At 44.4% G+C, this 144,179-nt stretch overlaps 2 protein-coding genes across 4 annotated transcripts; both read right to left on the bottom strand.

The window, feature by feature from the left end:
- Positions 1–24,690: 24,690 nt before the first annotated feature.
- Positions 24,691–73,451, bottom strand: LOC138772807 (NXPE family member 4-like). 3 transcript variants are annotated; one of them, XM_069953515.1, is made up of 9 exons: positions 73,153–73,451; positions 58,949–59,051; positions 58,145–58,860; positions 44,187–44,248; positions 35,152–35,252; positions 33,562–34,268; positions 30,621–30,682; positions 28,818–29,036; positions 24,691–26,185 (listed from the first exon to the last, which is right to left on the bottom strand). In XM_069953515.1, exons 2-9 carry the CDS (start codon positions 59,036–59,038, stop codon positions 25,635–25,637), a joined length of 2,508 nt encoding a protein of 835 aa, XP_069809616.1. In that variant the 5' UTR covers positions 59,039–59,051; positions 73,153–73,451; the 3' UTR covers positions 24,691–25,634. The 3 variants fall into 3 exon arrangements, with proteins under 3 accessions (XP_069809616.1, XP_069809617.1, XP_069809618.1); XM_069953516.1 differs by lacking the exon at positions 73,153–73,451 and adding an exon at positions 62,580–62,687; XM_069953517.1 differs by lacking the exon at positions 58,949–59,051 and having other exon boundaries at positions 58,145–58,886.
- A 5,879-nt stretch (positions 73,452–79,330) lies between these two features.
- On the bottom strand, positions 79,331–140,966 carry LOC138771975 (vasoactive intestinal polypeptide receptor 1-like). The gene is made up of 13 exons (XM_069952020.1): positions 140,912–140,966; positions 139,481–139,595; positions 139,025–139,132; positions 134,476–134,576; positions 126,181–126,278; positions 114,713–114,845; positions 112,485–112,638; positions 112,250–112,310; positions 94,310–94,376; positions 92,522–92,613; positions 90,464–90,593; positions 85,882–85,923; positions 79,331–79,653 (listed from the first exon to the last, which is right to left on the bottom strand). Exons 1-13 carry the CDS (start codon positions 140,912–140,914, stop codon positions 79,561–79,563), a joined length of 1,197 nt encoding a protein of 398 aa, XP_069808121.1. The 5' UTR covers positions 140,915–140,966; the 3' UTR covers positions 79,331–79,560.
- Between the last annotated feature and the right edge of the window lie 3,213 nt (positions 140,967–144,179).

Here is a 144,179-nt window from a genome sequence, read left to right as displayed (position 1 = left end):
AATCCAAAGTACTTCTCAGTGCTACTACATAGATCTTACAAAGTTCATTGCAAAGAAAAAGTGTACTGTCTAAAATTAGGAGGGAAGAGAGAATACAAATGATCTTAACACTTGATCTAAATAGATGCTAGCATTCTGGGACAAAGATGACACCCCTGAAACTATGGGGCGACCCTTAAGGGGTACAACCCCCTTATGGATTTTGGGCAGAGAATAGAATGTGGCGATTGTAGGTAGTTTAGGTGTCATAAATTGGCATTCAGTTTCAGAAATAAGGCGTTGTTCCAATGCTGTAATCAATAAATCAGTTAATTGCTCTGAGAAAATGTCAGTGGGGTCAGTTTCGAGAATCCTATAAGTGCTTCTGTCCTTTAATAGGTCCAAAGGTCCATAGGTACATAGATCTTAGCAGCAGCAGCACATTGGAATCATTTATGTAACACTGTGCAAGAAAGAAAGAAAGCGTTCGTAAAGCGTTCGCAAATATTTTTCCTTCGCAACTGCGGAGAGTGCCATTATACTGCAATTTTGGGGTGTTGGGTACACCCAGGCATGCTCCCCCTAATGTCCCAGTGGCATTCTGGAGGTGTTATATACAAAAGGTTAGTGGGCACCACTAATAGCAATGGAGTGCTAAACCAGTGCATTGAATAGTATACAATCTTTAAAAAGAAAAAAAGCATATGCACAAAAATGGTAGCACATCACAAAATAATCTTTATTACATAGCTGACATAGGTACAAAAAATACATATAAATATAAATGTACAGGAGTAATAAAACAAGGGAGACAAAACCTCAAATACTGCTCTACATTAAAATCACTTAAAATGTCAACATAAGTCCTGCTGGCGTTCCAGCCAGGACTAATCTACCAACCTGACCCTGGACTGTATATGCAATGATAGTAGTACAACATCTCTACCCCAACAAAAAAGCCTGTAGGCAGGCCCGGATTGGTAATCTGCCAAAGCGGGCAAATGCCTGCTGGGTTGCCAGTATTACCAATCCGGGGGCCGCCGGTCCTGGCCCCCATGTGCACCGGCCCTCAGCAGTGGCTGCAAGAATAGCACAGCCGGCCGCTGCGCTATTCATTCAGCCTCTGCAGAGGGCCGGTGCCCTGGCCCTTTAACTGTGAGCGTTCAAGATGAACGCTCACAGTCTGCAGCGGCCGCGCTCTGACTGCCCCGGCCCCGGCCCTGCCAGTCACTCTTGTGGCATGTGCCCCCCCCCGGGCCGGTTTTCGCGGCTGAAAGTTGTCAGGGCCGGCCCGGGGTTGCAGACGTGCCGCGCACAGGCACCTCTGCAGGCACCTCTTCCAGGCCCCCAGCGGTGACGTCACTTCCCTGACGCGCCGCTAAGGGCCTGTGAGGAGAGACGCCGACGCCGCGCTGCAGCATAGAGAAGAAGCTGCAGACTGAAGATCCGGGACCAGGAGGAAGAAGCTGCTGGGAGCGAGGTGACAGGTGAGAATGTTCTTTTTTTTTTTTTAACCCCTTCACATGTGGCCATATGGGGGGGGTCTCCACAGGGGGGCTATTCTATATGGGGGGATGCAGGGGAGGCTATTCTATATGGGGGGATGCGGGGGGGGCTATTCTATATGGGGGGATGCAGGGGGCTATTCTATATGGGAGGGGGATGCAGGGGAGGCTATTCTATATGGGGGATGCAGGGGGGCTATTCTATATGGGGGGATGCAGGGGGGCTATTCTATATGGGGGATGCAGGGGGGCTATTCTATATGGGGGATGCAGGGGGGCTATTATATATGGGGGATGCAGGGGGGCTTCTCTATATGGGGGGTGCAGGGGGGCTATTCTATATGGGGGATGCAGAGGGGGCTATTCTATATGGGGGATGCAGGGGGGCTATTCTATATGGGGGATGCAGGGGGGCTATTCTATATGGGGGATGCAGGGGGGCTATTCTATATGGGGGATGCACAGGGGGGGGCTATTCTATATGGGGAATGCACGGGGGGGGGGGGTATTCTATATGGGGGATGCAGGGGGGCTATTATATATGGGGGGGTGCAGGGGGGCTATTATATATGGGGGGTGCAGGGAGGGCTATTATATATGGGGGTGCGGGGGGTATTCTATATGGGGGGATGCAGGGGGGCTATTATATATGGGGGGATGCAGGGGGTATTCTATATGGGGGGATGCAGGGGGGCTATTATATATGGGGGGATGCAGGGGGGCTATTATATATGGGGGGATGCAGGGGGGCTATTATATATGGGGGGATGCAGGGGGGCTATTCTGTATAGGGGGGATGCAGGAGGGAGGATGGCTGTCTGGGGCTCTACAGGGGGGCTATTCTATATGGGGGGATGCAGGGGGGGCTATTCTATATGGGAAGATGGATAGATGAGGATGTTGCTGGAGCAAGAAGCCTAAAATGTCTGTCTGGCAGATCCCGTGGAGTAGCGTTCATGATGGCCGGAGCCAGATGGAGAAGAAAAGGAAAAGTGGACGTCTCTTCATGCAGAGAAGACGCCTACTGTGAGTCACAGGATGTAACTGCACTACTATCACTTACAAAGTCTGCAGAACCTTTATACAGCTGGGATCTACCTCTATATCGGGGTGTCAAACTCAAGCCCTCCAGGTGTTGCAAAACTACAATTCCCGTCATGCTTTAGCTGTCCAAGCATGCTGGGATTTGTAGTGATGTAACAGCTGGAGGGCCGGAGTGTGACACCTGTGTTCTATGGTCACTGCTGTGGTAGAATATTGGTATTTATATAGTGGCTGTTATTTGATGACAGTATAGTGGTATTGTCCAGTCACTGTATGGTGGGAGTAGTGGGCATGGTGTGATGGTATAGTGGGATTATCCAGTCACTGTATGGTGGGAGTAGTGGTCATGGTGTGATGGTATAGTGGTATTATCCAGTCACTGTATGGTGAGAGTAGTGGTCATGGTGTGATGGTATAGTGGTATTATCCAGTCACTGTATGCTGAGGGTAGTGGTCATGGTGTGATGGTATTACTGGTCCTGTGTATTCTGGTATTATTGGTAATATTAGTGTTTTATATAGTGGATTCTATTCAGTCACAGTGTAGCGGTATTATTCATTATGTGGTGGTAATGGCCGTGTTCATGGTGTGGTGATATAATTTGTTGCTTATATACTGGTAGTATTGGCAATATTGGTGGGTTTGCTTAGTAACAGTATGGCAGTAACGTGTACAGTGTGTTGATATTTGCTTACTGGTGTTATTAACTATGACAGTATCATGCACAGAAAATTCTTACCTATGTTTCCAATATGTATTCTAAAACTTGTCCTGGGGCCCTACTGATAGTGTAGAGATAGATAGATAGATAGATAGATAGATAGATAGATAGATAGATAGATAGATTGATAAACAGATAGAGAGATAGGAGATAGATAGGAGATATATATATATATATATATATATATATATATATAATAGATAGGAGATAGATAGATAGATAGATAGATAGATAGATAGATAGATAGATAGATAGGAGATAGATAGATAGATAGATAGATAGATAGATAATAGATAGGAGATAGATAGATAGATAGATAGATAGATAGATAGATAGATAGATAGATAGATAGATAGATAGATAGATAGGAGATAGATAGATAGATAGATAGATAGATAGATAGATAGATAGATAGATAGATATCCAGTAGGAAATGGCTATCTAGCAGCTTATTATCTAGCTTTGATTACACATGAGATCACAACCAGACACATTTTAGTAATTAAAACCTTACTACTTATACCGCCATTATATGGAGTGCAGACATAGTCAGGATAAAAGGGATTTAAAAAATATAGTAACTTTTGTCCAAAAATAGCACCACCCTGTCCTCAGACTGTGTATGGTTATTACAACTTGGCTCCATTCACTCCAATGGAACTGAGCTGCAATACCTTACACAAACTGAAGAAGAGTGTGGCACTGTTTCTGGAAGAAAGTGGCCATGTTTTTCTCCTTTAAAGGGAATCTGTGAGGTCCGTACCAGGTCTAGGGCTCTAGATCTCAGCAGACAGATGTGAGGGAGATATCACTGAACTTTAGTCCAGTGTAAACTTTTATAATTGTCCTTTTCATTACTAACTAAAGTTTCACAACAGCAGCCGCAGCCGCAGCACCCTATACGTCCATCAGTCAGAGCAGGCAGGGGTGGGGCAGAAGGTGCTGCTGTGGCTCCACCTCTGTGACACTTCAGCTGGTAATGAAAAGAATGATTACAGAGGTTTACACTGGACTACAGCTGTGCACCTGGTATAGACCCCACAGGTTCCCTTTAACGGCTAAATGAAGCAGAATTTGCTACATCGCATATTTTACACGGCTATCCATGATATGGTATGTGGGCTGCTGGGGTTTGATTGCCAGGGCTGATTTTAAGTCCCAGTCCGGCCCTGCCTGTAGGCCACAATCAGGCCGGACTGGTAATCTGGCAAGCCGGGCAAATGCCCGCTGGGCTGGCCGGATTACCAGTCCGTGGGCCGCCCGGGCTGCATAATTAAAAAAAAAAAAATCATCGCTGCGGCCCACTCCCGTCACTGCAGCCCGCTTCTCTCTTCCCACCGGCTCCTGACATGCTCCACCAATCCAATCAACGTGGAGCAGGAGCGTGGGGCCGCTGCGGCCCCTCGTTGATTGGATAAGAGGAGCATGTCAGGAGCGGGCCAGCTGGGCTGAGAGGTGCGGGCTGCAGTGGCGTGTCTCCGTCCCGCCCCCGGGACCGCGCGCTCAGGGGTAGGCTGGGCTGGGGGTAATGTGCTGCCTGCGGCCGGCCCTCTGCGGTGGTTAAGACTGAGAGAATAGCGCGACCGGCCGCCGCGCTATTCCCTCAGTCTCTTCCAGGCCGCCTAATTCCTCCCCCAAGTGCTGAGGCCGCAGACGTGCCTCGCGCAGGCATGTCTGCAGGCACCTCTGCCAGGCCCCCAGCGGCTGACGTCACTTCCCTGACGCGCCGCTCAGGACGTGGGAGTAGAGTGGAGAGGGGCCGCCGGCTGCTGCAGCAGGAAGAAGATGCTTTGCACCAAAGATCCGGAGGAAGAAGCTGCTGGGAACGAGGTGAGGTGAGTGTTTTTTTTTTATTACTTCACATGTGGCCACACAGCGGCAAGGGGGCTACTCTATATGAGGGGAGGGGATGCAGGGGGGCTATTTTTTATGGGAAAGGGGGGGCTATTATGCAGGAGGGCTATTCTATATGGGGGAATTGCACAGGGGGGCTATTCTATATGGGGGGATTGCACAGGGGGGCTATTATGCAGGGGGGCTATTCTATATGTAGGGGATTGCACAGGGGGGAAATTATATATGGGGGATTGCACAGGGGTGGCTATTATGCAGGGGGGGCTATGCTATATGTAGGGGATTGCACAGGGGGGCCTATTATGCAGGGGGGGGCTATTCTATATGTGGGGAGTTGCACAGGGGGGGCTATTCTATATGGGGGGATTGCACAGGGGGGCTATTCTATATGGGGGGATTGCACAGGGGGCTATTCTATATGGGGGAATTGCACAGGGAGGGCTATTATGCAGGGGGGGCTATTCTATATAGGGGGGGATTGCACAGGGGAAGTTATGCTATATGGGGGGGTGCAGGGGGAGGTTTTTCAAATGGGGGGATGCAGGGGGGCTATTCTATATTGGGGGAATGCAGGGGGGGCTATTCTATATGGGGGGATTTCACAGGGGGGCTATTATGCAGGGGGGCTATTCTATATGGGGGATTGCACAGGGGGGCTATTCTATATGGGGGGATTGCACAGGGGGGCTATTCTATGTGGAGGGGATGCACAGAGGGGGCTATTCTATATAGGGGGGATTGCACAGGGGAGGTTATTCTATATGGGGGAATGTACATGTACAGCAGGGGGGCTATTCTCTATGGGGGATGTACATCAGCAGGGGGTTATTCTATATGGGGGGGGGAAGTACAGTGGGGGGGGCTATTCTATATGGAAAGATGTGCAGCGGGGGGCTATTCTATATGGGGGATGTACAGATGAGGATGTTGCTGGAGCAAGAAGCCTAAAATGTCTGTCTGACAGATCCCGTGAAGAGGAGTCATGGCCAGAGAAGCCTTCATGATGGCCGGAGATAGATGGAGAAGAAAAAGTGGACGTCTCTTCATACAGAGAAGACGCCTACTTTGAGTCACAGGATGTAACTGCACTATAATCACTTATAAGGTCTGCAGAACCTTTACACAGCTGGGATCTACCTTGGTATCAGGGGTGTCAAACTCCGGCCCTCCTTGTGTTGCAAAACTACAATTCCTGTCATGCTTTAGCTGTCCAGGCATGATGGGGATTGTAGTGATGTAACAGCTGGAGGGCCGGAGTGTGACACCTGTGTTCTATTGTCACTGCTTTGGGAGAATTATGATCTTTATATAGTGGCTGTTATTTGGTGACAGTATAGTGGTATCCAGTCACTATATGGTGAGAGTAGTGGGCATGGTGTGATGGTATAGTGGTATTATCCAGTCACTCTATGGTGGGAGTAGTGGGCATGGTGTGATGGTATTACTTGTCCTGAGTATTCTGGTAGTATTGGCAATATTAGTGTTGTATATAGTGGATTGTATTCAGTCACAGTGTAGCGGTATTAGTCATGGTGTGGTGATATTATTTGTTACTTATATACTGGTAGTATTGGCAATGTTGGTGGGTTTGCTTAATAACAGTATGGCAGTAACGTGTACAGTATGGTGATAATATTTGCTTACTGGTGTTATTAACTATGACAGTATTATCATGCACAGAAAATTCTTACCTATGTTACCATTATATATCCTAAAATTTGTCCTGGGGCCCTTCATATACCTGAGATAGATGATTGATAGATAGATAGATAGATAGATAGATAGATAGATAGACCTTTAGTCCAGTCTAAACTTATATAATTGTCCTTTTCATTTCCAACTAAAGTTTCACAACAGCAGCGGCAGCAGCAGCACCAACCTATACGTCCATCAGTCAGAGCAGGAAGGGGCGGGGGCAGAAGGTGACACCTCAGCTGGTAATGAAAAGAATGATTATAGAGGTTTACACTGGACTAAAGATCCAGTCCGTGACCTGTACGCTGGGATCTACAGCTCTGTACCTGGTATAGACCCCACAGGTTCCCTTTACGGGCACGTTCACACCTAATCCAATGCGGATTTGATGCTTCTGATTTAATCAGTTGAAATGAATGCATAAATATGCCGCATCAAATCCACAGCAGATTATGTTATATCATTACTTTTAGGTGCTGATGGTGGGTTCACATGTTTGAGGGAGTAGTGGGGACATGGCTAAATGAAGCAGAATTTGCTCCAGCACGTATTTTACACGGCTATCCATGATATGGTATGTGGGCTGCTGGGGTTTGACTGCCAGGGCTGATTTTAAGTCCCAGTCCGGCCCTGGCCACAATGCAACAAAAAAAATCCTGATTGGACAGGATTTGTAAAGACACACCCCTGTCTATATAAGGTCTGACAGCTGAAAATGTATATCAGAGCAAACATCAAGCCATGAGGAGGAATAAACTGCCTGTGCAGCTCAGAGACGGGGTTTGTGTGGAGGAAGCACAGATCTGGAGAAGGGGACAAAATATTTCTGCTGCACTGAAGGTTCCCAAGAGCAGAGTGGACTTACATGGAAGTTTGAAACAATTAGGACTCTGAGCTGACTGTCTCACCAAAGTAAGCAATTAGGGTAGAAAGGCGTTGGTAAGAGAGGTCACCAGGACCCCAATAGTCACTCTGGCTGAGTTCCATAGATTCTGTGTTAAAATGGGAGAAACTTCCAGAAGATCACTATCACTGCAGCCTCCACCAATCTGGGCGTTTTGACAGAGTGGACAGAAAGTATTCTCTCTTCAGTAATAGACATGTGAAAGCCACTTGTGCGCCAAAGCTCAGGGGGAGGGAGCGGGCTTTTGTAGAGGGAGACAGAATACTGCCTCCAGACACAAGAGTGATTGGCAGGTAGGGGAGCCAGTGGCTCCTGGTCCTGTCAATCACAGTCCTGCATTTAGCTGCGAGTGCTCTTCAGGAGCGCTCGCAGTGAAAGTTCCGGATCTAGACATTTGCAGCACTGGGCCGCCGGGTACTGCATGATATGTCAGCTCAGGGGGCCCAGGCCATTACAGGATTTGGCCACGGGGCCACGTAGAAGCCGCTACAGCTGTTAGGGTGATAGTTCTGCCAGTGGGATCGGGTAAAAGCAGAGTACAGGGAATGTCTTAATAAAAACCTGATCCAGAGTTCTCTGGACCTCAGACTGGTCAGAAGTTTTACCTTCCAACAAGACAATGACCCTAAGCATACAGCCAAGACAATGCAGAACCAACTCTGTGCATGAACAGTGGCGTAGCCAGAGACCTGACCTGAACCCAATGGAACATCTCTGGAGGGACCTGAAAATTGCTCCACCGCTAGCAAAAGAATAGCAAAAAAATCCCCAAATCCAAGAAGACTGGAAGCCAGAATCACTGCCAAAAGGGCTTAACCTAAGTGCTCAGTAATGGCTCTAAATTCTTATGGTAAAGCCAATTTTTTGCCTTATAATATGTGCCTTATGTATAGTTCTGTTTCTTTTATTTTTAGTTTCTTTTATTTTTTTTTGCTAGGCAACAACATAACAGAATGTGAGTCTTCAGACTTTCTGAACGCACTGGGCACCATCTGCAGGGTGTGTTTCCCCACAGGATGACAAACATAAATCATTGTGATCAATCCAAAACAGGATCTACATATTTGCCATCACCTTGGCATCGGGCTGTGACTATTTGATGGGTTTCTTTTGCAATTGTTGGCATCAGATGCCTAGATGATGCAACCGTATAATAGGGGGGGCCTACCAAGTCGCACCCTTATTATACACTAACTGTGCCCACTAGCATTTAGGTTGCAACCATTATCATCACAGCCAGTTATGATTGTGTCACCAAGGCATTTAGACAGAGAGACATGGCTCCCTCTGCCATCCCCACAAATCTATGCAATAGTCAATAGGTTTGCGTTACTTGTGGGCAGCAGTGGACTATAATAGGTCAGTTTTGGGCAGCAGCGGAACTTCTAACAGACATAAAGGGGGACATGTATGAAAAGGCGTAAACACCTTTTTTAGGCACAGATGGGGCAGATGGTATTTTTGCAAACATTTTTTTCGCATCTGCGCCACCTTCACCAGTGGGGTGGAGAGGGGGCGTTACAGGGGTTGCGGCAGCACGCAGAGGGGGCGCAGCCTCCGCGTGCGCCGCATTTATCATTTTTCCAGTGGAATGATACTGAAACCTACGCCAGCTCAGAGAGGCTCCGTGCGATCGGGATTTATGTAGAGGCAATGCGTCTCTGGAGCCTAAGCAGCCAGTGCCTGTAACTGACGGGGACAGGGACCGTAGCACGCACTTCATAGGTCGGTCTACGTAAAGGGGCGGCCCTGTGGGCGGGGAGAGAAGAAGAAATATAGCAGGCAGGAAGTAGAACAGCACCACACCAGCGTGACAGGCTGAAAATAACAAGCTTTCCCACCCACCCTTCCCTATTTTTTATGGATATGATGTTATATACGTGTTTGTTTACTATGTATTACTGTTTTGTCACAGCTTGGCCCTGGGGGGGACCTTGCAGAGGAGGAAGGAGGAGCATTGGCGAGGCACCCGGCATAACAACAAGTACATGCCCACCGCCGGAGAGGTGGCCTGGCATTCAGGTGTCCACACCAGGAAGGCAACAGTGCAAGGTCCTGTCCTCACTTTACATAAATTCATGTTAAGATCCAGAGCTGCGGAGACATTTGTAAGCCCGGCGTAAAAAACGCTGGACTTCATAAATGTCCCCCATACTGTACATTCATTGCTGTATTCTCTTCTGGCTGCAGTTCTGCAATGATTTGCACAAAATTGTGGAGTTTTTACCTTGATTTTCTACAAATTAGGGCAAAACTGCAACCAGGAGACAATTCAGTAATGTTAGTGTAATTTCTGAAGGACCTTAAAGGGGTACTCCAGCAAAAATATTTTTCTTTCAACTCAACTGGTTTCAAAAAGTTATATAGATTTGGAATTTATTTATTTATTTAAAAATCTCAAGTCTTCCCATACTTATAAGGTGCTGCATGTCCTGCATGAAGTGGTGTTTTCTGCTGCCATCTCTGTCCATGCCCAGAGCAGTAGCAAACCCCATAGAAAACCTCTCCTGCTCTGGACAGTTCCTGTTTTGGACAGAGGTGGCAGCAGAGAGCATTGTGTCAGACTGAAAAGAAAACAACATTTCCTGCAGGACATACAGCAACTGATAAGTACTGGAAGACTTGAGATTTTCAAATAGAAGAAAATTACAAGTCTATATAAGTTTCTGAAAGAAAAAGATTTTCGCGCGCTAACCCCTTTAACATGTGACTATGATGTCACCACAGGTCTTTAGGACCCTATTACACAGAAAGATTATTGTGCGAAAATTCTATGTATGCAGGCAACGATCAAACAACTAACAAAGTCGTTTATATGTCGATTACATCTTTTGAGCTGACCATAAAATTGTTCGCAAATCTTTTGGTTTACACGGATTTTCGCTATAACTATGGCATTTGAGCGATACTTGTTCCATTTAAACACAGCAAACGATCAAGGGACAAGCAAGAAATTGTTAATTTTGATCTTTCAACATGTTCTCAAATAGTCGTTCGCTAAAAATTCACACATCGCTTTGTGTAAACAGTCTTTCAAAGCTTAACCCTATGTGAAACTTGGGCTTAAGCGATCTTAAAAACAAACGCAATAACGATTTATCTTACGAATTTTCTGACGATTTTTCTAATGATTTATTCGTCTAACGCTGATCGTTATAAAAACCAAATCGATGCTTCAAAATAGTTAAACGATCGATTGGGTGAATTATCGCTTCGTGTAAACGCAGCATTAGAATAAAGTGTCCCAGCTATACCTGGGTGCTGCCTAATCAGAGAAAGTGATGTGACAGCTGTCCGTGAGTATCAACCAAGACACGTGAAAGCACCTTCAGTGTTCAAGCTGGTCTACATTATTATGTGAAAATCTCTGGCCTCTCACCTCCACAATGTACACATCCTTCATTCATAATTACGATCATTTGTATACTAGAGTATATGAACGGAATTGTGATTGTAACTAACAATTATTGTTCTGTGTATTATGGTGATGGATCTCAGGTCGTTCCCAAAAGAGTTTGTTTGCAATCTTTTATCATTAATTGGTGAAAAAGTAAAAATTGCTTTGTTTAATAAGACCTATTACACAGGTAAGTAAGCGCCAACCGGTCAGATCAGCGCTCGCTTGCTCCTCGTTCACCACTCGCTGCCGCTGCTATTACCTGTGCCGACAGCAAGCAGATCAGAGCGGGTGGGGGGCAAGGGAAGCTGTGGGAGAGGCTACCTGGACGATTTTTAGGTAGTCTGGGGAGCCCTTAGGAGATAGCGGCAGTCTGCTGCCGGTGCTCCTTCTACAACGAGCGACGGCCAGCAGGCCGCCGTTATAGTTCAAATATCTTTCAACGGGGGGGATTATTACTATGGGGGGAGCACAGGGGGATTATTACTATGAGGGAGAGCACAGTGGGGATTATTAGTATAGGGGGGAGCACAGGGGGATTATTACTATGGGGGGAGCACAGTGGGGATTATTACTATGGGGGCGCACAGTGGGGATTATTAGTAATGGGGGGGAGCACAGGGGGATTATTACTATGGGGGGAGCACAGGGGGATTATTAGTAATGGGGGGAGCACAGGGGGATTATTACTATGGGGGGAGCACAGGGGGGATTGTTAGTATAGAGGGGAGCAGAGCACAGGGGAATTATTACTATGGGGTTGAACACGGGGGAATATTACTATTGGGTTGAACACAGGGGGATTATTACTATGGGGGAGCACAGGGGGATATTACTATGGGGACTGCACAGGGGGTATTATTACTATGGGGAAATACAGGGGGGATTATTACTATGGGGGAGCACAGGGGGGATATTACTATGGGCACTGCACAAGTGGGATTATATTTTTGCACAGGTAGGAAATATTACTGTGGGGACTGCACAGGGGGGATTATTACTATGAAGGTGCACAGGGGGCATTACTACTATGGAGACTGTACAGGGGGGAATTATTACTATGGGGATAGAGCACAGGGGGATTATTACTCTGGTTTGAACCAGAAGGAGAGGAAAAAGAAAGTGACGCCTCAGATCAAAGAAGACGTCATCTGCGAGTCACTGAATGACTTTTTTTTTGGGGGGGGGGGGGCTTTTAGCAAGATTCGCCCTGTAGTCAAAATTACCTAGAAATGGCCCTGGCTATTCACATATTAGGGTAGACGTACACTAGACTGATTTGCTGTGGAATAATCTGAATGAAAATAGGAGCTCATTTTGCCTTTACATTTAAAGGAAAAGTCCGGTGATTTTTAAAATCCTGCAGACAGCAAGGGCAGGGGGAATTTGATAAAAAAGAACAAACTTACCACTACAAATGTAGTGAACCACACAAATTTATAAATGAATCATTAGATTGTAGAATGAAACGTGTAGTAGAGAGCCCTATTCAAACAATAGAACACATGAAACCAAATCCATGATAAGAAAAGTGACTGTGCACAAAAGGCTGAACAAACAGAACATTCCAACCAAGTCACAACTTCATCTCATTAACCCCTTAATGACACAATGGAATTTGACCTTGATGACCACGCCAATTTTCATTTTTGTGGTTGTGTTTTTTCCTTCTCGCCTTCTAAGAGTCGTACCACTTTTATTCTTCCATCTACATGGCCATGTGATGGCTTGTTTTTTTTCAGGAACAAGCGTACTTTGGGGTCTTTCAATCTACCATAAAATGTATGATGGAACCCCCAAAATAATATTTATGGGGTGAAATTGGGGGGGGGGGATAAAGTGCAGTTTTGTAACTTTCCTTTTCTAGGCAAAGCACTTTACTGTAAAACTGACAGGTTCAAATAGTCCAATATTCATGTTTACTTTTTTTTTTTTTTACAACAAAACTTTTTTTTTTTTTTTCTGCAAACAATTATGATTAAAATAGCCCTATTGTAATTCTTTGTAACCAGAAAAACACCAATGTGACCAATGTCGTTTTTTCCATGCATTTGCGTTTTTTTTTTCTGGCATTTTCTGACTTTACGTTTAAATGATCTTTTTTGTGGTTGAGGCGTTTTTGTGTACTTAACTTTTTTTTCCCCTCTCCTATCACATGACCTAACTGCTGGGACAAAAACGGAAGAAGAAAAACGGCATAAACACAGCAATGGCGTTTTTGAGACCAGAACAATCCCGTGGAAGTCTATAAGACCATAACAATCCCATGGAAGTCTATAAGACCATAACAATCCCATGGAAGTCTATGAGACCAGAACAATCCCATGAAAGTCGATGAGACCAGAACAATCTCATGGAAGTCTATGAGACCAGAACAATCCCATGGAAGTTTTGCTTATTTCTGTCTTGGTAAGGTGTTAGTGAACAAAGGTACAATATCCGCACCATATATCCCAAGGTGGCTGCATTGAGTTAGGTAACATGGTGCACACATTATTATTATCAATGTTATTTATGTCACCTATCAGTGGTTTTAATATTATGGCTGATCAGTATATATATACAGCTTCTGGACAGTATTTAGGTCAGTAACTTGTATGTTAGCTAAAACCAGGGGTGGTTCAAAAACACTGAATATGTGCAGATATTTCTCTTACAGTTTTACCTCTTAGAATTTTCGGCTCCCACTAACTACTGATGTAAGATACAGAACAAAATAAAGCAGAAACAACAAGCGCTGCATTACATGTAGATTTAGTAGCTTTTACACCCCCTTGTGGTCAGTAGTGGTAATGCTCTAAGCTTCCCTTATCACTGACTACCTACAAGCTCCTACATGCAGTATAAAGGCAGGAGTTCTGATAATAAATATTGCGGATCTGTTAGCATAAAATATATTAACAAAAAATAATAAGCACAACTAATATACACAAGGCATCTGTCTTTGTACCCCCATAAGAAATCTCATCTGCTCTGGACAGTTCCCTTCATGGACAGAAGTGGCAGCAAAGAGCACTGTGTCAGACTGGAAAGAATACACCCCTTTATGCAGAACATACAGCAGCTGATAAGTATGGGAAGTATGGGAAGACTTGAGATTTCAAATCTATATAACTTTCTGACACTAGTTAATTTGAAAGAGTCCCCCCCCCCCAGGAATACCCCTTTAACTCCTTTAAGCTTCAGCAGCTTCAGAAAAATAGGGCCATTTTCTTGCAGAGACAACATCCTGCCAAAACTGTAGACAAAAGCTGTGCTGTCTCTGGAAGAAAGTGACCATGTTTTTCTCATGTTGGACAACCCCTTTAAGGACCAGGCCAATTTTCGTCTTTGCACTTCATTTTTTTCCTCCTCATGTTTAACGGTAAAATGACAATCCCTTTTCTCAGCCCGCAACCCCTGTCCCTGCCTACGTGCCCTCATAGGCTACCCTTATGGTGACAACTTGGCTATGGTGCCTTAACCGAACTAGGGATACGGGGCTGAAGAAAGAACACACAAACAGGTATTCAACAAAAGATCAGGTCAGACAGTCCAAGTCGGCAGCAGGGGGTAGCACCAAATCCGCAAGCAAGGGGTCAACAGAGTCCAGTCCAAGGTTGAGCACGAGAGGTAACACACTACAGAAGGCAAAAACGAGGTCCAAGGATATCAGAGTCGAATGACAAGCAATATAAAGCAGAGATCACAGGCGTAGCTGGAAACCAACATACACTGGCAACTACTGGGTGTAAATAACCAGACTAAATGCTGCCAGAACTCCCGCCCCAGCCGATAGGTTAATATTTACACAGTGAAATTGAAAATTTTTTGTTTCACCCTTTGATAAAACAGACATGTAAACTACGATAACAATAACTTGTCAACTTGTATAACTTTTATTTTATTTGACTGTTTTTAAAAATGTAAAACCTTTATAAAAAAAAAAAACTAAATGTGTTTAAAATTGCTCTATTACCATTCTTTATAGCAATTTTATTTGCTTTATGTGGCTATTTGAGGCATAGTTTTTTTTGTGCCATGATCTATACTTTCTACCGGTAGCTTGCTTGCGTATATGCGACTTTTTACTAACTTTTTATTAAAATTTTTCTGAATTTTATGTGACTAAAAATCAGTAATTTTGCACTCTTTGTGATTTTGCCGTTTACTGTGTGAGATCAGCAATGTGATTCTGCACGGGGCGATAGCAAATATGGTTATTAATGTTTTTTTATTTGAAAAATGGGAAAAGGGGGGTTTACACTTTTATTATGGGATGGGATTTTTATTTATTAAAAAAAAAAAATTACATAGTAATCTGTAATCCCCTTCTTCTATGTGCAATGCACTGATTTCTCATAAAGATCAATGCAGTACATAAGTACTGCATTGATCTCTGAAATCAGCGCTCGATTACTAAGGGCTGCTGAAGAACATAGTAAACAATTGCTGAGCAACAATTGTTGATCGATGACAATACGGTGCTGAGACCTGGCTCGGCCTTTGCAATCTCCCTAGTTTTGACAGATTAATTTAAATGGTTAATTAGCCAATGAAAGCCAGGAGCTGTGCATTACAGGGTGGGGTCACGGCGTGACCACTCTCTGTACCCCCTTAATGACGCATAAGAGAGACCAGCGATCCAGCACATTGCGAGGAAAATTAGCCTTTATTTTCAAAATGCAGTTCTTACAAGTGAAACACCATAGTGCAGGGACCCCACAGATCAGACCCGTTTCGAGCGCATGCGCACTCTTGTTCACTGATGATTCCACCCCCTACTTCCAACCCCTTAATGACCCATTGTCATACTGGTATGTCATGGGTCCTTAAGGAGTTAAAGAAGTCCGGCCAAAATTAATTTTTGATATGTTGTTACTTATGAAAAGTTATACAAATTTCTAATGTACATTAATTATGGGAAATGCACATATAGGGCTATTTCCCTTAATTTAGTAGATCAGGAAGTGTTAGAATTCTCTCAGATCCAGTGACGTCACAACGAAAGGTGTAATTCCTATAGAGTGTCCAGCAGGGGGTGCTCTCTATATAGAAGTCTATGGGACTTTATTGTTTCTATGGATTTCTATGTAATGTAATGTAATGTAGTGTAGTGTACAGTGCTTTATTGAATGAATACATCTATGGAATACTTTGGGGAGCCTGCTCCCCAAAGTATTGCATAAATGTATTCATTCAATACATTAGGATATCACAGTAAGCCCGCCGATCCGCCGCATTCCCGCCGCACGCACATCCGCCGCATTCCCGCCGCACTCCCGCCGATCCGCCGCATATACACTGAACTACAGCTCCCGTCATCTGCTTATAGTATGAACAAGTGATGGGAGCTGTAGCTGGGTAATGGATATGTCGCCGGTCGCAGGGGGGAGCCGCTCAGTACACAGGGGCGCTCCTCCTCCTTCTTCCGGGATACCTTCCCCCTATACCACTGCTGATTCCCTGCCTGGCCACCTCTCTCATATACCGGCTCCTGATGCTTCCTGGTGTCCGCGCTGATGCATCGGGAGCCGGTATGTGTGGGGGGAGAGCGGCGGCCAGGCAGGGAGTCAGCAGTGCTATAGGGGGAAAGTCAGGGCAGTTTCTAGGTAATTTTGACTACAGGGCGAATCTTGATAAAAGCGCCCCCCCACACACACACACATACCACTACGCCATTCGCCCCCCCCCCCAACACACACACTATCAACACACACCTAACCCCCCCACACACACACTATGCCCTCTGACCCCCCTCCTCCACACACTATCCCCCCTGACCCCCCCTCCTCCACACACTATCCCCCCTAACCCCCCTCCTCCACACACTATGCCCCCTGACCCCCCTCCTCCACACACTATCCCCCCTGACCCCCCCCTTCACACACTATCCCCCCTGACCCCCCTAATCCACACACTATCCCCCCTGACCCCCCCTCCTCCACACACTAGCCCCCCTGACCCCCCTCCTCCACACACTATCCCCCCTGACCCCCCCCTCCTCCACACACTATCCCCCCTAACCCCCCTTCTCCACACACTATCCCCCCTGACCCCCCCTACTCCACACACTATCCCCCTGACCCCCCCTCCTCCACACACTATCCCCCTGACCCCCCCTCCTCCACACACTATCCCCCCTGACTTCCCCCCCTCCTCCACACACTATCCCCCCTAACCCCCCTTCTCCACACACTATCCCCCCTAACCCCCCTTCTCCACACACTATCGCCCAGACCCCCATTCTCCACACACTATACCCCTGACCCCCCTCCTCCACACACACTATCCCCCCTGACCCCCCCTTCTCCACACACTATACCCCTGCCCCCCCTCCACACACTATACCCCTGACCCCCCTTCTCCACACACTATACCCCCTAACCCCCCCTTCCACACACAATCCCCCTGATCCCCCTCCACACACTATACCCCTGACCCCCCCCTTCCTCCTCACACATACACACTACCCCACTTCATATTACATAGATGGCTGTCTTCTCACCTCTCAGCTGCAGTAGTGCGCATCGCCCGGCATCTCGCCCCCCGGGTCCAGGGCCGCTTTAACCAGAGGGCACATGGTGCACGTGCACCGGGCCCACTGGTTAAAGGGGCCCCCCGAGCAGGCCGGCAGTTGCTATATGCGACCAATGCGGTCGCACAGGGCTCCGGCCACCAGCCTGTCAGGGGGGAGCGCCATGGATGGGTAATCTACTTACCCCTCCATGGCGCCCCCTGCAGGGCCCCCCCCGTCCGCTGCTGCTGCGGCGCTTCAGCGCTGCAGCAGCAGCGATACTGACAGAGAGAGCCATTGGCTCCCTCCCTGTCAGTCACTCTTGTGGCCGCACTTCCTGCAGTCACAAGAGGCTGCACTCTCCCTCTAGCGCCCGACGTCACTGGAGCGTCGGCGCGAGGGTAAGGGGAGTGCAGCCTCTTGTGACTGCAGGAAGTGCGGCCACAGGAGGGAAGAGAAGAGGAACGCGAGGACCTAGGTGAGTAACAGTGTTTGTTTTTTTCAATGTTATATGGGAGGGGAAGCTATATACTATGGGGGGGGGGCACAGGGGGGCTATATACTATGGGGGGGGCACAGGGGGGCTATATACTATGGGGGGGCACAGGGGGCTATATACTATGGGGGGGCACAGGGGGCTATATACTATGGGGGAGGACAGGGGGCTATATACTATGGGGGAGCACAGGGGGCTATATACTACTGGGGAGCACAGGGGAGCTATATACTATGGGGGAGCACAGGGGGCTATATACTACTGGGGAGCACAGGGGGCTATATACTATGGGGGAGCACAGGGGAGCTATATACTATGGGGGAGCACAGGGGAGCTATATACTATGGGGGAGCACAGGGGGCTATATACTATGGGGAGCACAGGGGAGCTATATACTATGGGGGAGCACAGGTGAGCTATATACTATGGGGGAGCACAGGGGAGCTATATACTATGGGGGAGCACAGGGGGCTATATACTATGGGGAGCACAGGGGAGCTATATACTATGGGGGAGCACAGGGGGCTATATACTACTGGGGAGCACAGGGAAGCTATATACTATGGGGGAGCACAGGGGGCTATATACTACTGGGGAGCACAGGGAAGCTATATACTACTGGGGAGCACAGGGAGCTATATACTATGGGGAGCACAGGGGAGCTATACACTATGGGGGAGCACAGGGGAGCTATATACTATGGGGGAGCACAGGGGGCTATATACTACTGGGGAGCACAGGGGGCTATATACTATGGGGGAGCACAGGGGAGCTATATACTATGGGGGAGCACAGGGGGCTATATACTATGGGGGAGCACAGGGGAGCTATATACTATGGGGGAGCACAGGGCTATATACTACTGGGGAGCACAGGGGGCTATATACTACTGGGGAGCACAGGGGAGCTATATACTACGGGGGAGCACAGGGGGCTATATACTACTGGGGAGCACAGGGGGCTATATACTACTGGGGAGCACAGGGAGCTATATACTATGGGGGAGCACAGGGGAGCTATATACTATGGGGGAGCACAGGGGAGTTATATACTATGGGGGAGCACAGGGGAGCTATATACTATGGGGGAGCACAGGGGAGCTATATACTATGGGGGAGCACAGGGGAGCTATATACTATGGGGGAGCACAGGGGGATATATACTATGGGGGAGCACAGGGGAGCTATATACTATGGGGGAGCACAGGGGAGCTATATACTATGGGGGAGCACAGGGGAGCTATATACTATGGGGGAGCACAGGGGACTATATACTACTGGGGAGCACAGGGGTCTATATACTATGGGGAGCACAGGGAAGCTATATACTACTGGGGAGCACAGGGGAGCTATATACTACTGGGGAGCACAGGGGAGCTATATACTACTGGGGAGCACAGGGGAGCTATATACTACTGGGGAGCACAGGGGGCTATATACTACTGGGGAGCACAGGGGGCTATATACTATGGGGGAGCACAGGGGGCTATATACTATGGGGGAGCACTGGGGAGCTATATACTATTGGGGAGCACAGGGGGCTATATACTATTGGGGAGCACAGGGAGCTATATACTATTGAGGAGCACAGGGGTCTATATACTATGGGGGAGAGCACAGGGGGGCTATATATTATGGAGAGCACAGGGGGGGCTATATACTATTGGGGAGAGCACAGGGGGCTATATACTATTGGGGGGAGCACAGGGGGGCTATATACTATTGGGGGAGAGCACAGGGGGGCTATATACTATTGTGGGAGAGCATAGGGGTCTATATACTATTGGAGAGCACAGGGGGGCTATATACTATTGGGGGAGAGCACAGGGGGGCTATATACTATTGTGGGAGAGCACAGGGGGGCTATATACTATTGTGGGAGAGCACAGGGGTCTATATACTATGGGGAGAGCACAGGGGGGCTATATATTATGGAGAGCACAGGGGGGCTATCTACTATTGGGGAGAGCACAGGGGGCTATATACTATTGGGGGGGAGCACAGGGGGCTATATACTATTGGGGGAGAGCACAGGGGGGCTATATACTATTGTGGGAGAGCACAGGGGAGCTATATACTATTGTGGGAGAGCACAGGGGGGGCTATATACTACTGGGGAGAGTGCACAGGGGGGCTATATACTAATGGGGGAGCGCACAGGAGGGCTGTATATAACTGGAGGAGCACATGAGGGTCTATATACTACAGGGACACCTTAAAACTATGGAGGCACAGAGGGGTGTAACTATGTAGGGGTACAGAGGGGTGTAACTACTGTATAGGGGCACAAGGGACCTAACTACTGTATGTGTTGGAGCCTAAAATATTTGTCTGGCAGATTCTGGAGAGAAGATTCACAGCCAGGGGAAGACTTCAAGGTGGCCCAGGCTGGATGGAGAGAAAAAGAAAAGGTGACAGACTCTGATCGGAGAAGACGCCCCCGGTGAGTCACTGGATGTAACTGCACTCTGTTATAGGGTTGTAGTGTTAGGGGTCATGATGTGGCGGTATTATGTAATGGTATCATTGGTGATATCTTTCTGTTTTGTTCAGTGCAGTTTTTATGTAATATGTAATCACTGTATGGTGGAAATAGTGTTATAAGGTAACTACTGTATGTATTGGGGCTCTTGATACAGTGTGGGGGCAAATTCAGTACATTATACAATGTGCCGAAAGGGAAGGGGGGGGCCCACTCTTGAGGGCTGTGCACTGGGCCCACCAATGTATTAAAACGGCTCTGCCCGGGTCTGTCAGATCCCGTCCGCAGCTGCCGCGACCGTGCTCATGTGACTTGCCCCGGCCGTCCCTGCGCCTCACCTACTGCCTGCACTCCTCCAATCAGCGCAGAGCGGGAGCGTGGGGCCGCTGCGGCCGGCCATGGCGAACACGTTTATTGGCTGCGTGCACCACGGCCGGCTGCAGCGGCCCCACGCTCCCGCTCTGCGCTGATTGGAGGAGTGCGGGCAGTAGGTGAGGCGCAGGGACGGCCGGGACAAGTCACATGAGCGCTGTCGCGGCAGCTGCGGATGGGATTGTCGCTCACATGAGCGTCCTGTGCCGCTCATCTGACAGATTGGGGGGGCGAGATGCCGGGCGGCCCGGGTGACAGTCTAGGTGTGGGGGCGCGTGGTGCGCTATCCAACCCAGGCTGTGTGAGGTCCCGGGGGAGCCACCAGCGCCCCCTAACTCTCGGCGCCCCGTGCCGTCGCCCGGCCCGCCCGGTGCAAGAAACGCCCCTGGGGAAGGTTCCCGGAAGGAGGAGGAGGAGGGGGAGCGCTCCTGTGTACTGAGCGGCTCCCCCCCTGCGCCCAGTGGCATAAGCAGTGGCATCGCAGGCAAGTGATATCCATTACCCAGCTACAGCTCCCATCACCTGTTCATACTATAAGCAGATGATGGGAGCTGTAGTTCAGTGTATATGCAGCGGATCGGCGGGAGTGCGGCGGGAATGCGGCGGATCGGCGGGCTTACTGTGATATCCTAATGTATTGAATGAATACATTTATGCAATACTTTGGGGAGCAGGGACACTTGCTCCCCAAAGTATTCCATAGATGTATTTATTCAATAAAGCACTGTACACTACACTACATTACATTACATTACATAGAAATCCATAGAAACAATAAAGTCCCATAGACTTCTATATAGAGAGCACCCCCTGCTGGACACTCCATAGGAATTACACCTTTCGTCGTGACGTCACTGGATCTGAGAGAATTCTAACACTTCCTGATCTACTAAATTAAGGGAAATAGCCCTATATGTGCATTTCCCATAATTAATGTACATTAAAAATTTGTATAACTTTTCATAAGTAACAACATATCAAAAATTTATTTTGGCCGGACTTCTCCTTTAACTAAATGAGATGCATCCAAACTATAATAATAATAAATCTTCCTATTTATTAGATTATTCCTGGTGCCGACACCATCTTGTGCCAAACGTCATCTTCGTCCGGCCCGAACACCTCCGATCTTCCCGAGTGCCGGCCGCGTCATCAGCTGCTCAGCCGCGATTGACTGAGCATAACTGTGCTCGGCCAATCGCGGCTCAGCGGCTGATGACGCGGCCGGCACATTGGGGAAGATCGGAGGTGTTCGGGCCGGCCGGCCGAAGATGAAGTTTTGGCACAAGATGGCGGACGCGTGTCGGCAAGGATCAGGTATGTATAATGCACTACACTTCCGGGTACACGGGTGGGGGTGGGGGGACACGGGGAAGAGAGCCATTCACAGATATAACATACATTACAAAGTTGTATAACTTTGTAATGTGTGTTATTCTGTGAATAATTTTTTACCGCCGCACTACCCCTTTAAGGTCATATTTATATGACTCTTGACTGTTCTGTTTCCGTCTACTGGAATCCATTCCTGTTTATTAGCCATTTTAACATCGCGCGACTCCGGGAGGGTAAACATAGCAACCCAGACGCTGCCCAGTTCGTCTGGGTTGCTATGATTTCTAATGATCAGGCCCCTGCACTGAGGCAGGGACCTGATCATTTAAATGATCTGTCAATATTCAATATATAATGCATTACAGCACAAATGATCCAACTGACGGGATGCTCTCATGAGCGGGGGCCCGTATAATGATCAGGAGAGAAGAAAAAATGTAGCAGATGTGATCCTGGCACTGACACTGCACTTGATCTGTGCGGTAATGCATTATATATGTGAAAAAGTGAAAGTAAAAAAAAAAACACTAAACACTTACTTACATACAAACATACATACATACATACATACATAATTACAATAAATAAATTAAATAAATACATAATAAATACATAATTAAAATAAATATAAATTAAATAAATATACACATTCCCCATCCCCCCTTTATAAATGATGCCCTATAAATAAAATACACATATTTGGTATCGCTGCATCCGTAATGACCCCATCTTTTAACCCATTACATTAATTATTCCACCTGATTAATGCCATAAAAATGAGATCAGTGCTTGATTAAAATGGGCTGCTGGACCCTGAAGCTGGGGAACGCCGCTCTGCAATTGCATTGAAGGGGAAGGGGGGCAGAGGTGGGCTCACCACTAGACACCAGGGATGGCTTGTTTATCTTCATTTAAATGTAGCTGTCATCTCTGCATCTAAATGGCTTATTAGCTGGGCATGGCGATCCACCATGCTGGCTAATGCCCATAGTCCCCGGTGTGGTACAGCAGCCAGGAGCAACGTGCGTCAGAGCGGGGTCACAGTGTGACCAGTCTCTGAACTCCCCCACCCGCCGCAGGACGTATGAGTACATCCTTATGCAGGAAGGGGTTAAATTTGTCGAAAAATTTGCCACTTAACTGGCATATTGGTTTAAAAATTGTCAGAACTATATGAATCAGGTGTGAACTCTGTTGAATCAGGGCCTATGGCTGTTGACAAGACATGCATATATAGAGACACTACTTTGATGTTCTAAGCAAGTGTAGTGTGCAAGCCATACATGTATGTCTTGTGGTATTTTAGCTCTGTCACTACTGATGCTGGAGCTCCACACAACGGCGCCGAGGTGCACCATATTGGAAACAGAGAGCCCCAAAGACTGCCCAACCTTCTGCACGTAACTGTGAAGGCAACTGCTTTCTTGGAAAAATAATGCCTGTCTGGGACTCTCCACTTGGGATGGGCACAAGCCATCAAGTCTCTAAATGGTTTAGAGTCGTCTACCTAGAATGGGAGGGACTGCATGACTATCAACTTTGCCAGGTGACCTTTTAGCTTCTGGACCATGGGGTGACTGCTGGCAAACTGGCCAAGGCCAAGGATGTCTGTCTTAGTGCAGGTGTTGTTTGACTGCATGGACTCATGAAGGAGATAGAGGTGTAAACAAATGACTGACAACTGCTTCTTCCAACAGAAGCTGGTGAATCTTGTAGGGTGAGCACACACATGCCCTAGAGGTTAGGGTGGGAACTGCAATGGAGCCCTGGCTGGGATTATAGAGGTTGCTGGCAGATACCAGCTACCCTGTGTGACAGGGAGTGAGCAGGACCAAATCTGGAGCGAAGAGAGCAGCAGAAGCAAAAGCAAAGCCGACAGGACCAGGATGCCACCAGTGAGCATCTGAGGGCTGCTGGGTGCCACCAGGCGGGGTAACAATCAAATTGTTCATGACAAGAAAAACCCTTGTGGTGAAGCCTGACAATGCAAATCATATGGAAAGGCCCAGACAGTAAGTATAGAAAAAATTGTGGAACCTAAACAATCAGTTAGACTGTAATGATGTAAAAGAAATGTAAGAAAACTGAATCTGTACATACTGCCTTATTAGGTTGTGTTCACACCTGGCTCTTTATGCATTTTATACTACAATTTTGCAGTGTCTTCATCAAAATCGTGACCAGAATTTCACTGCAAAATGATAGCAAAACATATAAAAAGATGCCACGTGAACACGGCCTAAAAAACAGAATCATTCAGCCATTTATTGGCCATGTAACAGGTCCTTATTTTTGTATGATTTTTAATTACACTTAAAAAAAATAATGTTATTTACTGGCTTCTCGTCTGCCGTTTGTCTACTTCTTTTAAAGTGCAGGCGCTAAGATAACAACAAGACAGTAGACAGGGTGGTTATAATTGTTGTTTATTTGCAATTGCTGTTATCAGTTACTTGTTATAGGTATTATGTAATTGTTGTTTCCTGGGCCCAGTGAGGATCACGTATACCAAGTAAGAAACCCAAATTTATTCTGGCCAACTAAACTGGTAGAAAGAAGAATCTGGATAAAGACTATGGTAATGATTTGAGGACAAAAATGATTGTAGTAAAAAGTATAAAGAGTAGAAAATAACAATTATAAACAGTAGTGCTGAGCGAGCATGCTCTGTTAAACATAGTGCTTGATCGAGCATCGGGGTGCTTGATCGAGCGTTATGCTTGACTAAGCACCATGTGGTGTAAAACACTAACACGCCGGCATACTGTCGGGGTTCTACTGTTTCTTGTAGTAACCTATTGGAATTTTTTTTTACACATTCCCACATTAACACATTAACCAGGAGCAGGGGGCACCTGCTTAAATGCTCAAGTCTCCCATTGATATCAATAAGGGTTTGTTACTCAAGTCGGGGCACTGAAGAATGCTCAACTCAAGTAACAAGCACTCGCTGCTAGTAAGGAATTACTTCAATACTCCAAGCATTATAATCAGGATGTCATTTATGCCGTATATTAGGAAACACAGAGAGACACAGAAGAAGCCCTCTGGGACAGGGATACCCTTCATGTGAACCAGGCGCAGGTGTAGGTGTAAGAGTGAGCGCTTGTCGCCAATCACTAACACACTATGCAGTCTTGGACCAAAAAATTATTTATTCAAACAATGTGTTTCAGCCCTGTATTAAGTCAGGGCCTTCCTCAGGCACTGAGGAAGGCCCTGACTTAATACAGGGCCGAAACGCGTTGCTTGAATAGTTTACATCTTAGCTAAGTTCTTCAGCCAGTTGGATACTCTAGTAAAAGCATATTAAGTGAGAGACTATCTACAAAAAATGGAAGTTTCCTTAGTAAATTAACAAATATATGTTAGAAACATATCAATTTGGCTCTTAACTACATATTCTGGAGGATGAACATCATGTGTACCATAAGCAATGGTCATGTCCCAAGCATCAACCACAGCAACGGGAAGATTTCTGAAGACATCTTTTACAATCAGGTATTGGATGTAGCCATGAAAATCACTGAATCTCTCCGCATCTGTATGGATTTCCTGGGTGTTCTCGGCCTTGATGATGACCTTGGTATCTGGACTCCTTAAGAAGAGATGATTTAAAGCTTTGCGTACATTTAGAACTCTCCTAATGAAAAGCTGGACTGGGAAAGGTCTGAAGTATTGACCTAAACAGATGACAATGACACAATGGGCTCCTCCAGATAGTCGGTCTATCTGCTCCTGGACATAAGCGTCATCTTTGACCAAGTAGAAGCGACTTGCAACAATTGGGTGACTGTGTTTTTTCCATTGTAAATGAATATTCCTTTGTTGATCTACTGCGACCATCAAAGTCTCCATTCCAGGTCTATGTAGATTGAAGGTCTGGAGACCATCTGAAAGATTACCTGAAATCAATCAAGAAAATATAATATTGCAATCAAATTGGAGGACAAATCCAGAGGTTCTGATGGAATGTCAGATATTCCCTATGGCCTCAACCATGTTTGAAACTTACATCAAGGTCTTGTCTTTTTATCTAAAAGATTTAAAGTAATTAGGAATAAGCAACTTAAACTTCAAATTCAAGTTCATGCCCAAACCCACCTGTTTGTGTATTTAAACCAATACATGAACAGTAATGCATCTGTTTGTGTATCTGTTTGTTGTTCTGCAATAAAGTTCAGCAATCTGTAGTGCATCATTGTTGCCCTAGCAGTCCCATCCACACACTGTAGGTGTAGGGCTGGGATTGGTCAGGTGGGACATGTGAACCTAGTTTGAAATAACGCAGCTCACCCATTCTGCTTCTGGTTATCGTAGGGTGAGTATGCTGCTCCAGACACGGAAAGATAAGTAGGACCAAAGACTTTACTAATTGTCCTTTTCAGGGCATACCATTGGGATTGTTTGTGCTTAGGAGCTGGTGGCTGTAAGAACGTCATTGAGACAAGAGGAGGGTGTGGAAACTTATGCAGATTCAGACTCTGTTCCCACTTGGGAAAGGTTGCTGATGCAGGCATGGATAGGAAGGCCTGAAAAATTGTACCAAAACCATGGGATCCTCTGTGCTAAGGAGTTGGTGGCCTTCAGAACGTCATTGAGACAATGAAACATAAATATAAAAATATAAAATATAAAACAGTTTTTTTTCTTTCATTTGAACCACAGAATAATCGAAAGCCACTGACATAGTTTGGTTCTCTATATAAAAAAGGGTTCTCAGCTGGACTAATAATTAAAATAATTGAGAGTCACTTAAACGCTGTTGGCCAGTTTATAGGGAAAAAAAAGTCTTAACTTAATGAAAGGAGGCAGATTGGGCCTATTTGATCTAAGAGTGTTGACACTTTGTAAGCCAGTTTATAGATAAAAACTTTCCTGAATAAAGAAAATTTGAGTGTGTCTAAATTGGCCAGTGACCAATACGTTTTCTCAGTCTTGGCTAGTTCATTATTTTAAAAAAATAGTCTTTCTTGTATTAAAGGGGTTATCCATCAAAATTTTTTTTTTTTTTTTCAAACTGGTTTCAGAAAGGTATATAGATTTGTAATTTACTTTTATTTAAAAATCTCAAATCCTCCCATACTTATCAGCTTCTGAATGTTCTGCATAAAATGCTGTTTTCTTTTCAGTCTGACACACTGCTCTCTGCTGACATCTCTGGCCGAGACAGGAACTATCCAAAGCAGTAGCAAATTCCCATAAAAAAAAAAAACTCTCCTACTCTCGACAGTTCCTGTCATGGACAGAGGTGGCAGCAAAGAGCACTGTGTCAGCCTGAAGAGAATACATCACTTCCTGCAGGATATACAGCAGCTGATAAGTAAGGGAAGACTTGAGATTTTGAAATAGAAGTAAATTATAAATCTATATAACTTTCTGAAACCAATTGATTTGAAAGAAAAAGATTTTCATTGGATAACCCCTCTAAGGAAACCAGGCCATGGTCTAAATTTGTCAGTGACCACACACTTTTTTCAGTCTTGGCTAAATTGATGTGTTATATTGGCATATTTTATGCTTGTTGTTTTATATATACTGAAATGTCTACCACTTGACAGTATTGCAACAGCAATTAAATTTTAGAAAAACATGTCTAAGATGTGTAAAGGCAGGTTATGTTGCATGTCTGTATTAAATCACTGGAGTGTCTGCCTTTTCTTAAAGTGGCTCTTTAATTTTATCCCCCCCCCCCTTCGCATCTTCTCTGTGACCCTTAAAAACCTACACCCCGTCTGAGAGAGAGTTTTCTCAAGGGCCTGGCCAGATGTCCAGGTAAGCTCCATACTGATGAGGTTACAATTAAAAATCTAATTAAACACATTAAAATTAACACTTCAAAAAAATTTTTAATTGAACTTAAAAGTAAAATTACATTTCAAATAAAAATTACATTTCAAATTGCCATTTGTCACACACCAAAAAGCGAGAAGGATCTCTGCGAATGCCACAAACCAAATTGATGTTATTGTTTTGTATTTTTTTTTATACTAAAATGTCTACCAGTTCATAGTATTCCCACGTCAATACCTTGAGAGTGAACTGTGTCCAAGAATTTTAAAGGAAAACAGATGATGTTATGTGGCTGCAGTGGGCAACTTCTTAAAAGGGGCTTGCATGTCATCCACCCCCAGTTTCTTCTCTCTTAAAGGGGAACTATCAGCAGGTTAGACAAATCTAACCTGCTGAGAGCACCCTATAGCGTCCCGCACTGTTGGTCGCTTTGGCTGGGAGCACTGTTAGGAGCACTGCCTCGTTCCCACATGCGACCTGCCCACTACATCTGGCCCGCATGACAGAATTTTGTAGCAGCTGGAAGTCTGCAGGTTCCCAACTGTGCTGTAAAGCATATGACTAAATGCTGTTAAAACAGTTTAGGCAAGATGGCTGCCACCACAATTATGTACCAAAAATTTTAAACAATTTAAAAAAAAATTAGGCTCAGAAAATAAACAGCTTAGAAAAAAAGAATGCATTCCAGTATCTGGATCTGATCAGTAAAGAAACATTTTCTAATTTAACTCAACATTACCTTACCTTTAAAAGTCTGTACTAGATATGTACTCCATTGTCGTACGGTTGAGTCTCCTATGAAGTAGATCATTTTGTCACTCAAACATTTGTACTTGTGCTCAAGAGAAGTAAAGTTGGTGATGCTGCAAAACACAGGATTCCAGGTATTCTGTAATTGGAAACCACTGGGAAAGGGCGACTCCATTCCAATCTTACATTGTTCTAGAGTCAGCGGAGAGGATGCTGAGGGAATGAAAAGACAAAAATTCATTTACACCATGATGCGCACTCCATGACATACATTTACACTGCGGACAGTGAAGCTGTGCCTATACAATCATTGCTGGGAGCCTAAAGGGAATTGACAGTCAAGATGCTGTTCTTATAACTGAGGCTAGAGAAGCTAAAAAACCTATTTCACCGTAATAATTGTTTTTATTAGTCAAGGTCTAGGAGTTCTGATCTCCATCGATCACTAGATGGGGAGAAGCGCACAGTTGAGCATCTTATTCCTCTGCTTTATACTCTAACTAACTCAATCTAGGAAACAAGTTCCATAGAATTATACAACCCAGCTCTTCTGCAAAGAGGCGGAAATAACAGTGAGCCAATGAGCAAGCTTCTCCCGTCACTTGTGATTGGTGGGGATCTCAACACCCAGATCACACATCAAAACTTTTGACAAGTCAAAAATTTGTTGAATTAACAGTAATGCTTTAAAGTGAAACCATTATAAGGATAACCCCTTGGGCCATTATGATTTACCAGTACATCATGGGGCAGTTAGGGGTGTATAGATCAGGTTTGAAATTCCTGACGGCTCTATACCCAGCATCTCTCTGCATGTCATTGTAGTGGTACAGTGGGACGGATCACTTCCCTGCAGCAAGCTTGCAGGGAGACGATTCATTGTCAAGACAGCCATAGGCAGGCTGTAGTAGTAGAGTGCGGATTTAATAAATCAATGTAACACTATAGTATTAAATTGATCCCTATGAGCAATAAAGTCCCCTATGGTAACCTAAAACAAGTGCAAAAAAAGTACTCAAAAAATATTTCGTTTATTAAAATGGTGCCAATAAAAACGACAGATCGCAATAGAAAAAAAAATGGGCGCCCCTAACAGGTCCATAGGTGGAAAAGTAAAAAAGTCATGAGTCAAAACTAGCACATCATTAAAAAAAAAAAGACAATTGGGTATTGTTGTAATGATATGGACCTAAAGTATCAAGACTACATGTTAGTTTGACGCCATTCCGGACGATGAAAGACAAAAAAGAATAGCCCCACAATAAAGAGCATCATTGCAAAGTACAAAAAAACAACACATCAAAATGGCTCTGTATATGGAAATATGAAAAAATATGGCTTTTAGAAGATGAGGAGTAAAAAAAAAAAATGTATTTTCTTTTTTAACTCAACACAATTTTTTTTGTGTTTTAAGGGAACCTGTCACCCCAGTGCCGGGGTGAAGGCCGCGCGACCCTCCGCTAGAGCCCTGGATACTTAACCCATCTCGCCAAGTCCTGCTCCTGGAGCCGGTCCTAAGATGGAGATATCCTTTTCGGAAGCCCAGTGCGCAAGCTGCAGAGATGAGTCTGACGCCCATAGAGAAAGACAGCTCCATTCATTCTCTGTGGGCATCAGACTCATCTATGCAGCACACCGGGCTTCTGACAAGGATATCTCTGTCCTGGGACCGGCTCCAGGAGCGGGACTTGCCGAGATGTGGTAAGTATCCAGGGCTCTAGCGGGGGGTCTGGCGGCCGGGTGACAGGTTCCCTTTAGTACCACAAAGAGGCAACTAAAATAGTGCAAAATACTTACTGTTACACTTCTGCACATGAATATATTTAGGGTTGGAGGGGATTTCTACTGCAATTTTTTCTCTGGGAAAATATGAAAAAAGTTATGAAAACTATATTGCTATCTTCATATATTTAGACAGCACGGAAGAATGCTATATGTGTTACTATATACCCATCTATACCGTATTTATAACATTCACATCCACACGTGAGTATAAGCTATTTTTATCTTTACACCGCCCAAAACTACAACCACTTTAAAGGGGTTATTCAGCATGGGGGCACTTTTTTGGGGGGACCGGGGAAGAGGTTGCTGAAATAAAAGACGTCCACTTACCTCCCCGGTACCAGTGGCGGGTCCCGCATCACGGCGCTCCGGTGCCCGGTTCCCGGTCGCTTCCTGGTGTCTGACGCCGCCCAAGACGCTACGTCTCAGGGCCGCTCAGCCACTCAGTGAAGGAAGCAGGATCCGAGCGGACTTCAAACGGATCCCGCCTCCTTCACTGAGTGGCTGAGCGGCCCTGAGATGTAGCGTCTCGGGCGGCGTCAGACACCAGGAAGCGGCTGGGAACCAGGCACTGGAGCGCCGTGATGCGGGACCCGCCACTGGTACCGGGGAGGTAAGTGGACGTTTTTTATTTTTAGCCACCTCCTCCCCGTTCCCCCCAAAAACTGCTCCCACGCTGGAGCACCCCTTTAATGTAAATGGGCCAGCTTTATTTCAATACTCATACAGTGGGGAAAATAATCATACACTGCTAATTTAGCAAATTGTCCCACCTACAAAGAATGGAGAGGTGTGTAATTTTTTAGTGTAGGTACACTTCACCTGTGAGAGAGAATTTATAAATTAAAAACATCCACTTTTTTATTTTTTTTTGCATGACATAAGTATTTGATTCAATACAAAAACAAACCTTTGTTTGCAATTACAAAGGTCAAACATTTCCTGTAGTTTTTGACCAAATTAGAACACACTGCAGCAATGAATTTGTCCCACTCCTCCATACAGATCTTGCCCAGATTTTTCAGGTTTTGGGGCTGTCACAGATTTCCTATTGGGTTCAGGTCTGGAGACGGGCTAGGCCACATCTTAGGGCGCCGCTGCTTAGTTGCCAAGGCTATGTGATTCAGGTCAGTGTCATGCTGACCCAGTCATGACTCATCTTCAATGCTCTTGCTGAGGGAAGGAGGTTATTGGCCTAAATCTTGCAATACATAGCCCCATTAACCCCTTTTGTCCCTGGCTAATTTTCGTTTTTGCGGCTTGCCTCCTTGTGTTTAAAAGGCCATATTGCTTACATTTTTTCACCTACAGACCCACATGATATCTTATTTTTTCCGCCACTTATTGTAATTTTTGCATAAAATATGCTGCAAAACCAGAAAAAAAATTATATGCACAGTTAAATGGAATATTTGGGGAGGTTTTGTGTTTACGCCATTCGCCCTATGATATCCATTAGATAAGTGCTCTATTACTCTGGGCTGCAGCAGCCCAGATCTACAGATTGCTGAGCTGGGATCAGCGCCATTCCAGACGCACAACAGTTCCCCCCTCTGCGATCGCAATGCGCGCGCGGAGGAGGGGGGTCCAGCCACTAGACACCAGGGATGGGCTATAAAGGATATTTAAATGCAGCTATCATGTTTGACAGCTGCATTTAACTATCCTAATTAGCAGGTGTGGCAATCTGCTGCAGCGGCTAATAACCATGGTCTCAAGGTGCAACCCATCTCTATACCTCCCTACCCGGAGCAGGATGTTCTTCTGCAAGAAGGGGTTAATACAGTAAAGTTGTCCTTTCCCCTTTGCAAAAAAAACACCCGCAAAGTATGATGTTTCCACCCGCATGTTCACAGTTGAAACTGTTCTTGGGGTTGTACTCATTGGTCTTCCTCCAAACATTGTGACTGGAGTTGATATCAAAAAGTTATTTTTTGGTCTCATCTGATCACGTGACCTTCTTCCATGCCTCTTGTGGATCAACTAGGTGGTCACTACAGGTGTTTTTTTATACCGGTAACAAGTTTAAACATGTGAAGTTAATACAGGTAATAAGTGCAGAGTAGGAGGAGCTTCTTATAGAGAAAGTAACAGGTCTGTTATAGCCAGAATTCTTGCTAGTCGGTAGGTGAACAAAAACTTATTTCATGCAATAAACTGTAAATTAAAGGGGTAGTGCGGAAATAAACAATTATTCACAAAATAACACATTACAAAGTTATACAACTTTGTAATGTATGTTATGTATGTGAATGGCCCCCTTCCCCGTGTTTCCCCACACTCACGCTAGACCCGGAAGTGTGGTGCATTATACTCACCGCATCTCGTGTCGACCCCCGTCCACCATCTTGGGACAATGGCGTAGTCCTCATGAGGCCGGCCGAACCGCTCCATCCGTCCCTCATGCCGGCCCCCTCTGTCGCGTTAGCAGCTCAGCCGCGATTGGCTGAGCATAACTGTGCTCAGCCAATCGCGGCTGAGCACAGTTATGACGCGGCACAGGGGGGCCGGCATGAGGGACGGATGGAGCGATTCGGTTGGCCTCCCGTAGACTACGTCATTGTCTCAAGATGGCGGACGGGGGTCGACACGAGATGCAGTGAGTATAATGCACCACACTTCCGGGTCTAGCGTGGGTGGGGGGAAACACGGGGAAGAGGGCCATTCACATACATAACATACATTACAAAGTTGTATAACTTTGCAATGTGTGTTATTTTGTGAATAATTGTTTAGCGCCGCACTACCCCTTTAATTACTTAAAAATCATATAATGTCATTTTCTGGGCTTTTTTGTATAGATTCTGTCTCACAGTTGAAGTGTACTTTTGATAAAAAATAAAGACTGCTCCATTCTTTGTAGGTGGGAAAACCTGCAAAAACTTGTATCAAATACTTTCCCCACTGTAGATCCTGGAACTTGAAATATAGGCTTCTCTACAAAACAAGTTACCTTTTAAATAGCATTTTTTCAAGCGGAATGAGGAATGAAAGATTCTTATTGAAGGACTGGAGAAAAGCCAATGACCCACAACTCACAAAATCTGGTTTGTAGCAGTAAAACACTTCATGGTCTTGCTTGTTGCCATATTCGCATATTTTTTTATCAGAGTTTAGCTGGAATCCACATTCACTTTTGACTTGTTGATCTCCATGTACAAAGGTTCCCATGAAGGATACAAGACCGTAGTCCTTGTTCCTCGCTCTCCATAGAGCTGCGACCCCTTCACTTGGGTGGTAAAGGACAATTGAAATATGAACTTGTCCCTCCCAAAACAAGGTGAAATGGACATGATAAGTTCCATTGTTAAAATCTTCAACTCTCCCAGATGCTGCGGCTATGAGATTAGGTGAGAAGATTCTTGTTTTCATAAAGTCTCCTCCATAGGTTTTCTTGTTGCCCAAATTATCAAACATATCAACCTGGACAATTAACTTGTCTCCTACACAGTAGCTTGGTTTTGCGTGTAATATGGTGGCTTTGCTCCTCCTGGCACTAGATGCTTTCTGAAGGTCAGTCAAGGTCAGGTTAGGAATCATGGTGGACAATCTGTCAAAAATTTCCAAAGTTTGATTGTCATCTTCTGACGCAGTGCTCGCAGTAAAATAGATACGTCCATTGCTGCAAGGTTTGTTATCTTTACAAAATTCAGTTTTGATCTGAAAAACATAAATGATAAGTCATTAGAAGAATCATGAGTGAGAGAGATATGTTCAATATATTTCCTAGCTACATGGGGCTGCTATAAGTTACCCATAGAAAACTATATTCATATTGTGACTACGTACTGTCCATTTCTTCGACCTATACCTATACAAGACCAAGAAACATAGGGGGAGATTTATAAAACTGGTGTAAAGTAGAATTGTCTTAGTTGCCCCTAACAACCAATCAGATTCTACCTTTCATTCCACACAGATTCTTTGAAAAAATGAAAGGTGGAATCTGATTGGTTGCTAGGGGCAACTAAGACAGTTCTACTTAGTTGTATAAATCTTCCCCATAGTCCCACCTTAACACAGAATGTGTCGAGGCAGCTTGCAGAACATAGTCACATTATGACTATGTTCTGCTCATTAAAGTCAATGGACCCATGGCTATGAGTTGGCATCCATTTCTGACAGGTTTCCCACGTATAGCTTAACATGGAGTTGAAAATGAAGTGTGAACTGAGCCTTACAATGACCATGTTAATTGTTCTGTCACATTAGAGTAAATTTCTATGTATGTACAATTTCTCTGTAATGACAATATATTATTACTGCATGAATATTACCATTCGATATTGAACTACCACATAGTGTATTTCCAATAAACTCACCCACCTCTGCTCCCGCACGCTCTCCGCTCAAAGAATCAACATGTCAATTCTTTGAGCAGAGAGCGATGGAAGCGGAGGCATGCGAGCCCTCCCATAGAGACACTGTGTGACACTGAGGCAGGTGGGATTTTGCGGCAGGAAGCTCCGCTGCAGAATTCTGCATGTTTTACTCAGTGTGTACGACCCTAAGACCAATGATTGTGAAGAAGAAAAAAACTTACATCTGTAAAACGATACCAAATAAAACTAATAAGGATGACTGTGACGATGATGGCCAGAAAGATCTTATGGTTGCACGGAGAAGACATCTCTGTTATACATCCTAGAAAAAAAAAAACTTTTAAATAATCTTGAAAAAACACAATGTTTGTAGATATTTGCATGTGAGTTTTTCGTGGACCTTGAAATCTGTCCAACCATAAGAAAGTTCTAGGTTTCTTATATACCAGATTAAGGCTAAGTTCACACAACATGAAAATTTATTAAACAACTGTATACACTCCGGCCGGTATTGCAAGCAGCCACACAAAAAACTGACATATCGATATTGGCCGCACAAGACTGACAGAGCAGACAATGCAAAGTGCGGCTCCGGCCGCACTTTACATTGTCAGCTATGATTAATTGTAATGCAGACACGTCCGAATGTGCTCGCATTGCAATTAAAAAGAAATGAAGTTAATCCAGGATGATGCGGGAAGGGATGAACTTAACAGACAGCCAGTGGCGGAACTACCGCCATAGCAGCCGTAGCCGTTGCTATGGGGCCCGGCGCATCAGGGGGCCCAGCGTCCGATCCTGTAATGGACCAGGCCCCCTGAGCTGTCATTTGCAGCACCCGGCCGCCGAGCGGGCGTTCCAGGTGCTGCGAATGCTTTCAAAGGATATGGGGCTTACTCTGTGAGCGCTCTTGATGAGCGGTCACAGTTCCAATGTACGGTGTATCTGACAGGGTCAGGAGCCAGTGGCTCCGGACCCTGCCAATCACTCCTGCAGGGGACGCCATCAGGGGCCCGGCGCTGCCTCCCACACACTTCAGTGAACTTGGTAGAGCCTGGTATACAGAGAGTGCAGGGGAAGGGGATGAGAGTTGCTGATGATTCTTTTGGGCTCTTGCATCAGCAGGACACACCTGCTCCCCCTGCACTCTCTGTGCACAGGCTGCAGAACCCCCTCACCCCCATGGATCGGTCTCCCTCCTCAGCAGCTATCACCGGGTGTGCCCTCTCACAGGTGACAGGAAGAGGCTGTGCCCCCTCTCCTGCCTCCCCCTCCCGTCCAGCAATGAGGTCTGTTCCCTCCGGTACCTATCTCTGCAGTCGGTGCTGAGGGGGAGGGGCTGCAGGCTGCACAGACCGGGCCTGGAGCAGACACTTCACAAGTTGGACCCCCCAGCCTCATGTATAAAAAGTAAGTGTATGTGTGACTGTGTTCACATTGGTCTATATGTGTAATGTGTGTATAATAAGTGTATGTGGGACTGTGACTGTGTATGTGTGTATAAGTGTATGTTACATACACTTATACACACATACACAGTCACAGTCATACATACCGTTATCATACACACATACAGTCATACATACAGTATGTATGATTGTATGTGTGTATGATAAGTGTATGCATGACTGTGTATGTGTATAAGTGTATGTATGACTGTGTATGTGTATAAGTGTATCTATGACTGTGTATGTGTATAAGTGTATGTATGACTGTGTATGTGTATAAGTGTATGTATGACTGTGTATGTGTATAAGTGTATGTATGACTGGGTATGTGTATGATAAGTGTATGCATGACTGTGTATGTGTATAAGTGTATGTATGACTATGTATGTGTATAATAAGTGTATGTATGACTGTGTATGTGTATAATAAGTGTATGTATGACTGTGTATGTGTATAATAAGTGTATGTATGACTGTGTATGTGTATAATAAGTGTATGTATGACTGTGTATGTGTATAATAAGTGTATGCATGACTGTGTATGTGTATAATAAGTGTATGCATGACTGTGTATGTGTATAATAAGTGTATGTATGACTGTGTATGTGTATAATAAGTGTATGTATGACTGTGTATGTGTATAATAAGTGTATGTATGACTGTGTATGTGTATAATAAGTGTATGTATGACTGTGTATGTGTATAATAAGTGTATGCATGAATGTGTATGTGTATAATAAGTGTATGTATGACTGGGTATGTGTGTATAAGTGTATGTATGTGTGACTGTGTTTGTATCTGTGTAATGTGTGTGTTTCTGCATCTATGTTATTTGTTTGTGTGTTAGTGGAGGTATATATGTAATCTGCATGTGCTTGTATCTGTATTTGGCATATTTGTTTATCCTGTAATGTGCCTATCTGTGTGTATACATGTATTTTGGATCTATGTGTAATCTGCATGTGTTTGTATCTGTGTGTGTGTGTGTGTGTGTGTGTGTGATGTGTGTGTGCATACTTGTGTATATCTGCCTGTTTGTACAGTATGGATTTGTGCATATATTATATATTTATGTCATGTGTCTTTCTGTGTGATAGTACAATATATGTAAAGTGTGTTGTGTGTGGGTATGTGTATATATTGGTGTATTATACTGTAATATGGGCGGTATAGGTGGTCATCCAAGACTCCCAGGGGGCCCATAGCCACTCACATGGTCCATATTCAGTTGCAGCCCCCACTGTACAATCCCGATTCCCAGACAGTCGCTGTTTTGCAGTGGTAGCTGCCTTCACATGTATCGCATCGTAGCGGATTTCCCTTCTCTGGCTCCCTGGCGTCCTGCTGAGTCAGTTAGTGTGCTGACCGGTCGCAGCCACAGATTGGCTGAGCATGACGCCAGCGAAGCAGGTGGGAGCGCGGACAGGGACAGGTAATGTATTAGCCGGACAGCTGATGGGTTAGGTGGGAAGGGGCCACATTCTCGCAGCAGAATGAAAATCCGCTGCGAGACTGTACAGCCATAACGAATGACACTACAGAGTATCGCAGCAGATTTCACTGCAGAACTCGCAGCATGAAATCCATTGTGATACTGTATGTGTGAAAGTACCCATAGAGTAGATAGCCGCTGTCACTCTCTCTTGTAGCTGCATTAGGCCTGTGGCCTGCGAGTAGCTGTAGCCGACAGTGTCACATCCAGCTACTAGGAGGGCTACCTGCACAGGGAGGCTTAACTACTATACAGATGCACAGAGAGGGGCCTGACCACTATATAGGGGCATAGAGGGGTATATTGGGGGCATAGAGGGGTCTAACTACTCTATGGATACAGAGGGGACTAACCACTATATGAGGGCACAGTCAAGGCATTATAGATATGGAGGATGATGATGGTGCAAGAGTGAGGAGCCTAAAATGTTTGTCTGGCAGATCCTACATGGAGGACTCGTTATTGAGAGAAGTCCTCATAATGGCCCGGGCCGGATGGAGAAGAAGAGGAAAAGTGAGCAGAAGCCCCTGTGATTCACTCAAAGAAGACGTCTCCTGTGAGTCATTGGCTCTAACTGCACTGTGGTCACTTATGGTGGGCAGAGCCTGGGTACAGCTGGTACTTCTCTATATGGTCGCTGTATAAGGTAATATTGGTCTTTGTACAGTGGATCTTATTCAGTAGTAGAGTGGTGGTATTAGTCAGTATATGGTGGTAATATTTGTTCCTTGTAAACTGGTACTGTTTGTACTATTCATCTTACTATACTGGATTTGGTGGTAACAGTATGGTGGTGATGTTAGTGGTCATGGTGTGGTGGTAATAGTTGCTCCTTGTATACTGGTATTATTAGTTATATTGGTCTCTGTATACAGGATTTGATTTATGTGACGGTGATATATATGTTAATAATGTATGATAATTTTGGTAATGATTTTTGCTCCTTACATACAGGTAAGGGGGGCCCCAATCAAAAGTTTGCTATGGGGCCCAGCCATTTCTAGTTACGCCCCTGCAGACAGCAGCCGTTCTGCGACATAGCTGGGTCACAAAACGTCCGCTGTTATACTGCATGTGAACTTGGCCTTATACTGCTTAATAAATAATTCCTTTATTTGATATAGTGTCAACTTATTCCACAGGTCTTTAAATACCTTCAAAAAGAAATTACAAAAGCTATTATGAGGTAGTTGCAGAAACCTATTTGCCACATCATATAAAACTCTCAATTTAAATGTCTCCTGTGATGGCGACTTGTGCGGTGACCATCAGTGACTGCCATTGAGCAACCCAGCAGTCTGCCAACCCAAATGCAGTCAGGCTAAGCCACCCCACTGGGAGGGCACTGCAGCAACAATGGCCAGGGTACAGCACCACAACCAATCGACCTTATGTAAGTGTGTGTACAAAGGCTAACTAAAAAGTCATAAAATCTACAATGTACACTGTAGCTTTACTAAAACAGAACTCTCTGCTGCCACCTCTGTCCGACACAGGAACTGTCCAGAGCAGGAAAGGTTTTCTATTAGGATTTGCTGCTGCTCTAGAAGACAATTCCCATCTTAGGGCCCTTGCACACTGAGCAATTCTCGAGGAATTGTAGCTGAAAAATTTCTGCTTGAAATTCCTCACCTATTCTGCTCTGGCGGAATTCGAGCGGAATTTGAGCGGAATTCGAGCGGAAATCAAGAGGAATGCAAGCGGAATTACCAGCAGAATTCAAACCCCATTGACTTCTATAGGATTCCTCTAGCGGAATCCGCCCAAAGAATTGACATGTACATTCTTCGGGCGGAATGCGGATTCTGCACGGAATTCCGGACGGAAATTTACTCTGTGTGCACGGGCAGTCGGAAATCCCATTGTTCTCTATGGAAAGAGCAATGTTGCATTTACACGGGCGGAATTCCACGCGGATTCCGCCCGCTTTTTATGGCGGAATTCCACGCGGAATTCCGCGAGAATTGCTCCGTGTGCACATATCCTTGGGGTATGTGCACACTGAGCAATTCTCGAGGAATTGTAGCTGAAAGACTTCTGCTTGAAATTCCTTGCCTATTCTGCTCTGGCAGAATTTGAGCGGAATTCGGGCGGAATTTGAGCGGAATTTGCGAGTTTGGAATGCAAGCGGAATTACCAGCAGAATTCAAACCCCATTGACTTCTATAGGATTCCTCTAGCGGAATCCGCCCAAAGAATTGACATGTACATTCTTTGGGCGGAATGCGGATTCTGCGCGGAATCCGCACGGAATTCCGGACGGAAATTTACTCTGTGTGCACGGGCAGTCGGAAATCCCATTGTTCTCTATGGAAGGAGCAATGATGCATTTATACGGGCGGAATTCCACGCGGATTCCGCCCGCTTTTTATGGCGGAATTCTGGCGGAATTCCGCGAGAATTGCTCAGTGTGCACATACCCTTGGACAGAGATGTCAGCAGAAAGCACTGTGTCAGACTGGAAAGAAAACAACATTTCCTGCAGGACACAGCAGCTGACAAATATGGGAAGACTTAGATTTTTAAATAGAAGTAGACTTTTTGAAACCAGTATAACTTTTTGAAATGAGTTGATTTAAAAGAAAACAATTTTTGCTGGATAACCCCTTTATGAAGGTATCCTCTATTCACAAGATGGAGATTACAAGCTAATCAATGGAATTTGACCTCTGGGACCACAGCAATCCCAACATAGGGGAGAGAATTATTCCTAGAAATGAATGCGCAACTAGCGCTCTATTCATTCCCTGCACATTGCCAAGTATTGAGTTTGACAATGTTCAGAATTCCCATAGAGAAAATATAATGCAGTTACAGTATACTGAGACATGTATGCTATATGGCCGCTCCGATTAATTAATGTTTGGTCTTTTTTAAGCCGCTATTACACAGGTCGGTGAGAGGGAGCAAGCGAGTGCCGACCTGTCAGGTCAGCGCTCTCTTGCTCCTCATTCCCCTCTCGCTGCTGCCATTATTACACACGGTGGCAGCAAGCGGGTAAGTTCCAGGGGTGCCTCAGGGAGCTGCGGGGGGCTGCCCATAGAAGATAGCGGGCAGACCATAGAAGATAGTGGCGGTCTCCTGTTGCCACTCCTATTACACAACAGATCGCTGCTATTCTCATCGTTGACGTTTCAAAATGTTGAAAGACAACGATCAGCCGACATTGTGCATATTCGTGCATATAGAAGATTATTGTCTTCTATCACACTAAGCGATTATCAGCCGTAAAGGCTGATATCTGCTGAATATGGTCGATAATCACTTTGTGTAATAGGGCCTTTACACCAGTATATGTTTTGTAGGGTAGTGGTGTGTTTACTAGTGTTAAAACAGACCAAATGTAGTCACCATTAGACAACATTTGGTCTAATATAGCCTACGGCCATCAGAATTTTTGATGTTGATGCCATAAGCACAATAAACAAACAAAAGTTGATAAGAAGCTTTTCATCTAATAAAATTCACAAATAAAATTGCCCTTTCTTATTGTTCGTTAAAATTGTCCAATAATAAATAAAATAAATAAATAGCATATATGAATTTCAACAAATGTAAGAAATAAACAGATTGATTTGATTCTTAACAACAGTTTCTGGCGGGTGGACGTTATATGATCCCCAGGCTGTGGTCATGTCCCAAGCATCAATCACACCAACGTTAAGTCCTTTAAAAATTTCCTTCACCAGTTGATACTGAACGTGTCCATGAAAATCACTGAATCGTTCAACATCCATATTAATCTCTCTGGTGTTCTCTGACTTTATGATGACTTTTGTATCCGGGCTCCTTAAGAATAAATTTTCAATAGCTTCACGAATATTGAGAACTCTTCTGATGAACAGGTCGAGAGGAAAGGGTCGAAAATGTTGACCTACGGAAATCACGATGATGGTGTTGGCTCCTCCACTAAGTCGGTCAATTTCATTAGGGATATAGGCATGGTCTTTTATGTTTAAGAATCTTTGTGTTACAAATGGGTGTCCATGTTTCTTCCATTGAATGTAAACCTGGTTTGTTAAATCATAGGCTAAATTCGTCTTATGCCAGCCATTTCCATGATTATTGTAAAGAAAAAGTGCTGCAAAAAAAAAAATAATAATAATAATTTGTTTTCGAAGTGAAGTTAAAGGAATTTCTTAAACTTAATTCAATATAATTGGAATAAAAAACTTCAGTAAATTCTTCTGAAATATTATTATTATTGTCACGACCTAGTTTCCAACGCAGACCAGGAAGCGGCTGGGGACCCGAGGGACTGAAGCGGCAGTATGTGGCATCAGCACTGGAGCCAGGGAGATGAGAGTTATTTATTTCATCCTCACCCTCACAAAAAAATCGCCCTGCCCGCACTTTACTTCTATGCTCTGTGACCTCTGCAGAGGTCATTGTGCAAAGAGAGAGGAGGGTAGCTGTGGCCATTACCTATTGTAAATGGCATGGTCCTGTTTTATCTATGGAGTTACCTTTCAGGCTGGGTTCACACTACATTTTTGCAATCCTTTATTTTCATCAGTTTTTTGCAAAAAAAAAAAAAAAGGATGAAAAAAATGGATGCATTTGTGTGCATCCATTTTGATACGTTTTTCCATTGACTTTCATTATTAAAAAAAAAAAACAGATCAAAACGGATAAATTTTTATAACGGACGCAAAAACGTAGTGGACCTCATTTTGTGTCCGTTAAAAAAAAACTGATCTGTTTTGATCCCTTTTTTATAATGGAAGTCAATGGAAAAACGGATCAAAACAGATCCACACAAATGTATCTGTCTTTTTTCATTAGTTGTTTTGCAAAAAAATGTATTGCAAAAACGTGGTGTGAACCCAGCCTCACTGTAATTCTAATGACATGGAGGAGACTACGAAAAAAGGGATTTCTAAAAAAAAAAAAAAAAAAGCAACACTTACAGTAGCACAATACATACATTTTATGACTTTCTGGATGTACTCGATAAACTGACGAACAGTTGAATCTCCCATCAGATATATCATTTTGCCAGCCAGACAGGTTTTAATATTGAATAATGGATCAAATGTTGATAAGTTACAGTATAGAGGAAACCACTGGTTGTCCAGGAAATATCCACTAGGGAAAGAGGGGTCCATCCCAATCTGGCACGTTGTTGACACTTTCTTTGGGTGGTCTGAGAAATAAATGTACCAGAATTAAGAAAAAAAATTCTAAAATTTAAGCTAAGTACATGTTCAGAGGAAACAAAGTATCAGCCCTACCAATAGTCCATAGATGTAATGAGATTTTAACCAATAGCTGTGCCTCCATATTTGACTGAATATTCGTTTGGCCGATAGCTATCTCTGCTCTTCCCTCAAACACATGCTGGATCAGCTCAGCAGTTTTTTCACTGGAGAGAAAAAGGAAGTTGCTGCCAGACTTCTCTGCTGAGAACCAATGGATTAGGCAGTTGAACCTGGGTTATGTTAGGTTATGTTCACACTACGTAAGTTCTGTAGTACAACGGCCGTGATTTCTATGGAACTTACGTAGTGCTGCAGGCTGAAAGAATCCCGGCTGGAGTGTATACACATAAAATCCCTAGCGGCGCCGTGAGAAACTGACATGTCAGTTTTCTGCGGCCGCTATTCAGCAGAAAAACCTGTCAGTTCACACAATAGAGCGTGTGGCTCCGGCCGCTCACTCTATTGTGTGCAGTGGGGAGTTCTGGTGCGAGCGCGCATGGATACACGCGCATCAGAGCTCAGCGGTGCTAAAGATCATCCAGCCGCTACTGCAGGATGATCTTTTCTGAGACCGGCCGGGTCACGAAACGTCTCATACTAAGTGTGCACCATCAGTACATTCCCTTAAAGTTTTTCACATGGATAGAACTGCAACAGCACAAGGAAGCCAGTGCCGCAGTCCTTTTTTTGAACCGCGGCCCGGTTGCTGCATACATCGCTGTTCGATTCCCAGGCACCGGTTGGGGGTGAAGCACTGGAGGAAGGCCGGCAATAGGCTCTAATTTAATACAGACATGTTTACAAAACTCAGATAATCAATTAAAGGGATACTACAGAAAAACATTATCAACAAGGCCAGAAAGATACACAGATTTGTAAATTAATTCTTTTGAAAAAAAAAACAAACTCAAAATTCAATTCCCCCCCCCGAGGAAGTCAAGTCGTTCTTTCCAGTCTGACACAGTGCCCTCTGCTGTCTTTTCTGGCCATCTCAGGAACTGTCTGGAGCTGGAGCAATCCCAAGGAAAAAACCTCCCTTGCTCTGTTATCCTGGAAAGAACTATACAACGTCCTTGGGGGAATACAGTAGGATAGTAAAAAGTTAAAAGCACTTACTTGAACACTCCACAACGTTAACGCCTTCAATTTGTTTAGAAATCTCTACTGCATAATTGGATCTATAATGGAAGGGATAAACCTCTAAATATTTCAGTCTCATAGTATATGTATAAGTATAAGGGTGGGTTCACACTATGGAATCCGCGCGGATAAGTTAGGCTGTGTTCACAGTTTACAGAAATGTTGCTATTTTCGTCACTCAGAGAGAGCAGCATTAATGAGCTGACAGGTTTCCGTAAAGTTTTGTGGTTTAGACACTGTGAGAAGTAGTTAGAAAGCATTTTTAGCACTAGAGAGAAGGGATGGTCCGAGCCTGCCGAGGTTCGGGTTCGTACGAACCCGGACTCTCGGCAATGATTCCCGCTGTCTTAAACCTCCGTGGAGAGGGTGGATACAGCGGGAGGACCGCCTGGAAAACTGGGATACAGCCACAGCCATAGGCTGTATCCCAGTTTTCCAGGCGGTCTTCCCGCTGTATCCACCCTCTGCACAGAGGTTTAAGACAGCGGGAATCATTGCCGAGAGTCCGGGTTCATACGAACCTGAACCTCGTCAGGTTCGGACCATTCCTACTAGAGAGGCAGGCACAACTCTTTGCAAGATTAATTACTGCATTATTGCACTTACTTATATGTATAAAGGTGCCCAGACACAATGCAGATGAGTCGGGGTAACCTTATCAGTGAATTCTTGGCAGTTTAGGGTTAACTATTTGGCATGAATTTTATGGTTACCACAGCTCATCCATACTGTATGCGGGATAGAATTACATACTTAAATGGTCGAAGCTTATAGAATCAGTGGTCGGTTGTGCATAATGAAACTAGGAAATATGGGATATAGAAAGTTGTAAAGTGTCACTGTCGTGAATTTTTTTTTTGCAGAAATCAATAGTCCAGGCGATTTTAAGAAACTTTGTAATTGGGTTTATTATCCGAAAAATGCATTTTTATCATGAAAAAGCAGTCTGAAGCTCTCCCCCCTGTCTTCATTGTTCTCCTATGGAGAGAGCTAAAGAAAAGACCAAAACAGAACAACAAAGAGTTAATCTACAAATCCCTCACGGGATATCTCCTGTGACAGTCACCAGTGACCTGTCTGAGCTCGGATTACAGCTGTCACCCAGCTCTGTGCCTGTAATCCTCTGTTATCTGCTTTCTGCTGCCGGCTAACTCCCTCCTTCCTCCTCCCCCCTCCCCTCTCCCTAGAACAGACAGGGGACGACTCCTGCAACAAGTCACAATTTTCAGATTTTTCAGAGTAGATGAAAAAGAGGAAGGACGGGGGGGACCTGGGAAAAGGCTTTTTACATGCAGATAATGGCAGATTTGGCTAATAAACCCAATTACAAAGTTTCTTAAAATCGCCTGGACTATTGATTTCTGCAAAAAAAAAAAAAAAAATACGACAGTGACTCTTTAACTCCTTCCCAACCCATGACATACAGTTAGAGCATAATCTGGGTGAGGGCCCATGATGCGAGCTCAGGAGTCGGGCCTGCATCAATTCTAGCTGCATTGGCACATCTGACAGACAAGAGACGGAAGCCTGGTTAGTATACACAACCTTACCCTCTCAGAGGCTGTACGTGGGATAAGTGGCAAGACATAATATACACTTTACCACTCCATATGTACAGGAGCAGGAGTCCTGTCTTTGAAAGGAGTTCCTGCTCCTGTACATGTTTTCCATAGCTGGACCTGCACCTGTACACCAGCTCTGATATTCTGTACATTGCTACTCTGTCACAGTAGTTCCTATTCTTGTACAATTCAGAGGAAGCAAATCCCAAATAAACTTAGTAAAGGGAAAATTTAGAACAATTCTGATTTGTTCAGAATAATTTGCCTCTTTCTACTCAGTATTCCTGAAAGTAATAAGAAAGTGATGGCGTGACCTGAAGATATTCGCTAAACTGCTGGCACTTAGGTTGTCAGATGTGATCCCTGGATTGGTTTCCAACGACCAAGTTGGATTTGTTAAGGGGCGCCAAACGTGTGGTGGCACCCGCAGATTCATTAATTTGATGGCGGCAGTGGAAAAATGGCAAACGCCTTCTCTGCTCCTCACGTTGGATGCAGAGAAGGCGTTTGATAGGGTCCACTGGGGCTATTTGCGCTCTGTGCTGGACAGGTTTGGTTTCAAGGGCCCAATACTACAGGCCATTATGGCACTGTACTCCTCCCCCTCAGCCCAAATCTATTCCTCCTGTACCCTGTCATCTCCTTTCCAAATCTCCAATGGGACTAGACAGGGGTGCCCACTCTCTCCGTCCATCTTTGTTTTAGCTATAGAACCCCTTGCCCAACGTATTAGAGAGGAAAAAGGAATATCTGGAATAATAGTAGGTAAACAGGATAATCGAATCGGCCTTTTCGCCGACTACATTATCTTGGCCCTTTCTTCCCCGGCAACGTCATTACAAATAGTTACCAATATTTTAATCCACTTTGAAGAAGTAAGTTTCTATAAAATTAACCCCTCCAAATCGCTCATCCTTAACATGGACTTGAAAGACTCCTTAAAATTCCACTTGCAACAAATATATCCTTATATATGGTCAGAGGGAAAGATTCCTTATCTGGGGATCACACTGACGTACCCCATTAGTGAACTTTCTGCAGTTAACTCCAATCTCCTTCTAGAGTCTCTACATAAAGATATCAATAAATATTTAAAATTACCCGTTTCTTGGATAGGCAGAGTGTCGGCCGCAAAAATGATGCTCCTCCCTAAAGTGTTGTATCTCTTCTGAAATCTCCCAATTCCTATCACAATGACTGTACTACACAGGATACAAAAAGTCATTCATAAATTTGTTTGGGGAGGGCAGAAGGCAAGAGTGTCAGAGAAGGTGTTATGCCAGCCTGTTGACCAAGGGGGGTTGGGGTGCCCTAATGTTGTTTTATACTACTATGCTTATGATTATAATGTAGGCGGTTTGGGCGGCCGCCCGGGGCCCGAGGCTCCGGGGGGGCCCATGCCTTGCCGCCCACATTATAATGCCACTGCACTCTTGTGACCACAAGCATTGTTTCGCTTGCGGTCACAAGAGTCTCCGGCTGCCTCCGTCTGATGCGCGGCTGCCGGGGGTGTCCGGTCCTCTCCCCGGCAGCGCGCGCATCACACAGCTCCTAGTGCCGCCTGGGGCCCTGTCTTCCGGTACTGGAAGCGCACGTACCGGAAGTCAGGGCCCAGGCGGCACTAGGAGCTGTGTGATGCGCGCGCTGCCGGGGAGAGGACCGGACACCCCCGGCAGCCGCGCATCAGACGGAGGCAGCCGGAGAGAGGATCGACGGGGGAACGCAGGGTAGGTGAGTTGTATTTTGTTATTTTTGTGTTATTTACTCACTGGGGGGCATCTATAAAGGGGGGGAAAGGGGGGGACCATCTATAAAGGGGGGGGCAGCTATAAAGGGGGGGAAAGAGGGGGACCATCTATAAAGGGAGGGGGGAGAGGGGGACCATCTATAAGGGAGAGGGGAGAGGGGGACCATCTATAAGGGAGAGGGGAGAGGGGGACTATCCATAAGGGGGGAGAGGGGGACCATCTATAAGGGAGGAAGAGGGGGGGACCATCTATAGAGGGGGAAAGAGGGGGACCATCTATAAGGGGGGAAAGAGGGGGACCATCTATAAGGGGGGAAGAGGGGGACCATCTATAAAGGGGGAAAGAGGGGGACCATCTATAAGGGGGGAAAGGAGGACCAGCTATAAGGGGGGAGAGGGAAGAGGGGGACCATCTATAAGGCGGGAAAGGAGGACCAGCTATAAGGGGGGAGAGGGAAGAGGGGGACCAGCTATAAGGGGGGAGAGGGAAGAGGGGGACCATCTATAAGGGGGGAAAGGAGGACCAGCTATAAGGGGGGAGAGGGAAGAGGGGGACCAGCTATAAGGGGGGAGAGGGAAGAGGGGGACCATCTATAAGGGGGGAAAGGAGGACCAGCTATAAGGGGGGAAAGAGGGGGACCAGCTATAAGGGGGGAAGAGGGGGACCATCTATAAGGGGGGAAAGAGGGGGACCATCTATAAGGGGGGAAAGAGGGGGACCATCTATAAGGGGGGAAAGGAGGACCAGCTATAAGGGGGGAGAGGGAAGAGGGGGACCAGCTATAAGGGGGGAGAGGGAAGAGGGGGACCAGCTATAAGGGGGGAAAGGAGGACCAGCTATAAGGGGGGAGAGGGAAGAGGGGGACCATCTATAAGGGGGGAAAGAGGGGGACCAGCTATAAAGAGGGAAAGAGGGGGACCATCTATAAGGGGGGAAAGAGGGGGACCATCTATAGAGGGGGAAAGAGGGGGACCATCTATAAGGGGGGAAAGAGGGGGACCATCTATAAAGGGGGGGAAGAGGGGGACCATCTATAGAGGGGGAAAGAGGGGGACCATCTATAAGGGGGGAAGAGGGGGACCATCTATAAGGGGGGAAAGAGGGGGACCATCTATAAGGGGGGAAGAGGGGGGGACCATCTATAGAGGGGGAAAGAGGGGGACCATCTATAAGGGGGGAAAGAGGGGGACCATCTATAAGGGGGGAAGAGGGGGACCATCTATAAAGGGGGAAAGAGGGGGACCATCTATAAGGGGGGAAAGGAGGACCAGCTATAAGGGGGGAGAGGGAAGAGGGGGACCATCTATAAGGCGGGAAAGGAGGACCAGCTATAAGGGGGGAGAGGGAAGAGGGGGACCAGCTATAAGGGGGGAGAGGGAAGAGGGGGACCATCTATAAGGGGGGAAAGGAGGACCAGCTATAAGGGGGGAGAGGGAAGAGGGGGACCAGCTATAAGGGGGGAGAGGGAAGAGGGGGACCATCTATAAGGGGGGAAAGGAGGACCAGCTATAAGGGGGGAAAGAGGGGGACCAGCTATAAGGGGGGAAGAGGGGGACCATCTATAAGGGGGGAAAGAGGGGGACCATCTATAAGGGGGGAAAGGAGGACCAGCTATAAGGGGGGAGAGGGAAGAGGGGGACCAGCTATAAGGGGGGAGAGGGAAGAGGGGGACCAGCTATAAGGGGGGAAAGGAGGACCAGCTATAAGGGGGGAGAGGGAAGAGGGGGACCATCTATAAGGGGGGAAAGAGGGGGACCAGCTATAAAGAGGGAAAGAGGGGGACCATCTATAAGGGGGGAAAGAGGGGGACCATCTATAGAGGGGGAAAGAGGGGGACCATCTATAAGGGGGGAAAGAGGGGGACCATCTATAAAGGGGGGGAAGAGGGGGACCATCTATAGAGGGGGAAAGAGGGGGACCATCTATAAGGGGGGAAGAGGGGGACCATCTATAAGGGGGGAAAGAGGGGGACCATCTATAAGGGGGGAAAGAGGGTGACCATCTATAAGGGGGGAAAGAGGGGGACCATCTATAAGAGGGGGGAAAGAGGGAGACCATCTATAAAGGGGGACTATCTCCTATAGGATTAGCACCCTCCTCTCCTGACATCCTCTGTGCTGCTGGGACCTCCCCTATAGATCAACACCCTCCTCTCATGACATCCTCTGTGCTGCTCAGTCCTCTCCTATAAGATCAGCACCCTCCTCTCCTGACATCCTCTGTGCTGCTGTGACCTTGGGGGGGGCAACATCAGGGGACCAGGTGAGGTGGCGACATGTTTATTGGGGGCAGTGGAGGTGGGGTGGGCAATGCTTACTGGGGGTAGCAGCAAGGGACCAAACATTATGTTTATTGGGGCCAGCAGGGAGGGGAGGCAGGCAGTGTTTATTGGGGACAGTGGGGGGGGGGGGACGCAGTAGCAGATTATAATGTGGGCGAATTGACTGGGGGGGGGGCCCAGGTTGGGTGGACAGCCCGGGGCCCAGAGTACATTTAATCCGCCACTGCTCCCAAACTATGGGTGGGAATAGAATTGTCCCTCCTGAATAGCACGGATCTGGGCATAACATTATAGGCTTTAGGTTAACATCTGCCCTACCTATGGGAGTCTCACCTACGATACTGGCAGGATTGAAGGTGTGGAACAGGAAATTAGTAAAAGCGGAACTGCTCCCTCTGCACCCACTTACCCTCCCACTGAAGATCTTGGAGTGTCTCATTCCACACTCTAATTTTCAGTCCTGGATAGATAAAGGTCTTACATCACTGGGAGATCTATATGAGGATGGGAACCTGGTTTCCTATGCGCATTTAGTTGCAAAGTATAATATCCCTACTAAGGATTTTTATAAATACCTGCAGGTAAGACATTGTGTGCGGGACATTGATATCAGTAATGTCTCTAGAAAAACCCGCTATGAAAGCCATTTTTTTAACCAGAAGCCTCTCCCTAAAGGGATATCAATAGCGTATAAGGCCTTACAACCTAGACTTGACACCTTACCATTCATAGCTAAATGGAACAAGACCTAAACATTTCACCTGATGAGGAGAGTTGGTACCGTATGTTTAACATAGTCTCCAGGGTCTCACACTGTATAGGCCATTTAGAAGCCTCTAGGAAACTAGTGTACCGCTGGTATCTAACACCTTACCGCCTATCAAACATTTACCCTGACTCCTCACCTACAGTACATGCTGGCAATGCAATAAGGAAGTGGGGTATTTACTCCATATCTGGTGGGAGTGCCCAATTTTAACTCCCTTCTGGAGCAAAATCCAAACATTTATAAATAAGGTACTGATGTTCCCAGTGAATTGGTCCCCAGGCTTAGCCCTTTTATCTCTGACTGCTGACGACCTCCCAATCTCAGACATGACAATTATGGTACATATCCTAATGGCCTCTAGAACGGCTATTGCTAGACGGTGGAAATCTGTGGAGGTCCCCAGCATTACAGAGATAGAGGCCGCTGTGAACTTCAACTACAATATGGAACTTTCCATAGCGATGCGAACTGATAGACACACAGTGGTAAGGGAAATATGGGGCAAGTGGACGGATCATATGCACCCCTCCTATGTTAATATAAACACTTAGGTATCTATGCACTACCTTTACACGTACATTGACATCCGATTGCGACGCGTTAAAGTCACTTAGTATTATTATTAATATCATTATTGTTACTGTTCTTACTGTTCTTATTGTTCTTATCACTTGCTCTTATCACCTGGTTTAAAATGGATTAACCTGGATGTTGAAGGACGTCATTAGGATTTCTGTATACATTTATAAGTATTTATGGTATCTTATTAGGCAACTGCTGCAAAGTTGTTCGTTTATCTTGGTTCAGTTTATTGTTTTATTCTGTTTTCTGCTCTGTGAGCTATATGAGACCTTATAGTCTCCCCTTTGTTAACTTTGCTGACTTTGTTAACCTTGAATTTCCAAATAAAATATAAGTCATAAAAAAAGAAAGTGATGGTGTTTCCTAGCCATATGCCATATCATATGTATAAAATTTACTCGCCTGAAATTTTTATTTCCTGGAGTCCGAAGGCAGCACACTAATGGGTTAATGGATTCCCGTTGACCCGGCACAGAAGGGGTTAATCTAGCAATAAACACAAATAGATTAATACCGCACACCTGGTACCCCTCTATAAGAGCCCCAAGGAAACCACAGAACACTGTATTGTATGCAAGCAATATTTATTGGGGGGGTATATTGTGCTGCCTTCGGACTCCAGGAAATAAAAATTTCAGGCGAGTAAATTTTATACTTCCTGATCGTCCTCAGGCAGCACACTAATGGGACATTCAAAGCAATGAACTTAAGAGGGGAGGGTATTGAGATTTACTGCTCCTTGTAGCACGCTCATGCCAAAGGCTGAACCCTCGGAAGATGTAATATCAAGTCGGTAATGCTTGATGAAGGTAGACGGTGTGGACCAAGTGGCGGCTTTGCAGATTTGGTCTAGCGGAATCTGGCATTTTTCAGCCCAGGATGTAGCAGTTGACCTAGTTGAGTGGGCCCGAATTGATAGTGGTGATTCGAGTCCTACTTAGCAATGTCGGATTAGATCTTTAATCCAGCGAGCTAAAGAAGCTTTACTTGCTCTTTTGCCTTTGTTCTCTCCACACATTTGAACAAACAAGGCTTCCGTCTGTCTGAAAGGGGCTGTTTTTTCCAAGTATTTTTCAATGGATCTTTGATGTCTAATAAACGCAATGTTTGATCTTCAGTTTGACCTACCACGGGTAGGACTATTTCTTGATTTAAATTAGCCGTAGAAGGTACTTTTGGCAAGAAACCAGGCATGGTTCTTAGGACCACTTTATCATTGAGGAGCTTGAGATATGGATCTTTGCAAGAAAGTGCATGTAGTTCACTTATTCTCCTGGCCGACGTTACTGCGATCAAAAACAACGTTTTCCATGATAGCCACTTTAGTTCTGTATCCTCGATTGGTTCAAACGGCTGCTCTGTCAGACATTTGAGCACGATGGTAAGATCCCAGGTAGGTACGGGATTATGGTAACTGGGTCTTAGTTTTGCAATGGCTCTGAAGAATCTTGATATTAGAGGAATTTTAGAAAAAAGGCCATCTAGGTGAGCGTTAATAGCAGTTAGATGGACTTTTAGAGTATTAGGCTTTAAGCCTTTCTGAAACCCCTCTTGCAGAAACTGGAGAACAGATGATATCTCTTTCATTCTTCTGTTGTTGGAGACACACCATGTGGAGTAGATGTTGCAAACTCTAGAATAAACCTTCATAGTAGTTGTTTTTCTTGAGGCTAAGAGAGTCCGCACAACTTCATCTGAAAGGCCCTGAGCTTTTAAGGCGTGGAGTTCATGTTCCATGCTGTTAGATGAAGTTTGGGCAAGTGCGGATGTAGAAGGCCGTTCTGCTGTAACAGATCTTTGCGGAGAGGTAGCTTCCAGAATACGCCTTTCGAAAGACTCCACGCAAGAGGAAACCAGGCCCGGCGGGGCCAATATGGCAGAATGACTATCACCCTGACCTTCTCGTCCCGAATCTTTTTCAGGACTCTTGGTATGAGTGGAAATGGTGGAAACGCATAGATGAAGATTCTGGTCCAGGAGATTGACAGACCGTCCACTGCGAATGGATGATTCTTCCTGGATAGAGAACAGAACTGATCTAGCTTCGTATTGAGATGATTGGCCATCACGTCCACCTGAGGTCGTCCCCATAACTCCACTATTCTGTTGAAGACTGCTGTGTTCAATTCCCACTCGCCTTGCAGTAATGTCTTCCTGCTCAAAAGATCTGCTGTAACATTGAGTGAGCCCTTGATATGATATTGATATTGAGCTTCGGCCCATGACATGAGGCGAGTGCATTCCAACTGGAGAGATTGGCTTCTGGTTCCTCCTTGTTTGTTTATAAAGAAAACAGCAGTGATGTTGTCCGTCTGAATCTGAACTGCTTTGTTGAGGAGGATGTACTGGAAATGATGCAGCGCTAATCTGATCGCTCTCAGCTCCCTCATATTGGATGTGAGCCTCTGGTCTTGATAGGACCACTTGTGCTGAACCCACAGAGAGTCTACATGGGCACCCCAACCGGAGCCTGAGGCATCCGTAGTGAGGACTACTTGATGCTGGGGTAGTAGACTTTTCCCTTTCGTGAGGCGAGAGTGGGTCAGCCACCAAGTTAGATCCTGTTTGACCAGGTGAGAGACAGGAATCATTCTTTCTAGATCCTCTGGACATCTCTCCCATCGAGCGAGAATGTGTCTTTGTAGAACCCTGATGTGAGCTCTCGCCCATTGGACTGCTTCGATGGCTGAGGTAAGCATGCCTAGGGTTCTCATGGCAAAGCGGATGGTGCAACGATCCATGCTGATCAGAGTGTTCACCGTGTTCTTTATCTTCATCACTCTCTCTGGTGAGAGAAAAAGTTGCATCTGTAGAGAGTCTATGACGAAGCCAAGATAAGTCAACCTTGTTGATGGGATGAGGTTGGATTTCTTGAGGTTTATGAGAAACCCATGATCCTGAAGAGTCATCATTGTCTGATTCAGATGAAGCATCAGAGTCTCCCTGGATGACGCGGTTATAAGCCAGTCGTCCAGGTACGGGGTAACACATATACCCTGTTCTCTCAGGTGCGCTGTTAAGAAGACTGCAATCTTTGTGAACACCCGTGGGGCTGATGTAATCCCGAACGGCAGACAGGTGAACTGGAGATGGACCACTTTCTTCTGATGTAGAAATGCCACCCTGAGGTATTTTCTGTGCTGTTTTAGGATTGGTACATGCAGGTACGCATCTTGTAAGTCGATGGTGGCCATGAAATCTCCCTGTTGTAATGACAGAACTGCTGTCTGAATCGTTTCCATTCTGAATTTTTTCTTTAAGAAGAATTTGTTGAGGTAGGTGAGATTGATCACCAGTCTCCAAGTCCCTCCGGACTTCGGTACAGCAAATATTGGCGAATACACTCCCAGATTCCTCTCCTGAGGAGGTACTTCCTCCAGAGCATTCTTCTGAATGAATTCCTGAAGGAGCTGATGTATGACTTGGTTGTTTCCTCTGTTGAGGATAAATCGATCTGGTGGAAAGTCTTTTAGTTCTAGGCAATAACCTCTTTGTAGAGTGGAGTTTACCCAGGCATCTGATGATGTTGTTGACCAGATCGAAGCGAAATCTAGGAGCCGTGCACCAACTGGAGGGGACGGAGACCTGGCGTCACATGCGCTCATCCTTTGTGGCGTCAGACTTTTTCTTTGAAGATCCAGGCTGCTGCTGCTGCTTCCTGAACTGTCCTCTTCCTCTGGAGGGACGAAAATTATACTGTCTTTTTGGTGACCTTGTATAAGAGGTTTTAAATGGTTTAAAGGTCTTCTTCCTTGGAAAAAATTATCCTTTATTATTATTTAATTTATTAAGGATAGATTCCAGTTGTGGCCCAAACAGTGAGGAAGGGTGGAAAGGAAGGGATACAAAGTGATTTTTAGACAGAATGTCCCCTTCCCACAACTTCAGCCAAAGCGCACGCCTTGCAGCGTTGGACAACGCCATACATCTGGAAGAGTATTTTAAGGCGTCCATAGGTGCGTCACATAAAAAATCTGCCGCGGTCTTCATCAGGGACAAATCTTTGAGTAAATCCTCTCTCGGTACTCCATCTTCAATGTCATGTGATAGTTGACTTAACCAAACACGAAGCGATCTGGCTACTGGAATGGTTGTCATGGAGATCTTTGAGGAACTAGCTGCGGCTGCATAGGTCTTTTTGCACAACGTATCTGCTTTTCTTTCCATTGGATCTGAGAGTAAAGCTGACTCTTCCGCCGGAAAATAAGCTTTTTTGGAAAGTTGTGCCGCCGGTTGATCCACCTTTGGAGGATTGGCCCATTCATCTGTAACTTCAGGATCCAGCCTGTAGGTGGATTTGAATTTGGCATTAGACTGAGATCTTTCAGGTTTAGCCCATTCCTTCTGGAACATGCTCTTAATGATCGGGTGAGTAGGAAAAACTTTGTTTTTTATTTGGAGGGAAATAGAAAAGCTGATCTTTTTTGCGTTTGTGAGAAACATCTTTATCAGCTTCGACAGTATTTTTTACTGCTGAGAGCAGTTTGGGCATTGAGTCCTTCTGCAACAGGCACACTTCCTCCAAAGCCTCCCAATCTGACTCCTCAGATGAGTCCTGATCAGTGTCTCCTTCTCTGGCTGAGTCAGAGGTATGAGGTGCAGGTGAGGCAGGCTTATGCTTCTTTGCTTTATTCCCTTGCAGGACAGCACTTTTAACATCTTTGAAGGTGTCAGTGATTTGGTCTTTAAACCACACTAGGAAATCTTGTGTGCGCATCTTGTCTTGTGATGAAGACATACATAGAGAGCACACATCCTACTCCCATGATTCTGGTAGTGGCTGGCGACAGTTAGCACACAAAGTGTGCTTTGATTTCCTGCTCCTTTTACCCCTGTAGTGGGACATCTGGAAAAGATCAAGGAACAAGGGGTGAGATGACACATATATGTAAAGCAGGGGGCCGCCCAGACCATAACATTTACCTCTAGACATCCAAGGGAACTGCTGCCTAGGCAGAGCGTTGTCCCTGGATGCTAATGCCATTCTTTTATACCTGCTGCGGCTCGCGCATGCGCAGCGCGCAGTTCCGGACGCCAGTGACGTCATCCTCAGGACCGGACATACGCAGACGGTAGTGAAGCTGCGCGGCGCCATCTTGGAAAAGGGCCGCATCGCATGGCCGGCTTCAGACATGCATGTAAGTGCTATTGAATCTTACCATGTCAGACGTCAGACCGGTTGTCAGTCACGCGCAGGAGAGGATCCAGGCGCCGCACCGCCATGTTGGAGGTGACGAGAGTCGCAGGTGGCACATGAAGCAGAGGTAAACCGTTCAGGGGCCAGGAAAAGTTTGGCATGAACGTCTGCAAGGCGTAAAAAAGCCTTTAATCCCACTTTGCAGCTCAGCCAGGCGTGGGAACAGCTGAGGGACCAAGATAACCCTGGTATACGGCTGTATATATGTATCAGACCCCAGGGACTGGACAAGGCACAGTATAGAGGTTGATTTTTATTGACTATTTCTTCTAAGAAAACCATCCTTCTGTTCGAGAAGAGAAAAAAAATACAGTGTTCTGTGGTTTCCTTGGGGCTCTTATAGAGGGTTACCAGGTGTGCGGTATTAATCTATTTGTGTTTATTGCTAGATTAACCCCTTCTGTGCCGGGTCAACGGGAATCCATTAACCCATTAGTGTGCTGCCTGAGGAAGATCAGGAAGTTATTGCGCTGTATTCCTGCTATTATGGTATTTCTGATATATAAAGCACTACGTTCACAGTTGTGCAATATCACCTATCATACTTTGAAACTTGCAAAGTGTGTTTACATTTTCAGGTTTTGTTTTTGAAGCCAAAGCCATAACCACACCATAAAACAAGGACATATACAAAGATATCGTAGACAATAAGATGTCTCCCCTTATTGCATCCATTGGCTTTGGCTTCTGAAACTACATTAAAAAAATGGATATGGGCACACACCCTAAAGAGGAAGGACATGTCATATACTTATAGTAGAGGAAGACTATGTACGTGAGTGAGATATAGATTAAAACTGATAAAAATTTGCTGGAAATGGGTGTAACTGGGAAATTTGTGTGTGTGTGTGTGTGGGGGGGGGGGTTGTACACTTCTTCTTTGTCTACTATGGAGAAGTAAGGGGGTGTGGGAAGATCATCCAGGAAGATCATGTTGCTGTATCTAAGCTGTGCTGTACACTGCATTGTATATATATATATATATATATATATATATATATATATATATATATATTAGTGGTTTTTGCACACCTATCCATAGGATAGAAGATGCATCTCTGATCATGGGAGCAAGGTGGGCATCTCAATGGTGGGATCCCCCACAAGAATTTGATTCCAGAATGACTTATCTTAACGGGCCAACAGTGTGCATACTCAACCACCACTCAATTCATTGTCTACACCAGTGCTTTAGCATTTCCGCAGTCAATGAATGAGTCTGTGGCTGAGAGTTTGAATCGACGCTCCAGTTGTCCAGTTTAACGTTGTCAAGATCCCATCAGTTTGACCCCTCATGATTAGACACTTATCCTCTATTCTATGGATAGAGGTTAAAGGTGGGCATACACTTCCCATAACTGTTGGGCATTTATGAAGGTGACTTAATACCCCATACTCAAGGTTTGGCATAGCTCAACATTACACTTTCTTCTTAGTAGAGGGAAGGCCAGACAGCAATGGTGTTGGGTCATCTACCCCAAAACGTCGGGGTAGACGATAGAAATCCAATATACCCAACTCATCTGTCAGTGAGAATTGGAGGGCCCCAAACACCTTAGACAGCTATAACAGTGGCCTTGGCTGACTTTAGTCTAACATGCACCTTAAGTGTCTATAGTGTACACACTAAAAATACAATCAGCACAGACCTACTGGAGGATTTTCCTAGTAATCTAATGGACCACTACTGGAGGGGGAGGAGAAGTTGAGAATCTCTCCATTGCGAAAGTCTATGTTAGGTCAAGTAAATATTCTAAAATACATTTTCTACTTCTTTAAATAAACAAATCTTTACCTTGTAAAAAGACTCTTCTGAGCACTGGTGAAATATGTGTAGGGTTTATTTAGACTCTTGAGAGATATGAAAGCTTCACAGGCCACACCAGAAGGTTTCATACAGTAGAAATAGTCTCCATATCTTTTATCCCCATATTCACATTTCTCTCCTTTCCTATCTAAGGACAATCCACATTCGGTGTAAACCTCTTTACTATTGTTGAGGAATGATCCAGTGTATGCAATATAGTTGTACCCATTGTTCCTTGACTTCCATAAAGCAGAGACCCCCTCGCTGGGATGCATCAGGAGGATGGATATCTTCACTTGACCTTCCCAAAATAGAGTAAAATACACATTATAGGTCCCATTGTTAAAATCCTCTATTTTTCCAGAAGCTCCCGCTCCAAGGTTTGGGGAAAAAATCCGAGCTTTTAAGAGATCTCCTCCATAAGTCTTCTTTTTACCCAAGTAGTTATACATCTGAACTTGAACTGTTATGGTGTCACCAATACAGTACATTGGCTTATAGTCTACGATGGTCGCTGTGCTATTTATGGCACTGGTTGTTTCATTCAATGCTGTGAAGTCCACGTTTGGCATGGTACGATTTATTTGAGTCATCAGGGCACTTATTTGATCATCTATTCCCCCTCGTCCTTGCAGTAAGGTTTCAGCATGTCCGCGAGGAGAGAAAATGCTATAGTGATTTGGAAGGATTTTAGGGTTGTTGGGCTGATGAAAAATTTGCAATATTTTATCTGTTACAAAAGTATAAATCTTGTTAACACAGTGTGATCTCTAATTTCAATGAAGAACCTACCTTCATATGAACGATGAATGTAAACAAGGTGATGAGAAGTATTGCAAGACCCAAAATTATCTTAAATCGTATTTTGTTGGTAATTGACATTCTATTGGTTTTCCTAGAATAGAAGAAGTCACATCAATTCCTACATAGCCCAGACACAGAGACATGAGACATCACAAAAGGTTGATCAATGAGTCTAAAGGCCCTATTCCACTAACAGATCTCACGACAGATTATCTGCCAAAGATTTGAAGCCAAACCCAGGAGTGGATTTGAAAAGAGGAGAAATCCAGTCTTTCCTTTATGACCTGTTGTCTGATTATAGTCTGTTCCTGGGTTTGGCTTCAAATCTTTGGCAGATAATCTGTGGTCAGATCTGTTGGTGGAATAGGGCCTTAAGTGATTAGCCGGACCAATCGCTAGAAAGAGCAGGGAGTGAAGCACACATCTGAGCACTTCTCTCCCCTCTGTATGGGCACGAGACTAGAGATGAGCGAACCGGGTTCGGGTTCGAGTCCATCCGAACCCGAACGATCGGCATTTGATTAGCGGTGGCTGCTGAACTTGGATAAAGCTCTAAGGTTGTCTGGAAAACATGGATACAGCCAATGACTATATCCATGTTTTCCACATAGGCTTAGGGCTTTATCCAACTTCAGCAGCCCCCGCTAATCAAATGCCGAATGTTCGGGTTCGGATGGACTCGAGCATGCTCGAGGTTCGCTCATCTCTACACGAGACTAAGATGACCACAATGCATTAGGTCTGTCTCAGTCACATGGGAAGCAGGAGAGAACAGCTTTTTTTCCTAGCTCATTCTAGCAATGGGTCGGATTCCGAACACCCAAACCCCAACCAATGAAAACATTTGACACGCCATTACAACACGTCAAAAAGTTATTATAGTGACAGTTTCTCTTTAAATAATGGTGGTGGCAATGCAGGATTTTTCATAATCAGAGTTCCTTTTTTGCTCAAGTTTCCTACTAAAACATGGTTGCTTTCTTTCAAATTGTCCCACCTGTCCACAAGTCTGTCTCTTACTGCATCTCAGCACCATTCACTTCCATAGAGTCAGGGCCGGTTTTAGACTAGATGTGGCCCTGGGCAAAGTTAAAGGTGGGGCCCCAAATGCTGAAATATTTTAGCAACAATTTAAGGTCCCCATACATGTTACTCTTTTGTTGGTGGTACCTGTTGCTCCTGGTGGGTTCGGCCATCAGTGTAAGGTGTATGGGGCTCTCTGGACAGTCCTCTGACAGATGCTATCAGTGGACATAGGGGATCAAGCTTGATGGAAAATCAATGCCCAACCTCTTTGTTCTAAGAGAGATAAGCCGCCATCAGATCTGTATGGCTATGGCTTTACCCTCTCATAGAAAACACAGGAAAACTCAGATGTGCCAAATTTCTGTGTATGGGGAGGACGGGACCAGATGGGAGAGATAATTGTCAGCTGAAGGAATGTTCAGCCAGCAGTTATTGGAAGCATACGGCCACTTTTAAGGCCGTATTACACGGCCTGATATTCTGCAGAAGTGAGCGCCAATCTGGTAGAATGGAGCTCGCTTAGAGAGCCTACTACAGCAAAAGCTATGGAGGAGATTTATCAAACTGGTGTAAAGAAGAATTGGCTCAGTTGCCCCTAGCAACCAATCAGATTCCACCTACTTAGAATCTGAGTAATGAAAGGTGGAATCTGATAAGTTGCTAGGGGCAACTGAGCCAGTTTCACTTTACACCATGTTTGATAAATCTCCCCCTATGTGTATATATACAGTATATCATTAGTGATGTGTGTGCAATCCTTGCTGTATATAGTAAACAATAAAGATATATATACTACCTGATCACGTTCCCCGGTGTCCTCAGGCCATGTCTGTGATATATACTACCTGATCATGTTCCCCGGTGCCCTCAGGCCTTGTCTGTGATATATACTACCTGATCATGTTCCCCAGTGTCCTCACAGAGCAATAGCGTCCTGATTCGGACAATTTTTGCTCCATGTATTAGGGCCCTTACTCAGTTCAGAAGTTTACATGCCGCTACATGTCAGGACTACCGCTACATGCCGGGACCGCAGCTACATGTCGGGACCGACGCTACATGTCGGGACCGCCCCTACATGTCGGGACCGCCCCTACATGTCGGGACCGCCTCTACATGTCGGGACCGCCTCTACATGTCGGGACCGCCCCTACACGTCGGGACCGCCCCTACATGTCGGGACTGCCCCTACATGTCAGGACCGCCGCTACATTCTGGGACTGCCCCTACATGTCAGGACCGCCGCTACATTCTGGGACTGCCCCTACATGTCAGGACCGCCGCTACATTCTGGGACTGCCCCTACATGTCAGGACCGCCGCTACATTCTGGGACTGCCACTACATGCCAGGACTGCCGCTAAATGCCAGGAATGCCCGCTAGTGGTGTAAATACAAGAACTATTTATATGAATTGCTTTAAAAAAATAAATTAAAAAAAATCACTATAATCAGGACCAAATATTACCTCCATACCGTTATTGAAGAAAACACACTATATATAGGCCAATATTACCACCATAAAAGTGACCGCCCCATAATGACTCTATATACACTATATACAGACCAATATTACCGCCATAGAGTGACCACCGCATAATGACTCTATATACACTATATACAGACCAATATTACCGCTATAGACTGACCACTGTATAATAAATGACTGTATATACACTGTATACAGACCAATATTATGTGGTTGTCACCCTATGGCTGTACTATTGGTGTATATAGTGTATATATATCATTATATGAGTCATTATGTGGCAGTCAATCTATGGCAGTAATGACTCTACGCTATATACAGACCAATATTATTGCCATAGGCTGACCCCTGTATAATGACTTTATATACACTCTATATACAGACCAATATTACCGCCATAGAGTGACCACTGCATAATGACTCTATATACAGACCAATATTACTGCCATAGACTGACCCCTGTATAATGACTCTATATACACTGTATGCAGACCAATATTATGTGGTGATCACTCTATGGCTGTACTATATATACTGTACTGTGGCTGTACTGTATATAGTGTCATTATGTGGTAGTCAATCTATGGCAATAATTACTCTATATATATACGCTATATACAGACCAATATTAATGCCAAAGAGTGACCACTGCATAATGACACTATATACAGACCAATATTACCGCCATACAGTGACCACCACCTAAAGACTGAATACCACCTTATTTTTTTCTCAATAAAATACACCGTATTGCCTTAGTGATGTCATCATACACTATACATAGGAGCTGCAGCAATTACATAGGACTGATGAGGCCGGAGAATGGCTGCAGCTCCTATATACAGTCTATTCACCTCAACACTTGGAGTCAGCAGTGCTAATACACACACACCATTTTATATATATATATATATATATATATATATATATATATATATATATATATATATATACACACACACTCTCACACACCCATGAAAACACATTATACAGATACAAACCATCCAGTCCACACACTATACACAGGACATGTAACACACACTACATTCATCCATTATACACCTACATTCATACACATTACACACTACATGTACAGAATACTTACTCCCTCTAGCATGCTGGTTGTAGTGGTGAATCCCCCTCATGTTCCTTGCAGCAGCAGCAGGCTGTCATCCTCACCCGGCAGCCCTCTCCTCCATCGTCCCGACAGCTCCACACCAGAGCAGGAAGTCACGTGCAGTGAGAGGAGCTGGAGGGAGGGGGAGGGGGAGCAGACACCGAGCTCAGCGTCCTGCAGCCTCTGCGTGACCCCTGATAGCAGCAGCCAGGGATCACTGCCAGACGCTGCAGGACGCTGTCTGTGCTCTCCTCTCCACAGGAACTGCGGTAGGGGGCCCCTGGGGGATGGGGCCCCTGGGCATTTGCCCTGCTTACCCCCCCCCCCCAAACCCGGGCCTGCATAGAGTCATACTGTATATGTGGACTCCTGCTTTATCAGTGATAACTGCTTGTTCAACATACTGTAGTCTTCATACAACCACCACTACTGTCAATCTTTACTTCTACTCTCTGGCAGTCCACTTAAGACCGATCAGAGGGCTACAAATATTTGCAGGGCCCATGCTCTGACAGTAAAGGACCCCTCACACAATAGGTCCAACAGCGGACAACCCTGTTTGATGCCACTTACTTAACACAAAGGTCTTAACACACTGCACATGTAAGACCACCACTCTATTCATACTCTTTAATTGGTGTACTCAAATCTCAGGGTCCCCAGGGCGTAAGGCCCTATTACACGGGACGATTATCGCGCGAAAAATCGTTCGAATTTAAACAATAATCGTTCTGTGTAATTGCAGGCGACGATCGAAAAATCGTTCGTATGTCATTGATTGTTTATTTAGATCTGAACCTAAAATTATCGTTAATCACTCGCAAATCGTTCGCTGTAATTCCACGTTCGTTTGGTGAAGTTTCGTGTTTTTTTCACTAATCGTTGAGTGTAATTGCACATTGTTCATTGTTTTTCTGGGATCAGAAGGAATAAACGATCATAGTAACGATCGCAATAATGATCATAGTAATGATCGTAACTAACAATTATCGTTCTGTGTAATATGGTGAACGATTTCAGGTTAACGATAAACAATCTCGTTTATTGTTAGTCCTTAATCGTTAAAAATCGCTCAGTGTAATAGGACCCTTAGGGTCTCTACTGTACACCCATCTTCTTTCGGAAACAATGGCTGGCAGCCCTCTACCGGTAAGGGACAAGTATGAGAATGAGGACTGGAAGGAGATCATGGAAACACACACTTCCATCTTTCTCAGGCTGCTAACAATAAATGAATACAATTATATATTATTTAGCAATCCCATTTAACTCCTCTTAGGCTATTCCATATGCACTGCCTACAGCCCAGCCATTGTACTGTACATAGAAAGTGCCTATACTGTAAGTGTTGGGTGAGCCAGTACAGGTATGGTGTGCATTGAACTGTCAGAGATAAAGAGTAAATGGTAAGGGGACACAAGTTTAGGGAATGCCATAAGCATTCCAGCAAAGATTACATTTTAGGGCACGTTTGAAACTCTGCATGTTGGGAATTAATCTGAGGTCTTTGGGTAGGGAGTTCCAGAGAACTGGTGCAGCACGAGAGAAGTCTTGAAGGCCGAAGTTAGAAGTTCTGATTATGAAAGATGTTAGTGTAAGATCAATAGCAGAACGTAGAGCACGGGTAGGGTGGTAGTGAGGATGAGGGAGGAGATGTATGAAGTTGAAGAATTGTGGAGAGCTTTATGGGTGAGGGTGAGCAGTTTGAACTTAATTCTGGATTTAATAGGAAACCAGTGAAGTGACTAACACAGGGGGGGAGACATCTGTGTAATGGTGGGAGAGGAAGATAAGCCTAGCTGCTGCATTCAGGATAGACTGGAGAGGGGAGAGTTTAGAGAAAAGAAGACCAAATAGTAAGGAACCATGACTCTATGACCTCAATGTAAATGTGCCCTCTGGCATAGGGGAAACAACTGCTATGCAGGGATGAACTTGGTTACAATTATTAGATACCCTCTGCTGTCAAAATCTCTACACATATTAGTGGACCTTGAATTTCCAAAGAACACATTCCTGTCACCATTACGCCACCTCTACCAGTCTGCACTGTTGACCCCTGACGGGAAGTGGGTTGGCGCTGGTGCCAATTTCTCAGCATAGTACACAGAATGCTGGATTCATCTGGTGCTTCCCACTACTCAATAATCACATTTCTGCACTCTATTGACCACTGGTATGTCCTGATTCTTTTTATCTAAGACGGCAATGGCGCCGAAGGTGTCTTTCTTCTGGGCAATGCTTGAAATTCCCCCTTAACTGATCCACAGAAAACTTGCTTACTTGTGCCTCTCATGTACCTGATGTCTATACAGGGAAGCCCCCATGTTGGAAGGGCAACAGGCTCTAATGAAGTGCCCATTTATCATAACATATCATAGTTATTATATCTGACCCTTTATACTGTGCTTGACTAAGTAATTCACAAAATGGCTACTCCAATAATAATAATTATAATAATAATATTTATTTGTATAGCGCCAACAGATTCCGCAGCGCTTACTCCAATGATATCCCATTATTTTATAAATTATTTTAATAATATTATTGCTTAGGGGTACGTTCACACTTACCGGATCCGCAGCTGATTTTCTGCTGCGGATCCACAGCGGATCTGCAGCAGATCCGCAGAAGATCCGCAGCAGATTTTATTTAAATAACTGAACACAGCATCAAATCTGCACCATCAAATCTGCTGCGGATCTGCTGTGGATTCTGTAGGTGTGAACGCACCCTAATATTATTAAAGGGGTTACCTGGCGACTAACTTTTACCACATTTGTGCTCAGACAGGTGGGGAAAAAAACATTAAAAAGGATAAGAAAAATTAAAAACATGCAATAAAACGGAAATGTGAGAACACAGACTAAGGGCCCTATTCCACTGGACGATTATCGTTCAGATTATCGTTAAATCGTTCGAATCTAAACGATAATCGTTCGGTTGAAATGCAGTTAACGATTAACGACCGAACGAGAAATCGTTGATCGCTTTAAAAGACCTGGACCTATTTTTATCGTTGCTCGTTCGCAAATCGTTCGCGTTGAATAAGACATCGTTCGGTCGTTCGCAATAGATACGAATGCAATAGCGAATAAATAGCGAAGAAAAAACGATCGCAATTACGATCATAAGTAACGATTATCGTTCAATGGAAATGAGTGAACGTTTTCAGGTCTTTCGCAATAGTGGTCGTTTGAGATCGTTAATCGTTAATGATATGCAAACGATAATCGTTTGGTGGAATAGGGCCCTAAAGGCAATCACTGTGAAGCTACAGCGTTGTGCACCAAAACCATGATGAAAACATGACAAAGCCACTGCAACGTGTGTACACAGCCCTAAACACCAAGGTTTATCCTATTATTCATAGCTGAGACCGTATTATATTACCGCCAATTATTCTCAATGATGATTCTTTCAGTATATTATGTTCCTTTAATGTGGCTATTAAACCTGGTTATTCATATACAGTTGAAATGGTGCCAATTATAAAACTGATGCATTTTATTATCATTTAATACAGTGCAATAAAAATATTAATACTGTAACAGATGATAGGAGCTAAAGATGAGCAAATTTTCTGTTCAAATGGAGCGAATCGCTTCCTTAGCACGGCAATCTACTTATTATTGAAGTCTATGGCCCTCCGTGCTGTTCCACTTTAGGTGCCTGAAAACTTCTCCCAGGACTGGTTGCAGCTTTTTCAGGCACCTGGGGCGGAACAACATGGACTTCAAAGGCAGCCGGCTAATAAACAGATTGCCGAGCTAAGGAATCAATTTGCTTGGCTTGTACTGTAAATTCTCTCATCTCTAATAGGAACCATGGGGAGATTTATCAAACATAGTGTAAAGGGAAAATGGCTCAGTTGCCCCTAGCAACCAATCAGATTCCACCTTTCATTTTCCAGAGTCTGTGAGGAATAAAAGGTGGAATCTGATTGGTTGCTAGGGGCAACTGACACAGTTTCACTTAACACCATGTTTGATAAATCTCCCCCCATATGTTTTAAGACTGATACCCATCAGGTGTAACTACCAACCATACAGGGAACCTTCCTGTCACGTTCCTCTTGTAGCAGCTCTCTTGGACAACAATATATCTTTTTACATCTGGATGCGGGTCGGCCACAACTATTTATTAATTATTATTTAAACAATGTGACATTAAAGGGGTATTCTTATCTGAACAGATATAGTAACAGGTTCTATATACTTCTAGGACTTGAATATTTTTGTGAATACAATTATTTAGCAAACTTGCCTCCTACTCCTGATATGTTTCTCTTTTCCTCCCATTGTTGACAGCTCATTGTCTAGGTTACCGACCACCACTCTGCTCTAAAAGCAATGGTCCGGCTGGTGTATATATAGATTTAGTCTACATATTTATATGTATTATACAGTGGATATAAACTCTCTCGCTATATACGTCTACATTATAGCTATATATACACCGGCCAGGCCACTGGGCAATTCCATTGTTTGGGTGCTACATTTGCACGGCTTAAAATGTATAAAGAAATTAGAAGAACATATATTACATTCGTTTTTATGGTATACACAGAGGCGTCTTAATGTATATTTTTAACTTATGTGGTTAAATTGCATTTTTTTTTAAATAGCTGTTAATAGCTGTTAACTAGGTATTACAGGTGTCACGAAAAAAAGACCTAGCATCCTGACAGGCGTAAAAAAAGCTCCAAACTCTGCTAACTGGACAATACTATAATATTAGATATTTATTTTCTATTTAATAATTAAATTTTTCTTTACAAAAAAACATAAATAGATTTTTACGGGTGTTACATAAAATGTTACGGGTGTTACACAGTACAAATGTTTTCAGTCTCCTGTGATTTTTAAAAGTAATACAAATCCTTTTTGCTGGCCCACTTGCTGGGCACTTATGACGCTTAATAACAAGGATAAACCCTCTTAGGGTAGCTTCACACGTAGCGGATTTTCTGCTGCGGATCCGCAGCAGATTTGCTAGTGCGGATTTGATGCTGTGTTCATTCATTTAGTCAAATCTGCTGCGGATCCGCAGCAGAAAATACGCTGCGGTGCGGTATATGTGAAGCTACCCTTACGGTAATAAATGGGAATTAGAATTACATCACTCTTATACCGTCACTGAATGGGGAGAGGCATGTGGATGGACTAAACATATATTTAAATGGATTAAACATTGGGAGATGTCTCAAAAGATTGTTCTAAGATGGTATCTTACCCCTTCCCACATCTCCAAAATAGACCCGTCTTACCCTGGGCAGTGTTGGAGAGGTTGTGGCGTAAAAGGTGCTTACTGTCACATGTGGTGGTTCTGTCCAATAATACACTCCTTTTCGTTAGACATCTATGACATTATATCAGCCTTAGCCAAAAAGAGTTTAGACCCTGACCCGGCTTTAAATGTGTGTTTCTCAATCCCACAGGTATCCCCCACCAGTAAGAATAGTGGTCAGTCATATAATATTGGCAGCTAGGTTACTATAGCAAAAACATGGAAACTTCCCTCCACTCCTAGACTCTTAGATTAGTCATTCAGTCTTATCAAATGGAACTTTTTCATGGACGGAAAACTAAACGTTATCCCTCAGTTAAGTCTCACTGGGCCCGTGGTCTGAATATCTCACTCTTACTAATACCCAGTTCTCTTAGGTTGCTGCATGTTGGGTTATTCTCTATAAATTGTATAACACAATATATGTAACACAGTTTCTCCACTTACTATTACACATGCTTAACAGCTCCTCGAAATGTGAATAAACTGCTCTGACGGCTCCTGAAAATACCATTATATGATGTTTGTGGCTATATTACGTCATCAGGCAACCATTTTTTTTTTACTTAGTAATAGCTCTTATGTTTTTTTGTTTTCTCTTTTATAGTACATTTTTATTACTTTCATTTCTAACAATTTTATGGTCAATAATAAGTTTATTTACTGTTTATTACACTTTTAGGCTGGGTTCACACTACGTATGTTTCAGTCAGTATTGTGGTCCTCATATTGCAACCAAAACCAGGAGTGGATTAAAAACACAGAAAGGATCTGTTCACACAATGTTGAAATTGAGTGGATGGCCGCCATATAACAGTAAATAACGGCCATTATTTCAATATAACTGCCGTTGTTTTAAAATAACAGCAAATATTTGCCATTAAATGGCGGCCATCCACTCAACTTCAACATTGTGTGAACAGAGCCTTTCTGTGTTTTTAATCCACTCCTGGTTTTGGTTGCAATATGAGGACCAAAATACTGACTAAAATATACGTGAACCCAGCCTTAAAGGGTTGTCCAGTGCTACAAAAACATGGCCACTTTCTTCCAGAGGCAGCACCACTCTTTTCTCCAATTTGGGTGGGAATTTGCTACTCACTTCTATTGAAGTGAATGGAGCTTAATTGCAAACCACACCTGAACTGGAGACAAGAGATGTGTTGTCTCTAGAAGAAAGTGGCCATGTTTTTGTAGCACAGGATAACCCCTTTAAGGTCCTGTGTGACCTTATGTTATTTGCATTTTGAACCTTAATAAAAATCATTTAAAAAAAAAAAAGAGTTAAACTAGTTTTAAACACTTAAGGTGCCAACTTCAGGGTGAAACCTAAAATTTAACCTTAGCAAGCGTAACCATCAATTTAACATATTATTTTCCACAAGAGAAGCCTTGGGATTCTTTTTTGTTTTTTTGCTAGGTTTGAATGAAAATGCTGTGGCGCAAAGCCATCACATTTTGCTTTAAAAATTATAAATTACCACTGCTGAAAACAATGGTGATTGTGTTAAATAAAAATATCCAGCCAATAACTAGCCTAACAGGAGTAGAATGACTTCAAACATATGCATGTTTATGTTACGGGTGTTACGAGTGTGAATGGTAACACCCGTAACAGTAAATGTGTAACACCCGTAACACTGAATTAAGGATAAAAGAAATTTAAAAAACCTTAACCCTTAGGCGACCTGGGACCGCGGCTATTAGCGGGCACGGTCCGATCGCCGTGCCTGCTAATAAAGCAATCGGATGCAGCTGTCAAAGTTGACAGCTGCATCCGATTACTTGATGCAGCCGTTCCCTGGTGACTAGTGAGGTGGATCGCTCCTCTGGGATGTTGTCCCGGAGGAGCGATCCGCACATCTGTTACCTCCAGGGGTCAGCGCCGTAATGGCGCTGATCCCGGCTCGGCATTCGGTTTCTTTCGGCTGCAGCAGCCAGAAGCAATCAATGTGCCTATCTCATCGATCTATGCTGCATATCTATGCAGCATAGATCTCAATGAGAGATCAGTGTACTTATACTTGGAGTCCCCCTGGGGGGCTTCTAGCACAAATGTAAAAAAAAAAAAGTGTTATTATGTTATTATCAATAAAAAGCCCCCTCCCCTAATAAAAGTCAGAATTACCCCCCTTTTCCAATGTTATAAATAAAAATAAATAAACATGTTTAGTATCGCCACTTGCGTTATCGCCCAAACTATTAATTTATCACATTCCCGATCTCGCACGCAGTGGCGTAGCTACCATAGAGGCAGGGAAGGCGGTTGCTATGGGGCCCATGGAGGGAGGGGGCCCAGGGAAGATAAGAGCCTCCTGTGTCCTTTAGCTTAACCCCTTATGAACTGCAGTGTGTAAGTGAACCAGTGTTCTCTTACATGCTGCAACACAAAAAAAGTGTTAATATAAGTTTAAGACAAATAGCTCTCTGTTAACCTCTGAGCTCCTGCAGAAGTCAGGGGTTATCAGTGCAGAAGTAGCAGGAGAGCGCTAATTGTCTTCTGCATTAACCCTTTGTTTGTGTTACAGCATGTAAGAGAACACTGGGTCACTTACACACTGCAGTAAATAAAGGGTTAAGCAAAAGGTAGTCTGCTCCTGCACCTATGTATATAACCATGAGGCTCCTAATACGCTGTTGTAGTATATATACAGTGGATGGACAGAACAAGCAGACATTGGCTTTCTCCTCTGACAGTCACTGTTCTGACTGCACGCAGGATTCTGCCCCTGGCCACAAGAGATTTTTTTTTTGCCACATCACCGAGTATGTATATATGGGAGGGGGGCCCCATACAGTTTTTTGCTATGGAGCCCCTTGAATCCTAGCTACGCCCCTGCTCGCACGGTAAACGGCGTAAGCGCAAAAAAATCCCAAAGTGCAAAATTGTGCATTTTTGGTCGCATCAAATCCAGAAAAATTGTAATGAGCAATCAAGGTACCGATAGAAAGAACACATCATGGCGCAAACAATGACACCTCACACAGCCCCATAGACCAAAGGATAAAAGCGCTATAAGCCTGGGAATGGAGCGATTTTAAGGAACGTATATTTGTTAACAATGGTTTGAAATTTTTACAGGCCATCAGAAGCAAGAAAAGTTATACATGTTATATATCGCAATCGTAACAACTTGAGGAACATGAATAACAAGTCAGTTTTACCCCAGGGCAAATGGTGTAAAAACGAAAAAAATAAATAAATAAATAAATAAAAGAAATGCGTTTTTTTTTTTGTTTGTTTTTTCAATTTCACCACACATTGAATTTTTTTCTGGTTTCACAGTGCACTTTATGAAAAAAATTCAGCCTGTCATTGTAAAGTACAATTAGTGGCGCAAAAAATAAGGGCTCATGTGGGTCTCTAGGTGGAAAAATGCAAGTGCTATGGCCTTTTAAGCAGAAGGAGGAAAAACGAAAACGCTAAAATATAAATTTGCCCAGTCCTCTAAGGGTTAAACAATTTAATGTTGATAACTGGCATGTCCATAGCCTTACTTCCACCAAAGGGTTTTGTACAAAACTGTTTTGTTATATCACAGCATAAACTTTTGTATCTTTTTGTTACGGGTGTTACAAGCTGGGGTTGTTTAGTAGAAGTATAATGATACAGAAAGTAATAAAATTTACAGTAAGACAAAATATGTAGAAGTTATAACAATGTAAAGTCTACTTCCCCTCTAAATTGCAGAATAATAAATCATTGCTAAATAACTGCAACAGTCAGCTGGAATTAACCCCCAAAAAACAAATGAGGGAAAGAGCAGCATATCCGGAGTAGGAAGCACGTTTGTTAAATGAATGTGTTTGCAAAAATGTTTGAGCTGATGAGCCCTACAGATTTAACTATATTAGTTGAGATGGGAATACCCCTTTAAGGCTAAGGTGAAACTACATGGCTTACATGTACAATGCTACTGACTAGCTTCCCAGCAAGCAAGCCCACCTTCTTGTCTACTCATTAACCACTGTTCTCAAATATTGTCAGCTTTGGAGGTAGATGGGGGCAGAGGTTACCAGGTACCAGGAGGACTAAATAACATGGGAGAGAGCAGAATACTTGGACAATTCCTAAGCTCCTGGGTATAACCAAAATTAAGGGAGCCAGGGGGACAAAAACAGACCAAGAAATAAGGGGATGAAAAGGGGGTAAACATTTTCTGCACAGTGCTTACCAGACTTACCAATCACCTTCTCAAGAAACTCTCAAGAAAAAGTCAGATGTCATTAAAAGATCCTTGTAGCTATAATATCCTTATAATTTATGTCTGATGTCTGAAGATGCCGGTAAATGGTGAAACATGTTGGGGAGACATTGTTTTTAAATATTAATTTGGCAATCTTGGTCAGTTTTGACACTGGTAAGTTGTAGCTACCTGTGGCCAGATGAATGTATAATAGCAAGAAGAAGAGAGGATCAGAGGGACGTAATGTATATATGGTTACCGGTGAATTTTTTTTTTACTGGTTATAATTCAATAGGGAAATGTGAGTGGCAACACAGCTGTTAAGAAATGATACATGTGGTGAAGAATAAGGCACTAAAGGCTTTTAGTTTATTCTTCCACACATTAGCAGTGGGCAGTATAATTTTTTCCATACATCAAGGGGGCATGTGGGCAATACTACCTTACACAGAACCACCCAGCATACTATATCCTGATATATGCATTCATCATACAGGAGGTGAGGTGTCTAGTGTCAGTGCAGTGTTTTAGGCAACTACTAGCATTGTGAATGTCTCATGTATAAAAGACTCATGACAGCGTATTGAGGCTAGGTTGCGACAATGTAAAAAGAAATATTTTTGCATAATCGCAACATAGCCTAAATGTAAAATAATAAAATAATAATAAATGTAAAAATAATAAAATAAATAAATAACCTGCATACATTCAATGTTTTTCTGTCCTATTCTGGTATATTATGAAGGCAAGATAGGTATAATACTGGACGTTAAAGGAAAGAATGAAAGGAAAAACAACGGGACAGACTATACAACGCAGCGTCTCAAAAATTTCTATCACACTTTGGAATTTGTTTAACATTTCTACAGAAACTTCTTTTCAAACAATATCCCGTCATAGAAGGGCTGCTTATTAGATGTAGCAGAGCTATGGTGGTCACTTCTTTGCTAAATTGGTTGTGGTGTCACTGTTTTACCCACAAGTGCAGTTATTAGCACACAAACAAAAAAAAAATTTTTTCACAACAGTTTCAGCTCTGCTACATCTTTGATAAAACTAGTAAACGGCAGAGATGTTTTACTCACCTCTTGGAGTCAGATGAGAATGAAGCCTTTAACTGGAGCAGAGTTACTGTGTAGAGGCAGATATCAGCAGGGCTTGCTTATGTGTATGGACAGGGAAGTGCTCCCTGTACACGGCTAATAAACGTGCACAGCTGCACTATAATGATAGGGCTAGGGTGTCCTGGCTTCATCAGAAGTAATTCTAAACTAGAGAAGGAAATGTTTTAATCTGCATCTTTTGTATAGAGAATCATTGTGTTTGGATTGTATGTAGAAAAATATTCTAGCTCATAGAACTAGCAGGTGGTAAATCATCCTTCCTACAGAATAGTGGGTGACAACAGGGGTCTCCATGGTGGTGCAACATAACAGCCCAATGGCTGACCTAGACACACCTACTCTCTGCCGGGATTTTCTAGGAATAAAAAAAAAAAAAACACAGCTATTTTCTTGCAAAAACAGCAATACCACTGTCCTCAGGTTGTGTGTGGTATTACATTTCAGCTCCATTCACTTCAATGAAACTGAGCTGCAAAACCCCGCACCCAAACAGAGGACAGGAGAGGTGCTGTTTCTGGAAGAAAGCGGCCATGTTCTTCTTGGATAACCCCCTTTAATATATCATAATACAAAATAAATAATAAATGAAAAAAAGAAAAACAAGTGACATCAGGCAAAATGTCGACGGGAATGCAGTAAAAAACTAACACATAAAATAGGATTAAAGCTATGTTCTCATAAGGTTCCCCTTGGGCAAAACAACGGCCACTGTTCCACAGCTAAACACAGGATTCTCAATAGATTCTTCTCACAAGTCACAAGGTCCATAGATCCAGCATACAGCATGGGCATTATTACTGTGGGTTGGGAGCTGTATACAGCATGGGCATTATTACTGTGAGTTGGGGCTGTATACAGCATGGGCATTATTACTGTGGGTGGGGGGGGGGGGGCTGTATACAGCAGGGGGCAATATTACTGTGGGGGGCTGTACAAAACGGGGCATTATTATTATGGGTGGTGGGGGTGCATAGCAGGTGTTAGGAGGGGGTGTATAGCAAGAGGCATTATTACTATGGGATGATGGGGGTGCTGTACACAACAGGGGATCATTATTACTATAATGTGGGGGTGCACAGCAGGGGGCATTATTACTATATGGAGACACAGCAATAAATATTATTACTATATGGAGGCACAGCAGGAGGCATTATTACTATATGGGGAATCCTACATACAGGGGCAACCCACATACCTACTCACTTTACTGCGCATGACACCAAACAGAAGAAAGTTATCGTAAAAGTTCAGAGCCTAAGATGTTTGTCTAGAAGAAAAGAAATGGACAGCGCTCCATGGCGAGGATCAACTAAACCAAGCTGAGGGAATAAAAGTATTTGTGAACCCTCACCTGGTAAGGTTGTGCTAACAAGGGAGGCACAACTCTCGTGAATACATGTATTGCAGACCGCTGCCACTCCCGATCTCCAACAAAGGATAACAGAAGAAAAACACCTCTAACCACCAACTGCAGGCGCAGGTCCGACACAAGCCACCAGACGATAATAATCCTAAAAGATTGGTTCTTTATTGAAAAGACTCCGGTTCCTTTTTCCAGTCGCTCAACATTTTAAAAAATTAAATTCAAATTAAATTTAAATTAAAATAAAATAATTTCCACACTTGCCCTTTAATAGATACTATGCATTTAAATGGCTGTAAATAGCCATCATTGGTGTCTAGTGGGGGGGGGATCGCCCCACCATTACCACCATGGAGTGGGGGTCCCTTCATCTTACCCCACTGGGCCTCAGCATCGCAATGATGCTGATCCCTGCTCAGTAATAATAAAACTCCCCTAGGAGACTAAAAGTATAGTAAAATATAATTAAAAAAAGTGTTTTTTTATTAATAAAAAATCCCCTCCCCTAATAAAAATTAAAATCACCCCCCTTTTCCCATTTTATAAATAATCATATTTGCCCAAACTATTAAATTATTACATTCCTGATATTGGACGGTAAATGGTTTAAGCGGAAAAAAAAATGCAAGAATAATTTTTTGTTACATCAAATGCAGAAAATTTTTTAGTGATCAAAAGTTGTTTATACGAAGCAAGGTACCACAAGAAAGTACAGAGTATGGCACAAAAAAATGACACCTCATACAGCCTTATAGACCTTTTTAAAAAGCAGTCAGATAAAATAAATGGGTTAAAAGGGTGTTTTTTTTCTTTCCTTTTTCTTGTTGGTTTCTCTACAAGTAAATGTACAGGAAAGAGCGTTTCATAACTTTTTTCTCCACTTGGGGGCTGGGTTCACACTATGTATATTTCAGTCAGTATTGTGGTCCTCATATTGCAACCAAAACCAGGAGTGGATTAAAAACACAGAAAGGCTCTGTTCACACAATGGTGAAGTTGAGTGGATGGCCGCCATTTAATGGCAAATATTTGCTGTTATTTTAGAACAACGGCTGTTATATTGAAATAATGGCCGTTATTTACTGTTATATGGCGGCCATCCACTCAATTTCAACATTGTGTGAACAGAGCCTTTCTGTGTTTTTAATCCACTCCTGGTTTTGGTTGCAATACTGACTGAAATATACTGACTGAAATATACTGACTGAAATATACTGACTGAAATATACGTAGTGTAAACGCAGCCTAATTTGGACTTTATTTTGAGGTGGGTGTGTAATATGGTCAGACTATTTATAACATTGTCGGACTAATTATTTCAAATTATGCTTATGATGATTTGAAATAAATTTTCCCACACCATTTTCCTCACTGAATTTGAGTGTCGCAGTCCCTTAGGGACTCAGTGAACTTCCACCTCGGTGTCTTCTGTGCAGTAGCGACATATCAGCAGGTTGGAGTGATATATTCCATCCAAAAACAGCAACGTTTCAGCTCTTACAGAGCCATTTTCAAGCCCTTGAGAGGGCCTCTGTGAGAGGGCTGAAATGTCACTGTATTTTTGGATGGAATAAATCACTTTTTACAGAGATGAGAGAAGTTTTCAAAAGAAGTTTTCAAAAGTTCCATTAAGCAGGTTCACCAAATTTTGAGGTTTTGAGGGTTAATCTAAACCAAACCTTAAAGCTAACAGATTGCAGCTACAAGAGTGGGACTATTAGAGCTCTAAACCTGAGTACATAACACGTTTTTTCATGGCAAAAAAGTGCTATTTAATGTCACTTGCTTTCAATGGGTGAAACATCAAAACCGGCGCTAGAAAAGTCTGCTAAACACCAATATTTGAATTAAAATTTGGTGCCTTAGTATCCTAGATATAATAGATAGATAACACCATGTAACAATTTTCCCAAAAAAAATTTGTTCCCAGTTGTTAAGTGTGTTTTCCTCATTGTACCCTAAATGAATAGAAAAAAGTTATTATTCCCTGTAAACTTTGCTTTTGTGGTCAACACAATGATATTTTGAAATTGATCTATTTTGAGGCTGGGTTCACACTACGTATATTTCAGTCAGTATTGTGGTCCTCATATTAGGAACTAGGAGTGATAACGGCTGTTATATTGAAATAATGGCAGTTATTTACTGTTATATGGCGGCCATCCACTCAATTTCACCATTGTGTGAACAGATCCTTTCTGTGTTTTTAATCCACTCCTGGTTTTGGTTGCAATATGAGGACCACAATACTGACTGAAATATACGTAGTGTGAACCCAGCCTTAAGGATATTCGCCATATTTCAAGATACTTAAGAAGCTTCTGGAATTGTGAGAACAATCAAGAAGTTTCTAGAACTGTCCAGAATTATCTAGAACTTTCTGGGACTGTACAGAATTGTAGGTAGCTGTATAACTACAGTTATATAGGGCCACTATAGCCCTTCTTGAGAGCCGAAGAGCCGGTCTATTCGAGGCTATAGGTATCACCTGTAACCTGAATGAGTGGCGTCTCTTCATAGACAGCTCCTGCAAGAGCCTCAAAGCCGTTCTGCTTCACAATGGGAACAAGTATCCATCTCTTCCTGTAGCTCACTCGGTGCACCTGAAAGAGGAATACACCAGTGTCAAGATGTTGCTAGGTGCCTTGAAGTATGATGAGTACGGCTGGGAAGTTATTGGAGATTTCAAAATGGTGTCATTCCTGATGGGCCTCCGTGCTATAACTAAGTATCCTTGCTTTATTTGCCTTTGAGACAGCCGGGATACTAAGGCGCACTACCACAGGCGGGACTGGCCTCAGAGGACAGAGTTCATTGTGGGAAAGAACAATGTAAAGTGGGAGCCACTGGTGGACCCACGGTACTGTTGCCACCAATACACATCAAGTTGGTGCTCATAAACAATTTGTCAGGGCCCTAGATAAGGAGTCGACAGCTTTCAATTACCTCCAAGATCTTTTCCCTAAGCTGTCTGAAGCAAAGATCAAAGCTGGTGTCTTCGTCGCAGCACCTCCAACATGGCGTGTCGGGCAGAGTTGGGCAGGTTCCCACTATCGTTCCAGGTACAGAAGAGGGCGCTTTCATTCTGGGTGCACTTACAGAGAAGCAGCCCAGACTCCTATCACCACAAAGCCTCCCTGAGCCATGGAGTCCAATGTGCCCTCCAACAGGGCATCCACCACCAGTCCAGCCAAACCCCACAACATGCCCTGACAAAAGCCCAAATAAAAGGGTCGATAGAGACATACCAGGGGCAATATACAGAGGAATGGAGGAGAGAAATAAGTAACTTCCAGAAACTCACCATCTACCAGTGACTGCAGAGAGACTACACCATGGCGCCATACCTGGAGAGGCTGCACCACCCCAAACACAGGCAGACCCTAAACCTCTATAGACTGAGCACCCACAGCCTGGAGATAGAGACGGGACGGCACAGACAAACATACAAGCCGCGGGAGAGCCGACTGTGCCGGCACTGTGAGCAGGGGACCTGGAGGATGAGGCCCACTTCTTGCTACACTGCAGCAAATACTCATCCACCAGGGTCACCTACTTCCAGAGACTTTCCACCATCATCCCGGACTTCACCTCCATAGATGAGGAGAATTCTGCTGGGGGAAGAGGAGGCCACCGTGGAAGTAGCGGCCCAATACGTCTCCACCTGCCACCAGCTGAGAGGATTATGAGACACCATGGACTGTATACACTATGTGCAACTGGTCCAGACTCTGATTAAGAACTATGCTGCAATGGGCTGCAGGATGTCACTCAAAATCTATATCCTTGATGCTCATCTTGATAAGTTCAAAGAGAATATGGGAGCTCATTCAGAGGAGCAAGGCGAGCGCTTCCACCAGGACATTATGAACTTTGAACGCCGTTACCAAGGACAATATAACGAGAACATGATGGGCGACTATATTTGGGGAATGATTTGTGAATCTGATTTGCAGTATGGTCCTAAATCTCGGAAAAACACACACTTCTGAACGGTCTTCGTAATCTGTGTAAGGCTATGTTTACACAACGTTTTTTCAGCTCCGTTTAAAATGACGTCCTTTATTTTGAGTCTAAAATAACGGACGTCATTTAGCAGCCTGGCCTCCTCGTAGTGCAATGACGGCTGTTGGTACATTATTCTAGTTTGGGTTACTAATTGGCCTTTGGGTGTGGCTTAATTGAAAAGTCCATTGAATTAAATAGTAAAAACGGTGAAAGAACGGTGACAAGAGAAAAACTGTGTGTGAACTACTGATAAAAAAATAATAAAAATTGGCTCAGTTGCCCCTAGCAACCAATCAGATTCCACCTTTCATTCCTCACAGACTCTTTAGAAAATGAAAGGTGGAATCTGATTGGTTGCTAGGAACAACTGGGCCAGTTTCACTTTGCACCATGTTTGATAAATCTATGACATGTTAAAGTTTTGTAATGACAGGTACACTTTGTTACGTCGCTATTTCTTCCATGAGGATTCCCAAAATGTCCAGCTCCTGGATGACGTGATGTGAAATAATAGGATAAATGCCCCAAATGCAGCTTGCAATATAATCTTTACACTATATTCACTAAGGTAAGTTCTTTGGAAATCCAACTGACCCATAGGTTTCTATTCGGAGGGCAGGACTAGAGTGTTTGGAGGACATCTGCACAACCATGGGGGACATACAGTATACAAACCCCATGCAGATGTTACTCCTGGTTGGTATTACAACCTCAATACTGCTACACATTAACCAGACGGTACATAAACAATGCTGATCCTGATGGTTGTAGGTTTTATTGGAATCCTTATATGTTTACCATGTATACATGTAATATATTTTGTATCATCATTTACATGTAAGATGTTATATACATAAAATACTGTATGACTGGTCAGTACATATACTGCTTTCTGAGCACTGATATTTGTAACTGTATGATATTTCAGTCTATTATTCAGGACCCCAGATCTAGATATTAGCATCTGAATAGCTTCCATCTTGCGTGGGCCACAGAAGTTACGCCGTGAAGTCCTGTGTTACCAGATTAAACACATTGCTTTCCAGTGAAGTTTGCCACTTGCCCCAGTGTCGTTGGATCTCAGTCTGTACCTGGAGGAAATGCAGATAAGTGTCAGTCAGTAGCTTATGATTTGAGTCTATACACATATGCACCTATGCAGATTTCCATACTGGTTGATAGTAGCTGTCTTTGATATGGCGCTGTCTTTGATATGGCGCTGTCTTACACCTGCCGGCAATGGCCAAGATAACTCTGATCCTGGTGATCCAAGGGATTGTTGCTGTACCTATTAGGGCATATAGATGTTATGGAGAAGGGGGTTGTTTTCCGCTTTGTACTCCACTCCCCTTTGTGAGTCCCATTTTGTCACATTTTAACCATCTATGCATTACGTTATTGGCAATTCGTTTAAAGTGCTTACACCATTTAGTTAGATAGGTAAGTACTATAGTATAGTTTAAATTTTATAGGGTAAGGCTATGTTCACACAATGTCAAAAATGGAGAAAAGGTGTCCGATTTTCTTATTTAAAAAAACGGACGTTTTTTAACTGACTGCAATGGCAATGCATTGAAGTCAATCGGAAGACAGACGTCCAATGCACACAGTGTATTGAATAACGGACGTTTTTGCCGCAGACGGCAAAATAATGAACATGATCATTATTTTCGGACGTTTTTTGCAAACAGAGGACGTTTTTAATTAGTTGTTCACACACAGTTTTTCTTTTTCCACTGTTCTTTCTCTGTTTTTACTATTAAATTCAATGGACTTTTCAATTAAGCCACATCCAAAGTCCAATTAGTAACTAATGGTGCGTTTACACAGACAGATTTATCTGACAGATCTTTGAAGCCCAAACCAGGAACAGACTATAAACAGGGATCAGGTCATAAAGGAAAGACTGGGATCTATCCTCTTTTCAAATCCATTCCTGGTTTTGGCTTCAAAAATCTGTCAGATAAATCTCTCTGTGTAAACGCACCATTAAACTAGAATAATGTGCCAACAGCCGTCAGTGCACCAAGGGGAGGTCAGGATGCCAAATAACGTCCGTTATTTTAGACTCAAAATGACGTACGTCATTTTAAACGGGGATGAAAAGACATTGTGTGAACATAGCCTATAAGATTGCGTGGATGTTAGTGTTAAAACATTGTAACATTCATTTTAAACATACAAAAATAAATAAGTAATAATAAGTAATCATCTAAAACACAGGAGTATAAAATGCATGTATCTTAAATCACACTTCCAATTGTGTTTACAAAAAAAAGTCCATTTAAAGACAGCAATATAAACAGAAACAATAAAAAAATAAAAAGCATAAAATAAAATGTATAACATAAAAATAAAAAAAGCAAAAATAAGAAGAAAAAAATGAAAAAAAAAATGCTAAGGTTATGTCCTTGTTAATATTATGCACTATAGTTCCTAGTTTCCGACATCAAGAGCTGCATTAGTATGTAACTATGAGCCAGAGTTGTAAATGGTTAAACCCAGTTCAGAAAGATGTACAGTTTTTATCAATTTCTGCAGACACTGTGGTGGTGATATGAGTGAGCGCTGTGTCAGTGATAACTCTCCCTGCTGCTGGCTAGGAGTGCAGCAGTTTTATAGTTAGTATTGATTTCTATGAACACTGCAGCAGTGATCTGAGTAAACACTGTGTAAACAATTGTGACTGTCCGTCCTGCTTCTGCCTCTGAAAACTCAGATAATATAATTTAATATAATATAATAAAGATGTAATAATAATAATATAATAAGATAATAAACTAAATATGTGCAGCAGTTTTATCTGTACATATGAAAAGGCTAAAATAGAGATTGGCCGCACCGCAACTAATTCTGTATAGTGAAGAAATGGTGTCAAACACCTCTCACGGGTCTTGGCATTTGGAGCTGCGTGCCCTTGCACGGTCCAGCTAGGATTTCTTCTCTCTACAGACAAGTAGTAAGCGGTGGTATGGAAGTGTCCAGCATTTCCTGTGTTGGTTTTGTAGAAGCCCAGATCTGGGCATGCACTTTCTTTCAGAATGCTGAAACCATGCGGCTTTTCTTTTTGGCGCCAAATTTGAATCGGGATTTAGGTGAAAATGGAAGTTGTTAGGATTCATTTGTAGATAGCTGGACGCTTCAAGGCTTTCAATAGCCATTTCCTCAGCAGCAAAATATAGCAGATACTGTAAGTCTGGCTGTTATATGCTGTGATGTATAGCGTAACGTATGTCCTTAATTGGTTGTAGGGTATTGTAGAAAACCTGGTAGCAAGGTGATCTGGCCTAGGTACAGACTAGAGATGAGTGAACTTTTCAAAAGTTCTTTCCGACCGGACTTCCGGATTTTTTTGAAAAGTTCGGTTCGACCGAATTTCCGATTTCTTCGGATTTCATAGTTTAAAGCATCTATATGATACGGTGGTAGTGTATTTGGTTGAATTTAGGGCTCTACATGTCCAGTAGCATCATTATCTTTTCAATATCTCAAAGTCAATTTTTTTTTTTAGACCTCAATATTCACCATTACAGGGTCTATGCAGGAAATTCACCATTACAGGGTCTATGCAGGAAATTCACCATTACAGGGTCTATGCAGGAAATTCCCCAATTACAGGGTCTATGCAGGAAAAACGTCACAAATGCAGTGAAGGAGCAGTCTCTCCACTACACTCTCGCAAGGGTCCAACTATAGTACTTGTATATCTGTATAGCACTTTTTTTTAGCGTTTTATTCTACACACATGCACGAGGTATATATTTGTGCCTCAGGAAAACACCTATGTCATATACACTCTCGCAAGGGTGACAGTATAGTACTTGGATATCTGTATAGCACGTTTTTGTTCTGTGCACCTTTTGCTCTCCTATGCCTAATCTATCTACCTAACTATCTTTTGCCCTCTCTATTTTTCTCTGTCAATCACTATATGTTTCTCCTCTTCACTTTTCTAATAATCTTTTTGTCTTTGCTTTTGTACAATATCTTCTCAGTACACCAGCGTGCAGCAGCAGCGTTTTGTCACTGACAAGCTCTGTGCACTGCTAACAGTCTCCTTCCTCTCTCTGTGCAGACTGCCTCATGCGGTCATGTGACCACTCTTCTTAAAGCAATACCGATGTCACACAGGGGGTGGGCTAGTGCAACATCCCTGCTGATTGGATGTTTTCCGAGCATCATGGGAAAGTGCTTTTCCCGCCCAGAACACTTCCTGCTTTCTAAAATGGCGGCTGCCATTTTAGAAAGCAAGAAAAGAAATAAATAAATTAGGAGCGGACTTCCAAAAATCCGAATCCAACCGGACTCTGACTTTTGGAAAGATCGGAACTGGATCCCATACCGGCCGAACCGGTTCGCTCATCTCTAGTACAGACATATACATAAAATCTGGACCTAATTCCAAAGTCACATTTAAAGGAGAAGTCCGGCCAAATTCTGGCAGCCAGAAGAGGCAGGGGGGAATTTAATTAGGAGCAGAAACTTACCTCTACCCGTGCCTGCGGTGAGTGGAGGGACTGGCCTTGGACCCCCCATTGGAAGGCATTTTTCCCCGAGTGGTGATGAAGAAAAGGCCTTTCCCGGCTGATAGACTGGCCGCTCAGCCGCTCAGTGACTGGAGCAGCATCCCGCCCCAGTCACTAACTGGCTGAGTGGCCAGTCCATGAGCCTGGTCATGACGTGTACACGCCAGAGATCCCGGAGCTCGACGGGGATAGATATGAATATAAAAGGCAAAAGAAAAAATAGGATTAGGTAGCTATCTGATGTCTTGTGAGTGTTGGTGTGGTGGATCGACCGCAGGGAAATAGATCGCAGGGTCCGTCACTGCGCTGATAAGGAACCGGGCACATGACAGGCTGTGGGAAAAGTTCCTCCCAGGCAAATGTTCAGATATAACCAAAAACTGCTATGTCTTCGTTCAGTCCTGCTGGTGCTATGGTCTCAAAGTCGTAAATTTGTTTTGCTTCAGTCCTCGCATGGGCATTGTAAGATGTAGATTATCCCTTTAGTATGACATGTCAATAGCTCTTCTATGGACTACTTGTGTTGGTTGACCGATGATTGGACTACAGAGATCTTTTTTGAAATTTGGTGGTTCTACCTTTTTGGTTTGAACCTTTTTGTGGCCAGCCAGGTAGAACCTATTTGTTTGGAATAGAGGTTCCTGACTGTTGTGCAATTTTGATGCCTAGGTTTGGGGGTCTCGTGTAGATTATGGCTGTTTTTTGGGGGAGAAAGGGAGCCAGGATTTTATCTTAATACCCAGGGGAAATCTATTTGTGTCCCAATACTCGCGACAGAGTGGGACTTAAGGGGCTACATATCATGGGGATTTAGTGATCTCCCCACTAGGAGGCACACCTTGACAACAGGTTTCCTTCCCAGGCAGCATATCTGCCTATTTCTGTGTTTTGAGACCCGCAACTATTGCTCCACAGACCCCTTTTTTGCATATTGACATAATAGTGGCCAGTTTTTTTAGAAACATTTTCTTGATTTTGTTGTGCTGGGTATCGAATGGAAGGATGATTTGGTATGTATAGGGAGCAATGGATTCATTAATTGGAAATATGTCATTTTCCTTAAAGAATTGGGTTCTGTCCAGTTGTTGAACATGTTGGAAATTTTGTTTTGTGGTTATTTCTTTGCTTTATACTGTTCTGACAAATAGTGAGCTTCCTTAATGAATTGTTCATTAAGGGTACGGTTCCTCTTCAACCTTCTAAACTGACTAGTAGGAATATTAAGAAACCACCTAGGGAGGTGGCAACTGGATAAAAAGGATGTAACTGTTCTTGGCTGTTGGCTTTTTATAGTCATTATAAATGAGTCTGTTATTCTGAACTGTGAGAGTGAAGTCCAAAAATTCTACACTGTGGTTGCTAATGTGGGGGTGAATTTGAGGTTATTATAATTGGTGTTTAATTGGGTTAAGACTTGTTCTAAATTATCTTTATTTCCTTTCCAAATCAGAATGATGTCGTCAATATACCTTTTTTAATAAAGTGGGTCTGTTCCCAGGCGCTGTGTGATTGTGAGATCTCCCCAATGGGTCATAAATAGATTGGCATAGCTAGGGGCAAATCTTGTGCCCATAGCTGTACCGGTGATTTGTTTTTAGTATGAACTGTCAAAATAGAAGTAACTATGTGATAGGATGGAGAATATAGATTTTAGTATGAACTCTCGTCTGGTGGGATGTTAGTTTTTTTTAAATGGTAATGGATAGCTTGTATAACTGTTTAAATGGACTTTTATTGTGTGCACAATTGGTAGTGTGATTTAAGATACATGCATTTCATATTCTTGTGTTTTAGATGATTACCTATTACTCATTTATTTTTATATGTTTAAAATGAAAGTTACAATGTTTTAACACTAACATCCACCCGATCTTTTGCCTTATAAAATAAAAATTTTACTTTAGTACTTACCTTTCCATCTAGAGGACCTTGACATACACTGCTTTCTCTGCCTGTCCTTGTTGAAGCCTCTACATGCTTCCCGTATTGTGGTCCCAGCTCTCCGTGATCCCTGACCATAATTTCTGCCTGTGGTTCTTGCCTGTGGTTCCAGCCGTGTGTCCTGCTGTGTCCCTGCTGGCTGTGGTACCAGCCGTGAGTCCTGTTGCATTCCTGCCTGCCTATGTGTATCGAGCTGCACCTCGCCCACCGTCACTAGCAAGCCAAGCCAGGGGTAGCCACATGGGGGTCGCCTGCCGCAGCAAGTCCATCCCGCCCTGTGGTAAGCACTGGTGAAGACCAGCGGCCCATTAGACTCCGCTCCCTGGTGTGGCTTACACCATCTCTAGCAGTGATACAGCGGATCCACCACTCCAGTCGTAACAGTTCCAGGGTTAACCCCGGTGTAATGACTTCTGGCAGTTGATCCCTTGATATAGTTACACCATTTATCAAAACTTTTCAAAGATTATAAAAACATATTCTAAGTTTTGATCAGTTGGGGTTCTAAGGGCCTTATTACACCAAGCGATTATTGTCCGTACTTGGCTAATTACCAACCGTTCCGGCCGATAATCTGATGTCGGCTGATCATTGTTTTTCAATATGTTTAATCAAAATGATCACAACAGCAACGGTCTGCTGCCTGCCATGTAATAGGAGTTGCAGTAGCAGACCACTGCTCCCTTCAATGGGCTATGCGGATCTAAGGATCGCCTGGGCAGCCCCTCTCATTGTTCCCCAATAGCTGGTCACACGACTATAAAATGATGTGTCTAATAGTTTCATGAGATCTTAATATGAAAAAGTTTCATAGGTGTCATTGAACAATTACTTAGTTATTCTAGGTCTCACCTCTCCATTGAGGAAGCAGTATAATAAGGCCACAATGAAGCCCTAGGAGTGAAAAGGACAACATGGTTACTTGGGGGGGGGAAAAGGAAAACCAGAGGGAAAAAAAGAAAACAAAATCTAAGTAAGCCCTTCTCAAACCCAGCAACGCAATCTGTAGCCCAATTGTAGCCCAATTTGCCCAAAGGTTGGTACTAGAGATGAGCGAACCAGACTGAGGTTCGTATGAACCTGAACCATCAGCATTTTAATCCCACCTGGAAAACAGGAATAGAGCCTAGGTCACGGGCTGTATTTCTGTTTTCAATGTGGGACTCGGGCTGTTTTCACTTTCCCCATGGAACGGGAAGACAACCAGTTCACTCATCTCTAGTTGGTACCACACAGTAGCATGCAGAGACAGATATAAAGATGAAAATGAATATTTTGCCATTGGCATTACCACTAGAGTTGAGCAAACTTTTCAAAAGTTTAGGGGTTATTCAGCGCTACAAAAACATGGCCACTTTTCCCCTTACTGTTGTCTCCAGTTCAGTTGTGGTTTGCAATTAAGCTCCATTTACTTCAATGGAACTGAGTTTCAAAACCCCACCCAAACTGGAGACAACAGTAGGAAGAAAGTGGCCATGTTTTTGTAGCGCTGGATAACCCCTTTAATTTCACGTTGCTTTCAACGTGACATTAAATGTGACACACACACAAATGCATCAAAAACGGTGTGAGAAAGGCCTGCTGAATAACAATAGAAAGCTGCATCTAGGTCCCTCTGTTTTCGTCCCTGGGGAGTTGCATCTCTGCAGTAAAATATGGTGTCATGGCAAGTGGCTCCCTTGACAAAACCGCTCAGCTACTGTGAGGCTATAAAGTCCAGCTGGTGTGAGAAGCCAGCTCAACGCAGTTCACCACCATCATACTCGGAAGTAAGCAACAGAAGTATAGAAGTCTCAAATAGGCCATCAAGCCATACTGAGTTTGCAGCTGTCAAAGAGAGGTCGTCAAGTGTGCAACAATCCCACTAAGGCCATCAAGCCATACTGGGCATGAAGCAGTCCCAGAGAGGCAGTCAATCGTGCCTGAGTGAACAGCAGTCCTATTAAGGCCGTCAAGCCATACTGAGTGTGCAGCAGTCCCAAAGAGGCTGTCAAACATGCTTGAACATGCAGCAGTCCCACTAAATCTGCAGAGCTTGCCTGAGACCCCTCAAAGTGGCAGAAGTTAATTTCCAGGCCCAGTTGCTGTCCCCAACAGGATGTTTAGAAGTGGGCCACGCTTAGGCCCAGAATGCTAGCCGAGTAAGAGTGGGGAAGCGGCAAAACCTGTCTAAATCGGCAAAACCTGGGAAAACAGTGTCCTGAACAGAGAGAAACCGTGAACTTGGAAATTGATTAAGTGAGAGGATACAGCTTTGTCAAGGATCTCCAAAATGGGCGTTCTTTTTTTCGTCACTCTGTCAAGAGGGACTACATGCACAACCTTGAACCCAGTTGGGAGGTGGAGTAAACCTCTACACAGGGGCACACAGATGGTGGGCTGCTCCCATCACCTGTTCGGTGATGCTTGAGGGTCTGTGTTTGACTCTTTCGTCGTCAGAAGAAGACATCCCTACAGTGGCATAATCCACTTTGCCAGTTTCTTCTACTTCCAACGGAGTACTTAAGTCAGCAGACACCATCTCAACTTCTCCTCTAGTGTTGATCCCCAAGTCGGCAGACACCATTTCAATTTCTCCTCTAGTGGCTGTCACCAAGTCGGCAGACACCATCTCAACTTCTCCTCTAGTGGCAGTCCCCAAGTTGGTACACACGATCTCACCTTCTGCTGTAGGGGCAGTCCCCAAGTCAGGACACACCATCTCACCTTCTGTTTTAGAGGCAGTCTCCAAGTAAGGACACAACATCTCACCTTCTGCTTTAGGGGCAGTCCCCCAGTTGGCACCCACTATCTTACCATATGCCTTAGGGGCAGTTGTTCTCCCGGGACCAGAGGGGTATCTTCCACCATATTGGCTGCCATTTCTACATCTACAGACTCCCAACTGTGGGTGCGCGCGCTATCAGGAGTAATTGGATGCCTAAATTTCTCAGGGTCCACCGGTCGGAGTGTCTTGACCATGCACAAGCAAGGTGCCCAGTAGGAACAGCTAGAGAGCCTCTGTTATGCACCCTTTAGGCAGTTCAGCCTTATGTTATGTAAGCCCACCTGGACAAAGTTTTAAAGTTGCGCCATGTTGAAAACAAGTAACGTTTAAGAAATTAACGTCATTAACGTCAATACACCATGTATGTTGCCGTAAGACTGCCTATTGTTATGGGGGGTTTAGTCTTTTTGTGGTTTAGTATGTAAAAACACACCACTACTGTGTTTGCTACTCCCGTCTTTTATAAAGGATCATGTTTGGTGACTATTTTATGCAGAGACTCTAATGGATACTACATGCTATGTACTAGGACCTCAATCTACAAAAAGGGACTTCTTATTCCAAGGACACTATACAGAACCAGACTCTTGTTTACAGGTGTTTATAGGACAACTATAATATGGAAGCTGTGTCAAATGACTCTTAAAAGTTAAAGGACTACTCTATATATAATGGGCGCTAATTACAAGTGCAGTGTTGTGCTGTTTACAAGTGCTTTATCAAGGACTTTAAGAGTGTTTCTTATTGGGCAGAAGTCCCTTCCACATTATAACTTATGTTTCAATTTATTGTACTATTTATGCCTACTGCAATTTATTTGTGAATATTCACTTACAGTATGCTGCTGTTATTGGGACGAAGTGTGGCTGTCTTCCAAACTCCACGTCCAGGTCAGCATCTGGGCCTGGAAATTATTTTCTGCCACTTGGAGGGGACTCAGGTAAGCTTGATGGCCTCATTGGTTCTGCTGCATGCTCAGTATGGCTTGACGGCCTCAGTTGGACTGCTGCACACTGGGTACTTGGAGGGGGCTAAGGCAAGCTTGATAGCCTCAGTGGGACAGCTGCGCGCTGAACTAGCCTGATCCAATCTGGGGAGATCTCAAGTGCACAGTTCATGCAAGACAGCCCAGGAATTTACAGAAAATGGAGGCTTTTTGCCAAGAAGAATGGGCAACTTTACCATCTGAAAAAATAAAGACCCTCATTCATAATTACCACAAAAGACTTCAAGCTGTCACTGATGTTAGAAGGGGCAATATACATGGTATTAGGAACTGGCGTATGTAAACTTTTGACCAGGGTCATTTGGATGTTTTTGGTTGTCATTATGATTTACAGTAGTTTGACAATAAATGGCTTCACCCAACCACTTACCATACGTAGAAAAAAAATTTGTGTTATCATTCATATGCTCCGAAAAAAGGTCAAGAAAGTAAAAATTCTACGGGGGATATGTGAATTTTTGAGCACAACTGTATACTTTATAATTTTACACTAAAGGCAAGGGCTTCCCGGACATTGCTAATAGTATATATACAGCCCTTGCTGCACAATACTAGAGCAATGTAATAGGCTCTGTAAACGAGCGCCAATCATTACATTGCTGATCGGGCCGTGTATTTAGGCCCTTACTGTGTGTACAATCAATAAAACAATGAGGACATAAAACTAAAACTGGACATGGTCTAGTGGACCTCGGAGTTTTGAGTATCCCTGGTGATACCTGATATATAAACTGCAGTTGTAGTTTTTCCCCAGTGATATTAATTCAACAACAAGAGAATAATCATCAAATAGGGAGACATGTAGTTTGAAGAAATGTGCTACACCTTTAGTTTACTATAAAGAGAATAGTATACAACAAGTCTTGTTCTGGTGACAGGTCAGCTGTAATCTATATATAGCTTGTGTGGTTAGTTTAAAAAGTTGTTGAACTTTAGACCCCATGTAGAATACCAGAAAAGTCTGTAAAAGTCAACAGATACATAGAGATGGAATAGCTGACCCTTACCTAATATTGATTTTTGTATTTCATTAGAACTATTAAGCAATAAGTCTACACAAGCACTGGTCACATGTAGTATCTATCCAGCCTTTTTTTCCCAAAATGTTTTTTTTTAACATTTTAGAAATAATAATATTTCTATAAAATTATGGACAATTCCATAATAAGGACCTTAAATGTTTAGAATAGGTATCAAAACCAAAGGTGATAAATCTCTACTAATGGGGTTATCCAGCGTTACAAAAACATGGCTACTTCCCCCCTCTCTTGTCTCCAGTTCAGGTGTGTTTTGCAATTAAAGGGGTTATCCAGCGCTACAAAAACATGGCCACTTTCCCCCTACTGTTGTCTCCAGATTGGGTGGGGTTTTGAAACTCAGTTCCATTAAAGTAAATGGAGCTTAATTGCAAACTGCACCTGAACTGGAGACAACAATAGGGGGAAAACTGGCCATGTTTTTGTAGTGCTGGATAACCCTTTAAGCTCAATTTACTTCAATGGAACTGAGTTTGAAACCCAGCCCAATCTGGAGACAAGAGAAGGGGAAAAGTAGCCATGTTTTTGTAGTGCTGGATAACCCCTTTAACTCTAATCGGCATGCTATTTTATACCACCATAGTCATGCAAAAAAAAAAAAGATAAAAACATTCAATAAATCACCTGATTTGATCCAAGAACAAGCTCAAAATATAACCTGGCCCAGACACCGATGTGCTCAGGAAACAAGGCAAAGATGACGTAATGGATTCCAAACAGGGGAATGAGGAGAAGGGTCGATTTAGCTAGTCTCCTGTGAAAGAGAAAAAAAATAAAAAAGAATTATTCATCATGATCATGAATATGGAAAAAATAAATCTCTTGATCCATTGTAATCTGAAGATCAGAGGATAGAGGGAGCCCCTCCGCTGTACCAAGGAGCTGTAAGGTGTGAGTTCAGCTCCTGAGTCCACTCCTTCCAAACAAATATTAAAACAGAATATAGCACTGAAGGCCATCAGCATGGGATCTGTGATGGTCTGATCTCTGGGATCATCACTAGAGATGAGCGAACCTGGAGCATGCTCAAGTCCACCCGAACCCGAACTTTCGGCATTTGATTAGCGGTGGCTGCTGAAGTTGGATAAAGCCCTAAGGCTATGTGGAAATCATGGATATAGTCATTGGCTGTATCCATGTTTTCCAGACAGCCTTAGAGCTTTATCCAAGTTCAGCAGCCACCACTAATCAAATGCCGAACTTTCGGGTTTGGATCGACTCAAACCCGAACCTGGTTCGCTCATCTCTAATCATCACCAATCAACAGAATAAAGCATTTTGTCTCCTTCATTGATACATCAATGTCTGTTGTGGCTGGGTACCCCCCATCGATCACACATTAATGTTACGTGCCATACAGGACAATGTGCCATACAGGCAATCTCATGGGGTTTTGTATGACCTATAGATAGGGAATAGTGATGAGCGAATAGTGAAATATTTGAAAATTCGATATTCGTACGAATATCTCCCGAATATTCGAATATTCGATCCCATGAAAGTCTATGGGAACAAGTATTTGATTATTGAAAAACATGTATTCGACCACTTGGAGGTAAAAAACGGAAGCTGGGGGATTTGAACGCTTATCAAATAGTTTTCGAATATTCAGCGAACTATTTGATAATATTCGATAGATCAAATACCTTACTATTCGATCGAATATCTATTTGATCGAACAGTATTCGCTCATCACTAATAGGGAATGCTCAGTGCAAGTTTGGCTCCAACATGAATTAGGTGAACGTGTGCAGAACTCCCCCTTTTCACAGGTACCCCAATGTCAGACCAGGCCTAGAGCAGATGCTTATAAGTCAATGAAGGAAGTAATGTTGGAATGTAAATACGTATTTAGCAGATATGGCTCTGTAACAGAACATTTGCCTATTATCAAAGCAGTGACAAGACAGGTATTAAAAGATTCACTTATCTTTAGTAGCAAACAAAGCAGAAGGAACAATCCGAAGGTCACCAACACCACCATCATAATTATTCCTACACACATCCCTGCCCATAACAATAGTAAAATTTGAGAAGGTACTTCCAGTCATGTAGAAGACTATATCCGTGCCTCTGCACAACTAATAATGTGCGGCTCAGCCATTTTAATTCACCTGTCAGCATTGAAATGGTTAAATGGGCGGCCCAGGCAATCGGCGATAGCAGCCAGGAGATGCCATGTATAGAAAGGGTTTACGTTGTGACCCCTCTCTATACTCTCCTACCAGAGCCATGATGTACGACACACGCCATGGTGCCTTAAGGGGTTAATTGTGTTGCCTTAGCTTTGGTTTATATTATTAAAAGCATTTTCCAGGCTTAGAAAAACATGGCCACTTTCCTCCAGAAACAGCACCACTCCTGTCCTCAGTTTAGATGTGGCTTTTGGAGCTCAGTTCCCATACTTGCAATGTAATACCGCATACAACCTGAGTTCAGGGGCGGCGCTGCATGTGTAAGACGGTAGATCCATTTTGTAATCCTGGATAAACCCTTTAATGTGACATGTCTGACCACATGGCATTCATGAAGGGATTTTTTTTTTGTTTTTATGGGGTATCTAAGCAAGTTGTGACCTGAATTCTTCTGCCGTTCGGCCATCTGTTTCTGCTCGATCGCTCTTCTTGTTATGTATGTTTAGAAATGAAGACTGGATATGTAAAATACCTCAGAATTACTCACATGTACTGCTGCTTGTAGTTCTTACTGATATCCGGACAACGTATTTTCTGCAGGAGAATTCTGATCACATTTAGAAATATGATGAAATTCAGCTAAAGTGGAAAAGAACATATGAAGAAATAATATTTCAGCTTTATTCCTGATTTTGGGACAGGATGGAGCTATCTGAAATCTACCTCTGCCATATTACCACTCATGGGCTTTATTTTCCATCGCTCAGTCACCAATGGGACAAATGTTCTCCCCCTTGCATGCACGGCCACCGCTCCATTCAATCTCTATGGGGCCTCTGGACGTTGCCAGTCGGAGAGCTGTTACTCCTTTCCCTGGACATTTGAACTTTACTGTCAGAATCAATAGAGTTCCCAGGGGTCTGACCCCTCCACTCAATTAGTAATTTCCTATCTTGTGGATAGAGGATATATTTTGATGTAACAGCCAGTATAGGGCTCTTTGCTTTCACCAAGTTTGGGAACTGCAGGGTTGCTCTAGCCCTGGTCCCCATTTACCAGCTTTGCTTAAAGGAGAAGTCCGGCCAGACCCATTTTTTTAGTAAATGCTGGGAAGGGGGAATATAACAGAAATAACATGCTCTTACCTCCCCCGCTCTAGCAATGGTGGCTGCATACCGCCGCTCCAGGTCCCCGGCTGTTCCTGGTCTGAGCGGGGACCCGGGTTGCAACGTGTGAGGTCCGCTCAGCCAGTAAGCGGCCATAGTGGGGTCGCGTCTCGGTCCCTGACATGACACATCATGACCCGGTTCCTGCTCAGACCAGGAAGCTGCCGGGGACCTGGGACTGGAGTGGCGGTATACAACCACTTGCTAAAAAAAATTGGTCTGGCCAGACTTCTACTTTAAGCACTGCTGCATACACAGCGCTAGTGACAGAGAGCTCCCCTAGTGCATTATAATTATATATATATATATATATATATATATATATATATATATATATATATATATATATATATATATAGCAAGAGGAGGCTGTCTATCTCTAGCACTGTGCCAAGTGGGGGCCAAAGCATGAGAAACCCTGCAGTTCCTGATGCAAGGATTGGTTTCAGTAGATGCAGCTACTGTATGTTGCAGCAAGCTTCCAGGTTTGGGGATATCACAGGCCCACTCAGTTAGTGATATCAGTGGCTGAGGTGGGACACTACTGCGGTCACGGATTGGCTGAGTGTGCCTTCATGACCCCAAACCCAGCAGCCTGCTGCAACAGAGGTCAGAGCTGCATTAACTCGGAGTCGACAGAGGAGCAAGAGATGGGTTCTGTATTTGCTTCTTACCTCCCTGGACACTGTGAAAAATTACTTTAATCAAACTCATCATGTCATTCACTTAATCTGCCAGTGGCTTCAATGTTATGGCTGATTAGTGTATATACAGCTTTTGGACAGTATATAGGTCAGTATTATACATAAGCATTTGTAAGATAAACCAGAAGTGGTTCCAAAACACAGAATATGTGCAGACATTTCCCTTACACTTCTTTCTCTTTGAAGTTTCGGCTCCCACTAACTACTGATATAACAAAATATAGCAGAAACAACCAGCACTGCATTACATGTGGATTTAAACCTCTACCCCCCTCTTGTGGTCAGTAGTGGAAATGCTCTAAGCTCCCCTTATCACTGACTACATACAAGCTCCTACATGCAGTATAAAGGCAGAAGTTCTGATAATAAATATTAGGGAGCTGTTAGCATAAAATATAATAACAAACCATAATAAATACCACTAATATACACAAGGCATCTGTCTTTTTACCAGTTTGTACTTACAAATATTGCAACTAGGATTGGAGTCTTGATTATCCACCAGTAAATGTTTTCATAGTCATCCCAGCACCTATGACAACCATTATATAGAAATGTCACACACACATATATATATATATATATATATATATATATATATATATATATATATATATATATATATATATGTCAAAACATGATAGAAAGGCATCATATAATATAATAATAACTTAAAGGGGTGTTCTCATTTCTCCCGAGGATGTGATGCAGCAGTGCCAAGCTGGATGCGCACAGATGTGTCTCTTATCTGACATAACACACACCAATCTAAGCCCTGGAGACATGTGGGATGTTAAAGGGAGACATAGATCATGTAAAATGATACTTACCAGCTCCTGTCACGGCCTGACCACCACTCTTATAGCTGAAAGCGGTGGTTGGGATCCTAGACAGACGCTATCAACATGACAGCGAGAGAAAAATTTAGACTTCCTGACTCTTGGATCCCACCCAGAGCAAATGAGTCCGACATCTAACATGCCAAACCAGGGATGTAGCTAGGGGTTCATCCTAGGGGGGCGAGTGAGTCAAAGGCTATATTCTACTATCTATCTATCTATCTATCTATCTATCTATCTATCTATCTATCTATCTATCTCCTATCTGTCTGTCTGTCTGTCTGTCTGTCTGTCTATCTATCAAACAAAAGCAAAATAAGCAGCACAGGAACCAGACTTCAGTGGTGCCAGCAGACAGTCTTGACCAAAGACTAGGATAATATATGTAGGGAAATTCCTCAGCACTGCAATTTCTGTGAAAAAATAAGCGTGGGTTTATTAAACTAGTGCATAATACAGCATACCAAACAAGACGCAACGTTTCAGCAGCATCATGCTTGAAAATGGCGGTGCGATGCTGCTGAAACGTTGCGTCTTGTTTGGTATGCTGTATTATGCACTAGTTTAATAAACCCACGCTTATTTTTTCACCGAAATTGCAGTGCTGAGGAATTTCCCTACATATCTATCTATCCATCCATCTCCTTCCTATCTATCTATCTATCTATCTATCTATCTATCTATCTATCTATCTATCCATCCATCTCCTTCCTATCTATCTATTTATCCATCTATCCATCCATCCTCATCTATCTATCTATCTATCTATCTATCTATCTATCTATCTATCTATCTATCTATCTATCTATCTTTTCTACAATATCTATCTATCTATCCATCCATCTCCTATCTATCTATCCATCCATCTCCTATCTATCTATCTATCTATCTATCTATCTATCTATCTATCTATCTATCTATCTTTTCTACAATATCTATCTATCTTCTATCATCTATCTATCTATCTCCTATCTATCTATCTTCTATCATCTATCTATCTATCTATCTATCTATCTATCTATCTATCTATCTATCTCCTATCTATCTATCTATCTATCTATCTATCTATCTATCTATCTTTTCTACAATATCTATCTATCATCGTTCTATCATCTATCTATCTCTTATCTATCTATCTATTAGTGATGAGCGAATAGTGAGATATTCGATATTCGTACGAATATCCCGCGAATATTCGAATATTCGATCGAATATTTGATCCCAGTAAAGTCTATGGTAACAAGTATTCAAATAGTGAAAAACATCTATTTGACCATTTGGTGGGTAAAAGCGGAAGCTGGGGGATTTGAACACTTATAGACTATGTATCGAATATTTGCGGGATATTCGTACGAATTTCGAATATTCGAATATCTCCCTATTCGATCGAATATCTATTCGATTGAACAGTATTCGCTCATCACTACTATCTATCTATCTATCTATCTATCTATCTATCTATCTATCTATCTATCTATTTATCTTCAGTGGTGCCAGCAGACAGTCTTAACCAAAGACTAGGATAATATATGTCGGGAAATTCCACAGCACTCCAATTTCGGTGAAAAAATAAGTGTGGGTTTATTAAACTAGTGCATAATACAGCATACCAAACAACTTCCATCAAGCTTGAAAATGGCGTTGCGATGCTCCTGAAACGTTGAGTCTTGTTTGGTATGCTATATTATGCACTAGTTTAATAAACCCACACTTATTTTTTTACCGAAATTGGAGTGCTGTGGAATTTCCCTACATATCTATCTATCCATCCATCTCCTTCCTATCTATCTATCTATCTCCTATCTATCTATCTATCTATCTATCTATCTATCTATCTATCTCTCTTCTATCTATCTATCTAAAATAGTAGGGTGGCAAAATCCCACACACCTAGCCCTTATCTCTACTTACTTTATCTGTTGTTGGACAGTTGGGAGGCTGCCATATACTTTATACAATAGGCTGAAGCTGCTGGCGTGTTTAGCTGACTTTAGTGTAAGGTGTATAGACACCTTTAGCTATAGTGGATCTGGTTGGGCTTTGGTAACCAAACAGGGTCGTGTTATGACCTGAGATGTCTTTCTTGCAGCTATTGGGACCCAGTCACTTGTGGGTTACAAAGTTACCCTATTCAGATGCCATGCAGTCGGCAGAGGGGGTGATCCGGCTGCGATCCGCACTAGGACATGTCCTATTTTTTTGCGGTGTGGGGCGCAGCACGGATCATGTGTATAGCTACATTCACTTCAATGGTCCCTAAACTTTTCTGTGATCGCGGATTCGGTCATCCGGACATGTGAAGGCAGCCTAGGGGGAGGTAAAAGACTGCAGGCACTCTGGGTGGGGGAGGGGAGATAACACACTGGAGGGGGCACTGTTGGGGCACAGATGGGACACATTTACTGCATGTTGCTGTTTAGGGGGTAGATGAATAAAAGAAACAGCCATGCTGGATTGAGCTCTGCACAGGGGAGCGGGGCAAAGTTATTGGCAGAAAACAAACTTAAAACCAGTTACCTGAAGCTGCTGCATGTACAAAGATGTCCAGGCTCCAGCATCAGGAGGGGGGCGCTCTGTACTTCCCCTCACTCAATCCGCCCACTACAATTTACAGCACACAGCAGCCTGACAGCCACCGCTCCCTTGCCCCCCCCCCTAATTTCGCTACTGCATCTCACTCCTATATCATCTGTTGGTGAGAGTAAAAGACCATCATACAAAACTTCTCACTAACACATATAGAAAACTTAAAGGGGTATTCTAAAGAAAGTTTTTTGTATCATACTATGCTCAGGACATAGATAAATAGAATAAAACTATACTTACACACTCCCAGTGGCGTAACTAGGAATGGCTGGGCCCCATAGCAAACTTTTGATTGGGCCCCCTCCCAACTGACCACTAAGCTGTTAAGTGTAGTCATAACTGGTGTTCTTTCAGTTAAAGGGACATTTTCAAATCCTGGGAGGCCTGCTTATGTTGTAAATAATGACAGCTCTGGGGGCCCAGTGTATCGCAGGAGCAGACCTCGGGTCCCCCTGATGCGGTGGGCCCCATAGCAGCTGCTATGGCTGCTACAGTGGTAGTTACGCCCCTGCACACTCCCTCCTCCACTGCTGCCTCCATGTTAGTTGCCCACCATGCTGCACTTCTGTTTGTCTGTGTTGTACAAGTCCCTTACCACACGGCAGCTACAGTAGTGTCCTGCCGTATACAGTACACTTATTTGCTGAGAGGGAAGGTTTGTGTGACACAGACACAAAGGAAGTGTGGCGGAAGACCAACATGGAGATGGAGGTGGAGGAACAATGTGCTTAGGTATAGGTGTAGACTTTTTCTTATTTAATTGTCCCCTGAGTACAGTTAAATCCAAAATGTTATCCAGAATAGAGAAAGACTCTATTTTTTAGGGTCTGGTGGAGGATTTAAACTAAGGAGGTCTGATCTAAATAGGGGGCAGTCATGGGGGTGTTAGGTGCACTGCTAGGGGACAATCTTAAAGGGGGGGTGCACTGCTAGGGGCCAGCCGTAGGGGTTAAAGGGAACCAATCAGCAAAATTGTGCTGATTAAGCTCCCAGGGATGCTGCACAGACCTTGCAGACATGTCTTTGCTTTTTAGCGCGCTCTGCGGGGTCGATAACAGGTAAAGGACCCATTAGAGGCCACTTTGTCAGTCATCCTCACCAGGCCCGGACTGGTAATCTGGCAAGCCGGGCAAATGCCTGCTGGGCTGGCCGGATTACCAGTCCGTGGGCCGCTCGGGCTACAAAAAAAAAAAAAAAAAACATTATTAAAAAAAATCATGGCTGCAGACATCTCCTGCCGCTGCGGCCCGCTCCGCTCTGTCAGCTCGGCCCGCTCCTGCCACCGCAGCCCGCCCGTCGTGCTCGGCCCGCTTCTCCAATCTAATCAACGTGGAGGAGGAGCGTGGGGCCGCTGCGGCCGGCTGTAGTGCACGTACAACGCATGCGCCACTTCCGGCCAGCCGCATTGGACCCACGGCCGAGCGCGATGGACGGGCTGCAGTGGCAGGAGCGGGCCGAGCTGACAGAGCGGAGCGGGCCGCAGCGGCAGGAGCTCTACTTCGGGCAGTCTGCATTAGGTCAGTGTGTGTGTGTGTGTGTGTGTCAGTGCCCCCCGAAACATCCCCCCAGTCCGCGGCCCCGGTCGCTGTGGCCTCTTGAGGCCAGTCAGCCTCCAGCCACCACTGCCTCATCGACTCCGCCCCCCCTCCTCCCCGTGGCCTCCGGCGCTCTCTGCGGCTGGTCTGCCTCTTTAGAAGAATGGCTATTGAGAGACAGGCAGCGTGATGCACTCGGCCACGGAGGCTCACTGCTCCACTCCGGCGGCGCCAGCACTTCTCTCCTCTCTTGTTCGGCTGCAGCCGTGTGACGTCAGCTGTTACCTGTCTGCCCCCGAGCAGTAGAGGAGAGAAGTGCTTGAGAAAGGCAGCGTGAGGCTGCTGAAACGTCGCGTCATTGGAGTGCTGTGTTATGATTTGCTGTAAATAAAAGCTTTGAAGTTTTTCACCGTTACTCGGGTGTGCCGTGGACTATCTCAAAATAGATAGATAGATAGATAGATAGATAGGAGATAGATAGATAGATAGATAGAAGATAGATAGATAGAAGATAGATAGATAGATAGATAGATAGATAGGAGATAGATAGATAGATAGAAAGATAGATAGATAGATAGGAGATAGATAGATAGATAGATAGATAGATAGATAGATAGATAGATAGATAGATAGATAGATAGGAGATAGATAGGAGATAGATAGATAGATAGATAGATAGATAGATAGATAGATAGGAGATAGATAGATAGATAGATAGATAGATAGATAGATAGATAAAAAAAATAGAACACGAGGACGGCACTCCAGTAGTGTATAATGAGGATTTATTCACCCAATCACAAACAGCGACGTTTCGACTCTAACATGAGTCTTTCTCCTATAATGAGAAAGACTCATGTTAGAGTCGAAACGTCGCTGTTTGTGATTGGGTGAATAAATCCTCATTATACACTACTGGAGTGCCGTCCTCGTGTTCTATTTTTGCTATCCGGAGGAGTCGGGGGTCGACTTTTATGGGACGTGCACCCACCAGCTTTAAGCTATTTTGACTTCAAGCCAGCACAGTGCCGTCCATCCACCACTTTCTATTTAGATAGATAGATAGATAGATAGATAGATAGATAGATAGATAGATAGGCAGATAGATAGATAGGAGATAGATAGATAGGCAGATAGATAGATAGGAGATAGATAGATAGATAGATAGATAGATAGATAGATAGATAGATAGATAGATAGATAGAAGATAGATAGATAGATAGATAGATAGATACAAAGCAATGGTCCGCAGCACACCAGCATAGGTCAAAAAAGTATTTATTACAAAAAGTGCAAATTACAAGGAAGCAACGTTTTGATTTTCTCTCAAAATCGTTCTCAAGCTTGAGAACGATTTTGAGAGGAAATCGAAACGTTGCTTCCTTGTAATTTGCACTTTTTGTAATAAATACTTTTTTGACCTATGCTGGTGTGCTGCGGACCATTGCTTTGTATCTTCTGGGATCCAAAGCCGAGGGACTTACTCTGCACAGCACCCGCTACATTCAATCCGGAAGTGCGGCTTTCTCATACGATAGATAGATAGATAGATAGATAGATAGATAGATAGATAGGAGATAGATAGATAGATAGATAGATAGATAGATAGATAGATAGATAGATAGGAGATAACGCAGTGTAAAAAATAGTATATAAGTGCAGCAAAGGAGATTCCACGTTTCGATAGCCTCACGCTATCTTTTTCAAGCAGTACTGCGGATTTTTCTTGGATATAGATAGATCCAGTATGAAATAGATATCTAACAGCTCATCAGGTATATTGGATTGCTCATACATGTAGCATGTAACATCCAACATGAGAACATAAGCAGCCCTCACCCTGTAATGACAAAAAATTTTATTACGTATAAGGCTTTTACATGTAGGCAGAGATAGTCTAGGTAAAGATGTTATTCAGGATTTAAAAATACATAGTTGCTTTTTTCCAAATACAGTACCATCCCTGCCCATAGGCTGCCTATGTTATTACAACTTGGCTCCATTCACTCACTGGAACTGAGCTGCAATACCACACAACACAACCCGAGGACACAGTGTTAGGCTATGTTCGCACAGCCATCGGCAACAACGGCCGTACTTTGCACGTGTGGACTAGCCTGCTGTTTTTCTATGGGATCCCAGCCGGAGCATATACACATGGCATACGCTCCGGACGGTATCCCAAGCGACGCCGCAAAGAACTGACATGTCAGTTTTCTGCAGCCGCAATTTACTGCAGAAAGACCTGTCAGATCACACTATGAAGCGAGTGGCTTCAGCCGCTTGCTTCATTGTGTGCTATGAGGGTTCTGATGCGGGCACACGCTGATGCACCCGCATCAGAACACTGCGGCCAGAAAGATCATCCGGGCAGTACTGCAGTACCAGCCGGGATGATCTTTGCAGAGACCGGCCGTTCCATGACTCAGCTGGTCTCATACGCCATGTGAACATGGCTTTATATGGTATGTGGGCTGGAGGGGTGTGAGTGCAAGGGCTGATTTTTAGTCCGAGTCCGGCCCTGATCCTCACAGAGCATGCTGACAGGCAGAGAGCTGTGACTAGTCACGGCCAGGGCCGCCATCAGGAATTTCTGGGCCCCGTACACTCAAAGTGTCTGGGCCCCCCAGTCGTCCCCAAAAAAACAACTTTGAAAAACCAAATGTAAATTACCCCATGTAGTCATGTGGGCGGCCCTCAGTGGCGAAGTAGTCATGGCTCACACAAAAATATCTTCTCTATTTACACCTGTACTTTCCCGAGTGCCGACGTCATTGCTGGGTAAAATAACAGATTGACAAAATATCAGGGCTTACCATGAAGAGATGACCCCCATTAATATAACACACATACATCGTATACACACAGCACATACTATATATATTACATACATCATATACACACAACACACACTGTATACATTACATACAGTCACACTTTAAACAGATATATACACGTATGTACATTTTATATTTACATCCATACTACTAATACACAGGGCCAATTCTAGCTTTTCTGCTGCCTGAGGTTAAAATTAAAATGATGTTCTGCAGCAACTGAAGTGTGTATTATGATGTTCTGCTGCAACTGAAGTGTGTATGATGAGGTTCTGCAGCAGCTGAGGTGTATTATGATGTTCTACAGCAGCTTAGGTTTATGATGAAGTTCTGCAGCAGCTGAGGTGTATGATGGTGTTCTGCAGCAGCTGAGGTGTATGATGAGGCTCTGCAGCAGCTGAGGTGTATGATGATGTTCTGCAGCAGCTGAGGTGTATGATGAGATTCTGCAGCAGCTGAGGTGTGTATTATGATGTTCTGCAGCAGCTCAGGTGTATTATGATGTTCTGCAGCAGCTGAGATGTGTGATGATGTTCTGCAGCAGCTGAGGTGTATGATGAGGTTCTGCAGCAGCTGAGGTGTGTATTATGATGTTCTGCAGCAGCTCAGGTGTATTATGATGTTCTGCAGCAGCTCAGGTGTATTATGATGTTCTGCAGCAGCTCAGGTGTATGATGATGTTATGCCGCAGCTGAGTTGTATTATGAAGGTAAGCAGACATCATACTACACCTCAGCTGCTGCAGAGCCTCATTATACACCTCAGCTGCTGCAGAACCTCATCCTACACCTCAGCTGCTGCAGAACCTCATCATACACCTCAGCTGCTGCAGAACCTCATCATACACCTCAGCTGCTGCTGAACCTCATAATACACACATCTCAGCTGCTGCAGAACCTCATAATACACACATCTCAGCTGCTGCAGAACCTCATAATACACACCTCTCAGCTGCTGCAGAACTTCATAAGCCTCTCACTTTATAAAGAACCAAGCATCATCTTTTAGCTATAATTGTACAAGTTTCAGCATACAGCACAGAGGGGCTGAGGATACAGATATCCAGTGCTGTGCTCACCATTACTATCTGGTGTGCACAGGGTGGTAGCCTAACCCCCACTCCAGGTGACCCCCCCAACCAGGGCCGTCTTAACAGCATTATGGGCCCCTGGGCAGAGGTGCGAATTGCCCCCCCCCCCCAACCGCCACCATCAAATCCCCCACATCTTTGCATATAGTGCCCCCCATAGTAGCCAATCCCCCCATAGTAGCCAATCCCCCCATATAGTGCCCCCCATAGTAGCCAATCCCCCCATATAGTGCCCCCCATAGTAGCCAGTGCCCCCTTGTAGCCAGTGCCCCCCATAGTAGCCAGTGCCCCCATAGTACCAGTGCCCCCCATAGTAGCCAGTGCCCCCATAGTAGCCAGTGCCCCCATAGTAGCCAGTGCCCCCCATAGTAGCCAGTCCCCCCCATAGTAGCCAGTGCCCCCCCATAGTAGCCAGTGCCCCCATAGTAGCCAGTGCCCCCCATAGTAGCCAGTGCCCCTCATAGTAGCCAGTGCCCCCCATAGTAGCAAGTGCCCCCCAAAACAACAAACCAGTTACTCACCTGTCCGCCGGCCCAGCAGCTCCTCTCCTGGCAGCGCGCACTCCCGACATCCTCCGGGCACAGGCAGTGGGGTACAGAGAGACTGCCTGTGCCGGAAGTGTCCGGCTGCACGACACATCCAGGACACAGGCAGCGTCTCTGTACCCCGCTGCCTGTGCCGGAGGATGTCGGGAGTGCGCGCTGCCGGGAGAGGAGCTGCTGGGGCTGGCGGACAGGTGAGTTCCTGGACTGCCGGCCCCTTCTATCGCCGCTTAGCTGAGCCGAGCAGAAGCCCAGGAAAGTGCTGCTCATTGCACTTTCCTGGGCTTCTGATCGGCTCAGCTGAGAAGCGATAGAAGGGGCGGGCGGAGGGGGTCGCTCAGGGCCACTCACTATGCATATGCTTAGTGAGCGGCAATAGAGGGGGCGGGCAGGATGGCTTCCTTGCGGTGCTCAGCACTGCTTGGAAGCCGTCTTCGCTTTATAGGACGCACTTAGTTTTATAAGTGCGTCTTATAAAGCTAAAAATACAGGTCACAGAGGGCAGGGGCCCCCTAGGACGCAAGGGCCCCCGGGCAGCCGCCTACCCTGCCCAATGGATAAGACGGCCCTGCCCCCAACTCTCAAACAAACACACACACCTCACAAACCCACACACACACAACTCACTAACACACACACACAACTCACTAACACACACACACACTTACATTCTCTTCAGGGAAAGTCTGGGGCAGCATGAGGTGCAGTCATCTTCTTCTTCTCTCCTGCGCACAGCCGGCCCGGGCCCCTCCCCCTCCTGCTCCTCTTGTCCCGACAGAGAACGCAGCCAGAGAAGGTACGGAGGTGGCTGGGGAGGGGCCCGGGGGGAGTGAGGAGGGGGCCCTGCTTGTGTCTTCTCTCAGCTCTGCTCGTGATAGATGCTGACAGACAGCAGGAGCTGTGTGTGTGTGCAGTACAGTTGTGAGGAGCTTCAGCGGGCCCCCTGAATTCTAGTTTGAGCCTGGGCCCCTTACAACTGTACTGCCAATACTGCCCTGATGGCGGCCCTGGTCACGGCCTGGACACCGCCCAGATGACTAGTTCTGGGCTCTCCCCATGTACCACGCGCTGGATTAAACAACGTTTTACCAGGATATAAAGCTAACAAGTAAGCAACCCCCAACATGGTAGAAGCCCTGTCTACAAGATCTGTGCAGCGCCCCTGAGAGCTTAATCAGCACAAACATGCTGATTGTTTCCCTTTAAGTGCACTGCTAGGGGGAATCTAGGGAGTTCAACTGCAATGCTAGGAGCATCGGGGGTGCAATATCTTGTCTTGCCTCAGGTGCTGCCAACCAACGCTGACCCTGGCACTATAGATAATGTGATGTTGTGTGGATACAGCTGGCACTTCAATTGAAACCTGTTCATAGTTTTACACTATCCTCAAGTTACTGTATGTGTTGTGGACATGATCTTTGATCTCCTAACACTACTTGCTGAATCAGCGTCTGTATAGAGCAACCCCCCCAATCGGTCGATGAAGTCATACATTTTGTCTTGCGTGTGGTGGAGGGGGGCCCTGTACAGTTTTCAGCTACACCGGGGCTGAGGGTTTGGGTAGTTGTTTGTATGGCTGGAGGGGGGGGGTCGTTTGTTGTTGTTTTGGCGCCGGGGGATCGGGTAGTTGTCGAGGTGGGCTGGGGGGGTCGGGTAGTTGTTTCTATGGCTCGGGGGGGTTGGGTGGTAGGTGTTGGATGTCATCTGGAGGAATGGGAGGCTGTAGGATCTGTAGGATCTGTATGCTGCTTTTCGGGGGGTCGGGTTGGGTTTGGGGTGGGGGGCGCCGAAAAATAGTTGTGCACGGGGCACCATCTACCCTAAGGCCTGTTTGTATTACTTCAGGGAGTATAGTCTGTTTTTTGTATTATTTTAGGATATCAGGTTTGTATTACTTCTATTTAATTTGGTAACTGAAGAGGGTTAAATGTGCTATTGCAGTGGGAATTTGTTATTCTCGTGCCATAGGTGAGATATAAGGTACAACATTTTTAATATGTGACTTTACAAAAGCTACTTGATGTCCCTTCTTAAAGATAAGAAATGTGAACATACAGTTTATAATACGAAGAATTTAATCTTTGAGAATGTTTTTCATTTAAATACTGCTCCATTCATTCTCTATGGGGCTATTTCCGAGGGTCAGCAGCACATTCCCATTAACCATACACAGGAGTCAACAACATTCTACAAAACCGTAGGGAACTTCAATTAGCCTTGGAGCTAATCCATAGAGCAATGCTTCTAAATAGACATTTAGCTAACAGCGGCTTTATATAAGCCATAGGGAGCACTGATAATGATCCAGGCCCAGGGCAAGAATACAGAACGCTTCACCAGACCATAGAAGCAGCCCAGGTAGCTGTTATTGGGCCCCTAGAGAGTTCCTAGTTCTAGTGGGTTCCATAGCTTTTACTGTTGAGTAGTAAAATCTGTTCAGGACCCGTCTCTGGACAGAAACTTATACAAAAACTTGGAAGAATTGTCCTGAAAGACACAGAGATTGAAACAAGCCCGAGGCTTGGTGAAGGCCCATTTTGAACTTTAACCTGGGGCCTACTATTTTCTATGTATGTCAGGCCTTAAAGAGGTATTCCCATCTCAGTATATTATCCTCTATTCACAAGATAGGGGATAACAAGCTGATCAGTAGGGGTCTGTCCACTGGGACCCAAATCCAGAGACCAGAAACACTGTCTCCAGAGTGAATGGTGTGCACAACGCAGTACTGCCAGTGCTCCATTCATTCTCTAGGAGACCACTGAACATTTCCGAGTTCAGTGATTGGCAACAGGGCCGGACTGGGACTGGCAATCAAACCCCAGCAGCCCACATACCATATCATGGATAGCGGTGTAAAATACAAGCTGTAGCAAATTCTGCTTCATTTAGCCATGTCCCCACTACTCCCTTAAACATGTGAACCCCACCATCAGCACCTAAAAATAATGCTATAACATAATCTGCTGGGGATTTGATGCGGCATATTTATGCATTCATTTCAACGGATTAAATCAAAAGCATCAAAATCAGGAACCTGTGGGGTCTATAGCAGGTACACAGCTGTAGATCCCAGTGTACAGGTCAGGGACCGGACCTTTATTCCAGTGTAAACCTCTATAATCATTCTTTTCATTAACAGCTGAAGTGTCAGAGAGGTGGAGCCACAGCAGCACCTTCTACCCCACCCCTGCCTGCTCTGACTGATGGACGTACAGGTTGGTGCTGCTGCGGCTTCTGTAGTGAAACTTTAGTTGGAAATGAAAAGGACAATAATATAAGTTTACACTGGAATAAAGGTCCTGTCAGTGATATCTCCCTCACACCTGTCTGCTGAGATCTACAGCCCTAGACCTGGAATGGACCTCATAGATTCCCTTTAAAGGAAAAAAACATGGCCACCTTCTTCCAGAAACAGCACCACACTCTTCTTCAGTTTGTGTGAGGTATTGCAGCTCAGTTCCATTGAAGTGAATGGAGCCAAGTTGTAATAACCATACACAGTCTGAGGACAGGGTGGTGCTGTTTTTGGACAAAAGTTACTATATTTTTTAAAATCCCTTTTATCCTGACTATGTCTGCACCCCATATAATGGCGGTATAAGTAGGAAGGTTTTAATTATTAAAATGTGTCTGCTGGTCGTGATCTCATGTGTAATCAAAGATACATAATAAGCTGGTAGATAGATATTTCCTACTGGATATCTATCTATCTATCTATCTATCTATCTATCTATCTATCTATCAGCTATCTATCTATCTGCTATCTATCTACAGTATCTACAGTATCTATCATATCTACAGTATCTATCTATCTGCTATCTATCTACAGTATCTACAGTATCTATCATATCTACAGTATCTATCTTCTATCTATCTATCTATCTATCTCCTATCTATCTATCTATCTATCTATCTATCTCCTATCTATCTATCTATCTATCTATCTATCTATCTATCTATCTATCTATCGTATCTATGTCAGGTAACATAGGTAAGAATTTTCTGTGCATGATAATACTGTCATAGTTAATAACACCAGTAAGCAAATATTATCACCATACTGTACACATTACTGCCATACTGTTACAAAGCCATTACCACCACATAATGAATAATACCGCTATACTCTGACTGAATACAATCCACTATATAAAACACTAATATTACCAATAATACGAGTAATACCATCACACCATGCCCATTACCCTCAGCATACGGTGACTGGATAATACCACTATACTGGCACCAAATAACAGCCACTATATAAAGACCAATCTTCTCCCAGAACAGTGACCATAGAACACAGGCGTCACACTCCGTCTCTCCAGCTGTTACATCACTACAAATCCCATCATGCCTGGACAGCTAAAGCATGAGGGGAATTGTAGTTTTGCAACACCTGGAGGGACGGGTTTGACGCCCCTGATACTGAGGTAGATCCCAGCTGTGTAAAGGTTCTGCAGACCTTATAAGTGATTATAGTGCAGTTACATCCTGTCACTCACAGTAGGCGTCTTCTCTGCATGAAGAGACGTCCACTTTTCCTTTTCTTCTCCATCTGGCTCCGGCCATCATAAAGGCTTCTCTGGCCATGACTCCTCTCTACGGGATCTGCCAGACAGACATTTTAGGCTTCTTGCTCCAGCAACATCCTCATCTATACATCCCCCCAAATAGAAAAGCCCCCCGCTGCACATCCCCCCATATAGAATAGCTCCCCTGCTGTACATCCCCCCATATAAAAAAGCCCCCCCTGTACATTACCCCATATAAAATAGGCCACCGTGCATCCCCCCATATAGAATAGCCCCCCCCTGCATCCCCCTCCCATATAGAATAGCCCCCCTGCATCCCCCCATATAGAATAGCCCCCCTGCATCCCCCTCCCATATAGAATAGCCCCCCTGCATCCCCCTCAATATAGAATAGCCCCCCTGCATCCCCCTCCAATATAGAATAGCCCCCCTGCATCCCCCTCAATATAGAATAGCCCCCCTGCACCCTCCATATAGAATAGCCCTCCTGCATCCCCCTTCCATATAGAATAGCCCCCCCATGAATCCCCCATATAGAATAGCCCCCCTGCACCCCCTCCCATATAGAATAACCCCCCTGCACCCCCCTCCCATATAGAATAGCCCCCCTGCATCCCCCCAATAAAGAATAGCCCCCCTTCATCCCTCCCATATAGAATAGCCCCCCTGCATCCCCCTCCCATAAAGAATAGCCCCCCTGCATCCCCCTCCTATATAGAATAGCCCCCCCTGCATCCCCCTCCAATATAGAATAGCCCCCTGCATCCCCCTTCCATATAGAATAGCCCCCTGCATCCCTCCTATATAGAATAGCCCCCTGCATCCCCCCCATATAGAATAGCCCCCCTGCATCCCCCTTCCATATAGAATAGCCTCCCTGCATCCCTCCTATATAGAATAGCCCCCCTGCATCCCCTCCCATATAGAATAACCCCCTGCATCCCCCTTCCATATAGAATAGCCCCCTGCATCCCCCCAATATAGAATAGCCCCCCTGCATCCCTCCTATATAGAATAGCCCCCTGCATCCCTCCTATATAGAATAGCCCCCTGCATGCCCTCCCATATAGAATAGCCCCCTGCATCCCCCTCCCATATAGAATAGCCCCCCCCTGTGCATCCCCCCATATAGAATAGCCCCCCTGCACCCCCCTCACATATAAAATAGCCCCCCTGCATCCCCCCAATATAGAATAGCCCCCCTTCATCCCTCCCATATAGAATACCCCCCTGCACCCCCTTCCCATATAGAATAGCGCCCCTTCATCCCCCTCCCATATAGAATAGCCCCCCTGCATCCCCTAATATAGAATAGCCCCCCTGCATCCCCCTCCCATAGAGAATAGCCCCCTGCATCCCCCTCCAATATAGAATAGCCCCCCTGCACCCTCCATATAGAATATCCCCCCTGCACCCCCCTCCCATATAGAATAGCCCCCCTGCATCCCCCCAATAAAGAATAGCCCCCCTTCATCCCTCCCATATAGAATAGCCCCCCTGCATCCCCCTCCCATAAAGAATAGCCCCCCTGCATCCCCCTCCTATATAGAATAGCCCCCCCTGCATCCCCCTCCAATATAGAATAGCCCCCTGCATCCCCCTTCCATATAGAATAGCCCCCTGCATCCCTCCTATATAGAATAGCCCCCTGCATCCCCCCCATATAGAATAGCCCCCCTGCATCCCCCTTCCATATAGAATAGCCTCCCTGCATCCCTCCTATATAGAATAGCCCCCCTGCATCCCCTCCCATATAGAATAACCCCCTGCATCCCCCTTCCATATAGAATAGCCCCCTGCATCCCCCCAATATAGAATAGCCCCCCTGCATCCCTCCTATATAGAATAGCCCCCTGCATCCCTCCTATATAGAATAGCCCCCTGCATGCCCTCCCATATAGAATAGCCCCCTGCATCCCCCTCCCATATAGAATAGCCCCCCCCTGTGCATCCCCCCATATAGAATAGCCCCCCTGCACCCCCCTCACATATAAAATAGCCCCCCTGCATCCCCCCAATATAGAATAGCCCCCCTTCATCCCTCCCATATAGAATACCCCCCTGCACCCCCTTCCCATATAGAATAGCGCCCCTTCATCCCCCTCCCATATAGAATAGCCCCCCTGCATCCCCTAATATAGAATAGCCCCCCTGCATCCCCCTCCCATAGAGAATAGCCCCCTGCATCCCCCTCCAATATAGAATAGCCCCCCTGCACCCTCCATATAGAATATCCCCCCTGCATCCCCCTCCCATATAGAATAGCCCCCCTGTATCCCCCTCAATATAGAATAGCCCCCCTGCACCCTCCATATAGAATATCCCCCCTGCATCCCCCTCCCATATAGAATAGCCCCCCTGCATCCCCCTCCCATATAGAATAGCCCCCCCTGTGCATCCCCCCATATAGAATAGCCCCCTGCATCCCCCTCCCATATAGAATAGCCCCCCCCTGTGCATCCCCCCATATAGAATAGCCCCTTGCACCCCCCTCCCATATAGAATAGCCCCCTGCATCCCCCTCCCATATAGAATAGCCCCCCTGCATCCCCCTCCCATATAGAATAGCCCCCTGCACCCCCCCATATAAAATAGCCCCCCTGCATCCCCCCAATATAGAATAGACCCCCTTCATCCCACCCATATAGAATACCCCCCTGCACCCCCTTCCCATATAGAATAGCCCCCCTTCATCCCCCTCCCATATAGAATAGCCTCCTGCACCCCCCTCCCATATAGAATAGCCCCCCTTCATCCCCCTCCTATATAGAATAGCCCCCCTGCATCCCCCTCCAATATAGAATAGCCCCCCTGCATCCCCCTCCTATATAGAATAGCCCCCCTGCATCCCCCTCCAATATGGAATACGCCCCTGCATCCCCCTCCTATATAGAATAGCCCCCTGCATCCCCCTCCAATATAGAATAGCCCCCCTGCATCCCCTTCCTATATAGAATAGCCCCCCTGCATGGCCTTCCTGTGTGGCCACATTTGAAGGGGTTAAAAAAAAAAAACATTCTCACCTCACCTCGCTCCCCAGCAGCTTCGTCCTCCTCTTCTTCGGTCCACGGCGGCGGCGCCAGCAGCAACCTCTCTTCTCTCTCCTCCAGGTCCTCAGCGGCGCGTCAGGGAAGTAACGTCAGCCGCTGGGGGCCTGGGGCCTGCATCCCCCTCCCATATAGAATAGCCCCCTGCACCCCCCTCCCATATAAAATAGCCCCCCTGCATCCCCCAATATAGAATAGCCCCCCTTCATCCCACCCATATAGAATACCCCCCTGCACCCCCTTCCCATATAGAATAGCCCCCCTTCATCCCCCTCCCATATAGAATAGCCCCCTGCACCCCCCTCCCATATAGAATAGCCCCCCTTCATCCCCCTCCTATATAGATAGCCCCCCTGCATCCCCCTCCCATATAGAATACGCCCCTGCATCCCCCTCCTATATAGAATAGCCCCCCCTGCACCCCCTCCCATATAGAATAGCCCCCTGCATCCCCCTCCAATATAGAATAGCCCCCCTGCATCCCCCTCCAATATAGAATACGCCCCTGCATCCCCCTCCTATATAGAATAGCCCCCCTGCATCCCCCTCCAATATGGAATACGCCCCTGCATCCCCCTCCTATATAGAATAGCCCCCCTGCATCCCCCTCCAATATAGAATAGCTCCCCTGCATCCCCCTCCAATATAGAATAGCCCCCCTGCATCCCCCTCCAATATAGAATAGCTCCCCTGCATCCCCCTCCAATATAGAATAGCCCCCCTGCATGCCCTTCCTGTGTGGCCACATTTAAAGGGGTTAAAAAAAAAAAAAACATTCTCACCTCACCTCGCTCCCCAGCAGCTTCGTCCTCCTCATCTTTGGTCCACGACGGCGGCGCCAGCAGCAACCTCTCTTCTTTCTCCTCCAGGTCCTCAGCGGCGCGTCAGGGAAGTAACGTCAGCCGCTGGGGGCCTGGTGGAGGTGGCCGCAGACGTGCCTGCGCGCGGCACGTCTGGGGGATTAGGCGGGCGGAGACACACCACCACAGCCCCCTCCCGCCACCACTGCCTGCTCACCTCGGCCCGGCTGGCCCGCTGGAGGAGCATGTGAGGAGCGGGCCGGGAGAAGCAGGCTGCGGTAGCAGGAGCGGGCCGCAGCGGTGGTTTTTTTTCCCCATTATGCAGCCTGGGCGGCCCACAGACTGGTAATCTGGCCAGCCCAGCGGGCATTTGCCCGCCTTGCCAGATTACCAGTTCGGGCCTGATTGGCAATGTTTATTGACAAGACCAAACAAAGAGTACTGTGTGCACCATTCATTCCACGGGCAATTATGTCCCTGTTTTTAGACTCGATGGGGTCACAGTGGTCAAAATCCCACCATTGAGCTTGTAACATTTTGGTACCTTGTTTTTTTTTGTGACTGAATGAAGTACAAATACAAAATACTCACCCAGTATTATCAAAGCTGATCCTTGTCTTTATCCACACTGCGATGGTAAGTGCTGGGAGACCTGAAGAAGAGAAGCACATGCTTAAGAAGATCCCTTAAATTTGCACGCTAGATGAAAGAGCACTAAAGTCAAATACAGGCTAATAAAATGCTACATCATATAGTCTGTCTACACTGACAGATGGCAAATGAGACTATTATTTTCTTAATATTAGGGAGTATAGGTAGAACTTACCCCAGCCAATGACGATATACCACCAAAAATACCGCTTCTGTGAGGTAAATGTGAGGGTGAGAAGAGTGTGGAGATACATCCCCTCCACCAGAAGCCAGGAGAAGTTTGCAAGGATGGAATACTGGAAGAAAACCACGGCTGCCTTACAGCTTACCTGGAAAAAGAGGGAGGATATCATTATATAGGTTGGAGTTTAAGAGGAATTAGAATTTATCGCCTACCTATTTTTTTTTTTTTTTTACTAATTCATCAGATACTGACACTTTCTTTTTTCTAATCTGTTTCTATTTTCTACTTAATTTTTTGCACATTATTATAGGGTCATCCATCATTTCTAATCTGTTATAAACAACATTTAGAGATATGCTTTACAGCAAGCCCCAAGGATATAGATGTAATAATATGGAGGCATTCTTATTCAATATTCCTATTAGTTTTCTAGGAATGCTCTGTGACCTGTGCGGGGAGGGGGTGGCTGAGCTCTGAGCATCATCATCTATTATGAAGATCCTTTCTTAACTATATACTGCTCTTTTCTCTCTGCATTTGATTGGCAGGGAAGGTGGGTGACGGCACCCCACCAATCAATTGTTTAATTTTGACAACATCTCATAAATAGCGCACATGCGCAGTGCCTGCTGGATGGGTACTACAGCAATTGTTCACATGGTGGGCAGCATGAAGGGGCATCTCTCCATGCCCAAGGTGAGATTAGGCAAAAGGGAGAAGTGGGTGCAACCCCGTTAATGGCCGTCTACAGTGGACCATTATTGTTATATGCTAATGTTGTGATCTACTAACCTGGGAGAACACATAACAATAAATGACCAGTTGAATGAAATGGGGCAAGGGTTAGGAGGGGTAATAGAAAAAAAAATGAAACTCATCCTTATGGTTACTCCTGTGCAGTGGCACTGCTGACTCCCCTGCAACCCCATCAGAGTAGGGCGTCAGCTGTATAATATACCTGGCTCCCAAAACTGATAAGGTGGGTATATTTCTGACAAAGGAACATGAAAAAGTGATTGACTCTGATCAGAGAAGGCGCTCCCTGAATGTAACTGTACTGCAATCACTTACACTGTCTGCAGAGCTCCTATTATAATACTGGTATCTACCATTATATGGTCACTAGAGATGAGCGAACCGGGTTCGGGTTCGAGTCGATCCAAACTCCAACGTTCGGCATTTGATTAGCGGTGGCTGCTGAACTTGGATAAAGCTCTAAGGTTGTCTGGAAAACATGGATACAGCCAATGACTATATCCATGATTTCCACATAGCCTTAGGGCTTTATCCAACTTCAGCAGCCACCGCTAATCAAATGCCGAAAGTTCGGGTTCGGATGGACTCGAGCATGCTAAAGGTTCGCTCATCTCTAATGGTCACTCTATGGTGATAATATAGGTCTGTATATACAGTAGTATGTTTTATTCAGGAAGTATAAGGTGGTACATTTTTAAACGATGGATGAACCTCCGCAAGAAGCCGGAACTGCTGACAAAAGTATAAAGTTTATGGGGACCTTAAAGCGTAACTGTCATATTTTTTTTTATTGCAGAAATCAGTAGTATAAGCGATTTTAGGAAACTCTGTAATAGTTTTTATCAGCCAAAAAAGCCTCCTTCTGTACTCAGGAAGCAATCCCCCAGCCTCCCCCCCTGACTTCTTATCTGTGCATTATCAGGCAAACACGTCTTCATTACAGAGAAGCCAGTGAAGACGGGCTCTGCTCTCTCCATTGTAAGCCTATGAAGGGGGGAGGGGCCGAGGGAGATGAGGGAGCAGGAAGAGGTGACATGAAGGTCAGCTGTTTGTAGACTTTCTGGGCACCTAAAACGCAGGATTCTGGGGTCAGAAAGGTCAGTGCTTATCAATGAACTTACTGAGAGAAGATTGCAGGGTGTTGTGCTTTGCAAGACTGCTCCGTGCTCAGTCACTCCTAACAGCCCCTCCCCTCTCCATAGCCACATAATGGAGACAGAAATCCTGCTTCTTCTGAAGTGAGGGGGGAGGCTGGGAGATTGCTTTTTCAGTACAGAAGGAAACTCTTTTGGTTTATAAATCCTATTACAGAGTTTCTTAAAATCGCTTGTACTATTGATATTTAATGTTTTCAAAAAGTGACGCTTTAAGTTGTTGCTACACTATTTCAGCATTTTGGGCCCCACCTTCAATTTTGCCCAGGGCCACACTTAGTCTAAAACAGGAAAACAGGCTCTGATTACCGTAGACATGGTGCAATGATCAATTTCCTCATCTGCAAAAAGAATGGCATCTTTAATGAACACGGCAGCTCCACGTATGATGAATGAAACAAAAAGGTTCATGTGGATGTAATTCCTGGGACAATGAAGTTTCCTGTAGGGAAAACATAAAATCAGATATTAAATTATCAATCAGTCATTGCTTTCTTCTTCTCTGCTATCTATCTATCTATCTATCTATCTATCACAGTGCTTCTCAATTCCAGTCCTCAGGCCTCACCAACAGGTCATGTTTTGAGGATTTCCTTAGTATTTCACAGGTGATATAATTATACTCAGTTCATCAGGTATTATCACAGGTGTTCTTTGTATTGGATATCCTCAAAACATGACCTGTTGGTGAGGCCTGAGGACTGGAATTGAGAAGCGCTGATCTATCATATCTATCTTATATCAATTCATAGTCTATTTATTTTTTTGTTTATTTATCTATCTACCTGTCCTTCTGTCTGACCAACTATTGATCCATGTTTTTTTTTGTAAAGTGAAGACATAATATCTTAACTTACTTTGTTTCCTTTACTTTGTTAAAATTCCCAGACACTCATACTCCTAATGGTTTCTCTAACTTCCATCTATTCCCGCTGGTTATTAACCATTCAGCTCATTAACAGTTCTCATTCATATTCTATATACACGTCTCATTCTGATCTCTTATGGTGCTCATTCATCTATGTCTAAAGTTTTTACATCTCAGATAAATAAGCTCAATAAAATTACATGAAAAGACGGATCTTCCTGTCTCGTGTGATATGCTCGTCTCCAATTCATACACAGTACAAATAGCAAAGAAAAAGGGAAAGTACGTAAAAAAAAAAATATGACGACATTTTGATGCTAAGAAGAGACAGTCTGGTACAAGGAGAACCTATTGTTCAGGTGTCAGGACTCGAGAATGATGGACAGAGGGCTATTGTTTAAGCTGGATATGGTTAGAGAAAGTTAGAAGAAGACGTATTGATGGTGAAGTAACAAAGGAGAAGTTTTGGAGATAGTTTTGAAGGCATAAAAGGATTCTTTTTCCTGACAGACACTTTTTTATATTTAGATAGCAAGACAATGCTATCTAATTCATCACCATGATGTTATAGAGCAGGAATAACAGAGCAGATTGATATATACTGTACATCTTTGTGGGAAAAGATTCAGTATAAAGCCCCTATTACATGGGGTGACTGAGACGAGCGCTTTGAGCGGGGGAGTACAGGGGGGGCCGCGGGGGTCACTTACCAGATGGTAGAGTGTGACGTCACCCCTTTGGTGGTTGGTCAAGATATAGCTCAGCCAGATGGTATACTGTTGTGACGCCAGTGCCAGGTGGGCACACAGGTATGAAGGCACACCTGCTTTTAGTTTAGAGTGGCGAGCTATACCCTTTCCCCTGTGGACGGTAGCCTGTCGGGATGTGAAGGGGTCCCTTGAGCACTTATCACCGTTGTCCGGAGTGGAGTTGTGACCCACCCGGACTATCATTACCGCCACCCACAGAAAGGGGAGATGACCCAAGGATGTGATATCTGCTGTATAGGTGCCTAAGCAATAATCACTGAGTCCTGTTATCATAAATAAATCTTCTTTACCGTAGAATTACTTTATACGATAGCTGATAGCAGACTGTCGACTTGACGGAACAGAATCTGTGCTGAGAACCTTTAGAGTAGTAGAGCTGAGAGTAGTAGAGGGGAGTTTGTACTGAGAATCCAAAACAGTGGAGAGGAGTTTGTGTTTCAAGTTCAGAGTAGTAGAGAGGAGTGTGTGCTGAGAATCCCGGGTTGTAAAGAGGTGTTTGTACTGCAGGTTCAGAATAGTAGAGAGGAGTAGGTCGTGAGAGTCCCAACCCAAGTAGTAATGTGCTCTGCCGGAACTTTAGAAGAAGAATTGAAAGTAGAAGTTTACTTGTGCCCGTGTTTCAACCTTATCTGTCATGTACAACCTGTTTGCCCTCCAGTGTCGGGTGACCTGTCCTATGAGGGTGACACAAGCCCCAGACCTTGTTACCTGAGTTCAGCAGAGTGGCCAAGATTTCCTGGTTACATAGGCTTCTAGAAACTTTGCTCTATCCGGATCAGTTCCTCTTGTTATCAGGATACTGTCCTGCACTTTTAGACTTGTTCTCAGCGTGGGTTGGGGTGGTCTCTGACTTGTCCTCTCCTTGGAAAAGTTTAACACTGCATAGTGTGTAGAAGTGCTGCTTTCAAGAAACTGGTGTCTATGTCTCCCATGTGCATCTGTTCACTACCACCGACTAGACCACACTACGGACACTGACTAAGCCACGGAACGGCCAGTGTCATAAAAAGTGTGAACATAGCCTAAAGGTGATTAGTTAAAATGTGAGGCCCCAAAATCAATTCCATTGGTGGTCTTGCAATAGTCACCAGACACTGCACCATAATAAGAGGTGGTCTGTCTTGACAAACCATTTAAATGGGGTCTAAACTGATGGACATGTACATAAGCCAATATGGAATGCCCACACATGGAACACAGTTCCAATAGAGTTTAAAAATGCATTGACCATTCAAATAAATGTTCATATTGATACTTCATATCTACAGTAAGGGGTGTATTTCCCATCGACGTAACACGAGAGTATTACATTCTCATCATCTCTGCCAATAACTATTTTATATTGACCAAGTGGAACGATAAAACCTTTGGGAGGATTAGACCAAACCACCAGATCCCAGACCAATTGTGCTGCCTACAGACCAAGTCTAATTATGTGGTTGTCAGTCACTTCTGATCCAGAGGCATTAGACACAACAGGAATTTTCACCGATGAAAAAGACAAGTCTGTAGTTCTCTTCCCTTCTTCCCTCCAGCGAGGCTTAACCACTTTATCATCACTTACTTTTCCCATCTGTCTACCGAGGAAAGAATTAAGACTTCGACTCTATTTGCATTTTAAGAGCTGTCGGGGTTCATTATACACTTCCAAGAGGGGAACATGGTGTTCTTATTGCTTACCGGGTCATACAGCTCTATCCCATGGTTCATTACACAATACACCTGTGATTCCTTGAAGATTTCACCAAAGGAATGCAAGGTAATAATCCAAGAGTGAGTGTCAATCAGGCGTCTAATTCTACATACCGGTGGGAAGTCACGACATTAAAATAAAAATATTCTCAGGAAGGAACAGCTCTTGAGATGAACAAATCAGTCATGAATACTTATTTTCTTATCAGGGCTTCTATTTCTCCATTTATTAAGAAGCTTCTTATGGAAAAGAGGTCCCTTATAAATAGTTTCCGTCAGACGACCCTATTTGTCTACCTAATCTTTATAACACAACTCATCAACTGATCAGTAGGCGTCTTCTCATGCTAGGAACCTACTGGGACATAACAATGCATGTCGGCTGATTGACTCCTGATTGAAATGACTGATAATTACAAGGACAATAAGACTTGGCCTGGATTATAAGTGAGATGAAGAACTTATTTAAAGACATACAATTTGACCAGAAATTCAATTTAAAGGGGTTATTCAAGCTTAGAAAAACAGGCTGCTCTCTTCAAGAAAAAGCACATTTCAGTTACACTGAAGTGAATGGAGCTGAATTGTAATACCAGATACAACCAGGGGTGGTGCCATTTTTGCAAGTCAGCCAAACCGGACAATATAAGGTGAAATGGAGGTTCCTAACTCTCCACTGAAAGATGATGTTGGTAGACAGAAAGATCGGGATTAATGGATTTCACTTTGTTCTCATCGGAATAAGCCAGCGCTTTTGTGATCTGACTTCAGCTTATCCAATCCTTCTTTAAGAATTGATGATCAAGTGTATGTGACCGAGTCTAGGCGCCATATTATATGGCCCCAACAATAATGTAAACGAGTGCTGATCTGCTAGATCGGCGCTTGTCTACTGAGTCTTCTAAATGGCTCGACCATCATGCAGCAAATGCTGTATATATATATATATATTGTGGACATGTCACGGGAAAAGTGCTCGAGGGGGTGTACATCTCACCCAGGTTAATACGGAGTGTGAGATGGTAAGTCCAGGAGGCATCTGTGCTCAGCAGTGTTATGCTGCTGAGCTATTATTTATTATTGCCGGGCCTGGACTTACATGGAATGGCAGATAGGTTTTGGTAGTGGGGTTTGCCATTCCCTCCCCCCGATCCAGGTCAGGTTTTGGGGTCAGGTGTCTCTGGCCCTAATCAAGCCTGACAGAGAAAAGCCCTGCAGAGGATCCTTGGTTTGCTCTCAGACAGGAGTGAACAGCCTGCATGGTGTGTTCGCTGGGAGCTGGGGCTTATGCACACCCTGCAATATTACCTGCCAAGTGAAGTGCCAGAGAGGTAACCTGCTGTATTAGTAAGCGCCCAGACGGGCAGGACTTTTTGTTTTGTTTATTCTCACTGCACGGTGTTGCTGTATTTATGTTGCTGGACCGTTTATGCTACAAATAAACACCCAAAGCTGTTTTATGAGCCCAAGTTTGCTGCCTAAACTGTGTCCAAACACACCATCCCCCGGGAAGATCCCTACAATTGGTGGAGGATGCGGGCAAAACGGTTGCTAGGGGCAACGGTGTGCATCAACTTGGCTACAGCTGCTTATGTCCTGGGTGAAGGCTGCTGCTTCACTCCAAAAACAGCCAAGCAACATGGAGGAGATGATGAAGCAGTTAATGCAAGTGAGTTTGCAGCAACAACAGGCTCTGACAGACGCTAACCTGCGCCATGAGCAGGCTAATAGGCTGCAACAACAGGCTCTAACAGATGCTAACCTGCGCCATGAACAGACAATGGCTGCACAACAGAGACTTATTGAGCACCTGATAGCAAAGCAGGAGGCGTCTGCAGGTGCTAATCCCCAGCTGGTGGCAGCAGCCGCGCCAGAGACTTTGTCTGTGAAAAGAGCCGTGCAGCGTGCGCTGCAAAAGATGACTGCTGATGATGATATTGAGGCCTACTTAACTGTCTTTGAGCGGGTGGCTGAGAGAGAGAAGTTACCCTCCACTGAGTGGGCAGAAGTGATTGCGCCTTATTTAACAGGCGAACCTCAAAAGGCCTATTATGACCTCAGTGAGCAAGAGGTCAAAGACTATCCTCGGCTAAAAGCAGAGATACTCGCCCGACTAGGAGTTACTGCTGCTGTCCGTGCCCGGAGGGTCCGCAACTGGAGCTACAGTCTGGACAAGTCAGCGAGGTCCCAGATGTACGACCTGATCCATTTGGCAAGAAAGTGGTTGGAGCCAGACACCTCTACTCCTGCCCAGATCCTAGAGAGGGTCGTGATGGATCGCTACCTCCGTGCCCTTCCTGCTGATCTACAACGCTGGGTGGGACAAGGCGACCCTAGGAGTGCCGACGAACTCGTCAGCCTTGTGGAGAGGTTCCAGGCGACCGAGGACTACCTCCGTGATGTTCCTGCAGCACCGTCACCTCCCCGGAGTGCCAGATCTGTGCCATCATCTGGTAAGAGACTTCCATCTATTGGGGGAGTGTGGAGGGGTGCTGATAGAGGGAAGAGCGCTCAGGAGGTAACTCAGGGGCAAAAGACTGGTGATGGTCCCCGGTGGCTAAGTGGCCCTAAAAAGGACTCCCTGCCAAGGAGACCAGGCCCTATCCAGTGCTGGAGATGCCATGAGACGGGACATATGTCTGCCCATTGCCCTCTTACCACTGAGCCCATGGAGTGTGACGCTAGCCGGCGTCAGTCGCTATTTGCGGAGCCGTCTTTTGTTGCAGTCACTGGACTAGAGACTGAACCACAAGTCTGCAACATTACTGTAAATGACTTTCCTGTTAAGGCGTTGCTGGACTCAGGAAGCCTTGTCACCCTGGTGCATGCCAGCCTGGTGGCTGGGGACTTTGTGCCAAAAAGACATATGAGTGTGGTGTGCATACATGGTGATACAAAGGTGTACCCTATAGTACTGGCTAATGTCGGGACTGAACTAGGCACTGTACAATATGAAGTGGGTGTGGTTAAAAACCTTATGCATAATGTGATATTGGGGCGTGATTTTCCTTTGTTCTGGGCTCTATGGGGAAAACAACAATCCCCTGAAAGGAGTGAGGATACCCCTAAGTCTATTGCATTACCCAGGGTAAATGATAAAAATGTACAGGATGAAAATGCTTTTCCTTTGCAGGTCCTGGCTGGTGAGGAAGAGGCTCCTCCCACTGCGCAAAATGTTCCAGACTTAGAGGTGTCTAGGGATAATTTTGGTACTGCACAATTACAGGACCCCACTCTCAAAAATGCTAGAGAGCAGGTCACTGTTATGAATGGGGTACCTCAGGAGCCAGAAGCTGAGAAAAAATTTCCACATTTTTCTATGACTAATGATCTCTTATATAGAGTCACTAGGATTAATGATGAGGTTGTGGAACAGCTTCTAGTGCCTAAGTCGTACCGGCGTCAGGTACTCGACATGGCCCATAATCATGTCCTTGGGGGCCACTTGGGGACAGATAAGACACAGGAGAGAGTCCTCCAGAGGTTTTATTGGCCTGCGATTTATGCTGACATAAAAAAATACTGTGAGTCGTGCCCCACATGTCAGCTTAGCGCTCCAGTGTCGCATTTTCGCAGTCCTTTGGTCCCACTCCCCATCATAGAGGTACCTTTTGACCGGATCGCAATGGACTTGGTGGGTCCCATTGTAAAGTCGGCTAGGGGACACCAGTACATTCTAGTTGTGTTGGACTACGCGACCCGCTATCCTGAGGCTGTACCCCTAAGAAACACTGCCTCTAAAACCATTGCACGGGAATTGTTTTATATGTTTTCCAGGGTGGGGATCCCCAAGGAAATCTTGACCGACCAAGGTACCCCGTTTGTGTCAAAGGTAATGAAAGAGCTATGCAAACTGTTTAAAATCTCACACCTACGTACCTCTGTATATCACGCACAGACAGACGGGTTAGTGGAGAGGTTTAATAAAACCCTGAAACATATGTTAAAGAAAGTGGTGGAAAAGGATGGTCGTGATTGGGATCACTTACTACCTTATCTAATGTTTTCTATTAGGGAAGTACCCCAAGCGTCCACAGGGTTCTCTCCCTTCGAATTAGTCTATGGTCGTCACCCTAGGGGTTTGTTGGATATAGCGAAAGAGACATGGGAAAGTGAGTCCACCCCATACAAGAGTGTTATAGAGCATGTAGCACAAATGCAGGACCGTATAGCCACTGTAATGCCCCTAGTAAGGGAACACCTCCAGAGGGCGCAAGAGGGCCAAAGCAGAATTTACAATCGTTCTGCAAGAATCAGGACATTTAGCCCAGGTGACCGGGTACTCATTCTTGTTCCCACGGTAGAAAGCAAATTCTTAGCAAAGTGGCAGGGTCCCTATGAAATTGTAGAGAAGATCAGTGAGGTCAACTACAAGGTACACCAACCAGGTAGAAGGAAGCCTTTCCAAGTTTATCACATAAACTTGATCAAGCCCTGGAAAGACAGGGAATCCTTGGTGGCGACAAAGCCTGTTGGTCATCTGTCACCACCAATCCCTCCGGTCAGGATTGGTGACACTCTATCAGTGTCCCAGAAGCAGGAAGCTAAGGAGTTCCTGCAGAGAAATAAAGGCAAGTTTTCTGACCTCCCAGGGTGTACGCATTTAATTAGTCATCATATTGAAACTGAGCCTAGAAGCAGGGTAAACCTTAAGCCCTATAGGATACCAGAAGCACGGAGGGAGGCGGTATCATCCGAGGTAAAACGTATGCTTGACCTAGGAGTCATTGAGGTGTCCCAGAGCGAGTGGTCCAGCCCGATTGTGTTAATCCCAAAGCCCAATGGAACTTGGAGGTTCTGTAATGACTTTAGAAAGTTAAATGAGATCTCCAAGTTCGATGCCTACCCCATGCCCAGGGTAGATGAGTTGATAGAAAGGATGGGTAATGCCAGGTACATAACTACCCTCGATCTCACTAAGGGCTACTGGCAGATCCCACTCACTCCTAAGGCTAGAGAGAAGACTGCATTCTCCACCCCTGATGGGCTCTTCCAATACGTAGTGATGCCATTCGGGTTACATGGAGCCCCTGCCACTTTTCAGAGGTTGATGGACTTGATTCTGCGACCACATCGTGATTACTCCGCTGCCTACCTCGATGATGTGGTCATTTTTAGCCCAGATTGGGAAAGTCACCTCTGTAAGGTCCAGGCGGTGTTAAATGCCATAAGTGATGCGGGGTTAACCATCAATGCAGAGAAGTGTGCACTAGCCCTAGAGGAGGCCAAATACTTGGGCTACATTATTGGGAGGGGGTTAGTGAAACCACAACTAAATAAAATCGAGGCAATACAGAATTGGCCTCAACCCCTCACAAAGAAACAGGTCAGAGCTTTCCTGGGTATTACGGGCTATTACCGGAGGTTTGTGCCGAATTTTGCTTCAGTTGCAGCCCCACTAACTGACCTGACAAAGGGTGCAAAGTCCGCAATGGTGACATGGACTCCAGAGGCCGAGAAGGCTTTTCAAAGCCTTAAGTCTGCCCTGTGCCAACAGCCTGTGCTAGTTACCCCTGACTTTAGGCGAGAGTTTTTGGTACAGACAGACGCCTCTAACACAGGGTTAGGTGCCGTCCTCTCACAGGTCGTGAATGGCGAGGAGCACCCGGTGATGTACTTGAGTAGGAAGCTATCCCCGGCCGAGAAAAACTACGCCATTGTGGAGCGAGAGTGTCTGGCAGTGAAGTGGGCCCTAAAGTCCCTGAGGTACTACTTGCTAGGCAGGAAATTCAGGTTAGTGACAGACCATGCCCCCCTAACATGGATGAAGCTAAACAAGGAGAAAAACGCAAGGGTGACTAGGTAGTTTTTGTCCCTACAAAACTTTAATTTTACTGTGGAACACCGGCCAGGGAAATTACAGGCAAATGCGGACGCCCTATCAAGGGTACACTGCCTGTGGGGACAATACGCTCAGCCCTCCGGTCTGAAAAAGAGGGGGGGGATATGTGGACATGTCACGGGAAAAGTGCTCGAGGGGGTGTACATCTCACCCAGGTTAATACGGAGTGTGAGATGGTAAGTCCAGGAGGCATCTGTGCTCAGCAGTGTTATGCTGCTGAGCTATTATTTATTATTGCCGGGCCTGGACTTACATGGAATGGCAGATAGGTTTTGGTAGTGGGATTTGCCATTCCCTCCCCCCGATCCAGGTCAGGTTTTGGGGTCAGGTGTCTCTGGCCCTAATCAAGCCTGACAGAGAAAAGCCCTGCAGAGGATCCTTGGTTTGCTCTCAGACAGGAGTGAACAGCCTGCATGGTGTGTTCGCTGGGAGCTGGGGCTTATGCACACCCTGCAATATTACCTGCCAAGTGAAGTGTCAGAGAGGTAACCTGCTGTATTAGTAAGCGCCCAGACGGGCAGGACTTTTTGTTTTGTTTATTCTCACTGCACGGTGTTGCTGTATTTATGTTGCTGGACCGTTTATGCTACAAATAAACACCCAAAGCTGTTTTATGAGCCCAAGTTTACTGCCTGAACTGTGTCCAAACACACCATCCCCCGGGAAGATCCCTACAATATATATATATATATATATATATATATATATATATATATATATATATATATATATATATTATATATATATATATTGATAGTGTTGTCTGTACCTGACAACACTCCACGGTGCTTCTGGCCGTTCCCCGGTATCTTCCTGGCTTCTGCCTGGTCCTGCAGCTGCGGACAGTGTTTGGATGAGCGACCTGTTACTTCAGACACCGGGTCTGCAGTTCCACCGGCGGCTGTGGACAGCGTGCAGAAGACAGGAAGGTACCTCTGAGTGGGCAGAATCAGCGGGGAGCGTGGTCAGAAATGTATGAACGTTACTGTTTTTTTACACAATCGTATTAGGGCCCTAAAGGTGCTGGTGGATTTGTCTGATAGCATAAGTTGTATGGCAACTTCCCGACTCTCCAGATGATGTTAGTAGAGAGAAGGGTTGGACGATCAATAACACCATCAGCAGTTCTATCATACAGGATGTGACCCTGCTGATCTCAACAAGAGCATAGGAAGCATGGTGACCTCAGAGATTAGGCCTGTGACTAGATAGCTGTCCAACTTACCATAGATTGTTTAATAAGGAGTGAAGGATTCCTACATGAGTAACTACTAAGAGAAACTGTGATTGTCCCTAGAGCTTTCCTTTAATTGAATGTTGTCACTGCCGGTAACTGCATCCACACTTAGCGTTCTGCCATTCTCTGTAGTGAACATGCCTCGGTTCTATAGCTTGTGGGTTTTTAATTAGGTAAATTGTATATTCCTATGTAGCTTTAGTAGGTAACATTTCCATATGACTGTGTAATGTTTAGCTTTTCATCCTCACCACCGAATGTAGTCCTCTATCTTCCTATGCTTCCATCTTCAAACCATGGCTACAGACTGGAGAACTGTTTTGCCACCCCAATGACAAGGGTCAATATACTTATGACACACGTGTTTCCTCTTAGTTCTGCAACCAACCCCCCCAAGGCACCTCCAAAAAAATGCCATCCCCAGAGGATGGTTAAATCTGCCGCAATAAAGACCATGTCATAGAAATATCCATGATATATATGAAGTCCCATGGTTATCGCTCCAGCATCAGTTTAGGTTATCCTCATAGGTGTAATTCCCCCAGCTGGTTACTAGACAAACAAACTGGGCTTGTCCAACAGCAGTCATCTTTCTCGAGTCCTAAATGTGGCTCCCAGTACTAGGATACCCCCAGGACTTTCAGTAGAGTCAGCATAGACTAACCAGCTGACAGTCACAAGAAGAAACACACAAGTGCAAAGCAATGAGATTAGTACTTAACAACAAGAATGACAACAATAACAAGAATGAGATTAGTGAATGAGACTAAAACTGAAGATGATGGACTAAATGATGATGCAAATGAACAATAATGATGGCAAGTATAAATGAAGCAGAAAATACAAAACAGGCATCAACAGAAACTAGTTCTTCCTCTCCCTAATCTTTCCCTGCATCTTTCCCTAAACTAATACCATACACGCACTTACTGCCCCTCCAATGGCCCTAGACTATAACCTATCACTAGCAGAAACAATAAGTATGCTCTAGGACCCAATAAAACAAAAGTAAGTAAAACCTGCACCTAGATAAATCCATCCATTTGTTGGAATAACACAAACAAAAGTCAAGAACTACTCAAGGCACTGGAGAGATACAACAAATACTTTAAGTGACAGACTAACACATCATATGCTATAATCCACACAGAGATGCACATGCCATGGATCTTTTTAAGAGGCTAACTAATAGGCCGCTATCCAGACCTGAGCAGTCAAGATTGCCTGAACAGCTGCATAACAATTACCTGAGACTAATAGACAGGAGAAGAAAGAATAGCAGGAAGATTTCTGCTATTCATGACAATAGATAGCTATATACTACTTCTATGTATGTTCTTACGGACATTTCACATTGGTTATACCCACCTAAAGAGGGAGAAGATGCTGATGGCGCTCACCAGGGCTAGTAAAGAGGCAGCATATCCACATGTGTACAGGATCTTCACTGTATAGAAGTGGTCCTTCTGGAAAAGAAGATCACATTTTTTTTTTATCATGACTAAAGTATCAGCCAAGTCTGGAGCAGCACATATAAAGCCTGTGATGCATGTATGCTGTCGGGAGATCGGGAGGCAACAGATGTCACTAGCTATCCCTAGGCTAAACAATAATGGTGCAACTATATCATATCTCTGTCTGTGTCCCCTCAGGGATATGAACCTGTAATGTTGTACATGGAAAACCATTATTGTGGTACTGCATGTAAATGCTTCATACATTTTCCATATTTATTCTCCATTTGAAGGAGGAATGGGGGAAGGTCTTATAATAGGCGTAATAAGGAATAGATGAATTTCATATGGTGACAGCATTGCACTCTGCGTACTGTCTGGCGCTACAAGGTTCAATTTGATCAAAGTAGGGCAGGTCCTTGGCACTTCTAAGAACTCTGTACACAATATTTAGCTTAATAAAGGCACAGAATAGTACTGTGTGGGGATTTATCAAACTGGTGTAAAGTGAAACTGGCTCAGTTGCCCCTAGCAACCAATCAGATTCCACCTTTCTTTTTCCAAGGAATCTGTGAAGAATGAAAGGTAGAATCTGATTGGTTGCTAGGGGCAACTGAGACAAATCTACTTTACGTTTGATAAATCTTCCCCTATATGCTATGATATGGAAAAATTTAAGGAAATGTAAGGATATTAACTAGAGATGAGCGAACCGGGTTCGGGTTCGAGTCGATCCGTACCCAATCGTTCGGCATTTGATTAGCGGGGGCTGCTGAACTTGGATAAAGCTCTAAGGTTGTCTGGAAAACATGGATATAGCCAATGACTATATCCATGTTTTCCACATAGCCTTAGGGCTTTATCCAACTTCAGCAGCCACCGCTAATCAAATGCCGAAAGTTCGGGTTCGGATCAACTCGAGCATGCTCGAGGTTCGCTCATCTCTAATATAAACCCTATGCGAATACTACACAACATTATATAGGCATATCAGTTTCTGGCCACTCTTTTAAAAATTATAAGGCTATGTTCACACTATGTAAGTTCCATAACTGACATAGTGCTGCGGGAATCCTAGACGGAGTGTATACGCATAGTATACACTCAGGCCGGGATCCCTAGCGGCACCGTAGAAAGCTGACATGTCGCAGAAAACCGTATCAGTTTACACAATGGAGCGAGCGGCTCCAGTCGCACGCTCCATTGTGTGCTGTGGGGAGCTCTGATGTGGCGACGGGGAACTCAGTGGCGCTAAAGATCATCCGGGATGACATTTTCTTACTACGTGTGACCATAGCCTAAGACTTCATCTGAGCAAAACAGTTGGCACAGCTTGGTTATGAGTATTCTTTGGGTACTATATGGCACTATATTGGCACTTTTTCATAATATTTAGCGAAATAATTTACTATTACTCTCTTGTAATAAATCTGTATACCTTTCCCAGGGTCTCTTTATCATGGGAACATGAAGACATAAGCAAATCTGTCTTGGTCGTTGTGGACTAGATGTACTATATGAAAGCTATATTGATTATATGACTTAAATTGTCAGCAGGATATATGATTGTGAATAAGCCCATAGATAGAGTTAATCATCATCATTTTTACCTTCCTAGTCCTTTCTATTGCTGAGGTATAAGCCTATTTGCTGCTATGCAAAGTAGAAGAAAGTGTCCAGATGGTGTTATTCAGCATAACAAGAGCCCAGGGAAGGGCAGACCATGTCCTCTTCTCAGTCTGGACCTATGGGCAGAAAAGAAGAGGACGTGGGCTGGACTTACCTGGGCTCTTGCTCTGGTGGGCAACACCCCATGGGCACTGTAGCCTCATTTGCATACTAACAAAAAGGCTCACAGCTCATTACTAGAAAAGACTTAAATGGTTAAAAAAAACTGTATGCCAGGAATCATGTTGATTAGGTATGGACCTATTTACACCCATGTTTTTCTGCTGTTAGGTGCACTTTAAGTGGACAAGTATAGAATATTAGTATTATTTGAGTACTTTTTGGCTCTATATGGGACTACAAATACACTATATGAACCATGTAAGGTTCCATGAGAACACTGTGTGACATTCCCTGGGCACTGACTGGCACTATATCAATGCTATCTGGTATTATATGGGCACATTACAACACTATATATTCGCATATATTGTGTGTTTCTACGTTTACTGCTTCATACTATTAGTTTCTACTTGGGTTTTTTTGTTACACATAGTTTTTCAGAATTGTTGGTGAGTTCTAGTTTTCCATTTTACTATCAATATAATTAAATAATCCTAATATATGGCCACTAGTCCTAAAAATAAGCTAAGAATTCCTGTTCTGCACGGATCACTTTTCAGCAGCGCCTTCCTTATCATCACAGACAGGAATACAGTGAAAGGTGACACCAGCACAGATAAGACCATTCACAATAGCTGAATCTCAGAGATCAGCCTCCCCTCCCTGTAGAATAACCTCTGCACAGGTAACACAGCATGCCTAGAAAACTCTCCCATTCAGTTTATTAGGGTTTCTCCAGCCTATTGTGTCTATGCCCATAAGGCTTGCTGTAAAGCACATCTCTAAATGCTGTTAAAAGCAGCTCAAGCTAAATGTCAGCCCCCGTTATAAATGTTCAAAATTAAATATCAGAAAACAGAAAAGATAATAAAAAAGAACATGTTCCAGTATCTGACTATAATCAGTAATAAGAAAAAAAAAAATCGAGGCAATGCATTCACTTTAAGTGGCAGATCACGTTTGTCCTTTGTAGCAAAGGAAACAGAAAAGACAAAGGTAACGTAAAGCCGCCTTTAATCAACTGATGCCATTTCAGATATCCAGACAAAGATATTACGACCCCCCTCCAGTGCGTATTACTCAGATGCATTAGATACAATAGCGCTATACTCTGATCCAAGTGGATATACTGTATAAAAGTGCAGCGTAAATACAATTAGATAATAGTCAGTTACTAAGGAGACATGTGTAACATCTGTACATGGAGAGCATAACACATGCCGAGCACAGTATGGATGTAAAGAGAAACACGCAAAGGCTGAATAAAAAGAAATTTATCTCCTGCAGGGGATTGGCTGTGTATCTATAGTAAAGAAAACAGAGAAGCAATGCCTTACTTATATACAATAGTAGGTCTTACTCTCTATGCAAGAATTCAAACCAGATATTGAATATAAAGCTAACTACATACATAACATAGCCTCAAGTCATGTGTTGCTTCAGGTGCATGTGTCCTGAGAGGGAAAAAGGGGAGAAAGCCACTGCCATAATATTGAGAACAAAAGCATTGGGCTTATTACAATCAAACATGCCCAATTCTTCTCTCTCCCACCATCTGTCATCAGGGGATAGCTGGAAGGCCACCATACATCATAAGCCTAGGATCACACATAGCAGGAAGATATTAATAGCAGTACCATACATTACTGTTTTAAAGGGAAACTCCAGGTAGAGGTTAAAAAAAATGAAACTTCTGCAGAAGCATATAGCATTACTTACCTGTCTATCTCAGTTTTGAAACTATCATAAATCCATTTGTTTTGGGGGGTTTTGTTCTGTTTTGTGTTTCTGTACTTCCTGGTTGAGCAGTTCCCAGAATGCAGTACTGGGTCCAGAATGCATTGCTTTCCCTCAGCTGTTCATCACAGTCCTCCATCCTGCCCATTCCCCTCCCAAATCTGTTGCAGAACATCTAGGCTGTGTTCACACATTGCAGTTTCATTGTGTTACAGAATTATTTGCAGTACTTTATAATTTCATTGTGGTCCCACCCACACAGCGCGCTGTTACTACCTGTAACACCACACAGCACACTGTATTCTCTACCTGTAACACCACACAGCACGCTGTATTCTCTACCTGTAACACCACACAGCACGCTGTATTCTCTACCTGTAACACCACACAGCACGCTGTATTCTCTACCTGTAACACCACACAGCACGCTGTATTCTCTACCTGTAACATCACACAGCACGCTGTATTCTCTACCTGTAACACCACACAGCACACTGTATTCTCTACCTGTAACACCACACAGCACACATTTACTGCCTGTAACACCACACAACACACTGTTACTATCTGTAACACCACACAGCACACTGTATTCTCTACCTGTAACACCACACAGCACACTGTATTCTCTACCTGTAACACCACACAGCACGCTGTATTCTCTACCTGTAACACCACACAGCACGCTGTATTCTCTACCTGTAACACCACACAGCACGCTGTATTCTCTACCTGTAACACCACACAGCACGCTGTATTCTCTACCTGTAACACCACACAGCACCCTGTATTCTCTACCTGTAACACCACACAGCACTCTGTATTCTCTACCTGTAACACCACACAGCACGCTGTATTCTCTACCTGTAACACCACACAGCACACTGTATTCTCTACCTGTAACACCACACAGCGCACTGTATTCTTTACCTGTAACACCACACAGCACACTGTACTCTCTACCTGTAACACCACACAGCACACTGTACTCTCTACCTGTAACACCACACAGCACACTGTATTCTCTACCTGTAACACCACACAGCACGCTGTATTCTCTACCTGTAATACCACACAGCACACTGTATTCTCTACCTGTAACACCACACAGCCCGCTGTATTCTCTACCTGTAACACCACACAGCACGCTGTATTCTCTACCTGTAACACCACACAGCACGCTGTATTCTCTACCTGTAACACCACACAGCATGCTGTATTCTCTACCTGTAACACCACACCGCACACTGTATTCTCTACCTGTAAAACCACGCAGCACTCTGTATTCTCTACCTGTAACACCACACAGCACCCTGTATTCTCTCCCTGTAACACCACACAGCACGCTGTATTCTCTACCTGTAACACCACACTGTATTCTCTTTCTGTAACACCACACAGCACGCTGTATTCTCTACCTGTAACACCACACAGCACACTGTATTCTCTACCTGTAACACCACACAGCATGCTGTATTCTCTGTATTCACACTAATAATGGGATTAAAGTAAAGAACTTTTTTAATTTAATTTTTTTTTCTTTTCATCTCCACACACATATTATGATCGATCATCTTTTATCTTTGAGGTTGAGCCCCACAATAAGGACTTTATCCAATACTATCTATGTTCACACTACGTTTGTTTCCGTCCGTAGTGCGAACCACAAATATACGCACGTAGTTTTGAGGTTAATGCGTACGCTGGAAAGTATACGATATACGCCCGTACAATGCACACTACGTATGAGCTTACGGCCAGATCGTATACGGCGCCGTGAAAAATTAACAAGACCATTGTTTGAGGACGGAAATGTTGAAACTCACGGCCGTGGATTTCCATGCGGTCCCGTACAAAGTACTTATTTCAGCCAAATTGAACTTGATTTTTCGATCCAAAAGGTTCTGTGTGGTTACGGGGCTGGGCGAAGATTTCCAAGTAAATGACCTGCCTCAGATCGCTTCGAAACAAGCTAGGGAAGCATAACTGTACTACGGGCGTATGTTCGCGGTTCGTACGCATCCGGCCGCATGTCTATTTTTCCCACGCCCGTAGTTTCAGCCGCACATGTACGGCGGCGTACGAAATGCAGCCGGACTCGTGCGCAGTGTGAACATAGCCTTACATGGTTATACTGTTTATGCTTCGTTTTTTCTTCAGGTGGGATTGGCAGTGCCGGCTCTGATCCTCTCTGCCGTTTAGCATCATTTCATTGTGTTACTGCATCATTTTTATAAATACGCTGCAGTACTGCAAAGGAACTCCAACATGTGTGAACACAGCCCTAATTTCACTGCAGAGTTTTGCACAATCAGTGAAGTTGCAGCAGCTGCTTCTGGCCGGTCAGAGATGGTGAATCAGGGGATTGGGGGGCAGCCAAGCCTCCTGTGACATCATGCCCTGCCCCTGTCTGCATCATCAGCCTGCGCTCAGCAGACACATACAATGTGAGACAGAGGCATGGACTATTTGTCTCCTAAGGTAGGAGAGCGGTGGGAGCAGGAGACAATGTGAATTGGCACAGGGGCCATTGTTCTTCACTTTCAAACAGCTTCCAGTGTGGCAGAACCGCACAGCTATGGTAATACATTATATAGGCACATCTATATAACTTTTAATGTACTTTTAATAGAAAACAAGTTTTCCTTATGTGGCGTTCCCCTTCAAAAGGGTATTCCGAGAAAAGTAGGAGATTGCGTAGGGTCCAACCCCTGAACCCCCCCGACGGTATCCATATCGGATGCTGCCGGCTCTATTGATTTCTATGGAGCAATGGAAAGAGCTGAACACATCGCTCTTAGGAGTACTTGGATCTTTCTGTCGCCGTGGTCACGTGCCAACCCAAGGGCTCTATTCATAACAGCCGGCGGTGTCCTATAAAGAGACTGCCGGGGGGTTCAGGGGTCAAACCCTATGCAATCCCCTACTTTCCCCTATCCTGTAGATAGGGAAAGAGTTAATTTTTCACGGAATACCCCTTTAATGTAAAATATGGCTGGTTTCCATTTCCTTGATTTATTAGGAGGTGGCCCATACGCCATGCCCCTGGACTTAACGTTAGCCCCCGAGCTACTATAGATTTTCAGCTAGTAATGTTGCATAAATTGTAATAAAACCACTGTAGCTGGAGGACACGCCTCCTTGCACACCCATATTAAGCCCAGCTCCGCCCACTTGGCAAGTTATACACCCAATTTTTGTGCTAAATGGAGGCTTGTGCAAAAAAATTTGACTTTTTATTGTGACCATCCACAACTCGACCATGCTCAAGTCGGATCATTTGCCACTTGGAAGCAGTATTCATGTTTTCCCGGACTCTCTAGGGCTGCATCCAACTTTTTCAGCCACCAGTTTGGTTGCTGTTTTTTTCACTAAAAACATAAGGAGATAAGGAGATGCAAATCTCTCCATTATAGTTTTAGGCTATGTCTCCAATATGTAAAAACAACAGCCGTATTTCATATCGGCCGGTGTTGTGCAAACAACAGCCGTCATTTTTGAAACAACATCCGTTGTTATGACCTTGCCTAAAAATTTACAGAAAACTTACCAAACACTGAATGTGTGAATATGCCTTATTTTGTATTTCTAAGTAAGTGTACATATATGTAACTCTTTTGTTGGAATAGTTTTATTAACACAGTATTGTCTTAAAGGGAAACTAAGGCAAAAAAATTCTTTCAAATAACTGGTTTCAGAAAGTTACAGATTTGTGAATTATTTCTATTAGAAGATCTCTTTCAGTACTTATCAGCTGCTGCATGTCCTGCAGGAAGTGGTGTATTCTTTCTAGTCCTACCCAATGCTCTCTGCTGCCACCTCTGTCCATGTCAGGAACTGTCCATTGCAGTAGAGGTGACTTACTAATGCTCTGGATAAATCCTGACATGGACAGAGATGGCACTGTGTCAGACTGGAGAGAATACACCACTTTCTGCAGGACATACAGCAGCTGATAAGTATTGGAAGACTTACTAATCTATACAACTTTCTGACACCAGTTGATTTAAAAAGAAAAAAAAATCACTTGAGTTCCTCTTTAAACTCGCAGAACAGTTAAAGGCTATTTGAAAAAAAAAAAAAAATCGGCAATGTTTTCCAAGCACCACATAGTGACTAGATGCATATTTTTACACTATATATATATATACACACACTCACTTATCGGAGCATATGCAGTATATTGTTTACATACTTGTTGACAGCACATAATGGCAATTGTATATTTTCTTTTCCTCCTGTTGTGATGAGTGAAATCTATCCCGGACCCCCTTATTAAGTGTTTATACCAATCTGGATAATTGTATGACACAATGACGTGATATTTATACGAGATTTATATAGCTCTAGCCTCTAGCTTATCCAATGTGTGTGTTGTTACTGCTGGATGCACTGTACACTTTATTATGCTGTATTTCCTAATTGTACCAATTAATCACTAATGAATTGTGGAGTGTAAATATATCTAATCACTATCTAGCGCTTAAGAATAGCTGTGGGAGGCAGCTGAAACATTGCTGAATCTACTGCAGTGCTACAGTGATATACATTCTCCTACCACATGCATAGATATAGATAGATAGATAGATAGATAGATAGATAGATAGATAGATAGATAGATAGATGGATAATATCAGTCATTTTTATCCATGGTGGAAACAATGTTCTGCAATTGTCTTGCCTTTTCATCTGTCTCCTGGCTGGTGTTGAAGAAGCAGGCCTTCAGGTATGGAGGGGACTGGGCAGTCCAGCCATTATCTGTACAGTTCCTAGTGATGGCAACTGCAAAAGAAATTGGCTTTGTAACATGAGACATAGAATTGTTCATTAAATTTATATTTAAAGCCCTTTTGAATTTCAGGCTATATGGTCCTGAGTTTATAGCCTGATACATTTAGTTTTAAAGGGGTACTCCGGCGAAAATCTTTTTCTTTCAAATCAACTGGTTTCAGAAAGTTAGGAACTACAGCTCCCAGCATGCTCCTGTGTGGCTGTGGTAGAACTACAGTTCCCATCATGCTCCTGTATGGCTGTGGTAGAACTACAGCTCCTAGTATGCTCCTGTATGGCTTTAGTGGAACAACAACTCCCAGCATGCACCTGTGTGGCTGTGGTAGAACTTCAACTCCCAGCATGCACCTGTTTGGCTTTGGTAGAACAACTACTCCCAGCATGATCCTGTGTGGCTGTGGTAGAGCTACAACTCCCAGCATGCACCTATGTGGCTGAGGTAAAACAACAAATCTTAGCATGCTCCTGTGTGGCTGTGGTAGAACTACAACTCCCAGCATGATCAGGTGTGGCTGTGGTAGAACTACAATTACCAGCATGTACCTGTGTGGCTGAGGTAGAACTACAACTCCCAGCATGATCAGGTGTGGCTGTAGTAGAACTACAATTACCAGCATGTACCTGTGTGGCTGTGGTAAAACTACAACTCCATTATCCTAAGCCACCCCCAATGCTCCTCCCCCGGATCAGAGACAGATGAGCAGTAGGATCCTCCACTCCACCTCCTCCTTCTAATGGGCAGAGACAGTGTCATCCTCCAGCAGAAACAGCTTCCCACGGACCAGATATATCAGCAGTATATATATTCCGGGTCTCCACCGCTCTAAGGGGCAGTGGACCAGCCTCTGTGTAAAAAGCTTGGGGACCCCTGCTATACACTATGTGGGGGCAGCCAGGAGGCTATATTCTATGTGGAGGCTATACACTGGGGGGGGGGCTATACACTTGTCCCAGCCCTGTGTTAGGGTCCCAGCTATGTTTGTATCCTTCTGACTGTGAGGATCCCAGCTATGTGTGTATCGTGACTGTGAGGGTCTCAGCTATGTGTGTATCCTGACTGTGAGGGTCTCAGCTATGTGTGTATCCTGACTGTGAGGATCCCAGCTATGTGTGTATCCTGACTGTGAGGGTCCACCTTTGTGTGTACCCTTCTGACTGTGAGGGTCTCAGCTATGTGTGTTTCCTGACAGTTAGAGTCCCAGCTATCAGTGTATTCTTCTGACTGTTAGGGTCCCAGCTATGTGTGTTCCCTGACTATTAGGGTCCCAGCTATTTGTGTTTCCTTCTGACTGTGAGGGTCCCAGCTATGTGTGTTTCCTGACTGTTAGGGTCCCAGCTATGTGTGTGTCCCGACTGTGAGGGTCCACCTATGTGTCTTTCCTTCTGACTGTTAGGGTCCCAGCTATGTGTGTGTCCCGACTGTGAGGGTTCCAGCTATGTGTCTTTCCTTCTGACTGTGAGGGTTCCAGCTATGTGTGTCTCCCGACTGTGAGGGTTCCAGCTATGTGTGTATCCTGACTGTGAGGGTTCACCTATGTGTCTTTCCGTCTGACTGTGAGGGTTCCAGCTATGTGTGTGTGTCCTGACTGTGAGGGTCCCAGCTATATGTGTTTCCTGACTGTGAGGGTCCCAGCTATGTGTGTGTCCTGACTGTGAAGGTCCCAGCTATGTGTCTTTCCTTCTGACTGTGAGGGTTCCAGCTATGTGTGTTTCCTGACTGTGAGGGTCCCAGCTATGTGTGTGTCCTTCTGACTGTGAGGGTCCCAGCTATGTGTGTTTCCTGACTGTGAGGGTCCCAGCTATGTGTGTGTCCTGACTGTGAGGGTCCCAGCTATGTGTCTTTCCTTCTGACTGTGAGGGTTCCAGTTATGTGTGTTTCCTGACTGTGAGGGTCCCAGCTATGTGTGTGTCCTGACTGTGAGGGTCCACCTATGTGTCTTTCCTTCTGACTGTGAGGGTCCCAGCTATGTGTGTGTAACGACTGTGAGGGTTCCAGCTATGTGTGTATCCTCCTGACTGTGAGGGTTCCAGCTATGTGTCTTTCCTCCTGACTGTGAGGGTTCCAGCTATGTGTGTTTCCTGACTGTGAGGGTCCCAGCTATGTGTGTTTCCTGACTGTGAGGGTCCCAGCTATGTGTGTTTCCTGACTGTGAGGGTCCCAGCTATGTGTGTGTCCTGACTGTGAGGGTCCCAGCTATGTGTGTGTCCCGACTGTGAGGGTTCCAGCTATGTGTCTTTCCTTCTGACTGTGAGGGTTCCAGTTATGTGTGTTTCCTGACTGTGAGGGTCCACCTATGTGTCTTTCCTTCTGACTGTGAGGGTCCCAGCTATGTGTCTGTCCCGACTGTGAGGGTTCCAGCTATGTGTCTTTGCTTCTGACTGTGAGGGTCCCAGCTATGTGTGTATCCTGACTGTGAGGGTTCCAGCTATGTGTGTATCCTGACTGTGAGGGTTCCAGCTATGTGTGTATCCTCCTGACTGTAAGGGTCCCCAGCTTTGTATCTTTCTCATAACGACATAATGTGTTTTAGATCCGGTGCCCCCTGTGGCACCTAACTCCAGCGCCACCACTACTTCAGCAACCAGCCCCCCCACCCCATGGTGTGAATACACAACCAAAGCCATACAGCACAGAAATGATATTCGTCCTTATAGTGAAATATTTCCGGTGAAGCGCAGTTCATGCATCTAGTACATTAGATTATGATAAAGATTATATTGCAGTTCTAGAGCGTTATTGAATCGGCGCTCTGCTCTTCCCCGCCTACTCTGCCTCAGCAGCGATAATGTTCTTACATACCCTGGAAGATCAATGCATTTCTCAGCTTACTTTAATAATCCCAGAGCTGTGACCTTTTCTCTGAAACTGAATGATGCTGTGAAGAATGACTGTACACTTCAACGTCCCAGCTTTGTATAGCCTGGGACATAAAGACGACGAGCCTTATGCTCGATATGAGTCATCTTCTGAGGTCTACACCACCTGCTAACATTGAGGATCATCCTATCCACAGTGGCTTTATATAGACAGTTCAGAACATTCTTTATATAGTTATTTTGTGTCTATAGTCGGATTCTTCAACCTGGGATTTGACAGCTATAAAAAAAAAAAAAAAACACAACTGCCATCATGCTTGGGCAACAATAGTCTATGGTAGACTTCACTCATCTCTAGTCTATGGTGTATATATATATACAAACATCTATTTCCAAAGATAAGCCTAGATGTCTCATTAGAGGTATTATTGTCAACCAACATCCTACGATCCGAAATTTATTGACTAGACACTATAGCATGCACATTGCTTTAACATTTCTAAAAGGACTGGGGTGAAAGGTTTTAAAAATTTGGTTGACGTGACCTAAAATGATCATGTATGGTTAGGAGCAGGAACCTGTATTACAGTTAAACAATGTCCAACTTGTGGCAATGCATGGCCGCTATAACTCACAAGTTCCTGGTTGGACCTGGTAGGTCTTATTTTGTAGGACCTATAGCTACATTGCTTCTATTTAATAGAAAGAGATGATAAACCCTAAAAAATAGCTTGAGGATAAAACCAAGATAAAGCCCAAACCTTTGTCACTTTGGGTCACCCTTTGTAATGGATGGTCCAAGCACGAGAAGGTGGATCCCCTGGATCACCGAGGAGTGCTGGCATTCCTTCCCTGAGGAGTGGTGTCTAAGGAGCTCTCAGTTTTCACCAGGCCGGCTGGACTTCGCTGCGGTAAACTCCCAGGTCACTACCCTCAGAGAACGACCTAGGTGGCCTTCGACTGAAGAAATGAAGGAGTACTGGAGTCCAGGACTAGGTGCTCTTCCTCTGTGGTAGAAGTGCAGGATGCAGTGTAGGACATAGTTTAGACTGGAGCTGAGCTGAAACTAGGAATGGATGGAGATCCAAGTAGCAAGAAGATCGCTAGGAAGTGGCGGAAAGCCAGGAAGCACAGCCCTTGTTGCTGACTGACAAACAACAACAACTGAGCAAAGAGGTGAGGAGGTGAAGACTATATATACCATTAGGAGAAGATGCCAGAAGATTTCAGAGACTGTGGGCTGAGCTATAAATACAGGTGAACCGGCGCACATCTGCCACTAGAGGGAGCCCAATCCTCTTAACATGTAATGCCTACTCATCTAATCACAAGTTGAGACAACTTGTCTCAGGCTCCAGGAAGCAATAATGATAAGCAAGAACTGGGAAGAGTCAGAACTGCAACTGTAGGGGAACAGGGTAGATATCAGAGATAATAATCTGTGCATTAGATTTCGGATGCCCGATACTTTTGTTCCTAGGGAAATAAGCCATTACAAGAGGAGTCTGTCAGCTCTTTACTTCCTTCTGCATTGGATGTTTGGTTGTCCCCAGGCTCTGTACATATTGACTACCAGAAGGAACAAGAGAAAAATAACCATGGAAGGTACATGCGCCTCCTACCTTTAGTCATGAGAAATATTTGAAGACTTTCTGGACAATAGACAGTCACAATCTCTCCTAAAGATGCTGCATTCCAGCAATTGACACCATCCCACTCAGTCGGACATCCTGTGACAGAAAAGAAGGTTATGTTTGGTAAGTCATTGCGTCAGCAACGCGTTCACTAAGCTCTTATTTACAGGATATTAATGTACAGACTGACAGATAGCACAAGGCGTAAACTCAATGTAGCCTATGAGTGTAGGTTAGGCTAGGTTCACATCGTAATGTTGCCATGCAGTTGTGGCAAAGTTTTTTTTTTTTTTTTTGCAAATAACAAATTACACAATACATATCATGATCATGTGACTGACCAACAAATGGCCAGAAGTGGACAATCTTTTAAAGAGGAAAAATATACTGCTATAATTTATAACATGTAATAGATTTCAGTTTGGGAATTTTCAAGATTTTTACCATCATTTGTGGGTCTGTTTAATGTGTCATTCTCTGATCGCATTCTCTTATAACATTCCGCTTCCTGCTCTAGAACCTGAAGGACCAGTTCACATTCGGGGTGAGTACAGGTGACCTAATAGAGAGAGGTAGAAAGCACAATGTTAATGAACTGATATGTTCCCTTGCACTTACTATTATAAATTTTTATTTCCATTCAGAGCCAAGACAAGGTTGGTTGAAGAAATTGGACAAAAAACTTGGTGCCTAAAACTACCCCGTGCTGGGTAACAGTGTGATATAGAACGTGACTAACTTACTCTCATCACAAACTTTAGACAATTGTTGGCTAGAGATGAGCAAATCAGTTTGCCAGGAACTGATTTTGTTCTGAATCTCACGAAAAAATGACAGATTTGTACAAATTCAAGATGTTTAGTAGAGATGAGCGTACCTCAATCACGCTTGGGTTCCTCCGAACCCGAGCATGTGGCATCTGATTACTGTTGACTGCAGCAGTTGGATGCAGACCTTAAGCTGCCTGGAAAACTTGTCTTTAAGTTTTTCATGTTTTCCAGGACTACATAGTGCTGCATCCAGCTTGTGAAGATCATCCCGGCATCCATGTGCGCCCGCATCTCAATTCACCATAGCCGACAATGGAGCGTGGGGCCGGAGCCGCACACTCCATTGTGTGACTTTTCAGGCTTGTGCGGCCGCTATTTAATGAATAGTGGGCGCACAAAACTGACATGTCAGTTATTCGTACTGCCGCTAGGGATCCTGGCCGGGGTGTTTACTATAGGGGACATTTATCAAGTGTCCGCCCGAGGCGTACGCCAGGGAGAAGGTGCAGATTCGCCCCTTTTGCCTGGTGTACGCCTCCCGTACACCCCGCTCGCCCGATGGGCGGGCTGGCGGAGCTTGGAGGGGCGAGACGAGGCGGGGAGGAGGCGTAGCCTCCTCCCGCAGCACATTTATCATGATTTACGCCTTCTCAATGAATCCTGCCGGACAAAAGGGGGTGGGACCTAATATAAGACTGGCGTACTTGTACTCCGGTCTTCACAAATCCCCCCCTATGTGTATACACTCCGGACGGGATTCCCTCTAACTGCAGAGCTCGTAAGTTTTGAATTAATTATGGCCGCTGTGTGAACATAGCCATAGGCTGTATCCAAGTGTTCCAGGACTCCCTAGAGCTACATCCAACTTCAGCCACCAGTATTCTGCCAGCACTGTATTCATTCTCTATCTCTACAGCAGTTGCATGAACAATGAAGAGCCTGTGGCACTTCTACACCTACGTGATCCAGTTTAACAGGCTAGATAACCCCTTTAAAGCAGACAATCCTGGAAACATAGAACACCCCTATATTATATTGTATATTACTATTGTATGACAAAAGTGGAGCTTCCCTTTAAATAGCGACAAAGCTTTATATAACTTACCATGCATCCCCCATTGGAAGATGATTCCCATATGCACACAAACCAATGATACACAGGTATGTTCCTGCTTGCTTGTCATGCTCGGAGTTGTAGTGTGAGAGCAGTGACATGTTGTACCTATTTAAGTCTGAACTATAGTAATTTGAGGGGAATTAACATCTTGCCTGGTTGTATAGTGTGGGTGGTATGCCAAATAGAGTATATTTAGATCACTGTGCAGTCGCTTAAAAAGAAAGAACATTGTGATGAACTAATTATAGGGGCTGACAATACCGTAATAAACACAATGCCTGAAATTATAGCTCAGGCTTTAACAATTTGTTCCAGGTTTGCTCTCCCCACCAACCCCCACAACACCCTTTTCCTAAAGTTACGCCTCATATTATCTAATGTGAACTTGACGGGAGCTGTCAAAAATTCTGAATAGGGAATTTCAAAATAGGGAATTTTACTGTTAATCCAAGAAGTGGCAGCATTAACCCATTTAATGACGAATGCACTTAAAGGGGCTCTCCAGTGTACAAAACTCATTTTCAAACATGTATTAGCTCTTTATAGAAGGGAAAAAAGTTACAAAGATCATCTCTGGCTGTGGAGGACCTGCCTTGCCCAGTGTTATGCAGATGACCCACTGATTTTAACAACAATTTGTAATGATTAATTTCTCCAGTGGTGGCGCTGCTGAGAAGATGAACACTTTCAGGTTTCTCCTTGCTGATCACTGGTGGTCCCAATATTCTATAAAAAGAGTATTATTATTCCAGAGAGCAGACTCTATCCAAAAGATAGAGAAAAAAAATAGTATCTCAGTGGGGGTCTGATTGTTGGGACCACCACCGATCCAGAGATCACAGGAAAATTGCACCCCTGAATGAACACAGTGCACCTCTCAGGCATGGTACCTCACTCCATTAAAGGGTTTCTAAACATTGCTTAAAGTGACTGTACCACCAGGCCCAGGCTGAAGCAATGGAGCCGGGCCGACCCACCCTTAGTGGGAAGAAACCCCAGCCCCTCCATGACGTGACTCCATTAGAATCAATGGAACCCTATCATAGAGGGGCGGGGGTTTCCTCCCACTAAGGGTGGGTCAGCCTCCAGTGCTTCGGCCTGGGCCTGGTGGTACCGTCACTTTAAGGCTGTGTTCTGTTATGTTTGGAAGCCCCATAGAGTATAATGGAGTGCTAGCTGTGCATGTGCGCTGCCATTGCATACATTTGTAGGAATCGGTCCTCCATTCTTAGAATCTGCAGGGGTTGGACCCCCACCAGTCTGCTAGTTATCCTCTGTCCTGTGGGGAAAATGAGATTACCCCTCCCAAATAAGGATTGTCCAAAGCAGAGAACCCATTTAAAGGAGAAGTCTAGCAAAAAATGTTATTAAAGTATTGTATTGCCCCCCAAAAGTTATACAAATTACCAATATACACTTATTACAGGAAATGCTTATAAAGTGCTTTTTTCCCTGCCCTTACTACTGCATCAAGGCTTCACTTCCTGGATAACATGGTGATGTCACTTCCCAGATAACATTGTGATGTCACTTCCTGGGTGAAATGGTAATGTCACTTCCTGGATAACATGGTGATGTCACGACTCGACTCCCAGAGCTCTGCGTGCTGTGACTGCTGGAGAGGATGATGGCAGGGGGACACTGAGGGACACAGGGCACTGGGGGGACACTGAGCATCCCTCTGCCATCATCCTCTCCAGCAGCCACAGCCCGCACAGCTCTGGGAGTTGGGGCGTGACATCACCATGTTATCCAGGAAGTGACATCACCATGTTATCCAGGAAGTGACATCACCATGTTATCCAGGAAGTGAAGCCTTGATACAGTAGTAAGTGCAGGGAAAAAAGTACTATAAGCATTTCCTGTAATAAGTGTATATTGGTGATGTGTATAACTTTGGGGGGTAATATAATACTTTAATAAAAATTTTCGCCAGACTTCTCCTTTAATGTTATGGATATAGATATGATTTGTGACTAGTAAGGACCCTATTACACGGGGCGATTATCGTGCGGAAAATCGTTATATCATTCGAATTTAAACGATAATCGTTCTGTGTAATTGCATGCAATAACCAGAAAATCGTTCATATGTCATTGACCGTTCATTTAGATCTGACCCTAAAATTATTGTTAATCAGTTGCTAATCGGTCGCTGTAATTCGGCATTTGTTCACTAATCGTTCAGTGTAATTCCAAATCGTTCCTTATCTTGCTGGGATCAGACGGAGTAAACAACCGCAGTAACGATCGTTGTAACGAACTGTCGTTCTGTGTAACATGGTGAACCATTTCCGGTTAACGATAAACAATCTCGTTTGCAATCGTTAATCGTTAAAAATCGCTTCGTCTAATAGGACCCTTAGTCACACTGTGAATCAGAGGATCAACCATTGTGGATGCAGAGGTAGCAGTCACACCTGTATTCTGGTATCTAACGGGGAACAAAGAGGCTTATGCCACAAAAGAAGACATCACTGTAATAAATGACGCATGGTAGGTGCAGAACCTGTTATAGATTTAGCCTCTGGTCCCTAGAGATTCAGGTTGTCTTTGATACATCGACTTACAATGATCTCATCTCCTCATCTCATGCAGCGTGAAGGAGATCACAGCAAGGCAGGGAATGAGCGTTCAGCGCTTCTCACAGCTACACTGTATTCGGAGACCGATGGGAGTCTTCTCATATCCTAATCTAAAGATCAGAGAAGTCTAACCATTCAGACCCCGACTGATCAACACATTTAGCATGTCTGTGCAAAAAGTGCAATAGGAACGGCGGCACCAGACCACTCGCTGTCTATGCATGTAATAGCACAGACAACGAGTGGGGGATGAAGAGGAAGTGAGCGCTGATTTGACATCTATGTGTAATAAGGCCCTTAGGCTGGGTTCACACCTGCACTGGAAGCTCTATTGGAAATATACAAATTGCAGTATGCTGTGTTTTTTTTTTTTAAGGCAATGGGTTCACAAACTATTCCAAATGAACAAAAAAACAGGCTCTACCTAGCGAACAGTTGGGGCTGAACACCCAGAGCAAAATTTTTGAAAGACTCTCATTCAGCTACCATGGAGGGAGCCCACAGGGGAGTTGACCCCATCTTATCAAACCCATTCCTGCCATGTCTGAGACATCATCCCAATGGAAAAAAAAACTACAATTATTTGATATCACCATGTCCTAAACAACCCATACTATAAAACTAGCTAAAAAAAAAAAAAAAAAAACGCCCCCTAAATCTTGGTGACTAGCT

Source organism: Dendropsophus ebraccatus, chromosome 14, assembly GCF_027789765.1.
Source record: "Dendropsophus ebraccatus isolate aDenEbr1 chromosome 14, aDenEbr1.pat, whole genome shotgun sequence".
Classification (NCBI taxonomy): domain Eukaryota; kingdom Metazoa; phylum Chordata; class Amphibia; order Anura; family Hylidae; genus Dendropsophus; species Dendropsophus ebraccatus.
The sequence above is the reverse complement of the archived record's forward strand: the minus strand, read 5'-3'. Positions and strand labels throughout refer to the sequence as shown.

Bases quoted from the DNA above. Each gene is read 5' to 3' on its own strand.
- LOC138771975 (XM_069952020.1), bottom strand. The intron at 112,311-112,484 runs GTAAGTTCTACC...TCTCTTCTTCAG, and splicing joins GTATATCGTCATTGGCTGGG to GTCTCCCAGCACTTACCATC. The intron at 92,614-94,309 runs GTAAGTACAAAC...TTTCCACTTTAG, and splicing joins CAATCCTAGTTGCAATATTT to CTGAATTTCATCATATTTCT.
- LOC138772807 (XM_069953515.1), bottom strand. From the start codon at position 59,038: ATGTCAATTACCAACAAAATACGATTTAAGATAATTTTGGGTCTTGCA. The intron at 44,249-58,144 runs GTAAAGATTTGT...CTTCCATTATAG, and splicing joins CAGAAGAGTCTTTTTACAAG to ATCCAATTATGCAGTAGAGA. The intron at 35,253-44,186 runs GTAAGTGCTTTT...TTTTTTTTCTAG, and splicing joins TAACGTTGTGGAGTGTTCAA to GATGTATAACAGAGATGTCT.